General features: G+C 37.8%; 2 long non-coding RNA genes and 16 gene segments (V, D, J or C); 17 read left to right on the forward strand and 1 right to left on the reverse strand.

Annotated features, from left to right (window-relative positions):
• Nucleotides 1-8,973: 8,973 nt before the first annotated feature.
• Nucleotides 8,974-9,503, forward strand: LOC132852510 (T cell receptor alpha variable 10-like). The segment is given in 2 exon segments: nucleotides 8,974-9,052; nucleotides 9,142-9,503. Coding segments are annotated over 2 exon segments (411 nt in total).
• Nucleotides 9,504-13,685: 4,182 nt separating this feature from the next.
• On the forward strand, nucleotides 13,686-14,154 carry LOC132852511 (T cell receptor beta variable 14-like). The segment is given in 2 exon segments: nucleotides 13,686-13,734; nucleotides 13,820-14,154. Coding segments are annotated over 2 exon segments (384 nt in total).
• A 463-nt stretch (nucleotides 14,155-14,617) lies between these two features.
• Nucleotides 14,618-15,204, forward strand: LOC132852190 (T cell receptor alpha variable 7-like). The segment is given in 2 exon segments: nucleotides 14,618-14,713; nucleotides 14,803-15,204. Coding segments are annotated over 2 exon segments (438 nt in total).
• A 1,841-nt stretch (nucleotides 15,205-17,045) lies between these two features.
• On the forward strand, nucleotides 17,046-17,545 carry LOC132852512 (T cell receptor alpha variable 10-like). The segment is given in 2 exon segments: nucleotides 17,046-17,094; nucleotides 17,184-17,545. Coding segments are annotated over 2 exon segments (411 nt in total).
• Nucleotides 17,546-24,587: 7,042 nt separating this feature from the next.
• On the forward strand, nucleotides 24,588-25,150 carry LOC132852514 (T cell receptor beta variable 12-5-like). The segment is given in 2 exon segments: nucleotides 24,588-24,727; nucleotides 24,816-25,150. Coding segments are annotated over 2 exon segments (384 nt in total).
• Nucleotides 25,151-29,076: 3,926 nt separating this feature from the next.
• On the forward strand, nucleotides 29,077-29,667 carry LOC132852192 (T cell receptor beta variable 14-like). The segment is given in 2 exon segments: nucleotides 29,077-29,200; nucleotides 29,307-29,667. Coding segments are annotated over 2 exon segments (384 nt in total).
• Nucleotides 29,668-30,671: 1,004 nt separating this feature from the next.
• Nucleotides 30,672-31,286, forward strand: LOC132852515 (T cell receptor alpha variable 10-like). The segment is given in 2 exon segments: nucleotides 30,672-30,808; nucleotides 30,898-31,286. Coding segments are annotated over 2 exon segments (438 nt in total).
• Nucleotides 31,287-61,788: 30,502 nt separating this feature from the next.
• On the forward strand, nucleotides 61,789-62,259 carry LOC132852517 (T cell receptor alpha variable 13-1-like). The segment is given in 2 exon segments: nucleotides 61,789-61,834; nucleotides 61,922-62,259. Coding segments are annotated over 2 exon segments (384 nt in total).
• Nucleotides 62,260-69,459: 7,200 nt separating this feature from the next.
• On the forward strand, nucleotides 69,460-70,114 carry LOC132852191 (T cell receptor alpha variable 13-1-like). The segment is given in 2 exon segments: nucleotides 69,460-69,585; nucleotides 69,673-70,114. Coding segments are annotated over 2 exon segments (384 nt in total).
• Nucleotides 70,115-73,742: 3,628 nt separating this feature from the next.
• On the forward strand, nucleotides 73,743-74,212 carry LOC132852518 (T cell receptor alpha variable 13-1-like). The segment is given in 2 exon segments: nucleotides 73,743-73,785; nucleotides 73,872-74,212. Coding segments are annotated over 2 exon segments (384 nt in total).
• A 2,075-nt stretch (nucleotides 74,213-76,287) lies between these two features.
• LOC132852519 (T cell receptor alpha variable 13-1-like) lies at nucleotides 76,288-76,837 on the forward strand. The segment is given in 2 exon segments: nucleotides 76,288-76,413; nucleotides 76,500-76,837. Coding segments are annotated over 2 exon segments (384 nt in total).
• A 10,751-nt stretch (nucleotides 76,838-87,588) lies between these two features.
• LOC132852195 (uncharacterized) lies at nucleotides 87,589-88,864 on the reverse strand. 2 transcript variants are annotated; one of them, XR_009649104.1, is made up of 3 exons: nucleotides 88,755-88,864; nucleotides 88,428-88,672; nucleotides 87,589-87,869 (listed from the first exon to the last, which is right to left on the reverse strand). It is a non-coding gene; the product is annotated as an uncharacterized LOC132852195 (long non-coding RNA). The 2 variants fall into 2 exon arrangements; XR_009649105.1 differs by lacking the exon at nucleotides 87,589-87,869 and adding an exon at nucleotides 87,929-88,330.
• Nucleotides 88,865-90,307: 1,443 nt separating this feature from the next.
• On the forward strand, nucleotides 90,308-90,866 carry LOC132852521 (T cell receptor alpha variable 13-1-like). The segment is given in 2 exon segments: nucleotides 90,308-90,441; nucleotides 90,529-90,866. Coding segments are annotated over 2 exon segments (384 nt in total).
• Nucleotides 90,867-92,501: 1,635 nt separating this feature from the next.
• LOC132852522 (T cell receptor beta variable 2-like) lies at nucleotides 92,502-92,976 on the forward strand. The segment is given in 2 exon segments: nucleotides 92,502-92,558; nucleotides 92,645-92,976. Coding segments are annotated over 2 exon segments (375 nt in total).
• Nucleotides 92,977-99,016: 6,040 nt separating this feature from the next.
• LOC132852525 (T-cell receptor beta chain V region CTL-F3-like) lies at nucleotides 99,017-101,914 on the forward strand. The segment is given in 4 exon segments: nucleotides 99,017-99,131; nucleotides 99,220-99,563; nucleotides 100,961-100,973; nucleotides 101,598-101,914. Coding segments are annotated over 4 exon segments (717 nt in total).
• Nucleotides 101,915-101,992: 78 nt separating this feature from the next.
• Nucleotides 101,993-102,644, forward strand: LOC132852527 (immunoglobulin kappa variable 5-2-like). The segment is given in 2 exon segments: nucleotides 101,993-102,159; nucleotides 102,298-102,644. Coding segments are annotated over 2 exon segments (396 nt in total).
• Nucleotides 102,645-103,781: 1,137 nt separating this feature from the next.
• On the forward strand, nucleotides 103,782-104,571 carry LOC132852196 (uncharacterized). The gene is made up of 3 exons (XR_009649106.1): nucleotides 103,782-103,842; nucleotides 103,937-104,435; nucleotides 104,534-104,571. It is a non-coding gene; the product is annotated as an uncharacterized LOC132852196 (long non-coding RNA).
• A 2,364-nt stretch (nucleotides 104,572-106,935) lies between these two features.
• Nucleotides 106,936-107,547, forward strand: LOC132852193 (T cell receptor beta variable 29-1-like). The segment is given in 2 exon segments: nucleotides 106,936-106,994; nucleotides 107,105-107,547. Coding segments are annotated over 2 exon segments (384 nt in total).
• The last annotated feature ends 36,632 nt before the right edge of the window (nucleotides 107,548-144,179 follow it).

Below are 144,179 nucleotides of genomic sequence, written 5' to 3' on the forward strand. Positions count from 1 at the left end.
CTGATAAAGACCAGACCATACAGCTGACTGACAATCCCACTAGACACTGGCTGACCATGCAGATCAATCCCTGCAAGTTGTAGCTCTTATTAACACCTAATTATGGTCACAATGTGTATTTTTCCGGAAAGCTTTCTCTCGTTTATCTAACGTACCTGAGTAAGCAAGATAACCAAGTTTCAAAGCAATTTACAGCAATTTCCAGTTGACTACAGTAGCCATGTAGTACATTTTAGTGTTTCTAGTCTGGTATTTTTATTTGGTATTTAATGCATTGTGGAAGCAATGCTCTGTAATTTTGATACAAAGCTGTGAGCTTGTATAAAGTGTACTTGTCATTACTTTCCTACAGGTTGGTCTTCTGTGGCCAGTGGTGTGCACCAGTGTACTTCTGACTTAATCATGAATATACAGGAATCTATAAATCTTTACTACTCTCACATACCTGACCATAATATAATATTCTGGCATAAACTCACAGCAATTACACCAATCATTTACAGCTTCCTGGGTATTTGTATGTTTCCATATTCTTAATATGGCCTAAAAAACAATGTCAATTTGCCTGGAATGGAAGCAATAGAGCAAGGGAATTCATGTCAAATCAATGCAGCCAATGTAGCATAAAGTAAATGCATGAAAATTCCAATGCCCCAATAAAAACAGTTAAACAGTTAAATATTTTAAATGAATATCTATGGACAGTAAATGTTCATCAGAATTCAGCTCATGGGAGGAGGAGTTGAAAGTGGTTTTGATGTCATTTCCTCCATCAGATCCTCAGCATGTTTGTATAGCAGTCTGTGCTGCTCATCTCTTCTCATGACATTACAATGAATCAATATGATTAGTGTTACCATCATCCTGACTTTCTTGCTTCCCTGGATTTCAGGTACCATTCGTCTATAAAGTTATATGAGCTTGTAATTGAGTGAATTTATACATATAAATAAATTCATCACCCATCATATTTAAATGAACTTTCACCTTATTCTCCTATCTTTTAGTTTTAGCAGAAGAAAATGGAGTCTCACAAATCCCCAGTGTCTCCTGGCACCTGAAAGGAGATTCTGCTGAAATGAAGTGCAGTCATAATAAGGGTGGCACCTATTATCATATGTACTGGTTCAGACAGCGCCAAGGACAAAGTATGGAGCTCATCGTGTACATAACAACCAGTAATCAACCAGATTTTGGCTCTGTGGATAAAAATACATTTTCTGCTATTAAAGAAATTGCTGCAAATGGATCTTTAACTGTGAAGGATCTGGATACAGAGGACAGCGCTGTATATTTCTGTGCAGTAAGTGAGCACAGTGTTACAGAGTTACTGCACTGCTGAACAAAAACACCTGCACTGATGATACTGCAGTCACTAATAAAACAGACAGAGGGAGTCCTCGTCTAGTAAATGAAGTGAACAATGTTTTTAATTTAATGCATCCAACATGACTACACACGTTAGAATTTATTTCTATTAAATTAGTTGCTATAACTAATTTGTCGTTTTAAGGTCTATACATGAAGAATGTTTTAGTAAACATTTAGTGGACGTATTAATGTGATTAATGTGATTCTTTGGAGATAGTAAAGTAGAATAAAATGAATCATCTAACTGAATCCATATATAAGTAAATAAATATTATAAGTGTATTTGTTTGTACTCAAGTGTAATTGAGTATATTGAGTATATTGAGTATATATGAAGAGGTAACTGTGTATTCATTGTCCTGTGTATTCATTGTACATAATTACAACTATGTGAGTCAGTGGTGATAAAAGCACAAATTAATTAGCTAGCGCAAGTGAAATCTCCAGTGTTTGACTAGGTCCTTGTCATCTTTAACCAGAAGCCCTATTAACAAGGCAGGAAGTAATGTAAATAATGTACATGTTTTTGGTTTTTGAATAAAGCTGATTGTATGAGATTATGAAAAATTGTTGACTATATGAAGCACCTTAAAGGGTTTTCTTTATGCAGCCATAGTGTTTATATTTCCTGATAACTTTGCTAGTGGTATTTATATTCAGATTGGGAAAGATTGTTTATGATACAGTCATTCTAGTAGCTTAAAATTGTTCTTAGTAACAGGCAGATTTTACATTTATGGGAATTTGGCAGACACCCTTATCCAGAGTGACGTACAAAAGTGCTTTCAAGTCTCCATTGATGAATACATTAACACTGGTTCACTAGGCTACAGACTTCGGATACCATATCATGTCTTTGGTGGGATTTGAATAAAGCACACTACAGCAAATTTGCAGTGTCATTCAAACAGGCACGGACAAGTGCTGATTGACAGGTTTTTAACAACTCAGGTACAGTAATCAAAAAACAAACAAGATCACGACTGTAAACCATAGTGTGTTCTGGGAGACTAAGTTGACCTGACAGGTCAAAAAAAACCTGATACAAATTAAAATATATATATATTTTTTTTTTATGTCCACTTTAGAAGAAGAAATATTGAAACAAACTGCCCTAACTCATATCGTACTATCTCACTGATTACATATCTGTTTTTTCAGTGATGAGGTTAGACTGTCTTTCATTTGGGGGTGTGTTTGTACCCATACACATCACTTGGGTATCATTCTGACAGTCTAGCAGCAGGTTCAGACTTAGATTTGACTTCAGCATGTTGTCTGCTTTTGTGACTTTTTCTGCATCATTCATCTGCCATATCGGTAAAAATTTATATTGCTATTCAAACATTTAAGATTTCCATGCATTTTGTAACCATTGTACTGTATATTAAATCTTTTATTTTCATACAGTGTGGACCTCTGCTGCTAACAATGTTCATCAATCTCCTCCTGATATAATCATGAGTGTACAGGAATCTACTAATCTTTCCTGTTCTCACTCCATCGATAGCCATGAGGTGATGCTGTGGTATAAACAATCTGACCTCAAGCAATTACAGCTTCTTGGATATTTAAATATGAATTTTAAATACCCTGAAAAAACCCTGGAAAACATAATTGAGCTGCATGGAGATGGAAGAAATAATGGGACACTTACCATTAAAAATCTGCAGCTAGATGACAGCACAGTTTATTTCTGTGCAGTGAGGTTAGACACAGTGCTACAGAACTCTGTGATCTATGACAAAAACCTCCTTGTTCGGAGCAGCACAAATCTTCCACCTGCTGCAGGCTTTCAAACTACATGTTCAATAAACACTATTAAACTACATAACACATAATTATTACCCACTTTTTTATCTTCCTGCACAAATCTATCTATCTATCTATCTATCTATCTATCTATCTATCTATCTATCTATCTATCTATCTATCTATCTCTATTATTATTAAATTTGGAGTGTTTCCTCATTTGCGTCATCATGTAAGATTTTAGTATAAATTTGCTTGTAAAGATGCCTTAATAATTGAAGAAAGCTTAAATACAAGAAATTATGCGAAACCATAATTCAACATGTGACATGAAGACTGCAATTGGCATTGATGTCATTTCCTAAAACCCAGATTAAAGCTCAGGGGTTCAAGCCTCAGCACTGCAAAAACACCACTGCTGAGCACTTGAGCAAGGCTCTTTACTCTCTGCTCTAGGGCTACTTTATCAAAGCTGACCCTGCACTCTGATTCCACCTTTCTAACAAACTGGGATTTGCAAAGACAAGAATTTTACTGTACTGTAATGTATATACAGTATGACAAATAAAGGCACTTCTAATAAAGGCATCTTATAAAAAAGTAAAACATGCATAGACTATGGTGCTCATCTTACTACCTGCTACTGGCATGAACAAGTATGATGAGTTTTGTTATCATTTTGTTTTCCAGGGATTCTAGAGTGTATTTTAACTTCCATATTTAGATATCCAAGAAACCCTTATTGAGATCAGACTCTTTATACTGTAACACAGCATAAACTCACTGGAAAACACCTGCACTGATGTTACTGCAGTTACTAATAAAACCAACAGATGGCATCCTAATGTAATAAATGGTTCAATGAAAACCTTTTTTTTTTTTATGGCCAGCGAAAATCACCACATCTCATTATTCCACAATATTATTATGTAGTCTGTCCAATGGCGATGGAGCAATAACATGCAGTGAAATCTATATGAACTTTTCAATTGAAGATATGTCTGTAAAATACTGAGCTGCAAGAATTTATAAACCTTTACTCTGATCCAGAGAAACAGAATTGTGTACTGCAACTGATTTAAGTTCATCCTGTAAAATAGCAATAATTTATGCCAGTACTTCACTTATTTATTTTGTGATGCTGCTTTGTGATAATATCCATTTTTAAAAGTGCTTATAAAATCAAACTGATTTGAAATGAACTTTGTTGTTCAACTTATTTGATTCACTCAATTGATTCAGAATTTTGTACAATATTACAGTAACATAGGACTGATTTGGCTATTGACTCTGAAGTGTGCTATGATGAGAATCAGTCTTTTTTTATTCAAATTTACTGCATCAGTTATTTTTAGTTTATATTTTGCTTTATACCTATCTTCATAATTGTCTTCTCACAGAAAGCTTTTATTTCATTGACTTCATAAAGTGTCTGCCACAGCAGGGGTAGTGGAAGTTATTACTATATTAAGAATAATATATTAGAATAAGCAAATTCATATAAGCCTTGCAGCTTGCATTATGGTCATTACCGTAATGTCCGTTTATGTCTAAAATACTAGAAAAGGTTGTGTCTGTTCAACTGTGCTCCTTCTTACAGGAGAACAATATCTTTGAAGAGTTTCAGTCAGGTTTCAGGCCCCATCATAGCACAGAAACTGCACTTGTTAAAGTTACAAATGACTTCGGACCAAGACTGCATCTCACTATTAGTTCTACTTGACCATAGTGCTGCATTCGACACTATAGATCACAACATTCTCCTAGATCACTTAAAAAAAGTACACAGGTATTCATGGACAGGCTTTAAGTTGGTTTAGATCCTACCTGTATGATCGACACTATTTTGTAGACTTGAATGGTGAATCCTCTAGTTTATTGTCAGTTAATTATGGTGTCCCTCAAATATCAGTTCTAGGACCTTTGCTTTTCCCGGTATACATTCTTCCCTTAGAGAATATCATTAGAAGGCATAAGATTACATGGGATTACAGTGGGGTTTCCACTGTTATGCTGACACAGTTATATATCTCATCAAAACCAGATGAAATAGCTAAATTGTCCAAATTAACTAAGTGCGTTAAAGAAATAAAAGATTGCATGACCTGTAATTTTTTGTTGTTAAACTCTGATAAGACAGAAATACTACGTATTGGTCCAAAAACCAGTACACAGAAGCTCTCACACTTCAATTTCCATTTAGAGGGATGTATTTATGACCTCTAGACTGGACTACTGTAATGCAGGTGGTACTAGGTGGTTGTCCAGCATATTTAAGAAATAGGCTACAGTTGGTCCAAAATGAGCTGCCAGAGTTCTTACCAGGACAAGTTGCTGCTATTTGTGTACAAGGCTCTTAATGGTTTAGCTCCCATGTATCTAAACTAGTCTTCTAACACATTACAATCCTTTGTGCTCTCTGAGATCACAAAAATCAGGTCTTCTGGTAGTTCCCAGAACATCTAAGTGTACTAAAGACGGTAGAGCGTTTTCATATTTAGCTCTCAAACTTTGGAATAGTCTTTCTGATAGTGTTCGGGTCTCAGACACACTTTCCCAGTTTAAATGTAGATTAAAAACTCATCTCTTTAGTCAGGTGTACACATAATACATCCCATAATATTGTGCTCTATTACATCTGACCAAATGCACATTATCGTCTAGTGCTTGCTAATATTATGAACAGCAGCTATGTTAATCCCTCTCCACTGTTTCTCTCTTTCTACCCATCACAAGGCATCCAGAAATTGTACCAGCTCCGACTGTCTTTTGTGCGATGAAGATTTTGGACCTCCATTGAGATGAGGCCGACTCTGTGAGAATCCTGAGGCATCTAGAGATTTACCAGCTCCAGTTATACTCTGCGATACTAAAGAGGAGATGCAAAACCCCATGTGGTCTTTTGCATTAATACAACATTTGTCAGGCTGCATATTTATAATCACACCCTCCAGTGTCACTTATATGAGGATGGGTTTCCCTTTAAGTCTGATTCCTCTCAAGGTTTCTTCAATTCAGTTTTTCCTCACCACAGCTGCATGAGTCACCACAGATTGCTCATTGGGGATAAATACAAACATATTTAAATATATCTAATATCAATCTTGAATTTTGTATTATATTAATCTTTCTATTATTCTTTATGATAACCTTTTGTTCTATGTTTATGTTCTGTAAAGCTGCTTTGAGACAATGTCAATTGTAAAAAGCACTCAAAATCAGTCTAAATGCATTGTTGGAACCTTAGCTTTTGACAGCCACATTTAAAGCCCATTTGAAAAAGGACTATTGGTGATACAAGTAATCTACATCAGACGCTGACATGCTTTTCTAACTGAGAAATCTTTCCATAATTTCTATATTTCTCAACAGACATGCAGTTGTTATTTTTCTCATATGGGGCGCTGTGCTGTTTAAACATTAGGGAAACCTGATCACATGTTTAACTACAACAGACACTGCAAATCAGCTCAATAGACATTCAGAAGTTCAAAATGATCTGAGCTGCCAGTATTATATGGGTTTTAATGATATGTCCTGGAGGTAAACTTTTATTCATATTAATGCTGTTTAAGCACTTTTATATTAATGCCATTGAATATCATTTCAAGCAATATTCTCTCTCATTGCAGGTTTTTCTCAGAGTAATCGTGTTAAACAGAATCCTCCTGATCTCTTTGGCAACCATCAACAATTTGTTAAAATCCAGTGTGAGCACAGTGTACCAAGTTATAATCAGATCAACTGGTACAGACAAGACCAGGGACTGACCTTTATTGGATATCAAATGGTAAAATCAACACCACAAATCGAAAATGATTTTAAGGCTAAAGTGGAGATTGTTGGGGATGGAAGCAAAAACGTCTCATTGACCATCAAAAGTCTTTTATCCAATGACACTGCAGTGTACTTCTGTGCTGCTTATTACACAGTGCTGCATATCTGCTTTATTCAGTACAAAAACCTCTGTGTAAATATTCTCAGTATCTCATTAACACCTGCTCCTGTGGCCTGGAAATGACACATCGCCAGTGTTTTTAACAGAAAAGCCTCATTTACAGGCAATTGTACTATTTGTATTAAATCTAATCTATAAGCAGTTCTATAAACTTCAAACATGCCTTTAATCATTTTATACAAATTGTAAGTTTAACTGTAATAAATTACATCATTTTCTTGTATCCAAGTAACTTTTAGGTCAAGCAGAGATCAGTCAAACTTTTCGTTTGTTTGAATCTGATTTTCCTGAATCAGATGTTCCTCCCTCTCCCATATAGAGGAGTTTTGAGCCTTAAAACTCTGAAACTCTGAAAATGTCTCAGATGAAGAGCCAAGATGAAGATCATTCTCATTCCTTTAACTGCATTATTCATTAGCCATACCAGTAACCACTGAACTTTTACAATTTAACTCATTATGGGAATCATGTGTAAATTTGTGGGATTAAAAGTGATTATTTCATATTTACAAAAATTGCTGAATAAATGTATTCTTTTGTTTTCATACAGGAAGTTATTTTGCAGCTAACAATGTCCATCAGACTCGTCCTGATTTAGATCAAGAATATACAGGAATCTACAAATCTTTTCTGTTTTCACTCCATTCCTGACCATCAGGTTATGCTTTGATACAAACGATCTGAAAACACACAATTACTGTATCTGAGATTTTTAGCTGCCAATTTTTAACTATTGTTGTTCAACAATCACAATGAAACTGCATTACAGACATGATATTAAAGTTAAAGTCAACTTTACATTAAAATAAAATCATAGGATTTAATGATCAGAAAACGGCGTGACAGGAAGACTTCAGAAGGTTTTGATGTCACTTCCTCCGCTGCTCGTCAACAAGGTACATTTGCAGCAGACTGTAGAGCTCTTCTTTTCTCCCACAACCACATAAACCAGTATGATCTGTGCTATAATCAGTCTGAATTTCCTGCTTTACTGGACATCAGGTATGAGATTTGTGTTTAAAAACTGAATATAACTTGTGAAATCAAATAAAATCATTCATTTAAATTATTTGTTGTGCTTTAGTTTTAGCAGAAGAGAATGGAGTCACTCAAATCCCCAGTGTCGCCTGGAAACTGAAAGGAGAATCTGCTGAAATGAAGTGCAGTCATAATAAAGATGCTAACTATTTTCATATGTACTGGTTCAGACAGCGCCAAGGACAGAGTATGGAGCTCATCGTGTACAAAACACCCAGTAGTGAACCAGATTTTGGCTCTGTGGATAAAAATAAATTTTCTACTGTTAAAGAAATTGCTGCAAATGGATCTTTAACTGTGAAGGATCTGGATACAGAGGACAACGCTGTATATTTCTGTGCAGTAGGAAAACACAGTGTTACAGAGTTACTGCACTGCTGAACAAAAACACCTGCACTGATGTTACTGCAGTCACTAATAAAACAGACAGAGGGAGTCCTCGTCTATTAAATGATCAGATTAATACCTTTTTCAAAACTGAGCAGTGAAACTCAACATATGTCTCACTCTTCCAGACTATTACACAATAATGGCATATAGGTTGTCCTTTTTCGTGGAGTAATACATATACATTGAAATTAATGTTGTTTTTAGTTTAATAATCACATCCTATTTGTCTTTTATCTTACTTACATTGAACAACGTGAAACATCCTCAAAACAAGTTTGTTCCTGTTATCACTTATGTTATAGAAGCTATAAACTGTCATTACCTTACAATATTCTTTTCATTTTCCATAATTTCTGTTTCTCAACAAAGATGCAGTGATTATTTTAGTCAGATGGGGGCACTGTGCCTTAAAACATGAGGGAAACCTGATCACATCTTTTACTACAACAGACACTTAAGTGCAAATCAGCAGAATAGACATTCAGACCTTCAACATGATCCGAGCTGCCAGTATTATATGGGTTTTAATGATATGTCCTGGAGGTAAACTTTTATTCATATTAATGCTGTTTAAGCACTTTTATATTAATGCCATTGAATATCATTTCAAGCAATATTCTCTCTCATTGCAGGTTTTTCTCAGAGTAATCGTGTTAAACAGAATCCTCCTGATCTCTTTGGCCACCATCAAAAATCTGTTAAAATCCAGTGTGAGCACAGTGTACCAAGTTATAATCAGATCAACTGGTACAGACAAGACCAGGGACTGACCTTTATTGGACATCAAATAGGAAAATCATCAACACAAATCGAAAATGATTTTAAGGCTAAAGTGGAGATTGATGCTGTTGGAAGCAAAGACGCCTCTTTGACCATCAAAAATCTTTTATCCAATGACAGTGCAGTGTACTTCTGTGCTGCTTATTACACAGTGCTGCATATCTGCTTTATTCAGTACAAAAACCTCTGTGTAAATAACTCAGTATATCATTAACACCTGCTCCTGTGGCCTGGAAATTGACACATTGCCAGTGTTTTTAACAGAAAAGCCACAGATACATGATTATACTATAAATATCTAATCTAATCTAAGAATTAATCTTTTCTTACGGAAAGGCCTTTTGTCATTAACAATGTTTATCAGACTCCTAGCTGTTTTAATCAAGAATACACAGAACTCTACAAACCTTTCCTGTTTTCATTCCATACCTAACCATCAGGTGATGCTGTGGTACAAATAATCAAAAAACACAAAATTCTGGATATCTAAATACACATTTTCCATTTCCTGAAGATCTTTGAGATCTTTCAGCACTGCCTAGGCAAGCTACATATGTACCTTGCAAATAAAATCATAAATTATTATTTATATATTTTATTATCTGTATAAAAAAGGCCTTATGATAAAATACATTTAGTAGATATTTAATTATGTAGATGTATGTACACAATTTCTCTAAAATCTAATCTATTCATGTAGTACCTTTTTGTTTTGTTCACATTATATTATTACCATCATAATATTAACATCTCATTAAAACATTGATGACAATGTTTTGTACAGGTTGTACTTTTTTGTTTATGCTACTGTAAACCTGTTACATACATTATAGCTTAGCATGTAAAGATGTGTTAATTATGGTTTAAGTCTGATAAAGAGTGCTAAATGAAAATTCAGCCCATGGCAGAAGAATGTTTTTGATGTCATTTCCTCCAGCTGGTTCTACACAGGATGTATTTAAAGCAGCCTGTGGTCTTCATTTCTTGATACTTCTCTTGCCACATTGAACCAGAATGATCAGTATTATAACCAGTCTGATTTTCCTGTTTTACTGGAATGCAGGTACAATATAATCCACAAACTAAGAGTAAATACAAATAAATTCATCTTTGTAAATCATTTGTTTTGCTTTAGTTTTAGCAGAAGAGAATGGAGTCTCTCAAATCCCCAGTGTTGCCTGGCATCTACAAGGAGAATCTGCTGAAATGAAGTGCAGTCATAATAAAGATGTTAGCTATAATCAGATGTATTGGTACAGACAGCGCCAAGGACAGAGTATGGAGCTCATCGTGTACATAACTGTCAGGCCCCCGGATACGGTGGGAAGGAGACAGACCCGTAGGCAGGATAGCTTCAAATGAAAGGGGTTTAATACACAAGGGGAAACAAACAGACATCCACACGACACGGGGAACTAACGTTATTTAACATAAATACACTAATGAATCCGCGCTGCCATCGGCAACGCGGCTCACATATATACACACAGTGTCAATCACAGGATGGGAAACAGGTGAGGAGACAGGGAGGAGCGGACGAAGGCGGGGCAGACACGTGACAATAATAAAAACATTAGCACGTGTCCAAAGGTCCGCGCTGATCCCTGACAGAACCCCCCCCTTAAGGCGCGGCTCCCGAAGCGCCAAAACCCGACAAGGTCCAGGAGGGGGGGCGAGGCCCACGGTGATTGGCAGGTGAGGGGAGCAAGGACGACGGCGAGGCCAGTGGGGGGAGCAAGGACCACGGCAAGGTAGGCGAGGGGAGCCAAGGCACACGGCGAGGTAGGTGGGGGGAGCAGGGCACACGGCGGCGCAGCCAAAGAGGGCCGAGCGACGTCCACAGCCGAGCTGAAGGGCCGAAGCGACGTCCGCATCCGAGCTGAAGGGCCGAGCGAAGTCCACAGCCGAGCTGTAGGGCCGAGTGACGTCCACCGCCGAACTGAGGTGCCGAGCAACAACCCCCGACGCACCGCGGCCAAACCCCCGCCTCGGCGACCAGAGAAAAGGGGCGGGAGGGCGGAAAGGATCCTCCGCCTCGGGCCCGCAGCACCCCCCGCGGAAAGAGTGAAGCGACGTCCTCCTCGGGATCTGTACCGGAAACGGAGCGGCGTCCTTCACCGGAAACGTGCGGGGCGATGCCGCGGGGCACCAAAAAAAAAGGGGGCCAACCAGGATGACGACATCCTCCACGAACGTGGTGAGGATGTCACTGGACTCAGGCCCAGAAGGACTGACGGGACAGTCCAGGGGGGAAGGATCCTCCGCCTCGGACCTGCAGCACCCCCCGCGGAAATAGTGAAGCGACGTCCTCCTCGGGATCTGTACCGGAAACGGAGCGGCGTCCTTCACCGGAACATGCGGGGCGATGCCGCAGGGCGCCAAACAAAAGAAAAAAAGGGGGGCCAACCAGGATCACGACATCCTCCGCGAACATGGTGAAGCGACGTCCTCCTCGGGATCTGTACCGGAAACGGAGCGGCGTCCCTCACCGGAGAAATGCGGAGCGATGTCTCTGGACTCAGGCCCGGAAGAACTGACGGAGCAGTCCCAGGGGGAAGTGACGCGACGTCCTCCTCGGGAAAAACCGGAAACGGAGCGGCGTCCTTCCCCGGAGAAAAAAAGGCAAAAAGGAAAAAAAAGGCCGGTCCGAGCTGGAAGCTATCCTGCTGGGTCTGCTGGATCTTAAGGCGGATTTATTCTGTCAGGCCCCCGGATACGGTGGGAAGGAGACAGACCCGTAGGCAGGATAGCTTCAAATGAAAGGGGTTTAATACACAAGGGGAAACAAACAGACATCCACACGACACGGGGAACTAACGTTATTTAACATAAATACACTAATGAATCCGCGCTGCCATCGGCAACGCGGCTCACATATATACACACAGTGTCAATCACAGGATGGGAAACAGGTGAGGAGACAGGGAGGAGCGGACGAAGGCGGGGCAGACACGTGACAATAATAAAAACATTAGCACGTGTCCAAAGGTCCGCGCTGATCCCTGACAATGACAACCAGTAATCAACCAGATTTTGGCTCTGTGGATAGAAATAAATTTTCTGCTATTAAAAAAATAGCTGCAAATGGATCTTTAACTGTGAAGAATTTGGATACAGAGGACAGCGCTGTATATTTCTGTGCAGTAGGAAAACACAGTGTTACAGAGTTACTGCACTGCTGAACAAAAACACCTGCACTGATGTTACTGCAGTCACTAATAAAACAGACAGAGGGAGTCCTCGTCTATTAAAGATTTAGAATGAACAGGAAGGACTATACAATTGTAGTTCTTGCTGTGTGATTGTTGGTGATTGGATAAATAGTTACAACAACATTTTTTTTATAACAAGTGGAATCAGTTTAAAAAATCACTTATCTGCAAAGAAATTTGGTGCCAAATAAGTTATGAATATTTCACATTGTGTCAACCGTTCTACATGTTGAGAAGATTTTATATTGTGTGAATCTATATGTAAAATTGCTGAATGACGCCAATCTTTTATTTTCATACAGGAAGGTCTTCTGAAGTTAACAATGTTCACCAGACGCCTCCTGATTTAATCAGGAATATACAGGAATCTACAAATCTTTCCTGTTCTCATTCTAAACATAACCATCAGGTGATGCTGTGGTACAAACGATCTGAAAACACACAGTTGCAGCTTCTCGGATATCTAAATAGAAATTTACTCTATCCTGAAGATTCCCTGAAATCCAAAATCGAGTTGGGTGGAGATGGAAGCAAGAAGGGGACACTGACTATTAAAAATCTGCAGATAGACGACAGTGCAGTTTATTTCTGTGCAGTGAGATTAGACACAGTGCTACAGAACTCTGTGATCTATAACAAAAACCTTCTACTTCAGAACAGCACAAATCTCCCACCTGCTGTAGGCTTTCAAAGTAAATGTAATAACTGCCACCATTAAACTACACTACACACCTGATCACTGGCTCGGAAATTTCATTATTTACATTTATTATGTGTGATGTTTTGAAAATATAGTCATTATCTGGTCATTTTATGGTCATTATCATAATTAGATGTGTTATGAAGTATTTACTGAACTATATATTAACTTAGTATTTGACAATAATGTTTTTTAAATTATTAATAATTATTTCTACTTATTATATGTTTTATCGGTTATTATATTACACAAATAAATCTTTCAGACTCATGTAGATATTTTGTTTTCCTTTTATAATTATTATAGTGGATTTGAAGGGCAAAGTTAAGGATTAATTACAGTTACAGTTTAGTATTCAACATGTGACAGGAAGAAGAATGAAAAGGTTTTGATGTCATTTCCTCCAGCTGATCCTCAATAGGATGTGTTTGCAGCCATCTGTGGTCCTCAGCTCTTAGTGCCTCTCTTGTCATTACTAACCAGCATGATCATTGTTATAATCAGTCTGCATTTCCTGCTCTACTGGACTTCAGGTACGATTAATATATGCATATAACTGAACTTGACTTGTGAATACAAAAATAAATTAATTGTTGTAAATCATTTATTGTGCTTTAGTTTTAGCAGAAGAGATTGAAGTCACTCAAATCCCCAGTGTCTCCTGGCATCTGAAAGGAGAATCTGCTGAAATGAAGTGCAGTCATAATAAAGGTGTTAACTTTAATCAGATGTACTGGTTCAGACAGCGCCAAGGACAGAGTATGGAGCTCATCGTGTACAAAACACCCAGTAGTGAACCAGATTTTGGCTCTGTGGATAAAAATAAATATTCTACTGTTAAAGAAATTCCTGCAAATGGATCTTTAACTGTGAAAGATCTGGATACAGAGGACAACGCTGTATATTTCTGTGCAGTAAGAGAACACAGTGTTACAGAGTTACTGCACTGCTGAACAAAAACACCTGCACAGATGTTACTGCAGTCACTAATAAAACAGACAGAGGGAGTCCTCGTCTAGGAAATGATCAAAATAATCCCTTTTCAAAATCGGCCATTGAAATGCAAGATATGTCTCACTCTTCCAGACTATTACACAATAATGGCATATAGGTTGTCCTTTTTAGCTGGAGTAATAACATATACAGTATACATTGAAATTAATGTTGTTTTTAGTTTAATAATCACATCCTATTTGTCTTTTATCTTACTTACATTGAACAACGTGTAACATCCTCACAACAAGTTTGTTCCTGTTATCACTTATGTTATAGAAGCTATAAACTGTCATTACCTTACAATATTCTTTTCATTTTCCATAATTTCTGTTACTCAACAAAGATGCAGTGATTATTTTAGTCAGATGGGGGCGCTGTGCTGTTAAAACATGAGGGAAACCTGATCACGTTTTACTACAACAGACACTTAAGTGCAAATCAGCACAATAGACATTCAGACCTTCAACATGATCCGAGCTGCCAGTATTATATGGGTTTTAATGATATGTCCTGGAGGTAAACTTTTATTCATATTAATGCTGTTTAAGCACTTTTACATTAATGCCATTGAATATCATTTCAATCAATATTCTCTCTCATTGCAGGTTTTTCTCAGAGTAATCGTGTTAAACAGAATCCTCCTGATCTCTTTGGCAACCATCAACAATCTGTTAAAATCCAGTGTGAGCACAGTGTACCAAGTTATAATCAGATCAACTGGTACAGACAAGACCAGGGACTGACCTTTATTGGATTTCAGTGGGGAAAATCATCAACACAAATCGAAAATGATTTTAAGGCTAAAGTGGAGATTGTTGGGGATGGAAGCAAAAACGTCTCATTGACCATCAAAAGTCTTTTATCCAATGACACTGCAGTGTACTTCTGTGCTGCTTATTACACAATGCTGCATATCTGCTTTATTCAGTACAAAAACCTCTGTGTAAATATTCTCAGTATCTCATTAACACCTGCTCCTGTGGCCTGGAATTGACACATCGCCAGTGTTTTTAACAGAAAAGCCACAGTTACAGGCAATTGAACTATTTATATTAAATCTAATCTATAAGCGGTTCTATGAACTTCAAACATGCCTTTAATCATTTTATACAAATTGTAAGCTTAACTGTAATAAATTACATCATTTTCTTGTATCCAAGTAACTTTTAGGTCAAGCAGAGATCAGTCAAATATTTCGTTTGTTTGAATCTGATTTTCCTGAATCAGATGTTCCTCCCTCTCCCATATAGAGGAGTTTTGAGCCTTAAAACTCTGAAACTCTGAAATTGTCTCAGATGAAGAGCCAAGATGAAGATCATTCTCATTCCTTTAACTGCATTATTCATTAGCCATACCAGTAATCACTGAACTATTACAATTTAACTCATTATGGGAATCATGTGTAAATTTGTGGGATTAACAGTGATTATTTCATATTTACAAAAATTGCTGAATAAATGTATTCTTTTGTTTTCATACAGGAAGTTCTTTTGCAGCTAACAATGTCCATCAGACTCGTCCTGATTTAGATCAAGAATATACAGGAATCTACAAATCTTTTCTGTTTTCACTCCATTCCTGACCATCAGGTTATGCTTTGATACAAACGATCTGAAAACACACAATTACTGTATCTGAGATTTTTAGCTGCCAATTTTTAACTATTGTTGTTCAACAATCACAATGAAACTGCATTACAGACATGATATTAAAGTTAACTTTACATTAAAATAAAATCATAGGATTTAATGATCAGAAAATGGCGTGACAGGAAGACTTCAGAAGGTTTTGATGTCACTTCCTCTGCTGCTCGTCAACAAGGTACATTTGCAGCAGACTGTAGAGCTCTTCTTTTCTCCCACAACCACATAAACCAGTATGATCTGTGCTATAATCAGTCTAAATTTCCTGCTTTACTGGACATCAGGTATGAGATTTGTGTTTACAAACTGGATATAACTTGTGAAATCAAATAAAATCATTCATTTAAATCATTTATTGTGCTTTAGTTTTAGCACAAGATAATGGAGTCACTCAAATCCCCAGTGTCACCTGGAAAATGAAAGGAGAATCTGCTGAAATGAAGTGCAGTCATAATAAAGATGCTACCTATAATCAGATGTACTGGTTCAGACAGCGCCAAGGACAGAGTATGGAGCTCATCGTGTACAAAACACCCAGTAGTGAACCAGATTTTGGCTCTGTGGATAAAAATAAATTTTCTACTGTTAAAAAAATTGCTGCAAATGGATCTTTAACTGTGAAGGATCTGGATACAGAGGACAACGCTGTATATTTCTGTGCAGTAAGTGAGCACAGTGTTACAGAGTTACTGCACTGCTGAACAAAAACACCTGCACTGATGTTACTGCAGTCACTAATAAAACAGACAGAGGGAGTCCTCGTCTATTAAATGATCAGATTAATACCTTTTTCAAAACTGAGCAGTGAAACTCAACATATGTCTCACTCTTCCAGACTATTACACAATAATGGCATATAGGTTGTCCTTTTTTGTGGAGTAATACATATACATTGAAATTAATGTTGTTTTTCAATTTAATAATCACATACTACATGTCTTTTATTTTATGTACATTGAACAACGTGTAACATCCTCAAAACAAGTTTGTTCCTGATATCGCTTATGTTATAGCAGCTATAAACTGTCATTACCTTACAATATTCTTTTCATTTTCCATAATTTCTGTTTCTCAACAAAGATGCAGTTATTATTTTAGTCAGATGGGGGCACTGTGCCTTAAAACATGAGGGAAACCTGATCACATGTTTTACTACAACAGACACTTAAGTGCAAATCAGCACAATAGACATTCAGACGTTCAACATGATCCGAGCTGCCAGTATTATATGGGTTTTAATGATATGTCCTGGAGGTAAACTTTTATTCATATTAATGCTGTTTAAGCACTTTTATATTAATGCCATTGAATATCATTTCAAGCAATATTCTCTCTCATTGCAGGTTTTTCTCAGAGTAATCGTGTTAAACAGAATCCTCCTGATCTCTTTGGCCACCATCAACAATCTGTTAAAATCCAGTGTGAGCACAGTGTACCAAGTTATAATCAGATCAACTGGTACAGACAAGACCAGGGACTGACCTTTATTGGATATCAAATAGGAAAATCATCAACACAAATCGAAAATGATTTTAAGGCTAAAGTGGAGATTGATGCTGTTGGAAGCAAAGACGCCTCTTTGACCATCAAAAATCTTTTATCCAATGACACTGCAGTGTACTTCTGTGCTGCTTATTACACAGTGCTGCATATCTGCTTTATTCAGTACAAAAACCTCTGTGTAAATAACTCAGTATATCATTAACACCTGCTCCTGTGGCCTGGAAATTGACACATTGCCAGTGTTTTTAACAGAAAAGCCACAGATACATGATTATAGGTGATTATACTATAGATATCTATTCTAATCTAAGAATTAATCTTTTCTTACGGAAAGGCCTTTTGTCGTTAACAATGTTTATCAGACTCCTAGCTGTTTTAATCAAGAATATACAGAACTCTACAAACCTTTCCTGTTTTCATTCCATACCTAACCATCAGGTGATGCTGTGGTACAAATAATCAAAAAACACAAAATTCTGGATATCTAAATACACATTTTCCATTTCCTGAAGATCTTTGAGATCTTTCAGCACTGCCTAGGCAAGCTACATATGTACCTTGCAAATAAAATCATAAATTATTATTTATATATTTTATTATCTGTATAAAAAAGGCCTTATGATAAAATACATTTAGTAGATATTTAATTATGTAGATGTATGTACACAATTTCTCTAAAATCTAATCTATTCATGTAGTACCTTTTTGTTTTGTTCACATTATATTATTACCATCATAATAAGATCTCATTAAAACCTTAATGAGAGGTTTATCAGACTTATGGTTTAAGTCTGATAAAGAGTGCTAAATGAAAATTCAGCCCATGGCAGAAGAATGTTTTTGATGTCATTTCCTCCAGCTGGTTCTACACAGGATGTATTTAAAGCAGCCTGTGGTCTTCATTTCTTGATACTTCTCTTGCCACATTGAACCAGAATGATCAGTATTATAACCAGTCTGATTTTCCTGTTTTACTGGAATGCAGGTACAATATAATCCACAAACTAAGAGTAAATACAAATAAATTCATCTTTGTAAATCATTTGTTTTGCTTTAGTTTTAGCAGAAGAGAATGGAGTCTCTCAAATCCCCAGTGTTGCCTGGCATCTACAAGGAGAATCTGCTGAAATGAAGTGCAGTCATAATAAAGATGTTAGCTATAATCAGATGTATTGGTACAGACAGCGCCAAGGACAGAGTATGGAGCTCATCGTGTACATAACAACCAGTAATCAACCAGATTTTGGCTCTGTGGATAGAAATAAATTTTCTGCTATTAAAAAAATAGCTGCAAATGGATCTTTAACTGTGAAGGATTTGGATACAGAGGACAGCGCTGTATATTTCTGTGCAGTAGGAAAACAGTGTTACAGAGTTACTGCACTGCTGAACAAAAACACCTGCACTGATGTTACTGCAGTCACTAATAAAACAGACAGAGGGAGTCCTCATCTAATAAAGATTTAGAATGAACAGGAAGGACTATACAATTGTAGTTCTTGCTGTGTGATTGTTGGTGATTGGATAAATAGTTACAACAACATTTTTTTTATAACAAGTGGAATCAGTTTAAAAAATCACTTATCTGCAAAGAAATTTGGTGCCGAATAAGTTATGAATATTTTGCATAAATTAAGCTAAGACGTACATTTGTGAGAAATATGTAAACTATTGTATAGGATTAAATTTTTTTCTTTTGGATGTTGTACTCATATATTATTATCTCATTATGTCCATGACACAGAATTTTTTAATGACGTAGTTTGTCTTTCTTCCATATGGGGGCGTTTCATGAAGCCACATCACTGTACTTTTACATCGTCATTCTAGCAGCAGATAAAGAAACAGAAAAAAGGCAAGATGATCACTGCTCTTCTGACTCTTCTAACTGCATCATTCATCTGCCATATGGGTAATCATACACTTTCCCTATTTTAATTTCACATTGTGTCAACCGTTCTACATGTTGAGAAGATTTTATATTGTGTGAATCTATATGTAAAATTGCTGAATGACGCCAATCTTTTATTTTCATACAGGAAGGTCTTCTGAAGTTAACAATGTTCACCAGACGCCTCCTGATTTAATCAGGAATATACAGGAATCTACAAATCTTACCTGTTCTCATTCTAAACATAACCATCAGGTGATGCTGTGGTACAAACGATCTGAAAACACACAGTTGCAGCTTCTCGGATATCTAAATGGAAATTTTCTGTATCCGGAAGATTCCCTGAAATCCAAAATCGAGTTGGGTGGAGATGGAAGCTGGAAGGGGACACTGACTATTAAAAATCTGCAGCTAGACGACAGTGCAGTTTATTTCTGTGCAGTGAGATTAGACACAGTGCTACAGAACTCTGTGATCTATAACAAAAACCTTCTACTTCAGAACAGCACAAATCTCCCACCTGCTGTAGGCTTTCAAAGTAAATGTAATAGCTGCCACCATTAAACTACACTACACACCTGATCACTGGCTCGGAAATTTCATTATTTACATTTATTATGTGTGATGTTTTGAAAATATAGTCATTATCTGGTCATTTTATGGTCATTATCATAATTAGATGTGTTATGAACTATTTACTGAACTATATATTAACTTAGTATTTGACAATAAAAAAAGTGTTTTTTAAATTATTAATAATTATTTCTACTTATTATATGTTTTATCATTGATTATATTACACAAATAAATCTTTCAGACTCATGTAGATATTTTGCTTTCCTTTTATAATTATTATAGTGGATTTGAAGGGCAAAGTTAAGGATTAATTACATTTAGTATTCAACTTAGTATTCCACTATTAATTACACTTAGTATTCAACATGTGACAGGAAGAAGAATGAACAGGTTTTGATGTCATTTCCTCCAGCAGATCCTCAATAGGATGTGTTTGCAGCCATCGGTGGTCCTCAGCTCTTAGTGCCTCTCTTGTCATTACTAACCAGCATGATCATTGTTATAATCAGTCTGCATTTCCTGCTCTACTGGACTTCAGGTACGATTAATTTATGCATATAACTGAACTTGACTTGTGAATACAAAAATAAATTAATTGTTGTAAATCATTTATTGTGCTTTAGTTTTAGCAGAAGAGATTGAAGTCACTCAAATCCCCAGTGTCTCCTGGCATCTGAAAGGAGAATCTGCTGAAATGAAGTGCAGTCATAATAAAGGTGTTAACTTTAATCAGATGTACTGGTTCAGACAGCGCCAAGGACAGAGTATGGAGCTCATCGTGTACAAAACACCCAGTAGTGAACCAGATTTTGGCTCTGTGGATAAAAATAAATATTCTACTGTTAAAGAAATTCCTGCAAATGGATCTTTAACTGTGAAAGATCTGGATACAGAGGACAGCGCTGTATATTTCTGTGCAGTAAGAGAACACAGTGTTACAGAGTTACTGCACTGCTGAACAAAAACACCTGCACTGATGATACTGCAGTCACTAATAAAACAGACAGAGGGAGTCCTCGTCTATTAAATGATCAGATTAATCCCTTTTCAAAATCGGCCATTGAAATGCAACATATGTCTCACTCTTCTAGACTATTACACAATAATGGCATATAGGTTGTCCTTTTTAGCTGGAGTAATAACATATATACATTGAAATTAATGTTGTTTTTAGTTTAATAATCACATCCTATTTGTCTTTTATCTTACTTACATTGAACAACGTGTAACATCCTCACAACAAGTTTGTTCCTGTTATCACTTATGTTATAGAAGCTATAAACTGTCATTACCTTACAATATTCTTTTCATTTTCCATAATTTCTGTTTCTCAACAAAGATGCAGTGATTATTTTAGTCAGATGGGGGCACTGTGCTGTTAAAACATGAGGGAAGCCTGATCACGTTTTACTACAACAGACACTTAAGTGCAAATCAGCACAATAGACATTCAGACGTTCAACATGATCCGAGCTGCCAGTATTATATGGGTTTTAATGATATGTCCTGGAGGTAAACTTTTATTCATATTAATGCTGTTTAAGCACTTTTACATTAATGCCATTGAATATCATTTCAAGCAATATTCTCTCTCATTGCAGGTTTTTCTCAGAGTAATCGTGTTAAACAGAATCCTCCTGATCTCTTTAGGAACCATCAACAATCTGTTAAAATCCAGTGTGAGCACAGTGTACCAAGTTATAATCAGATCAACTGGTACAGACAAGACCAGGGACTGACCTTTATTGGATATCAGCGGGGAAAATCATCAACAAAAATCGAAAATGATTTTAAGGATAAAGTGGAGATTGTTGGGGATGGAAGCAAAAACGTCTCATTGACCATCAAAAGTCTTTTATCCAATGACACTGCAGTGTACTTCTGTGCTGCTTATTACACAGTGCTGCATATCTGCTTTATTCAGTACAAAAACCTCTGTGTAAATATTCTCAGTATCTCATTAACACCTGCTCCTGTGGCCTGGAATTGACACATCGCCAGTGTTTTTAACAGAAAAGCCACAGTTACAGGCAATTGAACTATTTATATTAAATCTAATCTATAAGCGGTTCTATGAACTTCAAACATGCCTTTAATCATTTTATACAAATTGTAAGTTTAACTTTAATAAATTACATCATTTTCTTGTATCCAAGTAACTTTTAGGTTAACTTTTCGTTTGTTTGAATCTGATTTTCCTGAATCAGATGTTTCTCCCTCTCCCATATAGAGGAGTTTTGAGCCTTAAAACTGTGAAACAGACAGAGGGAGTCCTCGTCTATTAAATGATCAGATTAATCACTTTTTCAAAACTAGGCAGTGAAACTCAACATATGTCTCACTCTTCCAGACTATTACACAATAATGTCATATAGATTGTCCATTTTAGATAGAGTAATAACACATTTACATTGAATTTAATGTTGTTTTAATTAATTAAATTTTTTAAATTATGTAATTTAATAATCACATTCTACTTGTTTTTTATTTTACTTACATTTAACAACATGAAACATCCTCAAAACAAGTTTGTTCCTGTTATCACTTACAATATGTTATAGCGGCTATAAACTGTCATTACCTTACAATATTTTTTGCATTTTCCATAATTTCTGTTTCTCAACAGACATGCAGTTCTTATTTTCCTCATATGGGGGCGCTGTGCTGTTAAAACATGAGGGAAGCCTGATAACATGTTTTACTACAACAGACACGCAAGTGCAAATCAGCACAATAAGCGGTTCTATAAACTTCAAACATGCCTTTATTAATGTTATACAAATTGTAAGTTTAACTGTAATAAATTACATCATTTTCTTGTATCCATGTAACTTTAGGTCAAGCAGAGATCAGTTAAACTTTTCGTTTGTTAGAATCTGATTTTCCTGAATCAGATGTTTCTCCTTCTCCCATATAGAGGAGTTTTGAGCCTTTAAACTCTGAAACAGACTCTCAGAAGATACACATGCTGCCATTGTCTCAGATGAAGAGCCAAGATGAACATCATTCTCATTCCTTTAACTTTAATTATTCATTAGCTATACCAGTAATCACTGAACTTTTACAATTTAACTCATTATGGGAAGCATGTGTAAAATTTGGGAATAACAGTGATTATTTCATATTTACAAAAATTGCTGAATGTTTTCATCAAATCTAGCCATGGGGGTCACAGTCCAGTGACTTCTGTGCCGGCCCCAAGCCCGGATAAATATAGAGGGTTGCGTCAGGAAGGGCATCCGGCGTAAAACTTTGCCAAATTTAACCATGCGAATCGTCAGTACGAATTTCATTCCGGATTGGTCGAGGCCCGGGTTAACAACGACCGCCACTGGCGCCGTTGAAATACAGGGCACCGGTAATTGGGCTACTGTTGATTGAAGAAGTAGAGGAGGGAGGAGAGTGCACAGACAGAGAGAGAAGAGGAAAGGTAAGAGTGTAGGACTGAGAATAGGAACTCTGAATGTTGGTACTATGATGGGGAAAAGTAGAGAGCTGGCTGATGTGATGGAGAGAAGGAAGGTGGATATACTGTGTGTAGAGAAGAACAGGTGGAAGGGTAGCAAGGCTTGTGGTACATCGACAGAGTCCAGTTGTTGACCCATATCTCTCTTCTGATCCGAAGCATTCAGGAGAGCCGGCCATTCGATGTTGAGCCGCGCGGCAGCGCGCTCACAAAGCTCCAGCAGTACCGCTTGAGGCGGGGCGGAGGGAGCCTGAGGGACCACGGAAGACAGGATGGCTTCCTCGTCATCCGAGCCATCGAGAAGGCCCGCCTCGACCTCGTCCCCGGAACCTGCCGGTCCGTCGTCGGCCGGTAGCAAATCCTCAAACGGGGAAGGACACATGTCGGCCCAGTCAGAGGAAGTCGCACCATGGGAGGCCCCCAGGTGCGCAGCGGCGTCGTCTTTTTCCCCCTCCGAGTTGGACAGCCCGAAATCGACACACTGGGCAGCGGCCGTTTTGAGCCTGCGATGCAGGAGCTTTTTTGGGAGCGCCAGACAATGGCTACAGTTCTCCGGGAGGTCAAGAGCTTCTTGCGCATGCGTGAGCCCCGTGCAGACAACGCAGAAGGGATGGGAATGGCAGGCTCGCGATAGGCCGTCCACCGGAGTAACCGGCGCCGCTTTAGAAAGCACCAAGGAAAAAGAAAAAAAAGGCAAATGTTAACTGAGGAAAGGTAGCACGTGTAGGTGCATTATGCATTCGGGTAAGGGGCATTACCTTACATGCCTTTGGCACGCGCTCCTGTCTGTCAAGCCAGACTTGGTGCAATTGGATGCTTCTGTAGAGGTCAGTAATGGATGCCCTTCCCATAGGTGGATCTCGAACACGAGATGATGAAAGAGAACTTCCTTTATGAAAACATTCAGCTTCTTCTTCTTTCGGCTTTTCCCTTCAGGGGTGGCCACAGCGAATCATCTCTCTCCACCTATCCCTACATTTATTATGTGTGATGTTTTGAAAATATAGTCATTATCTGGTCATTTTATGGTCATTATCATAATTAGATGTGTTATGAACTATTTACTGAACTATATATTAACTTAGTATTTGACAATAAAAAAAGTGTTTTTTAAATTATTAATAATTATTTCTACTTATTATATGTTTTATCATTGATTATATTACACAAATAAATCTTTCAGACTCATGTAGATATTTTGTTTTCCTTTTATAATTATTATAGTGGATTTGAAGGGCAAAGTTAAGGATTAATTACAGTTACAGTTTAGTATTCAACATGTGACAGGAAGAAGAATGAAAAGGTTTTGATGTCACTTCCTCCAGCTGATCCTCAATAGGATGTGTTTGCAGCCATCGGTGGTCCTCAGCTCTTAGTGCCTCTCTTGTCATTACTAACCAGCATGATCATTGTTATAATCAGTCTGCATTTCCTGCTCTACTGGACTTCAGGTACTATTAATATACTGTATGCATATAACTGAATTTGACTTGTGAATACAAATGAATTCATCTTTGTAAATCATTTATTGTGCTTTAGTTTTAGCAGAAGATAATGGAGTCACTCAAATCCCCAGTGTCGCCTGGCATCTGAAAGGAGAATCTGCTGAAATGAAGTGCAGTCATAATAAAGGTATTAACTTTAATCAGATGTACTGGTTCAGACAGCGCCAAGGACAGAGTATGGAGCTCATCGTGTACAAAACACCCAGTAGTGAACCAGATTTTGGCTCTGTGGATAAAAATAAATTTTCTACTGTTAAAGAAATTCCTGCAAATGGATCTTTAACTGTGAAGGATCTGGATACAGAGGACAACGCTGTATATTTCTGTGCAGTAGGAAAACACAGTGTTACAGAGTTACTGCACTGCTGAACAAAAACACCTGCACTGATGTTACTGCAGTCACTAATAAAACAGACAGAGGGAGTCCTCGTCTATTAAATGATCAGATTAATACCTTTTTCAAAACTGAGCAGTGAAACTCAACATATGTCTCACTCTTCCAGACTATTACACAATAAGGTCATATAGGTTGTCCTTTTTAGATGGAGTAATAACATATTTACATTGAAATTAATGTTGTTATAATTAATTTAATATTTTTTAATTATGTAATTTAATAATCACATCCTATTTGTCTTTTATTTTACTTACATTTAACAAAGTGAAACATCCTCAAAACAAGTTTGTTCCTGTTATCACTTATGTTATAGAAGCTATAAACTGTCATTACCTTACAATATTCTTTACATTTTCCATAATTTCTGTTTCTCAACAGAGATGCAGTTCTTATTTTCCTCATATGGGGGCGTTGTGCTGTTAAAACATGAGGGAAACCTGATCACATGTTTTACTACAACAGACACTTAAGTGCAAATCAGCACAATAGACATTCAGACGTTCAACATGATCCGAGCTGCCAGTATTATATGGGTTTTAATGATATGTCCTGGAGGTAAACTTTTATTCATATTAATGCTGTTTAAGCACTTTTATATTAATGCTATTGAATATCATTTCAATCAATATTCTCTCTCATTGCAGGTTTTTCTCAGAGTAATCGTGTTAAACAGAATCCTCCTGATCTCTTTAGGAACCATCAACAATCTGTTAAAATCCAGTGTGAGCAGAGTGTACAAAATTATGATCAGATCAACTGGTACAGACAAGACCAGGGACTGACCTTTATTGGATATCAGCGGGGAAAATCATCAACACAAATCGAAAATGATTTTAAGGCTAAAGTGGAGATTGTTGGGGATGGAAACAAAAATGTCTCTTTGACCATCAAAAATCTTTTATCCAATGACACTGCAGTGTACTTCTGTGCTGCTTATTACACAGTGCTGCATATCTGCTTTATTCAGTACAAAAACTTCTGTGTAAATATTCTCAGTATCTCATTAACACCTGCTCCTGTGGCCTGGAATTGACACATCGCCAGTGTTTTTAACAGAAAAGCCACACATACATGATTATACTATAAATATCTAATCTAATCTAAGAATTATTTTTTCCTACAGAAAGGCATGTTGTAGCTAACAATGTTTATCAGACTCCTAGCTGTTTTAATCAAGAATATACAGAACTCTACAAACCTTTCCTGTTTTCATTCCATACCTGACCATCAGGTGATGCTGTGGTACAAACAATCAAAAAACACACAATTACAGCTTTCTGGATATCTAAATACACATTTTCCATTTCCTGAAGATCTTTGAGACTTTGAGCACTGCTTAGGCAAGCTACATATGTACCTTGCAAATAAAATCATAAATTATTATTTATATATTTTATTATCTGTATTAAAAAAGGCCTTATGATAAAATACATTTAGTAGATATTTAATTATGTAGATGTATGTACACAATTTCTCTAAAATCTAATCTATTCATGTAGTACCTTTTTGTTTTGTTCACATTATATTATTACCATCATAATATTAACATCTCATTAAAACATTGATGACAATGTTTTGTACAGGTTTTACTTTTTTGTTTATGCTACTGTAAACCTGTTACATACATTATAGCTTAGCATGTAAAGATGTGTTAATTATGGTTTAAGTCTGATAAAGAGTGCTAAATGAAAATTCAGCCCATGGCAGAAGAATGTTTTTGATGTCATTTCCTCCAGCTGGTTCTACACAGGATGTATTTAAAGCAGCCTGTGGTCTTCATTTCTTGATACTTCTCTTGCCACATTGAACCAGTATGATCAGTATTATAACCAGTCTGATTTTCCTGTTTTACTGGAATGCAGGTACAATATAATCCACAAACTAAGAGTAAATACAAATAAATTCATCTTTGTAAATCATTTGTTTTGCTTTAGTTTTAGCAGAAGAGAATGGAGTCTCTCAAATCCCCTGAGATAGACCAGATTTTGGCTCTGTGGATAAAAATAAATATTCTACTGTTAAAGAAATTCCTGCAAATGGATCTTTAACTGTGAAGGATCTGGATACAGAGGACAGCGCTGTATATTTCTGTGCAGTAGGAAAACACAGTGTTACAGAGTTACTGCACTGCTGAACAAAAACACCTGCACTGATGTTACTGCAGTCACTAATAAAACAGACAGAGGGAGTCCTCGTCTATTAAAGATTTAGAATGGACAGGAAGGACTATACAATTGTAGTTCTTGCTGTGTGATTGTTGGTGATTGGATAAATAGTTACAACATTTTCTTTTACAACAAGTGGAATCAGTTTAAAAATCACTTATCTGCAAAGAAATTTGGTGCCAAATAAGTTATGAATATTTTGCATAAATTAAGCTAAGATGTACATCATAGTACATTTGTGAGAAATATGTAAACTATTATATAGGAATAAGAATTTTTTTAATGACGTAGTTTGTCTATCTTCCATATGGGGGCGTTTCATGAAGCCACATCACTGTACTTTTACATCGACATTCTAGCAGCAGTTATAGAAACAGAAAAAAGGCAAGATGATCACTGCTCTTCTGACTATAACTGCATCATTCATCTGCCATATGGGTAATCATACACTTTCCCTATTTTACTTTCACACTGTGCCAACCGTTCTACATGTTGAGAAGATTTTATATTGTGTGAATCTATATGTAAAATTGCTGAATGACGCCAATCTTTTATTTTCATACAGGAAGGTCTTCTGAAGTTAACAATGTTCACCAGATGCCTCCTGATTTAATCAAGAATATACAGGAATCTACAAATCTTACCTGTTCTCATTCTAAACATAACCATCAGGTGATGCTGTGGTACAAACGATCTGAAAACACACAGTTGCAGCTTCTCGGATATCTAAATAGAAATTTTCTGTATCCGGAAGATTCCCTGAAATCCAAAATCGAGTTGGGTGGAGATGGAAGCAATAATGGGACACTTACCATTAAAAATCTGCAGCTAGATGACAGTGCAGTTTATTTCTGTGCAGTGAGATTAGACACAGTGCTACAGAACTCTGTGATCTATAACAAAAACCTTCTACTTCAGAACAGCACAAATCTCCCACCTGCTGTAGGCTTTCAAAGTAAATGTAATAACTGCCACCATTAAACTACACTACACACCTGATCACTGGCTCGGAAATTTCATTATTTACATTTATTATGTGTGATGTTTTGAAAATATAGTCATTATCTGGTCATTTTATAGTCATTATCATAATTAGATGTGCTATGAACTATTTACTGAACTATTTAATAACAGTATTTGACAATTAAAAAGGTGTTTTTAAAATTCTTTATAATTATTTCTACTTATTATATGTTTTATAATTTATTAAATTACACAAATAAATCTTTCAGACTCATGTGGATATTTTGTTTTCCTTTTATAATTATTATAGTGGATTTGAAGGGCAAAGTTATGGATTAGGTTAGCACGTTCGCCTCACACGTCCAGGGTTGGGGATTCGATTCCCGCCTCCGCCTTGTGTGTGTGGAGTTTGCATGTTCTCCCCGTGCCTCGGGGGTTTCCTCTGGGTACTCCGGTTTCCTCCCCCGGTCCAAAGACGTGCACTGGCATCTCTGGAAAAATTGTCTGCAGTGTGTGATTGCATGAGTGAATGAGAGTGTGTGTGCCCTGCGATGGGTTAGCACTCCGTCCAAGGTGTATCCTGCCTTGATGCCCAATGACGCCTGAGATAGGCACAGGCTCCCCGTGACCCGAGGTAGTTCGGATAAGCGGTAGAAAATGAGTGAGAGTGAGTGAGAGTGAACAAGTTAAGGATTAATTACAGTGTAGTTTAGTATTCAACATGTGACAGGAAGGAGAATGAACAGGTTTTGATGTCATTTCCTCCAGCAGATCCTCAATAGGATGTGTTTGCAGCCATCGGTGGTCCTCAGCTCTTAGTGCCTCTCTTGTCATTACTAACCAGCATGATCATTGTTATAATCAGTCTGCATTTCCTGCTCTACTGGACTTCAGGTACTATTAATATATGCATATAACTGAATTTGACTTGTGACTACAAATAAATTCTTTGTAAATTTACAAATAAATTGATTTTTGTAAATCATTTGTCCTGCTTTAGTTTTAGCAGAAGATAATGGAGTCACTCAAATCCCCAGTGTCGCCTGGAATCTAAAAGGAGAATCTGCTGAAATGAAGTGCAGTCATAATAAAGATGCTGGCTATTATCAGATGTACTGGTTCAGACAGCGCCAAGGACAGAGTATGGAGCTCATCGTGTACATAACAACCAGTAATCAACCAGATTTTGGCTCTGTGGATAAAAATAAATTTTCTGCTATTAAAAAAATAGCTGCAAATGGATCTTTAACTGTGAAGGATCTGGATACAGAGGACAGCGCTGTATATTTCTGTGCAGTAAGTGAGCACAGTGTTACAGAGTTACTGCACTGCTGAACAAAAACACCTGCACTGATGTTACTGCAGTCACTAATAAAACAGACAGAGGGAGTCCTCGTCTATTAAATGATCAAAATTATCCCTTTTTCAAGAAACGTATATCAATTTGATGAAACATTGCATAAACATTGCAGCTGGCTTCAGCTATGATTTATGACTTACCATATTCTTGCATTTATTTGATCACTCATATGACTATTTAATTATGTACATTAGTTTAACAGAATACAGATTGTCCTGAAGTGATTTATTCCCTTATACAACAGTAACAATTGCAATTCCTTCTTAATAAAATAACACCATATTTTTCCATTTGTTTATACTTTTGTTTAATGTAATCAAAGAAAGTTAGTTCCCTTAATTACTGACTGTATAGCAGCTATTCAGAGATGGAGGTAGCAGAGATGAGGATGTTGAGTTTCTCTTTAGGAGTGATGAGGATGGACAGGATTAGGAAGGGGCACATCAGAGGGACAGCTCAGGTTGGCTGTTTTGGTGACAAGGTCAGAGAGATTAGATTGAGATGGTTTGGACATGTACAGAGAGATGTTTATATTGGTAGAAGGATGTTGGGGATGGAGCTGCCAGGTAAGAGGTCAAGAGGAAGGCCAAAGAGGAGATATACTGTATGGATGTGTTAAATGAGGACATGAAGGTAATTGGTTGAAAAAAAAACAAACAAACATGCAGCTTTTCATGTTACAGAGAAAGGAATCTGGAAGACTTCTTTCTGATGAAAAATATTTCGAATTAAACATCTCCACATATAGGAAACATCACAGTATATACTACTGCATGTTTTGAACCTGTTTAGATTGAACATCTGACAAGAAATTCCTCATGTCATTTACTTAATTTACATTTCTAATCCATCATTTCAATTGTACTGTTAAATCAGCCTTTGGCAAAAAAAAGAATATTGCCCCTCCCCAAATAGTGGCTCAATGGTTAAAGCTCTAAAAGCCTCCAGAAAGTCTTGTTAAACAGAGATGCAGTTCTTATTTTTGTCATATGGAGGCACTGTGCTGTTAAAACATGAGGGAAACTTGACCACATGTTTTACTACAAAAGACTCTTAAGTGCAAATCAGCGCAATAGACATTCAGACATTCAACATGATCCGAGCTGCCAGTATTATATGGGTTTTAATGATATGTCCTGGAGGTAAACTTTTATTCATATTAATGCTGTTTAAGCACTTTTATATTAATGCTACTGAATAATATTTCAATCAATATTCTCTCTCATTGCAGGTTTTTCTCAGAGTAATCGTGTTAAACAGAATCCTCCTGATCTCTTTGGCCACCATCAACAATCTGTTAAAATCCAGTGTGAGCACAGTGTACAAAATTATGATCAAATCAACTGGTACAGACAAGACCAGGGACTAACCTTTATTGGACATCAAATAGGAAAATCATCAACAAAAATCGAAAATGATTTTAAGGCTAAAGTGGAGATTGATGCTGTTGGAAGCAAAGACGCCTCTTTGACCATCAAAAGTCTTTTATCCAATGACAGTGCAGTGTACTTCTGTGCTGCTTATTACACAGTGCTGCATATCTGCTTTATTCAGTACAAAAACCTCTGTGTAAATATTCTCAGTATCTCATTAACACCTGCTCCTGTGGCCTGGAAATGACACATCGCCAGTGTTTTTAACAGAAAAGCCACACATACATGATTAGTGGCATTTATACTGTAGGTATGTAACCTTCACCAAACTTTAAGCATGCCTGTAATATTGAAGAATGACTTGTACTGTACCACTTGGTTCTCTGGTGTTTTGAATTCACAATTAGTTGCAGAACCAAACCTACATTAGCATAAGCTACATTGGTTTGTATAAACATCTGCCAAATGAATAAATATAAATGCAGGAAACGTCAATTCCTTGTTCACTGTAATCACTTGTTGATGGTGAAACAGGCTACAAGAATTTCAGATCATTTTCATGTGTAGCTTTTGGCAGACTACTTTACAGATTGAGAAAGATACAGGTATTCTAAGGCTCCAAGGAGGTGCAACAGAAAAGCATTCATCCGATCATTTGTAAATTGTGAGTCTGAAACCCAAAAATGCCACAGCCATCTTTGGACACTAGCCAATAACAGGCAACTGTGAGCTCATATATGTGGAAGGAGCCATATACTGTAGCACATTCATTTAAGTGTGTTATATCATCCCTTGACATTGCATGAGCAGCATTTCGAAAAGATGGCTGGCTCTAAGGAAGTATGTGATATCGATCTTTCTCACTGGTTGATAGAGTAGCTATTGTTTGATAAGCGAGAGCTACCTGATATTTGGAACTTGTCCATGACTAAATTAGGAGACAAAAATCTCTCATATACTACAAAGTCTCTGCAACATCGCGTGACGGCTGGGGACAGTGTCTTTGGACTGGCAGACTGGGGTGGTGGTCCTTCTGTTTAAGAAGGGGGATCGGAGGGTGTGTTCCAACTACAGGGGGATCACACTCCTCAGCCTCCCCGGAAAGGTCTATGCCAGGGTACTAGAGAGGAGAATTCGGCCGATAGTCGAACCTCGGATTAAGGAGGAACAATGCAGTTTTCGTCCCGGTCGTGGAACACTGGACCATCTCTATACCCTCGCCAGGTTGCTGGAGGGTTCATGGGAGTTTGCCCAACCAGTCCACATGTGCTTTGTGGATCTGGAGAAGGCATTTGACTGTGTCCCTCGTGGTGATCTGTGGGGGTTGCTCTGGGAGTACTGTATGGGGTCCGGGGCCCTCTCCGGGTCCCTATATGACCAGAGCAGGAGTTTGGTTCGCATTGCCGGCAATAAGTCAGACTTGTTCCCGGTGCATGTTGGACTCTTTTGTCACCGGTCCTGTTCATTATTTATATGGACAGGATTTCTAGGCGCAGTCGGTGGTCGGAGGAAGTCCGGTTTGGATTTGGATACAGGATTTCGTCTCTCCTTTTGCAGATGATGTTGTCCTGTTGGCTTCTCGGGCATCTGTTCCGGATGCTTCCTGGACGCCTCCCTGGGGAGGTGTTCCGGGCATGTCCAACTGGGAGGAGGCCCCGGGGAAGACCTAGGACACGCTGGAGGGACTATGTCTCTTGGCTGGCCTGGGAACGCCACGGTATTGCCCTGGAAGAGCTGGAGGAAGTGTCAGGGGAGAGGGAAGTCTCGGCATCCCTGCTTAGACTGCTGCCCCCGTGACCTGGCCCCGGATAAGCGGTAGACGATGGATGGATGGATGGACTACAAAGTCACCTTATCCTGTATTTGGTGTTATGTCCTGCATGCCAGCACCACATTGATGATTTTTGCCTTTTTTTGATAGCATATTCGGCCAATTCTGGCACATTTACTGCCATGTTTATTAATGTGCATTGCCCCTGCAAACAAATAAACTAAATGATTTTACCTTCCTCTGGAAATGTTCATGGATGTCCAGTTCTCAGTTTTTGACAACAGTGTCATGTGCAATGTGCTTTTCATGTTTCCTGTTAAAGTTCATCACAACATTGCTTCTCAGTCCAACTAAGGATTTAAATATGTTCTTCTTTAGACAAAGCCATTCTTAAATGCTCTCTGGAAAAAAATAGTAGAAAATAAGCATGAAAATTTTTGAAAGAATTTTTCAAGAGCATTTTGGGATACTCTGTAGTATAAATTCTCATTTTTGTATACATAGGTCAAGGTCTAAGAATGTTCTCGATTGGAGGTGTGGCATTTATTGGATTTCATCATTGAATTCCATATGGTCTATAGATAGTGCTGCATTTTTATTTATGTATTCACGTAGGTCTCTAATATACTGTAAGAGAAATGGGTGTGATCATATTGTTAAACAGTGTAATGATGTCACATCCTGTCTCCTCTTTGATAAAAGGTCTGATCATGTGTCATATTTTACTGTCCTAGATCAAATGTAGATCATTTGTTTATTCCTTTAGTTTGAATAAATCAATATGATTCGATTTCCATTGAATCTCATCTTCTGTACGATCTGCCTCACAGGTAATATTAGAGTTAATATGTACCTATTAAAAAAAGTATTACAATAAATATTGCATTCCTTACTGGAGATACACTACAGTTAATTTAGCTTTAAATAAATAAAGATAACTAAATATATAAGATAAATCAATTATTAACCCTCTATTTTAAATCTAGGTTTTTCCTTTTGCAAGGATGTCCATCAAAGTCCTGCTGATGTGTTGTGTTTGCCTGAGGAAAATGTAACTCTAACCTGTAACCACAGCATCCTGAACTATAGGACAATATTGTGGTATCAGAGAACACATGGAGACACCGGCCTGAAACTCATAGGATATGTTTATTATCGCACTACGAAACAAATCGAGAAAGATTATGAAGGTAATTTTACAGTGGATGGAGATGGAGAGTCATCAGCTTCTCTACAAATTCCCAAAGCAAGACAAGTACTAGACAGCGCTCTGTACATCTGTGCAGCTTCTTACGCACAGTGTCACACACGTCGTCTCCTTAAAACATAAAACTTTAGTCAACCTTAATGAACTGCAAAAACCAGTACAGCTGTTCAACCACACCACAAGTCACAATGAACTTCAAACTGCTGCTATATTTATTATGTGGTCTTTGTAATAATATTCTCAGCAAGCAGTGAAATATTTTCTTTTCATTATTTTTGCAAGAGTTTTCTTACAAACTGACACTGATAAAGAAATGTTAGTATTTTGCACTGATTCTATGTACAAATACAAGGTTTTATGGTTAACTCTGTGTTCCCAGACTGCTTTTATTTTATATATTTAGAATATAACAGAGAAGGCACGGTGGCTTAGTGGTTAGCACGTTCGCCTCATACCTCCAGGGTTGGGGGTTTGATTCCCGCCTCCGTCTTGTGTATGTGGAGTTTGCATGTTCTACCTGTGACTCGGGGGTTTCCTCCGGGTACTCCGGCTTCCTCCCCCGGTCCAAAGACATGCATGGTAGATTGATTGGCATCTCTGGAAAAACTGTCTGTAGTGTGTGATTGCGTGAGTGAATGAGAGTGTGTGTGCCCTGCGATGGGTTGGCACTCCGTCCAGGGTGTGTCCTGCCTTGATGCCTGATGACGCCTGAGATAGGCACAGGCTCCCCGTGACCCGATGTAGTTCGGATAAGCGGTAGAAAATGAGTGAGAGTGAGTGAGAGTGAACAAGTTAAGGATTAATTACAGTGTAGTTTAGTATTCAACATGTGACAGGAAGGAGAATGAACAGGTTTTGATGTCATTTCCTCCAGCTGATCCTCAATAGGATGTGTTTGCAGCCATCTGTGGTCCTCAGCTCTTAGTGCCTCTCTTGTCATTACTAACCAGCATGATCATTGTTATAATCAGTCTGCATTTCCTGCTCTACTGGACTTCAGGTACTATTAATATATGCATATAACTGAATTTGACTTGTGAATACAAATAAATTCTTTGTAAATTTACAAATAAAATTATTTTTGTAAATCATTTGTCCTGCTTTAGTTTTAGCAGAAGATAATGGAGTCACTCAAATCCCCAGTGTCGCCTGGAATCTAAAAGGAGAATCTGCTGAAATGAAGTGCAGTCATAATAAAGATGCTACCTATAATAGGATGTACTGGTTCAGACAGCGCCAAGGACAGAGTATGGAGCTCATCGTGTACATAACAACCAGTAATCAACCAGATTTTGGCTCTGTGGATAAAAATAAATTTTCTACTGTTAAAGAAATTCCTGCAAATGGATCTTTAACTGTGAAGGATCTGGATACAGAGGACAGCGCTGTATATTTCTGTGCAGTAAGTGAGCACAGTGTTACAGAGTTACTGCACTGCTGAACAAAAACACCTGCACTGATGATACTGCAGTCACTAATAAAACAGACAGAGGGAGTCCTCGTCTATTAAATGATCAAAATTTTCCCTTTTTCAAGAAACGTATATCAATTTTACTGTAATATAGCTGCAAGAATGGTGATAAAGCTTTAGCATCATCAAGAAAAAATGAAACATTGCATAAACATTGCAGCTGGCTTCAGCTATGATTTATGACTTACAATATTCTTGCATTTATTTGATCACTCATATGACTATTTAATTATGTACAATAGCTCCCCGTGACCCGAGGTAGTTCAAAAATGAATGAATATAACAGACTAAAACTAGATGTAATGGGGTAAAAGGTGTATGACTACAAATCCCAGGAGTCAAGAGAGTATAAAAGGAAGTCAAACTTGTTGACTTCCTCTTTGTGTACCATATGCTAAGAAAAGCTGTTTGGTGTTTTTCAAGGCTGTGTTATAGCAGATGAAAAGACCAATTGATTAATGAAGAGCATAGCAGCCTAGAACTGAATTGTAAAGGTACAGTATACTGTATATATATTATATATGTATATACAATATATATGTATATATTGTAATTTGGGTTTTTAAGGTTATTAAATATCGTATGGCAATCAATTTGTATTTTCTTTGTCTTTTTACAGATGATGTGTGATTGCTGTTTACTTTTATTGAAAGCACTGATGGCTTAATGGTTATTTGTTTTCTTGTATGTTTCATTTACAGTATTTGCAGAGCAGCAACTACTATTAGATAGGATTGGGAACCCTGTTGTTTGTAATGGTTACAAGAGAGTTCTTTTTCTTTCTTTGTTTTTGTTTGTTTGTCTGATCTTTTTGCCATTTTGGATTCTTCGTGATGCTACTTGTAAATGGTGTCAAATAAACCTTGTCATATTTGCAAAGAAACACACTGTAGTGGTTACCCTTAATTTTAAGGTTCTCCTCATCCCTTTGTGGGATGATGGGGTTACATTAGAGAAAAATCAAATATTAGCGAGACTAAATTATTAGAGATTAAAGACTAAATACTGATTTTGTGTTTATATTCTTACATCCAGAACATGGATGGCTAGCACAAGCATTAATGTGCGGCTTGCTAGCACTAGCATTAATGTGGCCTGGTCTAGGCATGTCTTTTGGTTACATGTACTTGAAGAATTAAGTTGAGCTGGTTATAATTATTGTAATTTTAAGTATTGTAATTTTAAGCGTCAAAATAACTCACTTCTGAAAGCATGGGTGACAAATACAGTACACTGAATTTGCTAAGATTTGAGGATGTGCTAGGTTTGTCTGAGGAGTGTGTTACATTTCCCTGTAGGTGGTGCTGTAGTTCTAGTCATTTGTCTTTACCTGAAGCACATAAACTGTGGAAGAAGCCTACATGTGAACTGGTTTAGAATAAAGAGACTTATTTTTTGCAGTCACGTGCTCTTACATCATAAGCTTCTGGTCATAATCACAAAACTTAACCACTGAACTGTGTGCAGTAAATATGAGGATATATTTCTTTTGAGCTCACAATGAACTGCATGTATTCAGATCTTCAGTGACAACCAATGGAAAGTAATGTGAACCATCCAAACCCACACAGCGGAACAAAGTATTTATAGATCATTTAGTGCTTTCCTATTTGTTTCACAGCAGACACTACTTTCATGTAATAGGTGTGATCACAGGGTTCACCAGTGGGTTTTACAGGGTTAATGATGTCACATCTTGTTTGACACAATACGATCTGATCATGTGTCGCATTTTACTGATTCGGATAAAATGTAGATAGTTGTTTTTTACACCAGATTAAACAAATCAGTATTATATTTCTACAATTATATTACAATTGATTTAATTTCCATACCGGATTAAAAATAGATTAAAACACAACTTTAAGAAAAATCCATGCTGAACAAAGATGCCCATCAAGGCTTGGAAATTTTAATTAGATTATAGTGTATTTGTCATTTTTGCAAATTCACATGGACTCCTATATTCTGTCATGCTATTTCATCTCTCTAGTGATTCTTCAGCAATATGTTTACTGTTTGAACTTAAACGAGGGTGTGACCATATTTTTTCATTGTAATGGTGTCGCATCCTGTCTTGCAAAAATGTTGATCAAACTCCTGCTGATGTGTTGTGTTTGCCAGAAGCGACTAACTCTTACCTGCAACCACAGAATGCTGAGCTACGCTACAATATTGTGGCATGAGAGAACATGGAGACACCAGTATGAAACATGGGGTATTTAAGATACACCAGTGCTCTAGAAATAAAGAAAGATTATGAAGGTAATTTTACAATGAGTGGAGATGAGATCATCAGTGACTCTACAAATTCCTAAAGCAAGACAAGGGCTACGCAGTGTTCTGTACTACTTTGCAGTTTATTACACAGCATCCATCACACACACACCCTCTCCTTCAAGCAAATTCCTGCTGGAATCAACCCTACAGTCTCATACACCTGTTTAGACAACGAAGATATACCGAAGAGCAATCTACTAAAATTATTTCAATATTAAACCACTGTCAATATAATAACTTCTGATGTAATTTCTTCTTTATTCATAAGCACAGTGCAGAAGCATGATGTCTTCATTCTATTATTTTTTTTTATTCTTTATCAACGTTTTAAAATTACTTTAGATTCTATGTAAACTTTAAAAACCTATGAGTTTCAGTGTGTTCTTTATATGCCATTTGAAATGATATAGTAGTGGGTGTGATAACTGTGTTCATCTATATGATGACATCACATCCTTTATCACCACTACAAATGTTATACCAGATCTTGGGACAAACTGTAAGAACCTGCTGATCATAGTTGGTCATCTTAAAGTCAATTAATATGATTAGATTTTACTATAAATTCATCCTCAGTGTGTGCTTCCTCTCAGGTATTTTGTTGTTAATGTAGGAAATTCATATATCAACAGTGTACTACATTCATAGTTCTTTATTAATGTGACTTAAAGCTGTTTCTAACATTTTTTTCAGGTTCTTTGATTTGCAAAGAGGTTCATCAAGGTCCTGCTGATGTGTTGTGTTTGCCTGAACAAATTGTAACTCTAACCTGTAACCATAGCATCCCAAATTATTATACAATACTGTGGTATCAGAGAACACATGGAGACACCAACCTGGAACTCATTGCATATATTACTAATACAAATCCAAAATATGAAGCAAATTATGAAGGTAATTTTACAGTGAGTGGAAATGGAAAATCATCAGCTTCTCTACAAATTTCCAAAGCAAGACACAAATACAGCGCTCTGTATTTCTGTGCAGCTTATTACACACAGTGTCTTACTCAACCGCTCCTTAAAACAAAAACCTGTCTTTAAACAACTCTACAGACTCATACACCTTTTTAACCACATCATAAATTATGTATTATACCAAACCCCAAACTGCTGACATTAATCCAAAATGTGTCATGACTGTTGTCTTCATTATGATATTCTCAGCAGCTGTAAGCTGTTGTGGGATAAACACTGCAGAAAATATGATGTCATTTCCTTTGTTATACAGAGAAGGAGCTCAGTTCAGTTGAGTTTATTCTCCTCCTACTGTCACATGAGTTCAGTTCAGGTCACTGTATCCCTCTTTATCAGCAGGAGTTCAACATGATCACAGCTCTAGTTATTCTGGCACTTTGTCTCTTTTCTGGTGAAGCTTCACAGCCACATGCATACTTTTCTAGCTTAAACTGGTTTAGCAATTAACATAATTTAATGTCTCATTCACAGGTCAAGTGGATGGAAGTGGTGTTTTGCAGAATCCTGATATAATCTGGGGTTCTCCAGGAAGTTCTGCAGAAATTAACTGCACTCACAATAAAGATATAAACCACAGACAGATGTACTGGTTTAAGCAGCTTCCAGGGGAGGGAATTACACTCCTTGTTTTCACATCGGTTGGTGTCAAAACAGATTATGGAAAATTTACTGAAGACAAATATGTTGCAGTTAAGACTGTAGTTGAAAGCGGCTCTTTAACAGTGAAGAACTTGGAGCCAGGAGACGATGCTCTGTATTTCTGTGCCGTGAGTAAACACTGTGGTGCAAACTCACTACAGCACTGAACAAATACTGAAAGAACCAATAAGAATGTGTAAATATTAATCAGGTCTCTTGGTGGTGCTGTGGTTTTATTTAGTCAGTCAAAAGAGATCACAAAGGCTGTTAAAGAAAAGAAAAAATCATTGTGGCACATTGCATGAAGGATGTTCCACAGCTCTTCTGTGAAGAAGTTCTGTGGAGAGGTACAGTAAGAGCAACACATTAACACCTCATCCTAACTGTGAAGCATGGTGCAGGGAGTATCATGGATTGGAGCTACTTTGTTTCTTGGGGCCTGGATCCCTTGCAATCATTAAAGGACTAATGAATTCAAAACTGGCATTTCAAGGCATTTTACAGGATATTGTCAAGGCAACAGTCCATGGCCTCAAGCTTTAGATGGATTGAATGATGCAACAAGAAAATGAGACAGGTAAATCAACTAAAGAATGACTGAAATCTGTTTTGTATTGGCAAGTCACAGTCCTCACCTTAACCCATTGAGATTTTTTGACCTGATCCGAAGAGGGCTGTTCAGTCTTGACAACCCCAAAATATTGATGAACTAAAGCAGGTTTCTTGGGAGGAATAGCGTACAACTCTTCCTCATGATTGTGTCAGTCTGTCAGCAGCTTCATGTACAGGAAACATACAAGTTACAAAATTCAAGGGTTCCCTTATGTTGATTATGATTACTCAGTGTGCTTACTGTAGTACAGATTTGAAATATGTAACAACTTGTGTGTTATTAGTTTATTCAGACAACTTTGTGTTTGTCTATAATTATGACACCACTTTTTAAAAACAACCAAAACCAAAGCTCAACGTTTTCTTGCAACTGTACAGTTTCTGGACACATTCACTTTTACTTGTTCTACAATGACCCTTCTCTATTTCCTGCCTCTGATTCATCACAAGTTTGACAGAAAAATTTTATTTAACTGTTGGCACATTTTGATCCTGAGATTAGTTTACTTCCTGTGCCTCTACAGGTCACCTCCAGGTTCTCCAGGTTTCTTGTCACATCACACAAACAGGATGGTAGGTGGACTGGCCAGGCTAAATTGTCCCTAGATGTAAATAAGTGTACGAATGTTTATGTATGAACTGACATCCTATTCTGTGTATTCCAGCATCACACTCACAAATTTATGAATTAATTCATTTAACTTCATTTTAATATAAACATATCCTATAAGGCTTCACTGTATATTTACTGCAATTTGAGTATGCTGATAAATTATACTAATGAAATACAAACAACTAATAAAATCCAAACTTCAACACAATGTTATAAAAGGATAAATAAAAAAATACTTTTTAAGAAATTATAAAAAATTATATTTACAATTTACATTCTACAAACGCTCTTTGTCTTATGATAATTCTTAGTAAACAGACTCAGGACTATATGCTTGCTTGATTGCATTCTCTTCTGATTTCCAACTAACTTATTTTATTCATGGTTGTGATCGAAGTGTTAAACAGTGTAATGATGTCACATCCTGTCTCCTCACTGACACTATGAGGTCTGTTCATTGGTTACTTCCATCAGAATTAAATATAAGTGGCTTTCCATTTAAACTCATCATTAGTATGAGCTGCCTCTCAGGTAATATTGTATTAGAGTTGATGTAAGTCCAGCAGATTGTGTTACACTGAATATTTGGTATAATGAACTCTACATACATCTCTAAAGATTTTAAATTTATTTAATTTCCACATGGTGTTAAATAAAACAAAAATATGCACATTAAAGAAATCTGGATTTAAAATTTTTCTTTTCATCTAGTGAAGATGTTCATCAGTGCTGAGTTCTGAAGAGAACGTAACTCTTACCTGCAACCACGGGCTCCCAAACTACAACACAATACAGTGGTATCAGAAAACACATGGAGACGCCAGTCTGAAACTCATCGGACATGTTTATTAAAGCAATACAAAAAAAATTGAGAAAGATCACATTTCCTTTGTTATACAGAGAGGGAGCTCAGTTTAATTGAATTTGTCCTCCTCCTACTGTCACATGAGTTCAGTTCAGGTCACTGCATCTCTCTATCAGCAGGAGCTCTAGTTATTCTGGGACTTTATCCCTTTTCTGGTGAAGCTTCGCATCTACAAATACATTGTTTTAGCTTTAAATTCTTTCAGCACTCTTATACACAGGTCAAGTGGATGGAAGTGGTGTTTTCAGATGCCTGATTTAATCTGTGGTTCTCCAGGAAGCTCAGAATAAGGATATTACTTACACACGGATGTACTGGTTTAAGCAGCATCCATTAAGAAGAGGGAATTACACTCCTCAGTTGGTGTTGAACCAGATTGTGAAAAATGTAGTAGAGAAAAGTATGAGGCAGTTAAGACTGTAGTTGAAAGCGGCTCTTCAACAGTGAAGAACTTACAGTAGATACAGGAAACGATGCTCTGTATTTCAGTGCCTTGAGTATGTAGATATTCAGCTGGTCTGAAGATGGTGCTGTAGTTTTATTTATTATCTCATTTAAAATAGGTTTTATATGAAGCACCTTATACAAAGCACGTTTGCAGTAGAATAGATCGCAGGCATTTAATGCAATGTTGTGAACTCACAGACCTTATACACTGAGCCCCACTGTCTCATATAAAGTGGATGGGGACTATGAGTTGGAATATCTTTTGCTTTACAAACAAACAGTCATATAAAATAAAGGCAGTAGATCGTTTTTGTATTTACTGTAGCTTCTAAACTTTGGAACAGATTTCCTGACAGTGGTCAGGTCTCAGATACACTATCCCAGTTTAAATGCGCTCCCGTACATCTGATCAAATACACATTATCATCTAGTGCTGGTTAATGTTATGAACAGCTGCTACGCTAATTCCTCTCCACTTATTTTTTCTACCCATCCCAAGGCATCCAGATTGTTCCAGCTCCAGTTGTGTTCCACTTCTTGAAGATTTTGGACCTTCTGTAAGAAGAGGCTGACCCTGTGAGGATCCTGAGGCATCTAGAGATGTACGGATTCTGCTTCATGAAGATTTCAGATCATTCAAAGAGAAGATGCCAACAGCATGTGGTCTTTGAGGACAGCAACCTCCTAATCAATACACAATCGTCAGATTGTGTATGACTGTAGAAAGGACATTATTCATTATAACACTCTTTGTCGTTTATAACAGTTCGTAATCACACCCTACAGTGTCACCCAAATGAGGATGGGAGTTTTTCTGTTCCACTGTAGCCTCAGTCACCTCAGGCTTGCTCATTAAGGATAAATACAAACACATTTAAATATATGTTTAATATTAATCTTGAACTTTTTCTATTTCTTATGTTCTATTTCTTATTTCTTTTTATATTTCTTATGTTCTGTAAAGCTGCTTTGAGACAATTGTTAAAAGTGCTATACAAATAAAATTGAATTGTATAAACATTGCATTGTTTTAAATGCAGTCTACATGCCATCCTTTTCTAATGATTTGCTTTGTATTTATTTCATTTCCATCCAGAATAATATATAATAAATATACCTATATATAAGACATTTATATTTAACAGGTTTCTAACACTTTTTAATCTTCATCAAAGTCCTGCTGATGTGTTGTGTTTGCCTGAAGAGAATGTAACTCTTACCTGCAACCACGGGGTCCCGAACTACAACATAATACATAATACAGTATTATACTCACTGTATTTTTTTGTTAGCACTATAAAATATGAGGAAAATTTTGAAGTTTTACAATGAGTGGATATGAGGCGATCAACAGTTTCTCTACAAATTCCCAAAGCAAGACAAGGGCTGCACAGTGCTCTGTATTTCTGTGCAGCTTATTACACAGTGTTACACACGTCTTAAAACAAAAACCTGTCTTTAAAGTCTACTGCCTCATACATCTGTTTTAACCACATCATAAGTCACAAAATTCTGACTGGAAATGAATTACACTTCCTGTTGGTGGATCAATTTAATTTATCACTGTTTACTTCTTACACTCTACAAATATTTCAATAATCACTAATGACTATCTGGTATTCACCTGGTGTCTAGATGGTGCAGTAAATTTCCTTAATAGAGACTTTTATCTGAATTGCCTTATTCTTGTAGCAGAATACAATCTGAAACAAAACCTTAATCACTGAGCTAACTGAACTTCTTCCGTTTTGGTGAGTGGAGGCTTGGAAATTGTAATTAGATATAGCATATTTGTAATTTATGCACATTCACAAGGACTCCTATATTATATCATGCTATTTCATATGTCTACAGATTCTTCAGCAATTTTTCCTGTTTGAGCCTAAACAAGGGTGTGGCCATATTTTTTTAGTGTGATGATGTCATATCCTGTCTTTCTGCTAAAATGAGGTCTGGCCAAATGTCACATAGTTGACACAAAATAATCATGTTTAATTACCTGTAGATCATTTCTTTTCTAGACAACTTTAATACAATCAATATGATGAGATTTTCATTTAAACTTATAATTTGTTTGAGCTGCCTCTTAGGTAATATTATTTATATAAATGATAAAATTATTAATTAAATATTTATATAAAACAATTACATACATATATTAAAGTGAAAATATTTTTTTCTAGGGTCTTTATTTTGTAAAGATGTTCATCAAAGTCCTGCTGATGTGTTGTGTTTGCCTGAAGAAAATGTAACTCTAACCTGTAACCACAGCATCGATAACTATGACACAATACTCTGGTATCAGAGAACACATGGAGACACCGGCCTTAAACTCATCGGATATGCAAGCTATAGCCATACAAAAAAAATTGAGGACGATTATGACGGAAAATTTACCCTGACTGGAAATGGAGAGTCTTCAGTGTCTCTACAAATTGCCAAAGCAAGTCAAGAGCTGCACGGTGCTTTTTATTTCTGTGCAGCTTATTACACACAGTGTCACACGCGTCCTCTTCTTAAAACAAAAACCTCTCCCTGTAATCAATTCTACAGCCCCATACACCTGTTTAACCACATGACGACTTACAGCAACCAAACTGCTGACATTATTCTAACATTAAAACATCCGTCAGTATATACAGAGGGAGATTAGCTCTATACTCATGCTCTTCTCACAGCAGGAGTTCAACATGATCAAACACACTATTTTAGCTTTAACATGTTTTAGTACATGAATTAATTTGACATATGTCTCTCTCACAGGTCAAGTGAATAGAAGTGGTGTTTTCCAGATGCCTGGTATAATTTGACGTTCTCCAGGAGGATGTACAGAAATAAACTGCAGTCACAATATTACTTACAGACAGATGTATTGGTTTAAGCAGCTTGAAGGGTTTCTGTGTATCCACATAGTTTGGTGTTGAAACAGATTATGGATGCAGTTATGACAGGAACTGGGAGAGGCTTAAATCGACCAGACAATGCTTTTCAAACAGCAGTCTCCAATTTCAGAGTAATGGGTGTGATCATAGTGTTAGTCACTGTAAGGATGTCACATCCTGTCTCCTGGACACTGTGAGCTTTGATCGTGTGTCACATTTCTGTGTATCACCAATGTAGATTCTTTAGTTATTACACAGGGTTAAAGAAATCAGTATGATTAGGTTTTCATTTCAACTCATTATCTGTGTGATCTGCCTCTCAGGTAATATTAGAGATAATTACACTCAATGTTAAATGATTTAAACTGAATATTTATTATAATGCAGTCTATATAAATTACTGAGAATTTATATTATTGCAAATTATTTAGATCTACTTGAAATTGGATATATCGAAATATTAACCGTCATTAACATTTAACACATTTCTTTCTATCTAGGTTCATTGTTTTGCAAAGATGTTCATCAGAGTCCTGCTGATGTGTTGTGTTTGCCTGAAGAAAGTGTAACTCTAACCTGTAACCACAGCATCAATAACTATGACACAATACTCTGGTATCAGAGAACACATGGAGACACCGGCCTTAAACTCATTGGATATGTTTATAATACCAAGCCAGAATATGAAAAATATTATGAAGGTAATTTTACTGTGAGCGGAAATGGAAAGTCGTCTGTTTCTCTACAAATTCCCAAAGCAAGACTAGGGCTGCACAGCGCTCTGTACATCTGTGCAGCTTATTACACACAGTGTCACACACGTCCTGTCCTTATAACAAAAAACTGTCTTTAATTAATGAGCTCTACAGCCTACACCTGTTTAACCACATCAAAAGTCACACAAAACACCAGAATGCTGATATTATTCCAACATTCACACTATTCAGTTTGATGGAAATGTCTGATATGACCAGAGGATCTGCAAGAAGCTTTTTAGAAGCTAAAATCTAAAGTCGCTGTAAGGATATACGATTAAACTAATATGATAGTTCATGATACCCCAGACTATAGAAATTTCAATAAATAGATTGCATTAGAGCCATTTTTATTACAATTATTTATTTACTTTTATTTTAATATAATAGTTAAACCATCATATAAGCACCTTATATTTAAACATTAATTCATTTGGTCATTTGGTCAACTGTTGAATCTTACCCTGACACTCAAAAATGGAAATAAATTTGCTACTTGCAACTCAGTAGAGGGTGCTGTAGCTTCATTTATTCACCAAGGAACAGAAACATTCATCTGAAGAACAATAGAATCTGAGACATGTATCACATGTAATCACTTGATTTTGTTATGCCGTCTCTTTTCCTTGTATTTGCTTCTAATCCTAACCCTAATTTAAAGGAAGGAATGAAAAAATTCATTTTGATTGCCACAAGCATTCTGATGTACTGGAGGTTACTAATATTATTTATTTATTATTATTTTATTGCATTTGTTATCAATTTCATGCTGCTGTTATAGTGGAAAATATAGTCTAGATTAATGACACACAAAAATACTGTTTTTATTGGGTGGGACCATATTGCTTAACAATGTAATTATGTCATATATTGTGTCTCTCATCAGAATACAAGGTCTGATTCTTTGTCACATTTTTCTCCTTTGCATCAATTGTAGAATATTTTTTCACAAACGTCCTCTCCTAAAAACACAAACCTGTCTGTATATCCACAAACAATTGTTTAACCACATCACAAATTACAACATTCTCATGTCTGTTGAGTAGCAATATGTGATGTCATTTCCTTTATTATATAGAGAGGGAGATTACAGTAGCTCTAGATTAAATGATCCTCCTACTGTCTTAACAGCAGGAGTTCAACATGATCACAGCTCTCTTTATTCTGGCACTTTGTCTTTTTTCTGGTGAAGCTTCACATCTTCAAACACACCTTTTAACCTTTTACTTGTTCCAGCACTTATTAATTTGATCAATGTCTCATTCCCAGGTCAAGTGGATGGAAATGGTGTTTTGCAGAATCCTGATATAATCTGGGGTTCTCCAGGAAGTTCTGCAGAAATGAACTGCACTCACAACAAGAATGTTGACCACAGACAGATGTACTGGTTTAAGCAGCTTCCAGGGGAGGGAATTACACTCCTTGTTTTCACGTCGGTTGGTGTTAAAGCAGATTATGGGAAATTCAGTGAAGACAAATATGTTGCAGTTAAGACTGTAGTTGAAAGCGGCTCTTTAACAGTGAAGAACTTGGAGCCAGGAGACGATGCTCTGTATTTCTGTGCTGTGAGTAAACACTGTGGTGCAAACTCACTACACTGTTGTACAAATACAAAACTAAGAAGTAAAAGCCCTTTGTAGATATTCATTGGGTCTCTAGATGGAGCTGTGGTTTCTTGTATTCATTCATTTATTTGCAGAAGAATTAAGTTCTGATGTTTAACAGAGCAGCTTTAGGGAAAAACCTTGATCTAGACAGTGCCTTTTTTTTAATTACACAACAGATACAGGGCTCAAACACTGAACTACTATGCTAGCATATAAATAGAATGGAAAATATGAGAATTTCCTTTCATCCTTTCATTTACATTTGGATTATGGGCATGTCCTTGAAAGCCTTTAATAAACTGTACAGCCTCATACAACTCTTTAATCACATCAGATGCTAGAAGCTCTGAAGCTGTTTGTGATATGCCGTATTTTATGAGTAGTATTTTAGTGATAGTTAGTTTCGTGAGCATATTTATCTTCATCACTTCATCATAAGCTAAATAATATATTCTGAATCACTTCTGCTCAGTTGTATAAGATTACAAATAATGGTATAATGTTCATAGTCTAGATAGATAGATACTGTAGATAGATAGATAGATAGATAGATAGATAGATAGATAGATAGATAGATAGATAGATAGATAGATAGATAGATAGATAGATAGATAGATAGATAGATAGATAGTTAGATAGATAGTTAGATAGCTAGATAGATACTTTTTAATTGCAGGGGAATGAAAGAAAGAAAGAAAGAAAGAAAGAAAGAAAGAAAGAAAGAAAGAAAGAACTAGGAATATAAATGCATGAATATTTTGCATTTATTATAGCTATCCAAAATATGAGGAAAATTAAGGTAATTTTATTGTGATGGGAGTTTATCAGCTTCTCTAAAGATTTCCAAAGCAAGGCAATCACTACACAGCACTCTGGACTTCTGTGCAGCTTATTACACACAGCATCATGCATGTCCTCTCCTCATAATAAAATCCTTAATCAACTGTACAGTCTCATACTAGTTACAGCAAACACCACACTGCTGAGATGGTAAAAATGTTATATCTCTTCAACTTCTCCAAGCAAATTAAAGTGAGTACAATGCTGTGTATTTCATTGAAGCTTGTCAATTGAAACTGCATAAAATTATTTTAAAACATAATCAGTAACAAAGCATTATGTTGATGTAACTGGTAGCACTGAGACCTTACAGCTTTATGGTCCTCTGTTGTATCTTGGGTTAAAGTCTCTGCAATGTTCAACATGTTCTCCACATTTTAGCATGAGTGTCCTCCAGGTTAGGTGAAAAAACTTCTCCCAAATATATGCTGGTAGGTAAATACAATAAACTAAATTGCATCTAAGTGTGAATGAGGGTGTGAATATTTGTGTTCTATGGAGCTGTATCTAAGATGTTTCCTCTAAGGTGACATATTAGTAAAGAAAATATAAGTTTCACTTCAATTTAAGTATAGATAGGAGTACTGAAAAGCACAAATTAAGTCAGGTGTGTCGTGCCCCTATGCTCCATCCTTCAACATGGACTATGTAATGAATTTTATGATCGCATAATTACAGCATCACAGCTATTGAAATGATCCCTGCCCATTTCAGACAAGTATTTTTAGACCTGAAATTAACACATGAAGGATGGGATTTTAACATGATTGTTTTTCAACACCTTATTCTTACTCTTATGCTGATGGTACGTTGTGTGTGTAATCGTGATCAAGCTTTTATTTGTTCTGAAATAATGTTAATATTCAGCATGCTGTCTGTGTGCCTCTCTTTAACAGGCTTGTCAATGGCTATACACATTAAACAATCTCCATCAGAAATGACAAAGACAACCAAAAATTCTGCTGAAATAAATTCTGATGATCGCATTCTCTGGTACAAACATTCTACTATGTATGTACTATGTCTACAACCATAAACATTGAACTGATGGCAAATGACACACTTTATGACACATTCCACAGAATTGAGCCTATTTATGAAAGCAAAATTAAAGTTGATGGAACAGCAGTGAGAGAATGTTCATTAACTATAAGGAAACTTTTCTCCACATCATCATTGTCTAACAAATACCTCATCACACCTGCTGAGACCAATCCAAAATGAGACCACAGGCACATGTACAGAAAAATCATCAGCAACATGCATATGATGTCATTTCCTGCACCCTGTATATTATGGATCAGTAACTGAGATGCAAATACACTCTCTCACTCCATGATCAGAAGCATCATTGTCACCATCAGTGCCTTTGTGAATTTTTTGACAGGTATGATACAGCAAATATTATATTTTAAAAACATTAAACGTAAAACATATTTAACGTAACATACAGAATTTAAATAAACCTTTTTATCAATTGTCATTTTGTTTATTTCACAGGAGTGCCATTAAGTATCACTGTTCATCAAAAGTATCCTGATTTGCTGATGAATGAGCATGATAATGTAAAGCTTGAGTGTTCTCAGCGTTCCCAAAGCTTTAATGTCATCCTCTGGTACAAACATTCTGTGGACCAACATCTACAACTGCTTGGACATCTCTACAGAACCAATAAATACATAGAAACTGGTTTGAATAGAGAAATTAAACTGGAAGGAGATGGAGCAAGTGATGCCTTTCTGATCATAGAAAATGTGTTGACAAATGACACTGCTATGTATTACTGTGCAGCTCAAATATACACAGTGTACCAGATCCCCTGGTTAGCTCTACAAAAAGCTCACACTATATCATTATCATATGGCATAAATAAATTAGTGTTGGTTTGGGATAGCCTGGTGGATATCACTGTAGCTGAGAAACATATTCAGAACTAAATACTGTACAGATCTACATCATATACTGTTAAATTATATCATGTGCTCAGTGACATCCAAAGAGTAGGGTATATGAAGAGGTCCAGAAGGGGGCAGTAGTGATGCATTTAACATAAAGCAGCACATAACTCGATCTACTGTAGATTCCTCAACAGCACAGATCAACTACATAGACTTGATATGCCACTATACACCATGGTGATTAGAGCTACAGCAACACATTTTCTGTTACACTGGCTTATAGGTGAGACAAAAAGAGTTCACCAACTTTTTTGAAATCGATTTCTTTTTTATTTGTCACAGTTTCTAATAGTTTTTTCCCCCTAACACTGCTCTAGGGACCTGCATGTGTTTAACTGTTTCACAGTTCCCTGCTGTCCTATTCCTGCAACCTGGTGACTCGTTAAATATCACATGCAGCCACCATGACAGAAATTATGACAAATTATACTGGTATCAGCATGTTAACCAGCAAAGTCTCCAGCTAATTGGGTTCCTGAACTTCAAGAATACTGAAATACACAAAAAGGGGTTCAACATTTCAGGAGATGCAGAGAAGGAAGGTTATCTCTCGGCACAGTCTGTGACAGCAGACTACAGCGCTTTGTATTTCTGTGCAGTGAGTAACACAGTGCTAAATAAACACCAAACCATGCACTGAAATCCCCCGCCTGTGTCACGTGACAACTTCCTGTGTTATATCATGATGCATTTACACCTGTACTGAGGATATACAGAGGATATACAATCAAAAGGCAGGTGGAGTCAGTGATATTTGATAATTTCACAAACAATTACTGTAGTTAAAAACATGAGTACAGCCTGGATAGACTGAAGAAAACTTGACAAGATGGCAAAACTTATAATCTCATCTATCATTCTTATCAGTCTTAAAGGTAAGCTTGATTACAAAAATGACTCAGTGTATTAACTTTGTTCTAACTTCTTTTAACGAAGATACACATTATTCTTTTTTTCCATAGCCACAGTTATCTCTTCCCTCAACATCCAGCAATTACCACAAAATCTATTAATAACACCTGATCAGAGGGAACTGAAGCTCAGCTGCCGACATGGTGATAGCAGCTATCCCTACATGTACTGGTATCAACAAAAAACAGTCAGTGACTCTATTGAGCTCATTGGAGTGCTCCAGCTCCAACGATTTACTCCTGAGGAGAAGTTTAAACCACGATTCAACATTTCAGGACACTCCACAGGGGATGCGTTTCTGCTTATATCCAGTGTAACTCCTGAGGACAGTGCAGTATATTTCTGTGCTGCTAGTAAGCACAGTCACACACCTTCCCTTTCTGTTTAACAAAAACCTTCACACCAAACACCTGCAAATAAGATCTGTTCTGTGATTACTGCTGTTTGTAATAGCATTTATTGTAGGAAGTGTACAGTAGAGTTCACTGATAAAACTGGTAACACATTGTTTGTTGCAAATAAATGTTCCAAGGTGGTAAATATTTTCTACATTATCTCCATTTTGTTCAATACAAAGTGTTCCAGCATCTAATGGGTGTCACATATTTGACTATAAAAAAGGTTTTATTTCTTATTTATTTCGTATTTAAGTCTTTCATTTAGTTTACAATTTCATTCATTTAGTTTTCATTTAGTTTATCTTGTCTATTTTATTCCTAACAATAAAGGCTACTGGATGTGAATTACCTTTACTACTGGAATAACTATACCAGGGTAGGTATGTAACCCGGTTTCCTGAGAAGGAAACGAGACCCTGCGTCAAGGCTGACTCTATGGAAATGCTTGTTTGAGGAAGTTGCGTTTGAATCTCTGTGTGCACACATGGCAATTTAATGGCTTGGATAGGACACGTGACGAAGGGGAAATGTGCCAGCACATCCTATAAGGGCATCTACATCACTCATTTTTATTCCAGGAGGGAGAGAAGAGGCACACACGCCCCATCCACATCAATGAGTTGCTGGTTGAATGTGTCTCCAGCTTTAAGTTCCTGAAGATCCACTTTTCGGAGGACCTATCAGGGACCATTAGCACCTTCAACCTGGTCAAGAAAGCTCACAAGCACCTTCTCTTCTTGAGGACACTGAAGAGTGTTGTCGTAGACAGGGACCAGCACCTGCTCACTCAGAGCAGAGAAAAGGGCAAGTGTTGAGGCCGGAGCCCCCATAAAAGCCTAGGGAGGCTGGTCAGTGTGCCCCAATACTTGCCCTTTTCTCTACTCTGAGTGGGCTAGAAGGGGGCAAGGTGCAGCTGGAATATAGCCCAATGCTTAATGCAGTCAGGGATATATTCCCTGAATGCCACAGACTGGCACTTCACCTGCTGGTCCCTATCTACGACAACACTCGCTGCATCGCCAGACAGGCCCTAAGGTGAAAAGAGATGGGCAGAATATGTATTCCATCAGGACATCAATACCATGGATATCAGGCTCCTAAGATCCCAACAAGGACAGCAATATACTCTTTTCCGGGTTGGAAGAAGAAGCCATGTGAGCTCCCGAAAACAAAATGGGGAGTTTGGAGTCAGGGGAGAGGGCAAGAGAAAGGGGCCTTTCACCATGTCAAGTTCTCTTGAAATGGAACTTCATTAGCTACTGTAACACCTACTGTAAGCAACTTTCTAGTTATTCCATTAGAGGGCAGTAAAGTGAAATGAAACTCTATAAACAGTGTTGATTGTCAGACTTATGCACAATATTTACAAAGTGGAAGCCTGAAGAACACTAGATGACAAGATGGCTAAAATTGTCTCAATTATAATTCTTATCAATCTTAAAGGTAAGCATGATTACCAAAATTGCTAATATAAAAACTTTGCTCTTTCTTCTTTTAATGATTTTCTCATCAATTTTTTATTTATATATCCACAGTTATCTCTTCCCTCAACATCCAACAATTACCACAACATCTACTAATAACACCTGAGCAGAGTGAAGCAAAGCTCAGCTGCCGGCATGGTGATACCAGCTATCCCTACATGTACTGGTATCAACAAAAAACAGTCAGTGACTCCATTGAACAAATTGGAGTGCTTGTGTCTCAAAACCCCACTCTTGAGGAGAAGTTTAAAACAAAATTCAGTATTTCAGGACAATCCACAGGGGATGCGTTTCTGCTTATATCCAGTGTAACCCCTGAGGACAGTGCAGTATATTTCTGTGCTGCTAGTAACCACAGTCACACACCTTCCCTTTCTGTTTAACAAAAACCTTCACACCAAACACCTGCAAATAAGATCTTTTTTCTGATTTCTGCAGTCTGTAATAGGACACATTATAGGAAGTGTACAGTAGAGTTCACTGATAAAACTGGTAACATATTGAAGTTACATGATTCTATACTTGTGAGAATTCCCATGGAATTCAATGAATTCAATATTGCTCATCAGTCACTTGACATTTCTAGTGTGTTTATGACTAATAATAGACTGAATATGCCATAAAAACATCCAAAGAATTTTATTACAGTGGTTTGAGCTTACTATTGCTTACTATTTTATCTATTGTTAAATATATGATATAGTTAATGGGCTGTTGTATAGTCTATGGCTTGTATTTATTGTATCTATAATATAATTAGTAACATCAGGACAGGAAAAATTAAAACTTTTATTTTATTTTGCATTATTTGGAATGTTGCAAAGGTGTAGAATTTTTCTACATAATCTCCATTTCATTCAACACAAACATTCCAGCATCTAATGAGTGTCAAATATTTCAAAAGAAAAAAAATTAAATAATTTTTCAGTTGTATTTAAAGGGGGGCACAGTGGCTTAGTGGTTAGCATGTTCGCCTCACACCGCCAGGGTTGGGGGTTTGATTCCCGGCTCCGCCTTGTGTGTGTGGAGTTTGCATGTTCTCCCCGTGCCTCGGGGGTTTCCTCCGGGTTCTCCGGTTTCCTCCCCCGGTCCAAAGACATGCATGGTAGGTAGATTGGCATCCCTGGAAAATTGTCTGTAGTGTGTGATTGTGTAAGTGAATGAGAGTGTGCGTGTGTGTGTGTGTGTGTGTGCCCTGCGATGGATTGGCACTCTGTCCAGGGTGTATCCTGCCTTGATGCCCGATGACGCCTGAGATAGGCACAGGCTCCCCGTGACCCGAGGTAGTTCGGATAAGCGGTAGAAGATGAATGAATGAGTGAGTGTTGTATTTAAAGGTAGGGTCTCCGATGTTTGAAAGCCAATGTTGATATTTTAAATCACCAAAGCAAACCCGTCCCTAACCCAAATGGATCCCACCCCTGTATTGATAGCTCTGCCCACACATACATACGCAACCCAGGCAACTAATGGAAAGAAATGTGTCTTTATCATAGATGAAGGGAAGAACAATACGATTGCAGATAAACAAACAAGCAAATATGACACACAAGCATAATCATGCAAAGGACGGCATATATTAGTTCTGTGTAACAAAGTAAAACCAACGTTACTCACCTATCGAGAAGGAAAAAAGCGCCTCGGCGTCTTAAGTAAAGTTGGTGCATATTCACAGATTCGAGTTTCCTGAGTCAATAACTCCTGAGCTAAACGCTGTTACTACACAAAACGGGGTTGTAGCTGCCTCTCTACATTACTACGATAGAAAAGAGGTGTTATTTGTGTAGTAACAGCGTTTAGCTCAGGAGTTATTGACTCAGGAAACTCGAATCTGTGAATATGCGGCCAACTTCCCGCTCCTTCAGTTCTCTCCAGCGCTGGAAAGCTGATCCTATATTAACACGGGTCCTACTTCTTGCCTTATCGTAAGCCTTTCTTTGCTTTCTTTCTTTGTTTTTATTCTCCATGTCAATGCTAAAACCGCTTTCTGCTAATGTCACACATGCACACTGAACACTCTCTGCCGCATATTGACAAGACCCGCCCCTTTCTGCTTATTAGCTAAACTTTAGTTTTGATTTTTGTTTAGTTTGTCGTCCTGACTCATTTTCTGAAGCATTTCTCAAACATCGGAGATACTACCTTTAAGGGTTTCATTTTACTATTTGAATAACATCATTAGCTAACACTTAAGCAACTGTCTAGTTATTCCTTTAGAGGGCAGTAAAGAGAAATTAAACTGAATAAATAGAGTTGATTGTCAAAATTATGCACAATATTTACAAAGTGGAAGCCTGAAGAACACTTGACAAGATGGCTAAAATTGTCTCAATTATAATTCTTATCAATCTTAAAGGTAAGCATGATTACCAAAATTGCTTATATAAAAGCTTTGTTTAACCTTCTTCAAATGAATATACACATCATTTTTTATATATACAGTATCTGCAGTCATCTCTTCCCTCAACATCCAGCAATTACCACAACATCTACTAATAACACCTAAGCAGAGTGAAGCGAAGCTCAGCTGCCGGCATGGTGATACTAGCTATCGCTATATGTACTGGTATCAACAAAAAGCAGTCGGTGACTCCATTGAGCTCATTGGAATGCTTTTGTCTCAAAACCCTACTCCTGAGGAGAAGTTTAAAACACGATTCAACATTTCAGGACACGCCACAGGGGATGCGTTTCTGCTTATATCCAGTGTAACTCCTGAGGACAGTGCAGTATATTTCTGTGCTGCTAGTAAGCACAGTCACACACCTTCCCTTTCTGTTTAACAAAAACCTTCACACCAAACACCTGCAAATAAGATCTGTTCTGTGATTACTGCAGTCTAATAAGACAATATAGAAATGTACAGTAGAGGTCACTGATAAAACTGGTAACACATTTTTGTTTGCAAATAAAGGTTGCAAAGGTGTAGAACTTTTCTACATTATCATCACTTGTGTTGAACAAAATGGGGACAATTGTTAAAAATGCTATACAAATAAATTTGAATAGCATTTTTAACAATTATCTTAAAACAGCTTTGCAGAACAAAAGAAACATTAATAAAAAGGTTTATTATAGAAAGATTAATATAGATAAAAAAATATTAGTATTTGACTTGTATTAAATGTGATTTTTATTTATCCCCAATGAGCAATGAGCCTTAGGTGACTGAGGCAACAATCACATTTAAGTACTACTGGAATAACTACACAAGGTTACGTATGTAACCTGTTTCCCTGAAAAGGGAACGAGATGCTGTGTGAAGGCTTACACTACAGAAACACTTCTTTGAGGAAGTTGTTTCTGAAGCTCACACAGCAATTTAATGGCTTGTATAGGAGAGGTGATGTAGGGAATTTGCGCCAGCTAGTATATCTACAGGCGTCTGCGTCACATTACTCCTGCTTCTATTTGTGTGGAAGTGCTAATAGATGCCCAGGGTGTAGCAAGCAATGCAGCATCTCGTTCCGGGTTGCATATGTAAGTAGTTTCCTTTCGAGGGAACTGGACATTTGGTTAAGGCTGATGTTATTGCAATGTCAATACCCATGCCGCACACATTGGACAATGACTGTGCCAGAGGTGGTAAGAGAGCACGAGCGGACTGGGAACAGAAGATCAATAGCCCTGAAGGACCTGAGACCCTGGTGTGTGGTCAAGGTCTAGGTTATATAACCTAATAAAGGTGTGCCGAAAGGACCAGCCTGCCACAGCACAAATTTAATCAAGGGGGACACCCCTGGCACTGCACGAAGCAATACCCCTAGTGGAGTGAGCTCTGACACCTATAGGCGAAGCAAAACCCTGCGTCTTATAAGCCTGTGTAATATATATATATATATATTGTTTCTGTTTCACAGTTCCCTGCTGTCCTATTCCTGCAACCTGGCGACTCATTAAATATCACATGCAGCTACCATGACAAAAATTATGACAATTATACTGGTATCAGCATGTTAACCAGCAAAGTCTCCAGCTAATTAGGGGTTCCTGAACTTCAAGAGTCCTGAAATAGACAAAAAGGGGTTCAACATTTCAGGAGATGCAGAGAAGGAAGGTTATCTCTTGGCACAGTCTGTGACACAATGCTAAATAAACACCAAACCATGCACTGAAATCCCCGCCTTTGTCATGTGACAACTTCCTGTGTTATATCATGATGCATTTACACTTGTACTGAGGATATACAGAGGAAATACTATCAAAAGGCAGGGGGAGTCAGTGATATTTGATAAGTTCACAAACCATTAGTTAAAAACCTGAGTACAGCCTGGATAGAATGAGGAACACTTGAAAAATGGCAACAATTATAGTCTCATGTATCATTCTTATCAGTCTTAAAGGTAAGCATGATTTCAAAAATAACTCAGTATATTAACTTTGTTCTAACTTCTTTTATCGAAGATACACATTTCTCTTTTTTCCATAGCCACAGTTATCTCTTCCCTCAACATCCAGCAATTACCACAAAATCTATTAATAACACCTGAGCAGAGGGAAGTGACGCTCAGCTGCCGACATGGTGATAGCAGCTATAGCTACATGTATTGGTATCAGCAAAAAACAGTCAGTGACTCCATTGAGCTCATTGGAGTGCTCCAGTACCAACGATTCACTCCTGAGGAGAAGTTTAAACCACGATTCAACGTTTCAGGACACGCCACAGGGGATGTATTTCTGCTTATATCCAGTGTAACTCCTGAGGACAGTGCAGTATATTTCTGTGCTGCTAGTAACCACAGTCACACACCTTCCCTTTCTGTTTAACAAAAACTTTCACACCAAACACCTGCAAATAAGATCTGTTCTGTGATTACTGCTGTTTGTAATAGGACACATTATAGGAAGTGTACAGTAGAGGTCACTGATAAAACTGGTAACATATTGAAGTTACATGATTCTATACTTGTGAGAATTCCCATGGAATTCAATGAATTCAATATTGCTCATCAGTCACTTGACATTTCTAGTGTGTTTATGACTAATAATAGACTGAATATGCCATAAAAACATCCAAAAATTTTTTTTACAGTGGTTTGAGCTTACTATTGCTTACTATTTTATCTATTGTTAAATATATGATATAGTTAATGGGCTGTTGTATAGTCTATGGTTTGTATTTATTGTATCTATAATATAATTAGTAACATCAGGACAGGAAAAATTAAAACTTTTATTTTATTTTGCATTATTTGGAATATTGCAAAGGTGTAGAATTTTTCTACATAATCCCCATTTCATTCAACACAAACATTCCAGCATCTAATGAGTGTCAAATATTTCAAAAGAAAAAAATGTAAATAATTTTTCATGTATTTAAAGGGGGGCACAGTGGCTTAGTGGTTAGCACGTTCGCCTCATACCTCCAGGGTTGGGGGTTCGATTCCCGCCTCCACCTTGTGTGTGTGGAGTTTGCACATTCGCCCCGTGCCATGGTAGTTTGATTGGCATCTCTGGAAAATTGTCCATAGTCCGTAGTGTGTGATTGTGTGAGTGAATGAGTGTGTGTGTGTGTGCCCTGCGATGGATTGGCACTCCGTCCAGGGTGTATCCTGCCTTGATGCCCGATGACGCCTGAGATAGGCACAGGCTCCCCGTGACCCGAGGTAGTCCGGATAAGCGGTAGAAGATGAATGAGTGAGTGAGTGTTGTATTTAAAGGTAGGGTCTCCGATGTTTGAAAGCCAATGTTGATATTAGAAATCACCAAAACAAACATGCCCCTAACCCAAATGGATCCCACCCCTGTATTGATAGCTCTGCCCACACATACATACGCAACCCAGGCAACTAATGGAAAGAAATGTGTCTTTATCATAGCTGAAGGGAAGAACAATACGATGATTGCAGATAAACAAACAAGCAAATATGACACACAAGCATAATCATGCAAAGGACGGCATATATTAGTTCTGTGTAACAAAGTAAAACCAACGTTACTCACCTATCGAGAAGGAAAAAAGCGCCTCGGCGTCTTAAGTAAAGTTGGTGCATATTCACAGATTGGAGTTTCCTGAGTCAATAACTCCTGAGCTAAACGCTGTTACTACACAAAACGCGGTTGTAGCTGCCTCTCTACATTACTACGATAGAAAAGAGGTGTTATTTGTGTAGTAACAGCGTTTAGCTCAGGAGTTATTGACTCAGGAAACTCGAATCTGTGACAATGCGGCCAACTTCCCGCTCCTTCAGTTCTCTCCAGCGCTGGAAAGCTGATCCTATATTAACACGGGTCCTACTTCTTGCCTTATCGTAAGCCTTTCTTTGCTTTCTTTCTTTGTTTTTATTCTCCATGTCAATGCTAAAACCGCTTTCTGCTAATGTCACACATGCACACTGAACACTCTCTCTGCCGCATATTGACAAGGCCCGCCCCTTTCTGCTTATTGGCTAAACTTTAGTTTTGATTTTTGTTTAGTTTGTCGTCCTGACTCATTTTATGAAGCATTTCTCAAACATCGGAGATACTACCTTTAAGGGTTTCATTTTACTATTTGAATAACATCATTAGCTAACACTTAAGCAACTGTCTAGTTATTCCTTTAGAGGGCAGTAAAGAGAAATTAAACTGAATAAATAGAGTTGATTGTCAAAATTATGCACAATATTTACAAAGTGGAAGCCTGAAGAACACTTGACAAGATGGCTAAAATTGTCTCAATTATAATTCTTATCAATCTTAAAGGTAAGCATGATTACCAAAATTGCTTATATAAAAGCTTTGTTTAACCTTCTTCTAATGAATATACACATCATTTTTTATATATACAGTATCTGCAGTCATCTCTTCCCTCAACATCCAGCAATCACCACAACATCTACTAATAACACCTAAGCAGAGTGAAGCGAAGCTCAGCTGCCGGCATGGTGATACCAGCTATCCCTACATGTACTGGTATCAACAAAAAGCAGTCGGTGACTCCATTGAGCTTATTGGAATGCTTTCACACCAAACTTCTGCAAATAAGATCTGTTCTGTGATTACTGCAGTCTAATAAGACAATATAGAAATGTACAGTAGAGGTCACTGATAAAACTGGTAACACATTTTTGTTTGCAAATAAAGGTTGCAAAGGTGTAGAACTTTTCTACATTATCATCACTTGTGTTGAACAAAATGGGGACAATTGTTAAAAATGCTATACAAATAAATTTGAAAAGCATTTTTAACAATTATCTTAAAGCAGCTTTGCAGAACAAAAGAAACATTAATAAAAAAGTTTATTATAGAAAGATTAATATAGATCAAAAAATATTAGTATTTGACTTGTATTAAATGTGATTTTATTTATCCCCAATGAGCAATGAGCCTTAGGTGACTGAGGCAACAATCACATTTACATACGTACTACTGGAATAACTACACAAGGTTACGTATGTAACCTGTTTCCCTGAAAAGGGAACGAGATGCTGTGTGAAGGCTTACACTACGGAAACACTTCTTTGAGGAAGTTGTTTCTGAAGCTCACACAGCAATTTAATGGCTTGGATAGGAGAGGTGATGTAGGGAATTTGCGCCAGCTAGTATATCTACAGGCGTCTGCGTCACATTACTCCTGCTTCTATTTGTGTGGAAGTGCTAATAGATGCCCGGGGTGTAGCAAGCAATGCAGCATCTCGTTCCGGGTTGCATATGTAAGTAGTTTGCTTTCGAGGGAACTGGAAATTTGGTTAAGGCTGATGTTATTGCAATGTCAATACCCATGCCGCACACATTGGTCAATGACTGTGCCAGAGGTGGTAAGAGAGCACGAGCGGACTGGGAACAGAAGATCAATAGCCCTGAAGACCCCAAGGTCTAGGTTATAGAACCTAATAAAGGTGTGCCAAAAGGACCAGCCTGCCACAGCACAAATTTAATCAAGGGGGACACCCCTGGCACTGCACGAAGCAATACCCCTAGTGGAGTGAGCTCTGACACCTATAGGCGAAGCAAAACCCTGCGTCTTATAAGCCTATGTAATTAATGGTGCTTGCAAAGCAACATTCTTATTATCCTGCTGGACAAAACTTCGCCCAGCTCCTTTAGGACAAAGTTTTATTTCAGTAGCAACTTTTGTCCAAAAGTATTGGCACCCCACCGGGTATTCACGTGACGTAACGTGTAGCCCCGCCCCCAAAATAAGCGAAAGCAAAAAGTTAGCACAACATGGACATGTCATATATCAAAACACTGAGCACGATGAGGGGAACTTGCCACGTGCAAGCACCATTCACATTTTCTTCAGGAAATGTACATTCTAGTTGTCTATACTACCGTGTGCCAGCTGCTTGGAGACTGGATTATCCCTATTCTGGGTGCCAAAGAGGACAATGAAATCATTTTTATGCACAAGTCTCGACATTTTCTAGTTTTTTTAAGACTATTAATAGACCCTCCCCCCAAAAAAACAGCTTTTTTTTTTTTTACCGAGTTATGGGTTTAGCTTATAGTTTTCTTACTCTATTGCTATATATATATATATATATATATATATATATATATATATATATATATATATATATATATATATATATATATACACATATATATATATAGTGTTTCTGTTTCACAGTTCCCTGCTGTCCTATTCCTGCAACCTGGCGACTCATTACATATCACATGCAGCTACCATGACAAAAATTATGACAATTATACTGGTATCAGCATGTTAACCAGCAAAGTCTCCAGCTAATTAGGGGTTCCTGAACTTCAAGAGTCCTGAAATAGACAAAAAGGGGTTCAACATTTCAGGAGATGCAGAGAAGGAAGGTTATCTCTTGGCACAGTCTGTGACAGCAGACTACAGCGCTTTGTATTTCTGTGCAGTGAGTAACACAGTGCTAAATAAACACCAAACCATGCACTGAAATCCCCGCCTTTGTCATGTGACAACTTCCTGTGTTATATCATGATGCATTTACACCTGTACTGAGGATATACAGAGGATATACTATCAAAAGGCAGGTGGAGTCAGTGATATTTGATAAGTTCACAAACCATTAGTTAAAAACCTGAGTACAGCCTAGATAGAATGAAGAACACTTGAAAAATGGCAACAATTATAGTCTCATGTATCATTCTTATCAGTCTTAAAGGTAAGCATGATTTCAAAAATAACTCAGTATATTAACTTTGTTCTAACTTCTTTTATCGAAGATACACATTTCTCTTTTTTACCATAGCCACAGTTATCTCTTCCCTCAACATCCAGCAATTACCACAACATCTATTAATAACACCTGAGCAGAGGGAAGTGACGCTCAGCTGCCAACATGGTGATAGCAGCTATAGCTACATGTTCTGGTATCAGCAAAAAACAGTCAGTGACTCTATTGAGCTCATTGGAGTGCTCCAGTACCAACGATTCACTCCTGAGGAGAAGTTTAAAACACGATTCAACATTTCAGGACACTCCACAGGGGATGCGTTTCTGCTTATATCCAGTGTAACTCCTGAGGACAGTGCAGTATATTTCTGTGCTGCTAGTAAGCACAGTCACACACCTTCCCTTTCTGTTTAACAAAAACCTTCACACCAAACACCTGCAAATAAGATCTGTTCTGTGATTACTGCAGTCTAATAAGACAATATAGAAATGTACAGTAGAGGTCACTGATAAAACTGGTAACACATTTTTGTTTGCAAATAAAGGTTGCAAAGGTGTAGAACTTTTCTACATTATCATCACTTGTGTTGAACAAAATGGGGACAATTGTTAAAAATGCTATACAAATAAATTTGAAAAGCATTTTTAACAATTATCTTAAAGCAGCTTTGCAGAACAAAAGAAACATTAATAAAAAAGTTTATTATAGAAAGATTAATATAGATCAAAAAATATTAGTATTTGACTTGTATTAAATGTGATTTTATTTATCCCCAATGAGCAATGAGCCTTAGGTGACTGAGGCAACAATCACATTTACGTACTACTGGAATAACTACACAAGGTTACGTATGTAACCTGTTTCCCTGAAAAGGGAACGAGATGCTGTGTGAAGGCTTACACTACGGAAACACTTCTTTGAGGAAGTTGTTTCTGAAGCTCACACAGCAATTTAATGGCTTGGATAGGAGAGGTGATGTAGGGAATTTGCGCCAGCTAGTATATCTACAGGCGTCTGCGTCACATTACTCCTGCTTCTATTTGTATGGAAGTGCTAATAGATGCCCGGGGTGTAGCAAGCAATGCAGCATCTCGTTCCGGGTTGCATATGTAAGTAGTTTCCTTTCGAGGGAACTGGAAATTTGGTTAAGGCTGATGTTATTGCAATGTCAATACCCATGCTGCACACATTGGTCAATGACTGTGCCAGAGGTGGTAAGAGAGCACGAGCGGACTGGGAACAGAAGATCAATAGCCCTGAAGGACCTGGGACCCTGGTGTGTGGTCAAGGTCTAGGTTATAGAACCTAATAAAGGTGTGCCAAAAGGACCAGCCTGCCACAGCACAAATTTAATCAAGGGGGACACCCCTGGCACTGCATGAAGCAATACCCCTAGTGGAGTGAGCTCTGACACCTATAGGCGAAGCAAAACCCTGCGTCTTATAAGCCTGTGTAATTAATGGTGCTTGCAAAGCAACATTCTTATTATCCTGCTGGACAAAACTTCGCCCAGCTCCTTTAGGACCTTACTCCGGACAAAGTTTTATTTCAGTAGCAACTTTTGTCCAAAAGTATTGGCACCCCACCGGGTATTCACGTGACGTCACGTGTAGCCCCGCCCACAAAATAAACGAAATCTAAAAGTTAGCACAACATGGACATGTCATATATCAAAACATTCAGCCCGATGAGGGGAAATGACGTCACGTGTAGGCCCGCCCCCAAAATAAGCGAAAGCAAAAAGTTAGCACAACATGGACATGTCATATATCAAAACACTGAGCACGATGAGGGGAACTTGCCACGTGCAAGCACCATTCACATTTTTTTCAGGAAATGTACATTCTAGTTGTCTATACTACCGTGTGCCAGCTGCTTGGAGACTGGATTATCCCTATTCTGGGTGCCAAAGAGGACAATGAAATCATTTTTATGCACAAGTCTCTTGACATTTTCTAGTTTTTTTAAGACTATTAATAGACCCTCCCCCCCAAAAAACAGGTTTTTTTTTTTTTACCGAGTTATGGGTTTAGCTTATAGTTTTCTTACTCTATTGCTATATATATATATATATATAAATATTGTTTCTGTTTCACAGTTCCCTGCTGTCCTATTCCTGCAACCTGGCGACTCATTAAATATCACATGCAGCTACCATGACAAAAATTATGACAATTATACTGGTATCAGCATGTTAACCAGCAAAGTCTCCAGCTAATTAGGGGTTCCTGAACTTCAAGAGTCCTGAAATAGACAAAAAGGGGTTCAACATTTCAGGAGATGCAGAGAAGGAAGGTTATCTCTTGGCACAGTCTGTGACAGCAGACTACAGTGCTTTGTATTTCTGTGCAGTGAGTGCTAAATAAACACCAAACCATGCACTGAAATCCCCGCCTTTGTCATGTGACAACTTCCTGTGTTATATCATGATGCATTTACACCTGTACTGAGGATATACAGAGGATATACTATCAAAAGGCAGGTGGAGTCAGTGATATTTGATAAGTTCACAAACCATTAGTTAAAAACCTGAGTACAGCCTGGATAGAATGAAGAACACTTGAAAAATGGCAACAATTATAGTCTCATGTATCATTCTTATCAGTCTTAAAGGTAAGCATGATTTCAAAAATAACTCAGTATATTAACTTTGTTCTAACTTCTTTTATAGATACACATTTCTCTTTTTTCCATAGCCACAGTTATCTCTTCCCTCAACATCCAGCAATTACCACAACATCTATTAATAACACCTGAGCAGAGGGAAGTGACGCTCAGCTGCCAACATGGTGATAGCAGCTATAGCTACATGTATTGGTATCAGCAAAAAACAGTCAGTGACTCCATTGAGCTCATTGGAGTGCTCCAGTTCCAACGATTCACTCCTGAGGAGAAGTTTAAACCACGATTCAACATTTCAGGACACTCCACAGGGGATGCGTTTCTGCTTATATCCAGTGTAACTCCTGAGGACAGTGCAGTATATTTCTGTGCTGCTAGTAACCACAGTCACACACCTTCCCTTTCTGTTTAACAAAAACCTTCACACCAAACACCTGCAAATAAGATCTGTTCTGTGATTACTGCTGTTTGTAATAGGACACATTATAGGAAGTGTACAGTAGAGTTCACTGATAAAACTGGTAACATATTGAAGTTACATGATTCTATACTTGTGAGAATTCCCATGGAATTCAATGAATTCAATATTGCTCATCAGTCACTTGACATTTCTAGTGTGTTTATGACTAATAATAGACTGAATATGCCATAAAAACATCCAAAAAAATTTTTTACAGTGGTTTGAGCTTACTATTGCTTACTATTTTATCTATTGTTAAATATATGATATAGTTAATGGGCTGTTGTATAGTCTATGGTTTGTATTTATTGTATCTATAATATAATTAGTAACATCAGGACAGGAAAAATTAAAACTTTTATTTTATTTTGCATTATTTGGAATGTTGAAAAGGTGTAGAATTTTTCTACATAATCTCCATTTCATTCAACACAAACATTCCAGCATCTAATGAGTGTCAAATATTTCAAAAGAAAAAAATGTAAATAATTTTTCATGTATTTAAAGGGGGGCACAGTGGCTTAGTGGTTAGCACGTTCGCCTCACACCTCCAGGGTTGGGGGTTCGATTCCTGCCTCCACCTTGTGTGTGTGGAGTTTGCACATTCGCCCCGTGCCATGGTAGGTTGATTGGCATCTCTGGAAAATTGTCCATAGTCCGTAGTGTGTGATTGCGTGAGTGAATGAGTGTGTGTGTGTGTGCCCTGCGATGGATTGGCACTGCGTCCAGGGTGTATCCTGCCTTGATGCCCGATGACGCCTGAGATAGGCACAGGCTCCCCGTGACCCGAGGTAGTTCGGATAAGCGGTAGAAGATGAATGAGTGAGTGAGTGTTGTATTTAAAGGTAGGGTCTCCGATGTTTGAAAGCCAATGTTGATATTTTAAATCACCAAAGCAAACCCGTCCCTAACCCAAATGGATCCCACCCCTGTATTGATAGCTCTGCCCACACATACATATGCAACCCAGGCAACTAATGGAAAGAAATGTGTCTTTATCATAGCTGAAGGGAAGAACAATACGATTGCAGATAAACAAACAAGCAAAAATGACACACAAGCATAATCACGCAAAGGACGGCATATATTAGTTCTGTGAAACAAAGCAAAACCAACGTTACTCACCTATCGAGAAGGAAAAAAGCGCCTCAGCGTCTTAAGTAAAGTTGGTGCATATTCACAGATTGGAGTTTCCTGAGTCAATAACTCCTGAGCTAAACGCTGTTACTACACAAAACGCGGTTGTAGCTGCGTCTCTACATTACTACGATAGAAAAGAGGTGTTATTTGTGTAGTAACAGCGTTTAGCTCAGGAGTTATTGACTCAGGAAACTCCAATCTGTGACAATGCGGCCAACTTCCCGCTCCTTCAGTTCTCTCCAGCGCTGGAAAGCTGATCCTATATTAACACGGGTCCTACTTCTTGCCTTATCGTAAGCCTTTCTTTGCTTTCTTTCTTTGTTTTTATTCTCCATGTCAATGCTAAAACCGCTTTCTACTAATGTCACACATGCACACTGAACACTCTCTCTGCCGCATATTGACAAGACCCGCCCCTTTCTGCTTATTGGCTAAACTTTAGTTTTGATTTTTGTTTAGTTTGTCGTCCTGACTCATTTTCTGAAGCATTTCTCAAACATCGGAGACACTACCTTTAAGGGTTTCATTTTACTATTTGAATAACATCATTAGCTAACACTTAAGCAACTGTCTAGTTATTCCTTTAGAGGGCAGTAAAGAGAAATTAAACTGAATAAATAGAGTTGATTGTCAAAATTATGCACAATATTTACAAAGTGGAAGCCTGAAGAACACTTGACAAGATGGCTAAAATTGTCTCAATTATAATTCTTATCAATCTTAAAGGTAAGCATGATTACCAAAATTGCTTATATAAAAGCTTTGTTTAACCTTCTTCTAATGAATATACACATCATTTTTTATATATACAGTATCTGCAGTCATCTCTTCCCTCAACATCCAGCAATCACCACAACATCTACTAATAACACCTAAGCAGAGTGAAGCGAAGCTCAGCTGCCGGCATGGTGATACCAGCTATCTCTACATGTACTGGTATCAACAAAAAGCAGTCGGTGACTCCATTGAGCTTATTGGAATGCTTTTTTCTCAAAACCCTACTCCTGAGGAGAAGTTTAAAACACGATTCAACATTTCAGGACACTCCACAGGGGATGCGTTTCTGCTTATATCCAGTGTAACTCCTGAGGACAGTGCAGTATATTTCTGTGCTGCTAGTAAGCACAGTCACACACCTTCCCTTTCTGTTTAACAAAAACCTTCACACCAAACACCTGCAAATAAGATCTGTTCTGTGATTACTGCAGTCTAATAAGACAATATAGAAATGTACAGTAGAGGTCACTGATAAAACTGGTAACACATTTTTGTTTGCAAATAAAGGTTGCAAAGGTGTAGAACTTTTCTACCTTATCATCACTTGTGTTGAACAAAATGGGGACAATTGTTAAAAATGCTATACAAATAAATTTGAAAAGCATTTTTAACAATTATCTTAAAGCAGCTTTGCAGAACAAAAGAAACATTAATAAAAAAGTTTATTATAGAAAGATTAATATAGATCAAAAAATATTAGTATTTGACTTGTATTAAATGTGATTTTATTTATCCCCAATGAGCAATGAGCCTTAGGTGACTGAGGCAACAATCACATTTACTACTGGAATAACTACACAAGGTTACGTATGTAACCTGTTTCCCTGAAAAGGGAACGAGATGCTGTGTGAAGGCTTACACTACGGAAACACTTCTTTGAGGAAGTTGTTTCTGAAGCTCACACAGCAATTTAATGGCTTGGATAGGAGAGGTGATGTAGGGAATTTGCGCCAGCTAGTATATCTACAGGCGTCTGCGTCACATTACTCCTGCTTCTATTTGTGTGGAAGTGCTAATAGATGCCCGGGGTGTAGCAAGCAATGCAGCATCTCGTTCCGGGTTGCATATGTAAGTAGTTTGCTTTCGAGGGAACTGGACATTTGGTTAAGGCTGATGCTATTGCAATGTCAATACCCATGCCGCCACACATTGGTCAATGACTGTGCCAGAGGTGGTAAGAGAGCACGAGCGGACTGGGAACAGAAGATCAATAGCCCTGAAGACCCCAAGGTCTAGGTTATAGAACCTAATAAAGGTGTGCCAAAAGGACCAGCCTGCCACAGCACAAATTTAATCAAGGGGGACACCCCTGGCACTGCACGAAGCAATACCCCTAGTGGAGTGAGCTCTGACACCTATAGGCGAAGCAAAACCCTGCGTCTTATAAGCCTGTGTAATTAATGGTGCTTGCAAAGCAACATTCTTATTATCCTGCCGGACAAAACTTCGCCCAGCTCCTTTAGGACCTTACTCCGGACAAAGTTTTATTTCAGTAGCAACTTTTGTCCAAAAGTATTGGCACCCCACCGGGTATTCACGTGACGTCACGTGTAGCCCCGCCCCCAAAATAAACGAAATCAAAAAGTTAGCACAACATGGACATGTCATATATCAAAACACTGAGCACGATGAGGGGAACTTGCCACGTGCAAGCACCATTCACATTTTCTTCAGGAAATGTACATTCTAGTTCTATGTCTATACTACCCAGTGTGCCAGCTGCTTGGAGACTGGATTATCCCTATTCTGGGTTCCAAAGAGGACAATGAAATCATTTTTACACATAAGTGTCTTGACATTTTCTATTTTTTTTAAGACTATTAATAGACCCTCCCCCCAAAAAAACAGCTTTCTTTTTTTTTTTACCGAGTTATGGGTTTAGCTTATAGTTTTCTTACTCTATTGCTATATATATATATATATATATATATATATATATATATATATATATATATATATATATATATGCTATATACATATATCTATATATCTATATATATATATATATATATATATATATATATATATATATATATATATATATATATATATATATATATACACACATGTACGTATATATATATATATATATATATATATATATATATATATATATATATATATATATATATATATATATATATATATATATATATATATATATATATATACACATGTACGTATATATATATATATAAATATTGTTTCTGTTTCACAGTTCCCTGCTGTCCTATTCCTGCAACCTGGCGACTCATTAAATATCACATGCAGCTACCATGACAAAAATTATGACAATTATACTGGTATCAGCATGTTAACCAGCAAAGTCTCCAGCTAATTAGGGGTTCCTGAACTTCTAGTCCTGAAATAGACAAAAAGGGGTTCAACATTTCAGGAGATGCAGAGAAGGAAGGTTATCTCTTGGCACAGTCTGTGACAGCATACTACAGTGCTTTGTATTTCTGTGCAGTGAGTAACACAGTGCTAAATAAACACCAAACCATGCACTGAAATCCCCCGCCTTTGTCATGTGACAACTTCCTGTGTTATATCATGATGCATTTACACCTGTACTGAGGATATACAGAGGATATACTATCAAAAGGCAGGGGGAGTCAGTGATATTTGATAAGTTCACAAACCATTAGTTAAAAACCTGAGTACAGCCTGGATAGAATGAAGAACACTTGAAAAATGGCAACAATTATAGTCTCATGTATCATTCTTATCAGTCTTAAAGGTAAGCATGATTTCAAAAATAACTCAGTATATTAACTTTGTTCTAACTTCTTTTATCGAAGATACACATTTCTCTTTTTTACCATAGCCACAGTTATCTCTTCCCTCAACATCCAGCAATTACCACAGCATCTATTAATAACACCTGAGCAGAGGGAAGTGAAGCTCAGCTGCCAACATGGTGATAGCAGCTATATCTACATGTTCTGGTATCAACAAAAGACAGTCAGTGACTCTATTGAGCTCATTGGAGTGCTCCAGTACCAACGATTTACTCCTGAGGAGAAGTTTAAACCACGATTCAACATTTCAGGACACTCCACAGGGGATGCGTTTCTGCTTATATCCAGTGTAACTCCTGAGGACAGTGCAGTATATTTCTGTGCTGCTAGTAAGCACAGTCACACACCTTCCCTTTCTGTTTAACAAAAACCTTCACACCAAACACCTGCAAATAAGATCTGTTCTGTGATTACAGCTGTTTGTAATAGCATTTATTGTAGGAAGTGTACAGTAGAGGTCACTGATAAAACTGGTAACACATTGTTTGTTGCAAATAAATGTTGCAAAGTGGTAAATATTTTCTACATTATTTCCATTTTGTTCAATACAAAGTGTTCCAGCATCTAATGGGTGTCACATATTTGACTATAAAAAAGGTTTTATTTCTTATTTATTTCGTATTTAAGTCTTTCGTTTAGTTTACAATTTCATTCATTTAGTTTTCATTTAGTTTATCTTGTCTATTTTATTCCTAACAATAAAGGCTACTGGATGTGAATTACCTTTACTACTGGAATAACTATACCAGGTTAGGTATGTAACCCGGTTTCCTGAGAAGGGAACGAGACCCTGCGTCAAGGCTGACTCTATGGAAATGCTTGTTTGAGGAAGTTGCGTTTGAATCTCTGTGTGCACACATGGCAATTTAATGGCTTGGATAGGACACGTGACGAAGGGGAAATGTGCCAGCACATCCTATAAGGGCATCTACATCACTCATTTTTATTCCAGGAGGGAGAGAGGAGGCACACACGCCCCATCCACATCAATGAGTTGCTGGTTGAATGTGTCTCCAGCTTTAAGTTCCTGAAGATCCGCTTTTTGGAGGACCTATCAGGGACCATTAGCACCTTCAACCTGGTCAAGAAAGCTCACAAGCACCTTCTCTTCTTGAGGACACTGAAGAGTGTTGTCGTTGACAGGGACCAGCACCTGCTCACTCAGAGCAGAGAAAAGGGCAAGTGTTGAGGCCGGAGCCCCCATAAAAGCCTAGGGAGGCTGGTCAGTGTGCCCCAATACTTGCCCTTTTCTCTACTCTGAGTGGGCTAGAAGGGGGCAAGGTGCAGCTGGAATACAGCCCAATGCTTAATGCAGTGAGGGATATATTCCCTGAATGCCACAGACTGGCACTTCACCTGCTGGTCCCTGTCTACGACAACACTCGCTGCATCACCAGACAGGCCCTAAGGTGAAAAGAGATGGGCAGAATATGTATTCCATCAGGACATCAATACCATGGATATCAGGCTCCTAAGATCCCGACAAGGACAGCAATATACTCTTTTCCGGGTTGGAAGAAGAAGCCATGTGAGCTCCCGAAAAAAAAATTTGGAGTTTGGAGTCAGGGGAGAGGGCAAGAGAAAGGGGCCTTTCACCATGTCAAGTTCCCTTGAAATGGAACTTCATTAGCTACTGTAACACCTACTGTAAGCAACTTTCTAGTTATTCCATTAGAGGGCAGTAAAGAGAAATGAAACTCTATAAACAGTGTTGATTGTCAGACTTATGCACAATATTTACAAAGTGGAAGCCTGAAGAACACTAGATGACAAGATGGCTAAAATTGTCTCAATTATAATTCTTATCAATCTTAAAGGTAAGCATGATTACCAAAATTGCTAATATAAAAACTTTGCTCTTTCTTCTTTTAATGATTTTCTCATCAATTTTTTATTTATATATCCACAGTTATCTCTTCCCTCAACATCCAACAATTACCACAACATCTACTAATAACACCTGAGCAGAGTGAAGCAAAGCTCAGCTGCCGGCATGGTGATACCAGCTATCCCTACATGTACTGGTATCAACAAAAAACAGTCAGTGACTCCATTGAACAAATTGGAGTGCTTGTGTCTCAAAACCCCACTCTTGAGGAGAAGTTTAAAACAAAATTCAGTATTTCAGGACAATCCACAGGGGATGCGTTTCTGCTTATATCCAGTGTAACCCCTGAGGACAGTGCAGTATATTTCTGTGCTGCTAGTAAGCACAGTCACACACCTTCCCTTTCTGTTTAACAAAAACCTTCACACCAAACACCTGCAAATAAGATCTTTTTTCTGATTTCTGCAGTCTGTAATAGGACACATTATAGGAAGTGTACAGTAGAGTTCACTGATAAAACTGATAACATATTGAAGTTACATGATTCTATACTTGTGAGAATTCCCATGGAATTCAATGAATTCAATGTTGCTCATCAGTCACTTGACATTTCTAGTGTGTTTATGACTAATAATAGACTGAATATGCCATAAAAACATCCAAAACAATTTTTTACAGTGTTTTGAGCTTACTATTGCTTACTATTTTATCTATTGTTAAATATATGATATAGTTAATGGGCTGTTGTATAGTCTATGGCTTGTATTTATTGTATCTATAATATAATTAGTAACATCAGGACAGGAAAAATTAAAACTTTTATTTTATTTTGCATTATTTGGAATGTTGCAAAGGTGTAGAATTTTTCTACATAATCTCCATTTCATTCAACACAAACATTCCAGCATCTAATGAGTGTCAAATATTTCAAAAGAAAAAAATGTAAATAATTTTTCATGTATTTAAAGGGGGGCACAGTGGCTTAGTGGTTAGCACGTTCGCCTCACACCTCCAGGGTTGGGGGTTCGATTCCTGCCTCCACCTTGTGTGTGTGGAGTTTGCACATTCGCCCCGTGCCATGGTAGGTTGATTGGCATCTCTGGAAAATTGTCCATAGTCCGTAGTGTGTGATTGCGTGAGTGAATGAGTGTGTGTGTGTGTGCCCTGCGATGGATTGGCACTCCGTCCAGGGTGTATCCTGCCTTGATGCCCGATGACGCCTGAGATAGGCACAGGCTCCCCGTGACCCGAGGTAGTTCGGATAAGCGGTAGAAGATGAATGAGTGAGTGAGTGTTGTATTTAAAGGTAGGGTCTCCGATGTTTGAAAGCCAATGTTGATATTAGAAATCACCAAAACAAACATGCCCCTAACCCAAATGGATCCCACCCCTGTATTGATAGCTCTGCCCACACATACATACGCAACCCAGGCAACTAATGGAAAGAAATGTGTCTTTATCATAGCTGAAGGGAAGAACAATACGATGATTGCAGATAAACAAACAAGCAAATATGACACACAAGCATAATCATGCAAAGGACGGCATATATTAGTTCTGTGTAACAAAGCAAAACCAACGTTACTCACCTATCGAGAAGGAAAAAAGCGCCTCGGCGTCTTAAGTAAAGTTGGTGCATATTCACAGATTGGAGTTTCTTGAGTCAATAACTCCTGAGCTAAACGCTGTTACTACACAAAACGCGGTTGTAGCTGCCTCTCTACATTACTACGATAGATAAGAGGTGTTATTTGTGTAGTAACAGCGTTTAGCTCAGGAGATATTGACTCAGGAAACTCAAATCTGTGAATATGCGGCCAACTTCCCGCTCCTTCAGTTCTCTCCTGGAAAGCTGATCCTATATTAACACGGGTCCTACTTCTTGCCTTATCGTAAGCCTTTCTTTGCTTTCTTTCTTTGTTTTTATTCTCCATGTTAATGTTAAAACCGCTTTCTGCTAATGTCACACATGCACACTGAACATATTGACAAGACCCGCCCCTTTCTGCTTATTGGCTAAACTTTAGTTTTGATTTTTGTTTAGTTTGTCGTCCTGACTCATTTTCTGAAGCATTTCTCAAACATCGGAGACACTACCTTTAAGGGTTTCATTTTACTATTTGAATAACATCATTAGCTAACACTTAAGCAACTGTCTAGTTATTCCTTTAGAGGGCAGTAAAGAGAAATTAAACTGAATAAATAGTGTTGATTGTCAAAATTATGCACAATATTTACAAAGTGGAAGCCTGAAGAACACTTGACAAGATGGCTAAAATTGTCTCAATTATAATTCTTATCAATCTTAAAGGTAAGCATGATTACCAAAATTGCTTATATAAAAACTTTGTTTAACCTTCTTCTAATGAATATACACATCATTTTTTATATATACAGTATCTGCAGTCATCTCTTCCCTCAACATCCAGCAATTACCACAACATCTACTAATAACACCTAAGCAGAGTGAAGCGAAGCTCAGCTGCCGGCATGGTGATACCAGCTATCCCTACATGTACTGGTATCAACAAAAAGCAGTCGGTGACTCCATTGAGCTCATTGGAATGCTTGTGTCTCAAAACCCTACTCCTGAGGAGAAGTTTAAAACACGATTCAACATTTCAGGACACTCCACAGGGGATGCGTTTCTGCTTATATCCAGTGTAACTCCTGAGGACAGTGCAGTATATTTCTGTGCTGCTAGTAACCACAGTCACACACCTTCCCTTTCTGTTTAACAAAAACCTTCACACCAAACACCTGCAAATAAGATCTGTTCTGTGATTACTGCAGTCTAATAAGACAATATAGAAATGTACAGTAGAGGTCACTGATAAAACTGGTAACACATTTTTGTTTGCAAATAAAGGTTGCAAAGGTGTAGAACTTTTCTACATTATCATCACTTGTGTTGAACAAAATGGGGACAATTGTTAAAAATGCTATACAAATAAATTTGAATAGCATTTTTAACAATTATCTTAAAACAGCTTTGCAGAACAAAAGAAACATTAATAAAAAAGTTTATTATAGAAAGATTAATATAGATCAAAAAATATTAGTATTTGACTTGTATTAAATGTGATTTTTATTTATCCCCAATGAGCAATGAGCCTTAGGTGACTGAGGCAACAATCACATTTACTACTGGAATAACTACACAAGGTTACGTATGTAACCTGTTTCCCTGAAAAGGGAACGAGATGCTGTGTGAAGGCTTACACTACGGAAACACTTCTTTGAGGAAGCTCACACAGCAATTTAATGGCTTGGATAGGAGAGGTGATGTAGGGAATTTGCGCCAGCTAGTATATCTACAGGCATCTGCGTCACATTACTCCTGCTTCTATTTGTGTGGAAGTGCTAATAGATGCCCGGGGTGTAGCAAGCAATGCAGCATCTCGTTCCGGGTTGCATATGTAAGTAGTTTGCTTTCGAGGGAACTGGACATTTGGTTAAGGCTGATGCTATTGCAATGTCAATACCCATGCCGCACACATTGGACAATGACTGTGCCAGAGGTGGTAAGAGAGCACGAGCGGACTGGGAACAGAAGATCAATAGCCCTGAAGGCCCCAAGGTCTAGGTTATAGAACCTAATAAAGGTGTGCCAAAAGGACCAGCCTGCCACAGCACAAATTTAATCAAGGGGGACACCCCTGGCACTGCACGAAGCAATACCCCTAGTGGAGTGAGCTCTGACACCTATAGGCGAAGCAAAACCCTGCGTCTTATAAGCCTGTGTAATTAATGGTGCTTGCAAAGCAACATTCTTATTATCCTGCCGGACAAAACTTCGCCCAGCTCCTTTAGGACCTTACTCCGGACAAAGTTTTATTTCAGTAGCAACTTTTGTCCAAAAGTATTGGCACCCCACCGGGTATTCACGTGACGTCACGTGTAGCCCCGCCCCCAAAATAAACGAAATCAAAAAGTTAGCACAACATGGACATGTCATATATCAAAACACTCAGCCCGATGAGGGGAAATGACGTCACGTGTAGGCCCGCCCCCAAAATAAGCGAAAGCAAAAAGTTAGCACAACATGGACATGTCATATATCAAAACACTGAGCACGATGAGGGGAACTTGCCACGTGCAAGCACCATTCACATTTTCTTCAGGAAATGTACATTCTAGTTGTCTATACTACCCAGTGTGCCAGCTGCTTGGAGACTGGATTATCCCTATTCTGGGTGCCAAAGAGGACAATGAAATCATTTTTATGCACAAGTCTCTTGACATTTTCTAGTTTTTTTAAGACTATTAATAGACCCTCCCCCCAAAAAAACAGCTTTCTTTTTTTTTTTTACCGCGTTATGGGTTTAGCTTATAGTTTTCTTACTCTATTGCTATATATATATATATATATATATATATATATATATATATATATATATATATATATTGTTTCTGTTTCACAGTTCCCTGCTGTCCTATTCCTGCAACCTGGCGACTCATTACATATCACATGCAGCTACCATGACAAAAGTTATGACAATTATACTGGTATCAGCATGTTAACCAGCAAAGTCTCCAGCTAATTAGGGGTTCCTGAACTTCAAGAGTCCTGAAATAGACAAAAAGGGGTTCAACATTTCAGGAGATGCAGAGAAGGAAGGTTATCTCTTGGCACAGTCTGTGACAGCATACTACAGTGCTTTGTATTTCTGTGCAGTGAGTGCTAAATAAACACCAAACCATGCACTGAAATCCCCGCCTTTGTCATGTGACAACTTCCTGTGTTATATCATGATGCATTTACACTTGTACTGAGGATATACAGAGGATATACTATCAAAAGGCAGGGGGAGTCAGTGATATTTGATAAGTTCACAAACCATTAGTTAAAAACCTGAGTACAGCCTGGATAGAATGAAGAACACTTGAAAAATGGCAACAATTATAGTCTCATGTATCATTCTTATCAGTCTTAAAGGTAAGCATGATTTCAAAAATAACTCAGTATATTAACTTTGTTCTAACTTCTTTTATCGAAGATACACATTTCTCTTTTTTCCATAGCCACAGTTATCTCTTCCCTCAACATCCAGCAATTACCACAACATCTATTAATAACACCTGAGCAGAGGGAAGTGACGCTCAGCTGCCAACATGGTGATAGCAGCTATAGCTACATGTACTGGTATCAGCAAAAAACAGTCAGTGACTCCATTGAGCTCATTGGAGTGCTCCAGTACCAACGATTCACTCCTGAGGAGAAGTTTAAACCACGATTCAACGTTTCAGGACACGCCACAGGGGATGCATTTCTGCTTATATCCAGTGTAACTCCTGAGGACAGTGCAGTATATTTCTGTGCTGCTAGTAACCACAGTCACACACCTTCCCTTTCTGTTTAACAAAAACCTTCACACCAAACACCTGCAAATAAGATCTGTTCTGTGATTACTGCTGTTTGTAATAGGACACATTATAGGAAGTGTACAGTAGAGTTCACTGATAAAACTGGTAACATATTGAAGTTACATGATTCTATGCTTGTGAGAATTCCCATGGAATTCAATGAATTCAATGTTGCTCATCAGTCACTTGACATTTCTAGTGTGTTTATGATTAATAATAGACTGAATATGCCATGAAAACATCCAAAAAATTTTTTTACAGTGGTTTGAGCTTACTATTGCTTACTATTTTATCTATTGTTAAATATATGATATAGTTAATGGGCTGTTGTATAGTCTATGGCTTGTATTTATTGTATCTATAATATAATTAGTAACATCAGGACAGGAAAAATTAAAACTTTTATTTTATTTTGCATTATTTGGAATGTTGCAAAGGTGTAGAATTTTTCTACATAATCTCCATTTCATTCAACACAAACATTCCAGCATCTAATGAGTGTCAAATATTTCAAAAGAAAAAAATGTAAATAATTTTTCATGTATTTAAAGGGGGGCACAGTGGCTTAGTGGTTAGCACGTTCGCCTCACACCTCCAGGGTTGGGGGTTCGATTCCTGCCTCCACCTTGTGTGTGTGGAGTTTGCACATTCTCCCCGTGCCTCGGGGGTTTCCTCCGGGTACTCCGGTTTCCTCCCCCGGTCCCTAAGACATGCATGGTAGGTTGATTGGCATCTCTGGAAAATTGTCCATAGTCTGTAGTGTGTGATTGTGTGAGTGAATGAGTGTGTGTGTGTGCCCTGCGATGGGTTGGCACTCCGTACAGGGTGTATCCTGCCTTGATGCCCGATGACGCTCCCCGTGACCCGAGGTAGTTCGGATAAGAGGTAGAAAATGAGTGAGTGAGTGAGTGAGTGAGTGAGTGAGTGAGTGAGTGTTGTATTTAAAGGTAGGGTCTCCGATGTTTGAAAGCCAATGTTGATATTTTAAATCACCAAAGCAAACCCGCCCCTAACCCAAATGGATCCCACCCCTGTATTGATAGCTCTGCCCACACATACATACGCAACCCAGGCAACTAATGGAAAGAAATGTGACTTTATCATAGCTGAAGGGAAGAACAATACGATTGCAGATAAACAAACAAGCAAAAATGACACACAAGCATAATCACGCAAAGGACGGCATATATTAGTTCTGTGTAACAAAGCAAAATCAACGTTACTCACCTATCGAGAAGGAAAAAAGCGCCTCGGCGTCTTAAGTAAAGTTGGTGCATATTCACAGATTCGAGTTTCCTGAGTCAATAACTCCTGAGCTAAACGCTGTTACTACACAAAACGCGGTTGTAGCTGCCTCTCTACATTACTACGATAGAAAAGAGGTGTTATTTGTGTAGTAACAGCGTTTAGCTCAGGAGTTATTGACTCAGGAAACTCGAATCTGTGAATATGCGGCCAACTTCCCGCTCCTTCAGTTCTCTCCAGCGCTGGAAAGCTGATCCTATATTAACACGGGTCCTACTTCTTGCCTTATCGTAAGCCTTTCTTTGCTTTCTTTCTTTGTTTTTATTCTCCATGTCAATGCTAAAACCGCTTTCTGCTAATGTCACACATGCACACTGAACACTCTCTCTGCCGCATATTGACAAGACCCGCCCCTTTCTGCTTATTGGCTAAACTTTAGTTTTGATTTTTGTTTAGTTTGTCGTCCTGACTCATTTTCTGAAGCATTTCTCAAACATCGGAGATACTACCTTTAAGGGTTTCATTTTACTATTTGAATAACATCATTAGCTAACACTTAAGCAACTGTCTAGTTATTCCTTTAGAGGGCAGTAAAGAGAAATTAAACTGAATAAATAGAGTTGATTGTCAAAATTATGCACAATATTTACAAAGTGGAAGCCTGAAGAACACTTGACAAGATGGCTAAAATTGTCTCAATTATAATTCTTATCAATCTTAAAGGTAAGCATGATTACCAAAATTGCTTATATAAAAGCTTTGTTTAACCTTCTTCTAATGAATATACACATCATTTTTTATATATACAGTATCTCCAGTCATCTCTTCCCTCAACATCCAGCAATCACCACAACATCTACTAATAACACCTAAGCAGAGTGAAGCGAAGCTCAGCTGCCGGCATGGTGATACTAGCTATCGCTATATGTACTGGTATCAACAAAAAGCAGTCGGTGACTCCATTGAGCTCATTGGAATGCTTGTGTCTCAAAACCCTACTCCTGAGGAGAAGTTTAAAACACGATTCAACATTTCAGGACACGCCACAGGGGATGCGTTTCTGCTTATATCCAGTGTAACTCCTGAGGACAGTGCAGTATATTTCTGTGCTGCTAGTAAGCACAGTCACACACCTTCCCTTTCTGTTTAACAAAAACCTTCACACCAAACACCTGCAAATAAGATCTGTTCTGTGATTACTGCAGTCTAATAAGACAATATAGAAATGTACAGTAGAGGTCACTGATAAAACTGGTAACACATTTTTGCTTGCAAATAAAGGTTGCAAAGGTGTAGAACTTTTCTACATTATCATCACTTGTGTTGAACAAAATGGGGACAATTGTTAAAAATGCTATACAAATAAATTTGAATAGCATTTTTAACAATTATCTTAAAACAGCTTTGCAGAACAAAAGAAACATTAATAAAAAAGTTTATTATAGAAAGATTAATATAGATCAAAAAATATTAGTATTTGACTTGTATTAAATGTGATTTTTATTTATCCCCAATGAGCAATGAGCCTTAGGAGACTGAGGCAACAATCACATTTACTACTGGAATAACTACACAAGGTTACGTATGTAACCTGTTTCCCTGAAAAGGGAACGAGATGCTGTGTGAAGGCTTACACTACGGAAACACTACTTTGAGGAAGTTGTTTCTGAAGCTCACACAGCAATTTAATGGCTTGTATAGGAGAGGTGATGTAGGGAATTTGCGCCAGCTAGTATATCTACAGGCGTCTGCGTCACATTACTCCTGCTTCTATTTGTGTGGAAGTGCTAATAGATGCCCGGGGTGTAGCAAGCAATGCAGCATCTCGTTCCGGGTTGCATATATAAGTAGTTTCCTTTCGAGGGAACTGGACATTTGGTTAAGGCTGATGTTATTGCAATGTCAATACCCATGCCGCACACATTGGTCAATGACTGTGCCAGAGGTGGTAAGAGAGCACGAGCGGACTGGGAACAGAAGATCAATAGCCCTGAAGGACCTGGGACCCTGGTGTGTGGTCAAGGTCTAGGTTATAGAACCTAATAAAGGTGTGCCGAAAGGACCAGCCTGCCACAGCACAAATTTAATCAAGGGGCACACCCCTGGCACTGCACGAAGCAATACCCCTAGTGGAGTGAGCTCTGACACCTATAGGCGAAGCAAAACCCTGCGTCTTATAAGTGTGACGGAGTGGTAAATGGACGGAAAGCACAATATACAAACCTAAATATGTAAATGACAGACTACGCCACCCTGGGACTTTCACCCAGGGAAATATGAATCACCTCACAATACTATAAGGAGCACAAATTCGTTCTACCGATTAATAAATGAGCAGGAGACGTGGGTACAAAAATAGAATTTAATTTATTAACAACCCGTAAAATAAAGTTTCAGACTAAACAAAAAAAAAAGGAAAATCAAAAGCTCATGCAGGGCTGCAGCTGATCGGCACAGGACAGGCTGAAACAGAAGTAGGTTTAAATATCCACACCATGCATGTGCTCAATCACAACACACTCACTCAGTGCTCAGTGAAATTTCTGTCGGTGGTCACACAGCACACGGTGCACAGAAACACACTCGAAAAGAGGGAAAGTCAGGCCTCTCGGCCTTTTGGCCTACAGCTCCTACAGAGAGAGTACACAAAACAAAAGAAACAATACATGTTAAAATTGACAATGCTCAACCAAAGAAAACCAAATAAACAAAACAAAAAGAGTAAAGGTTTACAAAACCCAGGAGGAAGTATAAACCAATCCAAGAAAATATATAAATTAGATATCAGGACAAAGCAATTAAATGAAGTAACAAAATAACCAATTACCACACTGACTTCAGCAAAAAGGCTTCCTACCTCAAGGTAGGATTTAGAGCACAGTAACAGTGTCAGAAAGAAAGTAACAGTGTGGCTATAAATCAAGAAACAAAACCGAAACCAAAAATAAACAGTTACCAAAGAGAGCAATTTAGCGAGGAGCAAAGCAATTTAACACAAAACACCAAAAAATTAACACGGAACAAAACAGCAGCGTTGTCCCGGGAACAAGGTGCAGCATCAACTGCACATACAGCAGGAATTCCCCGGAACCTAACAGAAAATATTATGCACATTAAGTAAGTGCATTTAAAAAAACACAAATTCTAAAACCCGCAGAAAAACCCCTAAATAACATGCTAGTGCATACTGGAGAAGTAGCCGTCTGCCACACCAAATCACAGATACAGTACTGGTTCAGTAATAAACCGGATATGGATGAGCATCGGGTGACGAAATAACACTGACTGGGGAAATAAAGCAATTAACACTACACCCCCGGCATTTAACCTAGCGTCTCACATAAAAATAGATAAAACAAACTCACATACCTGGGGGTAGACAGTCTGTCACAACAGAGATTGTTTTTGACCCTTTTCTTTCCGTTGCGAAACACTACAATGAAGCATACGTGCGGCATTAGCCTATTGTACGACCACAACAAAACAGCGTAGCCATGCTGCTAACAGCCTCTTACCTCCCAGGCAACTAAAAGTAACTGGAACAAAGCTGAACCGCCGTGCAGCTAGCCGCACCATTAACACCCAGCGGCCTCTGTTGAAGCACGGAACCGGAAACCGGAAGAGCACCTCAAAATGACGCGCATTCAATCACCATGAACCGGACACCCTCCTTTATACGCCACGGCGCTCTCCGATAGGCTATTACTACCTGACGTCACAACAGTAAACTATCCTGCCACAATCTACCCCCTACTTTGTATCGTCGCCCCGGCGATAAACCACATACTTTAAGAATGTAATTAATCCCATGGTCTAAAGAGCACAAATATCCCATTCGAAATAGATTCTTGTGGGGCCACCACCCCACTACTTACTTCCCCTGCTGCTCGTGGGAGATGATGAACATTGGAGTGCTGGCCCGCTGTAGCTCTCCTGGTCCTTCGCAGTGCTGTCCCATTACCATCGGACCGAGTCGGGGACACTGACCCAGATGGAAGACTGGTCCCTACTGAACATGACTGACTCGGGGCTTCTGAGGCCCTAGACCCTGTGCTGGAAGGTATTCATGCAACCTGAGAGACCGGCAAAACAGAGACTAAATCTCTGGGAACAGATCTAGGCGGAACTTGGAGGGTTTCGGGCACTACCACCCACACCTCCCCGTCAGCTGTCTCATCCTCGTCCAAGGGCAACACTTCTTCAGGCGGGAGGTCATCGGGGGGAGCATGGACTGGAGCATCCCTACGGATCCTGGTTTTTAACAGGGAGCGATGTACATGCTTTACTTTACTCAGTTCATCAACTGGAGCAATCGTGTAAACAGCACCACCCTCTTTAGGAGCCTTCAGCACTTGGTACACCACGGGGCTCCACAGATCCTGGATCTTATGGCGACCCCTCGTGCCCAGCTCCCGAAGGTAAACCAACTGCCCCTCCGTCAGTGGTGTAGACCGAATGTGCTGATCATGATGGAACTTGCGTCGTTCTGCAACAGTCTTCGACCTCTCACGTGCACCCTCAAACGCGACATGGAGCCTCCTTTGATGTTCCAGAACCCACTCATGGGTATAACCCAACACAGGCTCCTGTACTCTACCCAACAGAAAGTCGAATGGGAGCCGTGGTTCTTGTCCAAACATTAAAAAATGTGGAGACTCCCCAGTCGCTTGATGTGGAGTGGTGTTATAAAAGAAGAGCACCTGAGGGAGGCAGGACACCCAGTCCCTCTTCCTAGTCACAGGCAAAGTGCGGAGGAGGTTATGCAGAGTTCTATTAAAACGCTCACACTGGCCATTGCCGGCGGGATGATACGGAGTAGTGCGAGACTTTTCAACCTTGTACAGGTTACAGAGCTGCCGAATAAGAGAGGACTCAAAATTGCGACCCTGATCGGAATGAATCCGACCAGGGACCCCAAACTTATAAAACCACTCCACAACAAGCACCTGGGCCACTGTCTCAGCCCGTTGGTCCCGAGTAGGAACAGCCAGAGTGTATTTGGTAAAAACATCGGTCATGACCAGGATATTTTCCAACCCTGCACAAGAAGGCTCAAGCACGGTAAAATCAATTGCCAGTATTTCATTCGGCCTTGAGGCCATTAAATGGCCCATAAAACTCCGTGCCATGGGCTGTACGGTTTTAGCGGACTGACACCTTTCGCACTCCTGGCACCACTGCATTATCTCATTGGACATACCTGGCCAGTAACATCGCTGGCGTACCAGCTCTGTGGTGCGCTCAATACCCTGATGCCCATGCTCCTGATGAAGCTGTGTCAGAACCTCAGATTTTAAAACAGCAGGCAAAACCAACTGGAGGACCTCCTCCCCCCCATCAGGGCGGAACACACGGCGGTAGAGCAACCCATCCCTCTCTACCAAGCGATCCCACTGGCGGAGCAAGATTAAACTGGCCTTAGACAACCGTCTACGTTCCTCCACTCCAGGGTATGACTTTTTCTTCCAACATGACCAAACCTCCTCAATAACTGGGTCTGCTGTTTGCAGTGTACCCAAGTCCACTGCAGAGTGACTCGGCAAAACAGTAACCACTGCTTGCGTCGCTTGAAAGATGGACTCCACACCCCCAGTTTGCTTAACAGAGAGGGGAATTTCAGTACCTGGAAGTAAACTTTCCACCACACTATGGTCCGTTGGGTGCTGCCTCGACAGGGCATCTGCATTTTTGTTACTTCTGCCTGAGCGATATTTCACCTCAAAATCAAAAGCAGCAAGTTGCGCTGCCCAGCGCTGCTCGGTTGCCCCAAGTTTTGCTGTCTTCAAGTGGCTAAGAGGGTTGTTGTCGGTAAAGACCACGCATTTATGTCCCAGCAAATACTCCCGAAATTTCTCAGTCATGGCCCACTTGAGCGCCAAGAACTCTAATTTCATCGAGCTATAGTTAGACATATTGCGCTCAGTGGGCCTAAGACTGCGGCTAGCATAGGCGATAGGCCGCACCTTACCTCCTTGTTCTTGGGAAAGAACTGCCCCTAACCCACTATAGCTGGCGTCCACCTCCACAACAAAAGGCAGGGAAAAATCGGCATAGGCAAGAACAGGGGCAGTGGTCAATTTACCTTTTAATGCCTCAAAACTACGCTGGCAAGATTCAGTCCAGGCACTAACAAAACACTGCTCCCCTCGTTTCCTAGATCTATTACCTGCCAACTCATCCACCAGCTTATGCAGAGGGGCTGCCATCTTAGCAAACCCCTCTACAAACCGGCGGTAGTAACTGGCAAAGCCAAGAAAAGACCGCACCTCTGAAACACTAGTTGGGGTCCGCCACTGCGCCACTACCTCAATCTTACTTGGGTCTGTTGCAACCCCATGAGATGACACCACATGTCCCAAATATTTTACCTCAGGTTGAAAGAATGCACACTTTCCTAACTTCGCCTTAAGGCCCTGATTACCTAGCCAGCTCAAGACCATTTCCAACCGCTCCAAATGTTGGTCCACTGAGGAAGAAAACACCACAATGTCATCTAAATACAGGAGTAGAGACTGACATTGTTGGTCACCAAACAACCTCTCCATCAACCGCTGAAAGGTACTAGGAGCGTTACAAAGTCCAAATGGCATTCGATTCCACTCGAATAAGCCAAAAGGGGTACAAAAAGCAGTCTTGGGCCGGTCAACCTCTGTGACAGGGACCTGATTGTACCCACTGGCCAAATCCATAGTGGAGAACCAGCGGGCCCCTGCCAAGGCATCCAATGACTCATCGATGCGAGGCAAAGGGAAAGCGTCCTTTCTAGTTTTAGAATTCAATTGACGATAGTCTACACACATTCGTAGACTACCATCTTTCTTCTTAACCAAAACAATGGGAGAGGCATAAGGACTGCAACTCTCCCTGATTACTTGTGCCTCCAGCAGTTGATTAATATGCGCCTTTACCACCTCATACTCTGAAGGAGGTATCCGCCGATAACGTTGTCGGACAGGGGCATTATCTAGGAGGGGAATATCATGTGACAGGAGAGTAGTACACCCCAAATCTGCATCATGAGCTGCAAACACAAACTGGTACGTCTGAAGCAGGGCCCGAACCCGAGATTGATCTTCCCCCGACAGAACGGACAGATTGATAGCGCTAATCTGCTCCTGCACTGTAGAACCTGTCGAAGAAGCCTGTGAACTAACAGTAGCTGTCATTGATCTCCCTTCAGAAATACCTTCTGGCAAGCTGATGATAAACACACTATTTAGGGTGCCTAATGATGCCTTAGGATACAGTACAACATCAGTAGTACCTACATTCACCACTGGTATATACACAGTGCCCCGGGTCACTTGAACGAGTGCAGGGGAAGCCAATAAGCCTGCAGGTAGGCCTGATTCAGGGGGTTCAAACAATAATGTACCACCAGAGTAGCTTTCTGAACAAGTGGCTGCTACGAGCTTCATTGTTCCACCAGCAACCCGACAAACCCCACGCACCCGCACCCGCACCTGACCCACGCGATCAACAGAGGACTGGGTGTTAACTTGACGACAATGCTGTAATGCCTGTATAACAAAACTAGGCGCCTGCAACACAGCAGGTGAATCAAAAAGAGTCGCCCCATGCTGCCCGGTAAGTTCCTGGTAGCAACGACTAAGGACATTCATCCCTAAAACACCAGGGGCATGTACAGCCGCCCTATCAGGAACATCCCGGACAACAAGCACCCCGCAATTTGACACCAATTTGCCACAGAGCTCCACATCGAGTTCCATGTAACCAATATAGGGAATCGCGAGACCATTAGCAGCAGTTAATCGCAACCACTGACAAGACTTAAGTCGCTCCTGCCCCCATGATTCAAAATGTTCAAGGAACCAGCTCTCAGTAATGGTAGACACCATAGACCCAGTGTCTATCAAGCAGGGCACTTTGACCCCCCCAATCAGAACATTAAGATGAGGACAAGCTGACACTAAACGAGATACTGAACTAGGGCTGCGTACGATATCTGAGCCGAAAGGCTCCCCAACCGAGCTGTGGCTCTGCAGCTCGGTGGGGGCTAGTTTTCCGACGGCTGTGTAGGACGAGGCTGCCTACCCCCAGTTGAAGATGGAACGGTGGTGGACAAATGTGAGCGAGGAGGGACTCGTTCCCCATCGCACTCCCGAGCAAAATGACCAGGCTGTTGACATCTTCTACAAACTACAGGGCCATAACGTGGGGATTGACTACGTGAATGAGGGGCTTGTAAACGAGCAAAACCTTGGGTAAGCTGATTTAGCTGCTCCTGTTGTAGCTTTAACATCTCCCTCAATTCAGCTAACTCAGATTTGGAAGGAGAGCTGGCCACACCTACCCGTGACTCACTCTGCACGGCATATTGAATCCCATAAGCCAATGGAAAAGATTGACTACGGCCCCTTGCACCCCCGGGCATTCCCTCCCGTTCCCATCGAATGGCCTCACTGCGAACCTCCAAAAGTGTAGAAGTAGGCTGACGACGGACTAACTGTTTAAGCTCGCGACGAAGACTAATATCAAGAACATGCTCGACAAACTGATCACGTAACAAAACTTCTGCATTTGGTATGGCATGGGGCGCCTGCTGCTTCACTTTCTCTAGGAGGCCCATCAGGGCGAGGGAGAATTCCAATAGGGTCTCCCCCTCCTGCTGCCCCCTAGAGAAAAAGGCCTGCTGCAGAGCTACATAAGACAAAGAACACCCATACAACTCTCTCAAAACCTGAATTATCTGGTCCGGATCTCCCCGTTCTGCATCAGAACGGTACCGAATCTCATCCCGTGCCTCCCCCTCTAGATGGTCAACAAGGAAAAAGGCTTGATCAGCCGTAGACAAATGACGAGCACGCATACATGCTTGGGCCTCCTCAACCCATTCGCAAATAGCAATGCCTGCCCGGCCACTAAACTTCGGACATTTCCTATCCCTGGGCACAAAAACAATTCTCTCAGTTACCAATGCACCAGGACCAACAGGTTGATGTGTAGTGGAAGGTGTCGTAGTAGCCATAAGAGGGGCCTGTTCTTGTCTAAGTCTTTCGTTATCGGCCCTCAATTGGGCTACAAGCTCCCTAAGCTCCTGCACATCATCCATAGCTGGTTAAATATGTAACACTCACTGCTAGACCAAGTAGAAAAATAGGCCAGGGGAGGGCACCAAGCCAACTCAAGGGAGAGATGAAAGAAAGTCCTCAAAGGATATACACTGCTGTTTTGTTCCTAAAGATGGCGTAAAAAAAAAAAAAAAAAAAAAAAAATAAAAAAAAAACAAACCACAAAACACCACAAAAATGCAACTCAATTCTAAACGAACCCACGTCCCTGCTCAAAAGTAGATCCTGCCGACTACGCCAGAATGTGACGGAGTGGTAAATGGACGGAAAGCACAATATACAAACCTAAATATGTAAATGACAGACTACGCCACCCTGGGACTTTCACCCAGGGAAATATGAATCACCTCACAATACTATAAGGAGCACAAATTCGTTCTACCGATTAATAAATGAGCAGGAGACGTGGGTACAAAAATAGAATTTAATTTATTAACAACCCGTAAAATAAAGTTTCAGACTAAACAAAAAAAAAGGAAAATCAAAAGCTCATGCAGGGCTGCAGCTGATCGGCACAGGACAGGCTGAAACAGAAGTAGGTTTAAATATCCACACCATGCATGTGCTCAATCACAACACACTCACTCAGTGCTCAGTGAAATTTCTGTCGGTGGTCACACAGCACACGGTGCACAGAAACACACTCGAAAAGAGGGAAAGTCAGGCCTCTCGGCCTTTTGGCCTACAGCTCCTACAGAGAGAGTACACAAAACAAAAGAAACAATACATGTTAAAATTGACAATGCTCAACCAAAGAAAACCAAATAAACAAAACAAAAAGAGTAAAGGTTTACAAAACCCAGGAGGAAGTATAAACCAATCCAAGAAAATATATAAATTAGATATCAGGACAAAGCAATTAAATGAAGTAACAAAATAACTAATTACCACACTGACTTCAGCAAAAAGGCTTCCTACCTCAAGGTAGGATTTAGAGCACAGTAACAGTGTCAGAAAGAAAGTAACAGTGTGGCTATAAATCAAGAAACAAAACCGAAACCAAAAATAAACAGTTACCAAAGAGAGCAATTTAGCGAGGAGCAAAGCAATTTAACACAAAACACCAAAAAATTAACACGGAACAAAACAGCAGCGTTGTCCCGGGAACAAGGTGCAGCATCAACTGCACATACAGCAGGAATTCCCCGGAACCTAACAGAAAATATTATGCACATTAAGTAAGTGCATTTAAAAAAACACAAATTCTAAAACCCGCAGAAAAACCCCTAAATAACATGCTAGTGCATACCGGAGAAGTAGCCGTCTGCCACACCAAATCACAGATACAGTACTGGTTCAGTAATAAACCGGATATGGATGAGCATCGGGTGACGAAATAACACTGACTGGGGAAATAAAGCAATTAACACTACACCCCCGGCATTTAACCTAGCGTCTCACATAAAAATAGATAAAACAAACTCACATACCTGGGGGTAGACAGTCTGTCACAACAGAGATTGTTTTTGACCCTTTTCTTTCCGTTGCGAAACACTACAATGAAGCATACGTGCGGCATTAGCCTATTGTACGACCACAACAAAACAGCGTAGCCATGCTGCTAACAGCCTCTTACCTCCCAGGCAACTAAAAGTAACTGGAACAAAGCTGAACCGCCGTGCAGCTAGCCGCACCATTAACACCCAGCGGCCTCTGTTGAAGCACGGAACCGGAAACCGGAAGAGCACCTCAAAATGACGCACATTCAATCACCATGAACCGGACACCCTCCTTTATACGCCGCGGCGCTCTCCGATAGGCTATTGCTACCTGACGTCACAACAGTAAACTATCCTGCCACATAAGCCTGTGTAATTAATGGTGCTTGCAAAACAACATTCTTATTATCCTGCCGGACAAAACTTCGCCCAGCTCCTTTAGGACCTTACTCCGGACAAAGTTTTATTTCAGTAGCAACTTTTGTCCAAAAGTATTGGCACCCCACCGGGTATTCACGTGATGTCACGTGTAGCCCCGCCCCCAAAATAAACGAAATCAAAAAGTTAGCACAACATGGACATGTCATATATCAAAACACTCAGCCCGATGAGGGGAAATGACGTCACGTGTAGCCCCGCCCCCAAAATAAGCGAAAGCAAAAAGTTAGCACAACATGGACATGTCATATATCAAAACACTGAGCACGATGAGGGGAACTTGCCATGTGCAAGCACCATTCACATTTTCTTCAGGGAATGTACATTCTAGTTGTCTATACTACCCAGTGTGCCAGCTGCTTGGAGACTGGATTATCCCTATTCTGGGTGCCAAAGAGGACAATGAAATCATTTTTACACATAAGTCTCTTGACATTTTCTAGTTTTTTTAAGACTATTAATAGACCCTCCACCCAAAAAAACAGCTTTTTTTTTTTTTTTTTACCAAATTATGGGTTTAGCTTATAGTTTTCTTACTCTATTGCTATATATATACACACACATATATATATATATATATATATATATATATATATATATATATATATATATATATATATATATATATATACGTATATATATATACGTATATATATATATATATATATATATACGTATATATATATATATATATATATATATATATATATATACGTATATATATATATATACGTATATATATATATATATATATATATATATATATATATATATACGTATATATATATATATATATATATATATATATATATATATATATATATATATATACGTATATATATATATTGTTTCTGTTTCACAGTTCCCTGCTGTCCTATTCCTGCAACCTGGCGACTCATTACATATCACATGCAGCTACCATGACAAAAATTATGACAATTATACTGGTATCAGCATGTTAACCAGCAAAGTCTCCAGCTAATTAGGGGTTCCTGAACTTCAAGAGTCCTGAAATAGACAAAAAGGGGTTCAACATTTCAGGAGATGCAGAGAAGGAAGGTTATCTCTTGGCACAGTCTGTGACAGCATACTACAGTGCTTTGTATTTCTGTGCAGTGAGTAACACAGTGCTAAATAAACACCAAACCATGCACTGAAATCCCCCGCCTTTCTCATGTGACAACTTCCTGTGTTATATCATGATGCATTTACACCTGTACTGAGGATATACAGAGGATATACTATCAAAAGGCAGGGGGAGTCAGTGATATTTGATAAGTTCACAAACCATTAGTTAAAAACCTGAGTACAGCCTGGATAGAATGAAGAACACTTGAAAAATGGCAACAATTATAGTCTCATGTATCATTCTTATCAGTCTTAAAGGTAAGCATGATTTCAAAAATGACTCAGTATATTAACTTTGTTCTAACTTCTTTTATCGAAGATACACATTTCTCTTTTTTACCATAGCCACAGTTATCTCTTCCCTCAACATCCAGCAATTACCACAGCATCTATTAATAACACCTGAGCAGAGGGAAGTGAAGCTCAGCTGCCAACATGGTGATAGCAGCTATATGTTCATGTACTGGTATCAGCAAAAAACAGTCAGTGACTCCATTGAGCTCATTGGAGTGCTCCAGTACCAACGATTCACTCCTGAGGAGAAGTTTAAACCACGATTCAACATTTCAGGACACTCCACAGGGGATGCATTTCTGCTTATATCCAGTGTAACTCCTGAGGACAGTGCAGTATATTTCTGTGCTGCTAGTAAGCACAGTCACACACCTTCCCTTTCTGTTTAACAAAAACCTTCACTCCAAACACCTGCAAAGATCTGTTCTGTGATTACTGCTGTTTGTAATAGGACACATTATAGGAAGTGTACAGTAGAGGTCACTGATAAAACTGGTAACATATTGAAGTTACATGATTCTATACTTGTGAGAATTCCCATAAAATTCAATGAATTCAATATTGCTCATCAGTCACTTGACTTTTTCTAGTGTGTTTATGACTAATAATAGACTGAATATGCCATAAAAACATCCAAATAATATATATTTTACAGTGTTTTGAGCTTACTGTATAGTTTCCTTACTATATTGTTAAATATATGATATAGTTAATGGACTGTTATATAGTCTATGGCTTGTATTTATTGTATCTATAATATAATTAGTAACATCAGGACAGGAAAAATGAAAACATTTATTTTATTTTGCATTAACTGGAATTTTTCTACATGATCTTCATTTCACTCAACACAAATGTTCCTGCATCTAATGAAAGTCAAATATTCCAAAAGAACAGTTTCAATTATTTTTCATGTTGTATTTAAGGTTTTCATTTCGCTTACACTGGTCTATTTTAATAACAATAAAGCCTACTGGATGTGAATTGCCTGCTTCTATTTGAATAACTTCATTAGCTAACACTTAAGCAACTGTCTAGTTATTCCTTTAGAGGGCAGTAAAGAGAAATTAAACTGAATAAATAGTGTTGATTGTCAGACTTATTCACAATATTTACAAAGTGGAAGCCTGAAGAACACTTGACAAGATGGCTAAAATTGTCTCAATTATAATTCTTATCAATCTTAAAGGTAAGCATGATTACCAAAATAGCTCATATAAAAGCATTGTTCTTCTATTGAATATACACAACACTATATATATATCCACAGTTATCTCTTCCCTCAACATCCAGCAATCACCAGAACATCTACTAACAACACCTGACCAGAGGGAAGTGAAGCTCAGCTGCCGGCATGGTGATACCAACTATCCCTACATGTACTGGTATCAACAAAAAACAGTCGGTGACTCCATTGAGCTTATTGGAATGCTTTATTATAAAAGCTTCACTCCTGAGGAGAAGTTTAAAACACAATTCAACGTTTCAGGACACACCACAGGGGATGCGTTTTTGCTTATATCCAGTGTAACCCCTGAGGACAGTGCAGTATATTTCTGTGCTGCTAGTAACCACAGTCACACACCTTCCCTTTCTGTTTAACAAAAAGCTTCACACCAAACACCTGCAAATAAGATCTGTTCTGTGATTACTGCTGTTTGTAATAGGACACATTATAGGAAGTGTACAGTAGAGTTCACTGATAAAACTGGTAACATATTGAAGTTACATGATTCTATACTTGTGAGAATTCCCATAAAATTCAATGAATTCAATATTGCTCATCAGTCACTTGACATTTTCTAGTGTGTTTATGACTAAAAATTGACTGAATATGCTATAAAAACATCCAAAAAATATATATTTTACAGTGTTTTGAGCTTACTGTGTAGTTTCCTTACTATTAGCTAACACTTAAGCAACTGTCTTGTTATTCCATTAGAGGGCAGTAAAGAGAAATTAAACTGAATAAATAGTGTTGATTGTCAGACTTATGCACAATATTTACAAAGTGGAAGACTGAAGAACACTTGACAAGATGGCTAAAATTGTCTCAATTATAATTCTTATCAATCTTAAAGGTAAGTATGATTACCAAAATAGCTCATATAAAAGTCATGTTCTTCAATTGAATAGACACATCACTGTATATCATATATATCCACAGTTATCTCTTCCCTCAACATCCAGCAATCACCAGAACATCTACTAACAACACCTGACCAGAGGGAAGTGAAGCTCAGCTGCCGGCATGGTGATACCAACTATCCCTACATGTACTGGTATCAACAAAAAACAGTCGGTGACTCCATTGAGCTTATTGGAATGCTTCATAATGAAAGATTCACTCCTGAGGAGAAGTTTAAAGCACAATTCAACATTTCAGGACACTCTAAGGGAGATGCATTTCTACTCATATCCAGAGTAACTCCTGAGGACAGTGCAGTATATTTCTGTGCTGCTAGTAAGCACAGTCACACACCTTCCCTTTCTGTTTAACAAAAAGCTTTACACCAAACACCTGCAAATAAGATCTGTTCTGTGATTACTGCTGTTTGTAATAGGACGCATTATAGGAAGTGTACAGTAGAGGTCACTGATAAAACTGGTAACATGGTAAAGATGGAAAGATCTTTTCAGGTGGTACACACATGAGTCAAGTGAAGTGGAGTGAAGAAGCTTTTATTGTCATTTTATCCATATATACCTGATGCAGTACATAGTGAAACAAATCAGGGTTTTTACAAGATCATGGTGCTACATAAAACAACACAGAGCTACATACTGTATACAACACAGACTAAAAAGAAGTTTTCTTTTTAAAAGTGCCTTGTGTGCAACTTAGTGCTAACAGTGTGAGACCAAAGACTGTGCAAACAGACAACATAGAGCTAAGGACTAAAAGTAAGTTGTCCTAACCACATAAAGTGCATGGTGTGCTACCTAGTGTAAACAGTGCAAGACATAGGACAGTGCAAAAAGACAATGCAACGCTACAAGATAGATTAGCATAGCACTGACCAGTGTGCGTTCTGTATATTGTACAGTAAAGTGTCCAAAAAAGAGGTTTGTAAACAAAGGCGGTTCTTGCAAACATATATACACTTATGTTAATGCAGCAGTTTGAGGTATTGAATTGTGGCGTTCTAAACAGCATCTTAGCAATAAAGTCTTGCTGAATTATGTGTGTTTGTTTGGTAACAGTTCAGTTCTGGTTCTTAAAAAGTTTGATAGCTTGAGGGAAGAAATTATTGCACAGTCTGGTTGCAGGGGTCCAAATGCTTCGGTAACTTTTACCAGATGGAAGGAGGGTGAAGAGTGTGTGTGTGTGGGGGGTCATCCACAATGCTGTTGGCTTTGTGGATGCAGCATGTGGTGTAAATGTTCTTGATAGAGGGGAGAGAGACTCCAAAGATCTTAGCTGTCCTCACTATCCGCTACAGGGTCTTGAGATCTGAGATTTTGCAATTCCTAAACCAGGTAGTGATGCAGCTGCTCAGGATGCTTTCAGTGGTCCCTCAGTAGAACACGTTCAGAATGGTGGGAGTGAAATGGCCTTTCATCAGCCTTTAGTAGGAAGTAGAAACGCTGTTGGGCTTTCTTGCTGATGGAGCTGGTGTTGAGTGACCTGGACCAGAAGTTCTGTGCCAGATAATCACCATGGAATTTTGTGCTCTTGACAATTTCCATGGAGGATCCGTCGATGTTCAGTGGAGAATAGTCACTCTGTGCTCTCCTGAAATCAACAACCATCTCTTAAGTTTTGTCAATGTTCAGAGACAGGTTGCTGGCTCTACACCAGGCAGTTAGCTGTTGCACCTCCTCTCTGAATGATGAATCATTGTTCTTGCTGATGAGATCCACCCCGGGTCATCGGCAAAGTTGATGATGTGGTCCAAGCTGTGCATTGATACACAGACATGAGTCAGCAGAGAGAACAGCAGTGGGCTGAGCACGCAGCCCTGAGGGGCTCCAGTGCTCAGTTTGGTGGTGCTGGAGATGCTGTTTACGATCCGGCCTGAGTGAGGTCTCGCAGTCAGGAAGTCCTGGATCCAATTGCAGAGGGAGGTGTTTAGGACCAGCAGGCTCAGCCTCTCAGTCAGGTGGTGAGGGATGATTGTGTTGAGTGCTGAACTTAAGTCTATAAACATCATTCATACAAATATGTCTTTATTGTGTAAAGGGGCCAAATGGAGGGTCTTGGCAATAGTATCATCTGTGGAGCAGTTTGGACGATACTAAAATTACAGAGGGTCCAGTGAGAGTGGTAGCTGGGTCATGATGTGCCGCATGACAAGCTTCTCAAAGCACTTCAGCAGGATGGCTGTGAGTGTGACAGGACGATAGTCATTAAGGCAGGACGCTGTAGATTTCTTTGGCATGAGGACGATGGTGGTTGTCGTAAGGCATGTATGAACAACAGCGCTTCTCAGGGAAATGTTGATGATGTCAGTGAAGACATCCAGTAGCTGTTCTGCACGTTCCCTGAGCATGGTCTTGGAGACAGTAACGTCATCAATGCACTTGCCAATGTAGCTGGTCACTGATGCCGTGTACTCTTCCAAGTTTCAGTAGTTGAATCATTGTTGGTTGCAGCCTCCCTGATCATGTTCCAGTTAGTGCGCCCAAAACAATGCTGAAGAACAGAGGTGGCTCCTGCTCGCCAGGTTTTCTCCTGCTTCAGAACTGGTTTAGAGTGTCTGACGAGCAGCCTGTTAGCTGGAATTACCATTACAGAGATTTGGTCTGAGTAGTCGAGCTTGGAGCGAGGCGCCACATGATACGTGCGGGGCATGTTTGTGTAAACAAACAGCTTGTTTTCCCCTCTCGTTGCATAGTCTTCATGCTAATGGAATTTAGGGAGCATTAATTTGAGATTTGCCTGGTTTGACTCTCCGGCGATAATAAACAGTCCGTCGAGGTGAGCATTCTGTAGATCGCCAATAGCTCTATAGAGTTCACATAGTGCCTTCTTAGAACATGATCTACACTTTTAATCTTCATTCATAATAAAATAAAGGTAATCAATGACATCAGGAAAGGAAAAATGAAAACCTTTCTTCCTTTTTATTTTTTTATTTTTGTTTTTTTGTTTTTTATTAATTTTTAATTTTGTATTGTTTTTTTTTTTTCAAATAAATGTCACAAATATGTAGAATTTTCTACATAAACTCAATGTGTATTTAATTTCATCTAATGAGTTTAAGCAACTTTCTTGTTAATCCCTTAGAGGGCAGTAAAGAGAAATGAAACTGAATAAAAAGTGTTGATTGTCAGACTTATGCACAATATTTGAAGCCTGAAGAACACTTGACGAGATGGCTAAAATTGTCTTAATTGTATTTCTTATCAATCTTAAAGGTAAGCATGATTACCAAAATCGCTCATATAAAAGCATTGTTCTTCTATTGAATATACACATCACTATACAGTATATCATATATATATATATCCACAGTTATCTCTTCCCTCAACATCCAGCAATCACCAGAACATCTACTAACAACACCTGACCAGAGGGAAGTGAAGCTCAGCTGCCGGCATGGTGATACCAGCTATCCCTACATGTACTGGTATCAACAAAAAACAGTCGGTGACTCCATTGAGCTTATTGGAGTGCTTCATTATGACAGATTCACTCCTGAGGAGAAGTTTAAAGCACAATTTAACGCTTCAGGACACTCTAAGGAAGATGCATTTCTGCTTATATCCAGCGTAACTCCTGAGGACAGTGCAGTATATTTCTGTGCTGCTAGTAAGCACAGTCACACACCTTCCCTTTCTGTTTAACAAAAAGCTTCACACCAAACACCTGCAAATAAGATCTGTTCTGTGATTACTGCGTCTGTAATAGGAGGTGTTACCGGAAGTATACAGTAGAGGTCACTGATAAAACTGGTAACGTGGTAAAGATGTAAAGATCTTTTCAGGTGGTACACACATGAGTCAAGTGAAGTGGAGTGAAGAAGCTTTTATTGTCATGTTATCCATATATACCTGATGCAGTACATAGTGAAATAAATCAGGGTTCTTACAGGATCATGGTGCTACATAAAACAACACAGAGCTACATAAAACAACACAGAGCTAAGGACTAAAAGTAAGTTATCTAAACCACATAAAGTGCATGGTGTGCTACCTAGTGTAAACAGTGCAAGACATAGGACAGTGCAAAAAGACAATGCAACACTACAGGATAGATTAGCATAGCATTGACCAGTGTGCGTTCTGTATATTGTACAGTAAAGTGTCCAAAAAAAGGTTTGTAAACAAAGACGGTTCTTGCAAACATATATACACTTATGTTAATGCAGCAGTTTGACGTATTGAATTGTGGCATTCTAAACAGCATCTTAGCAATAAAGTCTTGCTGAATTATGTGTGTGTTTGTTTGGTAACAGTTCAGTTCTGGTTCTTGAGAAGTCTGATAGCTTGAGGGAAGAAATTTTTGCACAGTCTGGTTGCAAGGGTCCAAATGCTTCAGTACATTTTACCAGATGGTGGGAGGGTGAAGAGGGTGTGTGTTGGGTCATCCACAATGCTATTGGCTTTGTGGATGCAGCATGTGGTGTACTGTAAATGTTCTTGATAGAGGGGAGAGAGCCTCCAAATATCTTCTCAGCTTTCCTCACTATCCGCTACAGTGTCTTGAGATCTGAGATAGTGCATTTCCTAAACCAGGTAATGATGCAGCTGCTCAGGATGCTTTCAGTGGTCCCTCAGTAGAACATGTTCAGAATGGGGGAGTGAGATGGGTTTTCATCAGCCTTTAGTAGGAAGTAGAAACGCTGTTGGGCTTTCTTGCTGATGGAGCTGGTGTTGAGTGACCTGGACCAGAAGTTCTGGGCCAGATAATCACCATGCAATTTTGTGCTCTTGACAATTTTTATGGAGGATCCGTCGATGTTCAGTGGAAAAAATAGTCACTCTGTGCTCTCCTGAAATCCTGTTCTCCTCCAAGTTGGTTGAATCATTGTTGGTTGCAGCCTCCCTGGTCATGTTCCAGTTAGTGCACCCAAAACAATGCTGAAGAGCTGGTTTAGAGTGTCTGAAGAGCAGCCTGTTAGCTGGAATTACCATTACAGAGATTTGGTCTGAGTAGTCGAGGTTGGAGCGAGGCGCCACATGATACGTGCGGGGCATGTTTGTGTAAACAAGATTATTTGCATAGTCTTCACACTGATGGGATTTACAGTAGGGAGCACTAATTTGCATGGTTTGACTCTCCGGCAATAATAAACAGTCCGTCAGGGTGAGCATTCTGTAGATCGCCAATAGCTCTATAGAGTTCACATACAGTAGTGCCTTCTTAGAACATGATCTACACTTTTAATCATTCATAATAAAATAAAGGTAATCAATGACATTAAAACCTTCCTTTTATTTTTTATTTTTATTAATTTTTACATTATGTTTCATATTTTTCATCATTTTTTGCATTGTTTTTTCAAATAAAAGTCACAAAGATGTAGAATTTTTCTACATAAACTCAATGTGTATTTAATAGGGATGAGCGAGTACAGCATTATCTGTATCTGTATCTGTTAACCATATGAATTATCAGTATCTGTATCTGTACTCAGAGTGGGTGGGGCCTAATCCGGAAGTAGGCGGGGTTTGTCTTGAAATGGGCGGGGCTTTAACTGGTAATAATTAATTTGGTAATAAAAATAACCATGTCTGAACGAACCCACGTTTACCAGAACTCTACTGGTTAGTAAGTACGTATTATTAACGTTACAACCCGAAGTAAAAAGCTGAAGAAACCCTAAATGTTAACGGAAAAGACCCGCGAACCCCAGTGACTGAGGGAGAGACAGAGAGCTGTTCTGTGTGTGACTGTGAGTGAGCAGAGCGAGACACAACAACACAATACATCTGTATGTGTGTAGGGGAGGGGCGCTGTGACTAGCCTATCACAGAACGCTGACACAATCAGCTACCCAATGAGGCTTTTCATTCAATCCTAGCACAGATATTGACTCGTATTACTCGTATTATGCTCGTACTCGGCAGAAGTGCTTTATCCGTACCGGATACTCGTTTCAGCTGAGTATCCGGCTCATCTCTAGTATTTAATTTAATACAAGTTGTTCTAGCATCGGGAGGGCACGGTGGCTTAGTGGTTAGCACGTTTGCCTCACACCTCCAGGATTGGGGGTTCGATTCCCGCCTCCACCTTGTGTGTGTGGAGTTTGCATGTTCTCCCTGTGCCTCGGGGTTTTCCTCCGGGTACTCCGGTTTCCTCCCCCGGTCCAAAGACATGGTAGGTTGATTGGCATCTCTGGAAAATTGTCAGTAGTGTGTGAGTGATTTGGAGTGTGTGTGTGTGCCCTGCGATGGGTTGGCACTCCGTCCAGGGTGTATCCTGCCTTGATGCCCGATGACGCCTGAGATAGGCACAGGCTCCCCGTGACCCGAGAAGTTCGGATAAGCAGTAGAAAATGAATGAATGAATGTTCTAGCATCTAATGAGTTTAAGCAACTTCCTTGTTATTCCCTTAGAGGGCAGTAAAGAGAAATTAAACTGAATAAAAAGTGTTGATTGTCAGACTTATGCACAATATATCCACTTCCATAATAAGTGGAAGCCTGAAGAACACTTGACAAGATGGCTAAAATTGTCTCAATTATAATTCTTATCAATCTTAAAGGTAAGCATGATTACCAAAATCGCTCATATAAAAAACTTGTTCTAACTTCTTCTATTAAATATACACATCTTTTTTTTTATACATATAGCCGCAGTTATCTCTTCCCTCAACATCCAGCAATCACCACAACATCTACTATTAACACCTAAGCAGAGGGAAGTGAAGCTCAGCTGCAGGCATGGTGATGGCAACTATCCCTACATGTACTGGTATCAACAAAAAACAGTTGGTGACTCCATTGAGCTTATTGGAATGCTTCTGTATGAAAACCCCACTCCTGAGGAGAAGTTTAAACCACGATTCAACGTTTCAGGACACTCCACAGGGGATGCATTTCTGCTTATATCCAGTGTAACTCCTGAGGACAGTGCAGTATATTTCTGTGCTGCTAGTAAGCACAGTCACACACCTTCCCTTTCTGTGTTGTATAAAGTACTAGAAAGCAAAACTTGAGTAAAAGTACAAGTATCGTACTAGAAAAAGACTTTGGTAGAAGTGAAAGTTACCTTTTAGTATAGTACTCAAGTAAAAGTCTTAAAGTATCTGATATATACTGTACTTAAGTATCAAAAGTAATTTTCTGATATTTAATGTACTTAATTATTTGAAGTAAAAGTAACAAAGTAAAATTTCAGTGATTTTCGGTAGGCATAAGAGGCACTTCATCCAGTAGGAAGAATCTTTCATTCTAATGTACAGAAACATTTCTTGCAAATATGGCCACGAGTGTATAACGTTATCTTCTTCACCCTGTTCACCGAGTTCACCACTAGCGTCGGGATGGTCGTCTCAGACGGGGCGGCCAACCCGGGGCCCCCAAGCCGCATGCGGCTCTTTGCCCGGTTTCATGGCGGCTCTTACGTTCATATCGAAGTTTTTTTTGAAGTTGTATTTGTGTCTTTTTAATGTGCGTGTTCGCTTCGCTTGAGTTCAATACAGTATTTTCGTCAAACGCGCATGTGAGTGGGATGAAAATACCTCAAAATTTCCCAGTAGGAGCAAGATCATTTGAGTAAACATTTTGTGTCAAGTTCGCTCTAAAAATGGCAGGAAAAAAAAGGTGATGATCATGTGTGCCCATGTGTATGATGTGGCTCTTTGCGGTAACACAGTAAAAAATGTGGCTCTTGGTCTCTGACTGGTTGGCCACCCCTGGTTTATGATAACGGGAGGTCCTCCAGCAGGTGCTTCCGCCTCCTTTTGGCAACATTATGCTGAAATAGAGCGTGCGGAGCTGCGCAATGCAATCCAGGAGCAGTGCCAAACCTCCCTTATTGCAGTCGCACACATTTCTTCTGATTTTATTTTGTAGTAACGAGTAACAAAGATGCTTAGTGGAAATATAGTGGAGTAAAAGTATACATTTTATCTAGGAAATGTAGTGGAGTAAAAGTATACATTTTATCTAGGAAATGTAGTGGAGTAAAAGTGAAAGTTGACATAAATTTAAATAGCGAAGTAAGGTACAGTACAGATACGTGAAATTTCTACTTAAGTACAGTAATGAAGTATTTGTACTCCGTTACATTACAACACTGCGATTATGCTGTATTATAAAATACTCTATATTGTTTATCATATAGTTTATAGGATGCTATACAGTCTTTGTCCTGCATTATTGCATTTATTTGCTGTCACTGTGTTATTTGTTACTGCATGATGGTTAGGGACCTACCAGGTTGAGCCAAATGATAAAGATTTTTGCAATTATCTGTTGTTTATTTCAAATAGGATGCATATCATTCAAAAAGTTCCAGTATCTTATGAGTGTCAAGAATATTTAGTAATTTATGTTGCATATAAGGTTTTCATTTCTCTCACACTCCTAGGAAGTGTACACTCGTGAGAATTCACAATAAATTAAACTCAATCATTTGAAGTCACTATACATGTTCTGTTGTGCTTAGGACTATTAATAGACTATTAATGTTCCATAAAGGCTGAAATCATCCTTCACCCCTTCTGCGGATAATTATGTTTATGCTTCCGGTGTAGCTGTGTAGTAGTGTTTTGTAATGTTTACCATGTTGTCTGTTTACTGAATTGTTTATCATTTAGTTTATAGGTTATTGTATAGTCTATGCCTGTATTTATGTCTAAACAACATTGCTTATTTGACACGACTTGATTAGCTACATTTACTAAAATTTACACAACAATCGATTTATTCCATTAGAGGGCAGTAAAGAGAGATGACACTGTATAAACTGTGCTGATTGTCAAACTTATGCAAACTATTTCCAGACTGGAAGATCACACTGAGCTGTAAATTGCCTTTTCAAAATGATGCATGTGATTATACTCAGAATTAAATTTCTGATCTTTCAAACGATCTTTCTGACATCATTAACAGGTGAGATATTGTGCTGCTATATAACAAGACACATGTTCAGCTCAAAGATATAATTTTGTTTGTTATGATCTGTTTGTATACCTTTACACGTAACTTTTTTTTTTTCTCAAAAGCATCAGTATTGAGTAAAGCTGTTCTCCAGACTCCACATGATCTACTGAAAAATCTAGAGGATACCGCTGTGCTTCACTGCTCTCATAACATAACAGACTATAACCGTATACTTTGGTACAAGATGAGCAGCTCTGGGAGTGAGATGAAATATCTTGGGAATCTTTTCCTGGAAACTCCAAACTCTGAGGACATGAGGATTAACCTGTCTGGGGATGGAAAGTCTAAAGGATCAATGAGTATTCCCGAGCTGTCTTTAGAAGATAGTGCAGTTTATTTCTGTGCAGCATATTTACACAGTGCTTCTCACCTGATGTGACCACAGTGCAAAAACCCCTCCTTACACTCCGCCTTGAAGTATAGAAGGCATTTCATGAACACAAAGGGGAGAGAGGATTTGGGTGCTAACTTTTGTTACTGATTACAACAGAAATTTAAATAGGTTTCATTTTTTTCTGATTTTTTTAGATTCTACAGCTTATATTTTGCAAACAAATATTAGTTTATAACTCAGGATGGAACTTCATTTGCTGATTTTTCATATTGTGTTGCTCTGGATAACAGGTAACAATTTCACACCAAGATGCAATAATGTAATTAAAGTCTTTTTCAAATCTGACCAAAAGTTTTAGATCATCTAAGAATATATGTACTGTATGATCTTTTTAATATAACATTCTATTCATTTGTTCTCCTTTTCAGATCCTTCATTAAGCAGCAAAATCATTCAGACTTCTGATGTGATCGAAAATCCAGGAAATAACGTGAACCTCAGTTGCACACATTCATACAAGGATTATTTTTACCTTTATTGGTACCAACAAACAAGACAGGACACATCACTGAAGCTTACAGGATACCTCTACACAACCACCTTAAATAAAGAGACAGACTATGAGAAGCGCTTTCATATTTATGGAGATGCAAAAAGTGAAGGGACCCTGCAGATCTCCAACCTTAATTCACATGACAGTGCAGTGTATTTCTGTGCTGTGAGAGAAAGCACAGTGCTCAGCTTATCTGCTACCTACTTCAAAAACTCACTGTAGTCATGCATGTATACTCTCTGCACAGCTCCATCTGCTACTGTGGTGATGCTCTGCTGCAGAAAGCAGGAGCAACAATTAATCTCTGACTTTAATGTAATATTCCCTGAAATTATTATGCTGTGTTTAATATGACATTGTTATTTTCTGATATGCTGTATGAGTGTCCTGGAGGTGTGTCTGGTATATGCCAAAAGTATCATATTGCAATAAATAGACATTTTCCTTTCTCTTTTCTATGTTTTTTTTTCTTTTGCTAAATCCTTCCAATAGCACTGCATGTGCAGTGTTCCATGTTCTTGTTTTCTATCTTGCTTATTATGATAACTTCATTGAAGTTTCCTTGCCTAGTCTAGGCTAGTGAAATTGTGTCCCACTGTTATGTTATACAGATATCTGCTAACTTAGTACATAAGATATTGGGCTACTAAAGGTTGTGAGTTCAAATCCCAGGTCTACAAAGGGTTCGCTGCTGTGCCCTTGAGCAAGGCCCTTAACCCACAATTGTCTAAAAATAGTATAAAATATAAGTCGCCATGGATATGGGCGTCTTCAAAATGCTGTAAATGTGTATCTAGAGCACTTATTGACAAAAGCTTTTTATGCCTGTCCCATTTGACTCTTCCCTTCACCTTGAAATATATTAATTTTCAACAAAATCATATCATGTTTATTTTAGTTTATTTACATCTCACAACTGAAATATCCTTTTCCACGAATCATCTATAATATGGAATATTACATTTCCCTGCCAGTAATTAAAAAAAATCAAAAGATTAAATTATAATGTGCTGTAAAAACTAGAATATATTAAAGAAATGACTGACTAATAAAAGCTGGGTGTTTAATAAAGACAATAAAATAAAAACATTTGCTGTTTCTGTTTCTAAATAACATTTGTTGCTATCAAATATTTGTCAACTGGTGTTACAAAGCTTTTTTTTAGAAGATTAATCTCCTATTAAGTTTCATTTAATTGACTAACACCTGAAGTAACATTGTGCTTACAACTGTAAATGTAGAAATAGTGGTGAGCCATTAGGGGGTGATATAACTCAAGAGGTTTTAGTTAGATCATAAGGTTTTGGAGAGAAAATTGTTGACTCCTTCCTACAGCTTTTGTCACTCTGTTTCATTCTCAAGAAATGAAGGATGTTAGGTTTGGTGTTCTCTTTCTTCTTTCTCCTCGATCTCTTATCCAGTACGGTACCAAGACTTTTGAAATGTGTAATATTTTAATCTCTTAATATTTCTGAATATATTTTTGCTTTATTTTGCTTTTTGTTTATCTACAGGTCTTTCAGACTGTGTCCAAGTTGAGCAGCCATCAAACCTGATAGCACGTCTCACAGATAATGTTACATTCTCCTGTAAACATGATGACAACAATTTAGATATCATGCTTTGGTATCAGCGAAGGAAAAACAGCACAGCTTTAGCTTTGATCAGTCATAACTATGCCACAGCAAGACCGACCTATGAGGCTGGATACACAACACGGTTCAAACACAACAGGATTGGCACAGTAACTGGAGATCTGACCATCTCTGATCTCAACCTGTCAGATTCTGCTGTATATTATTGCGCTGTCAAACCACACAGTGCTTCTGTCTCATCACCTGTCTGACTTAAAACCAAAAGAGCATACAGGAAGTTCACACCACAGCACATCAGTTCACTGATACACATCACATAATGCATTCCATCATAGACAAATAGGCAAGTCTCTTCTGAACTAATCTGAGATCAACATGACTGAATGTCTCTATACATTATTATTGAATTCACTGAATGGTATGCAAATGTAAATTACTTACAAAATATTAAATTAAATATACAACAAATGATACAGATATTTAGTTAATTTTATAATCATCCTGTGTCTCTTTTAGGTGCCTGTAACTGTGTGCTGATCATTCAGTGACCTAAATATATCTCCAGTTTTTAAAGTGCGTCAGTGGACATGCATTGTTACCAGATTAGCAGTACGCTTACTGGTACCAACAAATCAAAGTCAAAAAGCCAGTGCTTCATATTTAGCTCATAATCCCAGCTATGAGGTATTGGAAAGGATTTCAAGGTTTGGGGTCCAGAGAGAAAGAAGTGGTCGACTGAAACAGGATGCTGAAGAAGACAGTTATGTGGTTTACCTTTGAGCTGCTCATTTTCACTCTGCCTGGATGCTGATAATCTGTGGGACAAAAACATACTGGAGGGTAGACAGAGCTGACTCAGCTACATCTATGTTAGCTTCAGAGTGTTGATTTTATTTTGTTTGTTTTGCTTTGCTTTATAAATTTTAACTGAATATCTGCTGGGAAATGATATCCAATTGCTCTAACATGATTCTTACAATTGTAACGAATTGGGAAACTGGCCAGAATTGAGGGCATGATAGATAAATCCAAGGACAAGTAAAAATTTTCTAGATTGCAGGAGACCTAAGACCTGGATGGAGGTTCACCTACCAACATAACAACAATCCTAAGAACATTGGCAAAGCCATAACAACATATTCAGATGGTTTATCTAGAGATTGCGCTATTTGAGAATCACTGACTTGAGAATTAAGAACTGTTCACTGTTCAACAGTCTTCATCCAATCTGACAAATCTTGGAGAGTCACTGACATGCTATAGAATGCATAGCATTGGTTTGAGTGAATCCGGTGGAATAGGCCATACTTCTTGCTTTGTGTTTTTGTTTTTTAAGTATATTTTGTCAGACAAATAAATTAAACAATTCATATTTTTCTACATAAGGTTGAAAAGAAGGTGTAATATGCAGCCATAACCCCAGGAACCTTCCCAGAACCATTTAAATCACAGAGTGTTTTGCCAGTAGGAGGAGATGTCTACGGCTGCAAACCTCCCAGAATCCTTTCTGCTCACTCTGATGCTCAGTCACTCTAAACCGCTCTGTTTCTAATAATATAAAGGCCGTTAGTATCTGATTAAGTCTCTCACTTTAGATGTGCATCAGAAAGATGTATGCATCTGTTTCTAAGTTGTGCCTGTTCATCTATGTCTTTACAGGTAATTACCTTAATTTTAGCTACTTAAAAAAAATCTAAAATACTATGTTATTTTATGTGTTGATATTGGAATTATGGTGCTTATGTTTAAACTGACATAATATATTTGTTTCTATTACAGGAAGGTCAAACTGTGCTAATGTTCTACAGAGTTCTTCACTACTTGTGAATAAAATGGAGAATGTAACAATTCAGTGTAGCCATGATGACAGCAGCTTACGCGTTATGTTATGGTATCAGCAAAAGATTGACAGTAGAATGGCACTGATTGGATATATCTATGCCACAAATGATCCAAGCTATGAGGATGAATTTAAAGACAGATTCCAGCAGAGCAAAGAGAGCACAACAAAAGGAAATCTTACCATCATTAATGTACTTGAATCAGACTCTGCTGTGTATTACTGTGCTGCACGTGAGCACAGTGCTTCAGATACATATCATCTCCTTACTCAAAACCCCAAACCCCCAGCAATATACAGTAAACAGTGCCTCTGCATTAAAGTAAACTTTTGTCTGTCTAATGTTTTATCTAATGAGGTTATACTAAAATTTGGTGTTTGCTATTTAAAAAAAAAAACAAAAAAAACAAACAAACAAAAAAAAAAAAAAAAACTATCAACCTGTTGGCATGACCAGTAAACAAATAGCACAAATCTAACCATAATGAGCGTTGTTAAAATCTAGGAAACAGCATCCTATGGGCATGGATTTACTGGTCTGCCGAGTCGCAAAACACATTGTGCACCTAATAAAGTGTCTTAAAATTGTACTGACATATAGCCTACTGAAATATGACCTACTGTATAATAGCTTGCATACATAAAGGCAGATTTGCATGCATACTAAGGTGTGCTCTGTAAGAGCTTCAATTCACCTCACTTTACAATTTACAGCTCTTCACATTTGATGCCTATACCTACCGCTAGTACCCTTGTTGTCTCACTAATACTAATACTTCACTATCCCATTATATCCCATCCCATCACTATCCCACTATCCCATATTCCATTACATCTTTCCTACCAATTATAATTGTATATAACTGCACATACATCTATCTGTCTCTATCTATCTGTCTGTCTGTCTGTCTGTCTGTCTGTCTGTCTGTCTGTGACTAGAAGCAAAGGGCTAAAAACATTTGCATGAGGAGCCAGTAGGGGTTGATGTAACTACTGTAGGTAGTTACATCAAACGATTTGTTGAGGCCATAAGATAACTGTTTTTCCTTCCTTCAGCTCTTTTGCAATCACTCTGACTTCTTAGAAAGATGTGGGTTTGGGCTTGCAGGCTCTGCATTCTTCTCACTTTGTTATCCAGTATGATATAAATTTGACTTTCATAACCTTTCAAAAGTCATATTTTACTTATTTTCTCGTATTACTCTCATGTATTTTTTTTTCTTCTGTTTATTTTTCTTTTTTTACAGGTCTGACAGACTGTGTCCAAATTGAGCAACCATCAGATCTGATCACAATCCTCAAGGATAATGTTAAAATCTCCTGTAAACATGAAGACAATACTTTAGATGTCATGTTATGGTATCAACGACGGAAAGAAAGCACAGCTTTGGCTTTGATCGGCTATAGTTATGCTACACTTCCACCGAATAATGAGGCTGAATTTCCAGAAACACAATTTAAACAGAACAGGATTAATACAGTATCTGGAGATCTGACCATCTCTAATCTCAACCTGTCTGATTCTGCTGTGTATTACTGCGCTGCCAGAATACACAGTGCTTCTGGTTCATCACCTGCCTGACTAAAAACCTGAAAAAGCATACAGGAAGTTCAGTCTGCAGCACTTCAGCTCACTAATACACATCACGTGGCTTGTACAAATACAGTAGAAGTGAAGATAAACCGATCAAGAGGCGCATGAAGTGCAAGTTTATTCTGAACCAAGTCGAGATCAACATGACTGGAACTCTCTCGTACATAGTCTTGTTCATTTTTCTCAAAGGTATGCAACTCTAAAAGGCTTGTAAAATATTCAATCAAATGTAGGTGTTATATTACAGATACTTAATTCTAGTTATAATCTTATCTTTTATAGGTTCCTGTAAGGGTGTGTTGATCACTCAATGGCCTAAATATATCTCCAGTTTTAAAAACACCTCAGTGGACATGCACTGTTACCAAAATGAAACAGACTACGACTACACTTACTGGTATAGACAAATCAGCAATGAGCTAGTGCTTATAGCCAGATCTGTAGCTGGCAGCCACAACCAAGAGAAGGGGTACGAAAATGGCTACAAAGCCTGGGGAACAAAGAAGAAGTGGTCTCTGACAGTGGATGTTGAAGAGGACAGTGCTGCTGTTTACCTGTGTGCTGCTAGTCTCCACAGTGCATAATTACTGATAATCTGTGGTACAAAAACATACTGAAAGGCTGCCAGAGCTCACAGCTGACTCAACCACATCTGTGTTAATTTCAGCACAGTTTTACTGAATTCCTTTAGTTTGTTTCAATTTAGTGTTTATTCTAAACAGGATTGTGGGGAAGCAGGAGTCAGTCCCAGAGGACACTGGGCACAAGGTGGTGGATACACTGGACTGGGTGCCAATCCATTGCAGGCTATAATCACACACTCACACTCTGGACCGTTTAGAGATACCAATCAACACATGATTATGACTGGGGAGATCATGGAAATGTAAGACGTGTTTACAAACCACTAAGCTCACACATATGATGAGTTTAGGTAAAAACTGATTCATACTGAGTTATTTAATCTAGTTTAAGTAATAAATGATCTATACACAACATATACTCATATTGTTTAGGGTAAGACAGGATATGAAATCAGCACACTGGTGAACACTACAGCCAAACCCATTAAAAGTACTGATCATTCATTAATGATGTTCAATCCAGTCAATCCTATGGCAGCAACATGAGAAATAAATACAGAAACAAGTCAAGAGCTTCAGTTAAACTACACTTCAATTCCCAAAATGGGGTAAAAAGTGACTTCAGTTAGTAGTGTGCTTAAACACACTAGTTTATTATTTTATTTTATTTATTTATTTATTTTTTGATTAAATGTAACTATAAACAGTTAAAAGTATGAAGATCGAAGATCATGGAAAAGAAGTAGAGGTGCACAGTAGGTGTATCTAATCATTTCAAAATAAACTATAATGTTAAAGTTATAAATCTGCAACTATCCACACTCCTAAAACATATTTTAGATACAACCACAACCTCTGTGTTTTTTGCCGATAGGGGGATATATCTAGAGTAATACATGTGCTGGACCCACCCCAAAACATTATTGGGCTTTTTCAGTATTCACTCACTGTTATTCTAAGTCTCTTACTCAAGCTGTGCACCAGAAGGATGTATACAACTAGTATCTTTTGCTTGATCTCATTTTTGTTTATAGGTAGGACTCTAAAATATATTATTTTAAATTGTTAATATGTGCTATATTATTACATTGCTTTGACAAAATTAAAACTAAGTTGTTGTTTTTTTCTACAGGATGGACAAATTGTGCTAACGTTGAACAGAGTTCTTCATTCCTAGTCAATAAAGCCCAGAATGTAACGATTTATTGTAGCCATGATGATAACAATCTTGATATTATGTTATGGTATCAGCAAAAGATTGACAGTAGAATGGCACTGATTGGATATACCTATGGCATAAATGAGCCAAACGACGAGGTTGAATTTAAAGGCCGGTTCAAGCAGATCAGAGAGAGCACAACAAAAGGAAATCTTACCATCATTAATGTACTTGAATCAGACTCTGCTGTGTATTATTGTGCTGCGCGTGAGCACAGTGCTTCAGATACATATCATCTCCTTACTCAAAACCCCAAACACACAAACACTTCTGAACACAAACAGTGCCTCAGCTTCAACTATCAGCTGCATTTTACCAATGAAATCCATATGAGAAATTTTTGGGTCAGTTTGGGCCAGTAGGGGGAGATATTGTTTAATCTGGACTTTCTCTCTCTCTCTCTCTCTCTCTCTCTCTCTCTCTCTCTCTCTCTCTCTCTCTCTCTCTCTCTCTCTCTCTCTTTCTATCTCACCTTTTTTGCTTTTAGTCTTCATCATACAAGCAACTCAACCTCAACTCATTTTTATCTCCAGAAGGATGATTGCATTACTTACACCCTTGGCTTTTATATTATTGTTTTTTCAAGTATGAATCTCAATAGGAATGTTGTTGTGTATATATATTTATCCTTCAAATGTAATGTTGTTATTAATCAAATTTGCAATTAAAATGATTCTGTTATAATATTACTTTTATTTTAAACAGGATTGGTGACTAGTGAGGGGGGCACGGTGGCTTAGTGGTTAGCACGTTCGCCTCACACCTCCAGGGTCGGGGTTCGATTCCCGCCTCCACCTTGTGTGTGTGGAGTTTGCATGTTCTCCCCGTGCCTCGGGGGTTTCCTCCGGGTACTCTGGTTTCCTCCCCCGGTCCAAAGACATGCATGGTAGGTTGATTGGCATCTCTGGAAAATTGTCCCTAGTGCGTGAGTGAATGAGAGTGTGTGTGTGTACCCTGCGATGGGTTGGCACTCCGTCCAGGGTGTATCCTGCCTTGATGCCCGATGACGCCTGAGATAGGCACAGGCTCTCCGTGACCCGAGGTAGTTCGGACAAGCGGTAGAAGATGAATGAATGAATGAATTGTGAATAGTGTTGGCTGAGAGTACCAAACCAAAGATTCCATGTAGCCATAATGACAGAACATTAACCTTGATGCTTTGGTATCGCCAAGAAAGAGGCAGCAGCAATCTGATCAGCTACAGCTATAATGCTGGAACACTTTGTTATGAGCCTGGCTTCAGTAAGCAGTTTGAAATGACCAGGCAGGACATTTTATCTGGAGAGCTCTCCATCTCCAGCCCCAGCCCATCAGACTCTGCTGTTTATTACTCTACAGCCAGTATTCACAGTGCTACATTTCCAATCGCTTGCATACTAAAATACTTACAGAGACTTGTGTGTAATCTTACAGTTAGAGGCTGTTATTTGGCAGTTTGAAGATGGTTAGCCACAAACAGGTGCTCTGTATTATTAATAGTAGAAGATTATTTTTTAGTTTTAATCTTCTTTATCTGATATATTTTATACCATAACATTAAGGATGAAAACAAAATAATTTCCATGTGACCCCACTTTATCAAGGGACTCCAACTCCCAGATCTTTTCACGTAAAGATCTTATTTCTCAGAAGGCCAACAAGCTACAAGAATGGTAACAAATGTAATTGTTCAGTTGATCTTGTTACACTGCAATAACCAATAAAACTGTATTTGTATTCAAACTCAAGCCAGTTCACTGACAAATATTTTAATAATAATTTCACCTACACGTAACGTGTTACTCCACACAAAACATAATAAGAAAAAAAAAAACAATAAAGACACCTCATTGTCTCAGAACTTAAAATTAAAGTACTTTTAATTTGTCACTAGGGTGTTACCATTAAAATAGATTTTACAAGCTACATGATTTTTCATCTTTATCACTTTAGAGATTGTTTAAGGATGAGGCTTAGTTAATAAAGAGTGAAACAAACACAACTTAATGCCAACAGTGTTCACAGGACAGGCATGGCTCCGTCTGTTTTCAAACCTATGGCCTTGCTATGGCCTTGACCTTGACCCTAGGGTCCTTGACCCGGAATCAATTCCAAAATCTAATCAATTGATTTGCTAGTTACAATTAGAATTTCATACAAATTCTCCAAACATTTAAAAACTCAATTAATCGCATTAACAAAATATCTCAGAATGACACATGGACAACCATAATCTAATACCTCCACCAACTATCTAGTGGTTATGCTTTATATGAATGGTTTACTAAAGTAGTAAGCAATATAAATTATTAATATAAAGTATGAATACATCGAGCAATACAAATGTGGCAATGATCTTTGTGGGAGCTTAAACACACCCCTCCCAACTCTAACTGTATGACTGCAGTCCGGTTGTGTGTATCATAGGAGGTGCTGTACATCAGCAGGATGTTCAGGCTTTTTGGATTCTGTGTTTTCTTCAGTGTGTTTTTTGGTAGGAAAAAATGTTTCTGTTTTAAAAATCTATTTGTACATTTAGATATATTTAATTTGTCTTTGGCTTCTTTAGACTTATTTGATTAAAATGCTCATTTGATAAATGGATGATGAATATATCTATATTTTTCTCAACAGGGAGGACAAGCTGTAAAGATGTCAAATTTCAACAGATCCCATCATTATTTGCCAAGGAAAAAGACAACATAACGATCCAGTGCAGTCATGATGACACTAGCTTACTGGTTATGCTGTGGTATCAGCAAAAAATTGACAGTACAGATTTTTCCCTCATCACATATGCCTATGGTACTAGTCAACCAAGCAACGAAGAAGGATTTAAAGATCGGTTCAGCTTGAGCAAAGAGAGTGCACAAAAAGGAACCCTGACTATCTCTAAACTCCTCCTGTCAGATTCTGCTGTTTATTACTGTGCTGCCAGTAAGCACAGTGCTGCACACTTATACACCAGCTATACTAAAACATCACACACACATTTTAACATACTACAGCAGCTTATATAATGCAATATATTCAAAATTGGGAAAATGTATTTTTATTGTACATGTTAGCATACATAAAATATCAGTGTAATATAAGGAATAACATAAATGTATGGAAATACAACATCAACATTTCACTGCATCATAGTGGTTTATTTTGATTGATTTATAACAGTACATATCTAACATTAATTACACTGACAATGCCATTTACATGTATACATACATATAAGTCAAAGATCATAAAACAAATACAGAACCGTTGTGAGATTTACAGGCAGCCTTTTACATCGCACAACCTTTGTGGATGAAAATAAAAACGATCTTAAGTTTATTGACTGTTGTTAAGGTTTCCCTAATAAATCTTCAGTTTAAATATAAATAGGTTTTGTTTGCCTCTTTGCAAGCATTGTCTATCGTTTAACATTAAAGATCTTTATTGGAATGGTTCTGGGGATTTCAGGTTCTGGTGATCATACTTGCAGCATTAATTACATTTGGGCAAAATTATATATTACAAGAACATAATAGAGGTCCTTTATGACTGGGCTGTACTGCTTAACATGGTGGGGGAACTGAAACACTGTATTTAGGATCATAGACAGAATTATATGTGAGATTTACATCAGTAAACAGGGATGTGGTAGCCTAGTGGTTAATGCATTGGATTAAAAGTTGGAAGGTTGTGAGCCCTTAATGCACAGTTGTGTAAAATGAGATCAATAATGTAAGTTGCTCTGGATAAGGCATCTGCTAAATGCTGAAAATGTAAGGTTATAGAATTTAGTTTATATAAAATATAAAGATTAGACAGTCATTGTTATCAAATGTTATCATTTAGAAATGGTGCATGTGTACTGACATTCAGATATTTAGGATTACTACAGTATATAGTTTAATTGAACCATGAGTGTTACACACTAGTAAACCATAAGGCCTTATTGCATTTACAGTATGGGGAAAGTTCTTTGAAACCAAATCAGGTATTTGGTAAGCAAAGAATATGATGTCTTTGTTATATGTCTCTAAGGATAATTTTAGATTTAAAGCAATAGGGGGAGATATTTCACAATCAGAAAAATTAGACAGACTCTTAAATGAAACCCAAGACACCACACCCACTTCCACTAGTAGCTGTGCAGCATGCAACAACTTTTCCAGACTCACTTAAGCTGTGCATCAGAAGGATGTATGGTTCTTGTGGGTTGTGTGTGTTCTTCATTTTGTTTTTTGGTAGGATATTTACTTAAATGAACTAAACAATAAATGAATAAATGCTGGCTCATACTGATTTTTTTATTTTTTTTATTATTAATTCTATAGACGTTATTGTGTGTTCTTTTTATAGCTTTGACAACTATATTTGTTTTTCAACAGGGAAGGCAAACTGTGTAACATTTCAACAGACACCATCGGTTATAGCCAAAGAAATGATCAATGTAACAATTCAATGTAGCCATGATGATAATAACTTACCTCGTATGTTTTGGTATCAGCAAAACAACCGTGGAGTAATGGAATTGATCGGATATACCATTTCAGAGATAAGTGATCCAAACTATGAAGACGGATTTAAAGATCGGTTCACACTGAGCAGACAAAGCACACTCGCAGGAAGTCTGACCATCTCTAATCTCCAGCAATCAGACTCTGCTGTTTATTATTGTGCAGCCAGTCAGCACAGTGCTGTATAGTCCCACACACACATTACTAAAACTTCACGCACACAAACACACCTGATGCTTTTTATCTGATGGTTGTACATTTAAACATCTGCTATTTTATATGGATATAGTGACTGAACACCACAAAGATTATTTGATCTTTGATCTCTTCAGCAACTGATGAACTTGACATCTATTAACATTTGTTCAAAAAGCTGTCAAAATGTCAGACTACATCAAGGTGTGCGTCCGATTGATGTATAGTACCTGTGTTAATTGGTAGGACATTTTCTATGCATATCACTGTGACCTTGAATAAGCTAATGCTGTAACTTAAGCTGAATGAATGAATCAATCAACTCATATTGACTTTTATTGAAAATATATTGTGAATGTTTTTTTTTTTTTAACAGGGAGGACAAACTGTGTAAAATTTCAACAGATTTCACCAATCTTAACCACTGAATCCAGCAATGTAACAATCCATTATAGACATGATGATAGTAACTTGTATATACTGCTATCAGCAAACCAGCCTTCAAGTTGGATGTGCCATGCAGCTGGTGTGCTAAAGTACGAGGATGGATTTCAAGATCGGTTCAAAGTGAGCAGGAAGACTGACCATATTATTGTGCAGACAGTCAGCACAGTGCTGTATATTCATACATTCATATGTAGTCTGACCATTCCTGATTACAGTTTGTATAATGAACTCATTCAACCATGAGCTTAATTAAAGCCAATCAGTCTTTTTGATGCAAGACATTTTGCAAGAGTGTTACAGGGAGAAAGTTAGAGACCTAAAAAATTGTAATGCTTTCATGATATTTCCTGGTTTATATGTAGAAGCTCAACATTCCCCGCCCCTTTGTAGAATAAAGTCTCATTTCAATGTGTTCACTCAAGCTGTGCCTTATGAAGATGGCTGGTTCTTGTGAACTTTTTGTGTTCTTCATTTTGTGTTTTGGTATGACTTTTTTAATGTTACATTATACTGACTATATTTAGAATTAAAATACGAATGTTTCATTTTTTCTTTTTTTCATCAGGGAGGGCAAACTGTGTCGATTTTCGTATGATCTCATCGCTCCTAATCAATGAAAAAAAAGAAGTAACAATTGAGTGCAGTCATGATGACAATAGCTTACTAACAATGTTGTGGTATCAGCAAAAAAGTAGCACAGTTATGGCACTGATTGGATATACTGCTGGACCAACGAGTAAAGCAAACCTCGAGGATGGATTTAAAGATCGATTCACACTGAGCAGAAAAACCACGACTGAAGGAAGTCTGACCATCTCTAAGCTCCTCCAGTCAGACTCTGCTGTTTATTACTGTGCAGCCAGTCAGCACGGTGCTGTATATTCCAACAAACACATTACTAAAACCTCAAATACACTGAAACACAAATGCAGCATCTGTTTCAACCTGAGGTTTTTGTTTAATCTGATGAGGCTTTATATTACCATCTGGTGTAAACCAAATAGTTTTAATTGTTATTTTGGATCTTTTCCCTTGGACATTTTATCTCTGTTTAATCTCCAAAGCTGAAATGTGTGACATGTAAAGGCTGTAGGTAATATTGGAGACTAACATCTCCCCGAGCTGGGTATTGACACTGGCCTCCATTTTCTGTGGTGCTGTCTCAATTTTCAGAGATACAAATACTGACACAAATAACAATGCTTTAATGTAACGTCATGTAAATGTCAGAAACATTTACGAGGCATCTGGATACTTATCAACACAGCAAACATGTCCTCATTACAAATAAATAAATGGCACTAAATGTCCATAATTTAGTACAGCATAAGAATTTGCTCTTAAAAACCAATCAATCCTCTAAATAAACACTTAATAATTAATATAATATCAATAATGCAATCTAGATCATTAGTTATATTGGAAATATAACCTACTAATACTAATAAAGATAAAGCATTCAGATAAATTACAAGAACCTTCGTTTACAACACTTTATTTGTGTACATTGTTTATAATCCGATATTTTTGCATAATGTACTGTATAATATTTAGAATGCACACAGGTCAGTGCTATTTTGTGTATCTGTCCTGTAGTGTTTTGTATTGTCTGCATGGTCTTTTGTCTCACACCGTTAGCACTAGGTTGCACACGAGACACTTTATGTGGTTAGGACAACTTACTTTTAGTCTGTGTTGTTTATGTAGCTCTATGTTGTTTTATGTAACACCATGATCCAGGAGAAACTCTGTTTTATTTCATTATGTACTCTGTCAGGTATATATAGTTGAAATTGCAATAAAAGCTTCTTGACCTGATTTGAATGACTCATTTTAACAAAAAAATCAGTTGTATTACTATTCAGTTGTATTCCCTCAACATTTATTGCTTTTAAAGGATTTCCTGGTTTAAATGTGGAAGCTGAACACACCCCTCCCCTCTGTATTAGTATAAAGACTCATGTCAATGTAAAAGTTGTGCCTCATAAGGATGGATGGTTCTTGTGAACTCTGTGTGTTCTTCATTTTGATTGTAGGTAGGATATTTTACAAATGTTCACATCACATTGACTTTTTGATTTGGAAACTTATTGAAGTTTCACAACTCTTTCTGTTGTTGTTTTTTTCAACAGGGAGTGTAAAGTGTATCAATTTCCAACAGAAGGCATCAATGCTAATCAATGAAACAGAGGATGCAGTTATTGATTGTAGACATGATGACAGTAGCATGAATAATATGTTATGGTATCAGCAAAAAAACATCACTGACATGAGTTTAATCGGTTATATCTATGGAGAAAAGGGGAGTCCAAACTATGAGGATGCATTTAAAAATGGGTTCACAATGAGCAGAAAGGGCATGACTGAAGGAAGCCTGACCATCTCTAATCTCCAGCTGTCAGATTCTGCTGTTTATTTCTGTGCAGCAAGTAAGCACAGTGCTCCACACATACACAACTGCCTTGCTAAAACCTCAAACCCTGCTTCAAACTGTGTATTACTCAAGACAGTTTAAATTGTAGGTGCTGATAACCAAACTATGGCATGATCAGAAGAGCTTATGAAGAATAAAACAGCAGATCTTGTACTTTTTTATCTTTCTTTTTATTTACTTTCTTGACATTAAAGGTCTTTATTGGAATGGTCCTGTGGATTTCAGGTTCTGGTGATCATACTTGCAGCATTAATGACATTACATTTTGGCAAAATTATATATTACAAGAACATACTGCAGGTCCTTTATGATTGGGCAAAGTTTACTGCTTAACATGGTGGGGGAACTGAAACACTGTAATTAGGATCATAGACAGAATTATATGTGAAATTTACATCAGTAAACAGGGATGTGGTAGCCTAGTGGTTAAGGCATTGGATTAAAAATTGGAAGGTTGTGAGTTTGAATCCCACTGAAACCAGGCTGCCACTGCTGGGCCCCTAAACAAGGCCCTTAATGCACAGTTGTGTAAAATAAGATCAATAATGTAAGTTGCGCTGGATAAGGCATCTGCTAAACGCTGGAAATATAAGGTTATACTGTAGAATTTAGTTTATATAAAATATAAAGATTAGACAGTCATCGTTATCAAATGTTATCATTTAGAAATGTTGCATGTGTACTGACATTCAGATATTTAGGATTACTATATAGTTTAATTGAACCATGAGTGTTACACACTGTAGTAAACCATAAGGCCTTATTGCAGTTATGGGGAAAATTCTTTGAAACCAAATCAGATATTTGGTAAGCAAAGAATATGATGTCTTTGTCACATGTCTCTAAGGATAATTTTAGATTTAAAGCAATAGGGGGAGATATTTCACAATCAGAAAAATTAGACAGACTCTCAAATGAAACCCAAGACACCACACCCACTTCCACTAGTAGCTGTGCAGCATGCAACAACTTTTCCAGACTCACTTAAGCTGTGCGTCAGAAGGATGTATGGTTCTTGTGGGTTGTGTGTGTTCTTCATTTTGTTTTTTGGTAGGATATTTACTTAAATGAACTAAACAATAAATGAATAAATGCTGGCTCATACTGATTTTTTCTTTTTTATTATTAATTCTATAGACGTTATTGTGTGTTCTTTTTATAGCTTTGACAACTATATTTGTTTTTCAACAGGAAAGGCAAACTGTGTAACATTTCAACAGACACCATCGGTTATAGCCAAAGAAATGAGCAACATAACAATCCAATGTAGCCATGATGATAATAACTTAGATCGTATGTATTGGTATCAGCAAAACAACCGTGGAGTAATGGGATTGATCGGATATACCATTTCAGCGATAAGTGATCCAAACTATGAAGACGGATTTAAAGATCGGTTCACACTGAGCAGACAAAGCACACTCGCAGGAAGTCTGACCATCTCTAATCTCCAGCAATCAGACTCTGCTGTTTATTATTGTGCAGCCAGTCAGCACAGTGCTGTATAGTCCCACACACACATTACTAAAACTTCACGCACACAAACACACCTGATGCTTTTTATCTGATGGTTGTACATTTAAACATCTGCTATTTTATATGGATATAGTGACTGAACACCACAAAGATTATTTGATCTTTGATCTCTTCAGCAACTGATGAACTTGACATCTATTAACATTTGTTCAAAAAGCTGTCAAAATGTCAGACTACAGAACATCAAGGTGTGCTTCCGATTGATGTAAAGTACCTGTGTTAATTGGTAGGACATTTTCTGAGCATATCACTGTGACCCTGAATAAGCTAATGCAGTAACTTAAGCTGAATGAATGAATCAATCAACTCATATTGACTTTTATTGAAAATATATTGTGAATGTTTTTTATTATTTTTTTTTTTGCTTTAACAGGGAGGACAAACTGTGTAAAATTTCAACAGATTTCACCAATCTTAACCACTGAATCCAGCGACGTAACAATCCATTATAGACATGATGATAGTAACTTGTATATACTGGTATCAGCAAACCAGCCTTCAAGTTGGATGTGCCATGCAGCTGGTGTGCTAAAGTACGAGGATGGATTTCAAGATCGGTTCAAAGTGAGCAGGAAGACTGACCATCTTATTGTGCAGACAGTCAGCACAGTGCTGTATATTCATACATTCATATGTAGTCTGACCATTCCTGATTACAGTTTGTATAATGAACTCATTCAACCATGAGCTTAATTAAAGCCAATCAGTCTTTTTGATGCAAGACATTTTGCAAGAGTGTTACAGGGAGAAAGTTAGAGACCTAAAAAATTGTAACGCGTTCATGATATTTCCTGGTTTATATGTAGAAGCTCAACATTCCCCGCCCCTTTGTAGAATAAAGTCTCATTTCAATGTGTTCACTCAAGCTGTGCCTTATGAAGATGGCTGGTTCTTGTGAACTTTTTGTGTTCTTCATTTTGTGTTTTGGTATGACTTTTTTAATGTTACATTATACTGACTATATTTAGAATTAAAATATTAATGTTTTATTTATTTATTTTTTTCATCAGGGAGGGCAAACTGTGTCAATTTTCGTATGATCTCATCGCTCCTAATCAATGAAAAAGAAGAAGTAACAATTGAGTGCAGTCATGATGACAATAGGTTACCAGCAATGTTGTGGTATCAGCAAAAAAGTAGCACAGTTATGGCACTGATTGGATATACTGCTGGACCAACGAGTAATGCAAACCTCGAGGATGGATTTAAAGATCGATTCACACTGAGCAGAAAAACCACGACTGAAGGAAGTCTGACCATCTCTAAGCTCCTCCAGTCAGACTCTGCTGTTTATTACTGTGCAGCCAGTTAGCACGGTGCTGTATATTCCAACAAACACATTACTAAAACCTCAAATACACTGAAACACAAATGCAGCATCTGTTTCAACCTGAGGTTTTTGTTTAATCTGATGAGGCTTTATATTACCATCTGGTGTAAACCAAATAGTTTTAATTGTTATTTTGGATCTTTTCCCTTGGACATTTTATCTCTGTTTAATCTCCAAAGCTGAAATGTGTGACATGTAAAGGCTGTAGGTAATATTGGAGACTAACATCTCCCCGAACTGGGTATTGACACTGGCCTCCATTTTCTGTGCTGCTGTCTCAATTTTCAGAGATACAAATACTGACACAAATAACAATGCTTTAATGTAACGTCATGTAAATTTCAGAAACATTCACGAGGCATCTGGATACTTATCAACACAGCAAACATGTCCTCATTACAAATAAATAAATGGCACTAAATGTCCATAATTTAGTACAGCATAAGAATTTGCTCTTAAAAACCAATCAATCCTCTAAATAAACACTTAATAATTAATATAATATCAATAATGCAATCTAGATCATTAGTTACATTGGAAATATAACCTACTAATACTAATAAAGATAAAGCATTCAGATAAATTACAAGAACCTTTGTTTACAACACTTTATTTGTGTACAATGTTTATAATCCGATATTTTTGCATAATGTACTGTATAATATTTAGAATGCACACAGGTCAGTGCTATTTTGTGTATCTGTCCTGTAGTGTTTTGTATTGTCTGTTTGCATGGTCTTTTGTCTCACACCGTTAGCACTAGGTTGCACACGAGGCACTTTATGTGGTTAGGACAACTTACTTTTAGTCTGTGTTGTTTATGTAGCTCTATGTTGTTTTATGTAACACCATGATCCAGGAGAAACTCTGTTTTATTTCATTATGTACTCTGTCAGGTATATATAGTTGAAATTGCAATAAAAGCTTCTTGACTTGATTTGAACGACTCATTTTAACAAAAAAATCAGTTGTATTACTATTCAGTTGTATTCCCTCAACATTTATTGCTTTTAAAGGATTTCCTGGTTTAAATGTGGAAGCTGAACACACCCCTCCCCTCTGTATTAGTATAAAGACTCATGTCAATGTAAAAGTTGTGCCTCATAAGGATGGATGGTTCTTGTGAACTCTGTGTGTTCTTCATTTTGATTGTAGGTAGGATATTTTACAAATGTTCACATCACATTGACTTTTTGATTTGGAAACTTATTGAAGTTTCACAACTCTTTCTGTTGTTGTTTTTTTCAACAGGGAGTGTAAAGTGTATCAATTTCCAACAGAAGGCATCAATGCTAATCAATGAAAAAGTGGATGTAGTTATTGACTGTAGACATGATGACAGTAGCATGAATTATATGTTATGGTATCAGCAAAAAAACATCACTGACATGAGTTTAATCGGTTATATCTATGGAGAAAAGGGGAGTCCAAACTATGAGGATGCATTTAAAAATCAGTTCACAATGAGCAGAAAGGGCATAACTGAAGGAAGCCTGACCATCTCTAATCTCCAGCTGTCAGATTCTGCTGTTTATTTCTGTGCAGCAAGTAAGCACAGTGCTCCACACGTACACAACTGCCTTGCTAAAACCTCAAACCCTGCTTCAAACTGTGTATTACTCAAGACAGTTTAAATTGTAGGTGCTGATAACCAAACTATGGCATGATCAGAAGAGCTTATGAAGAATAAAACAGCAGATCTTGTACTTTTTTATCTTTCTTTTTATTTACTTTCTTGACATTAAAGGTCTTTATTGGAATGGTCCTGTGGATTTCAGGTTCTGGTGATCATACTTGCAGCATTAATGACATTACATTTTGGCAAAATTATATATTACAAGAACATACTGCAGGTCCTTTATGATTGGGCAAAGTGTACTGCTTAACATGGTGGGGGAACTGAAACACTGTAATTAGGATCATAGACAGAATTATATGTGAAATTTACATCAGTAAACAGGGATGTGGTAGCCTAGTGGTTAAGGCATTGGATTAAAAATTGGAAGGTTGTGAGTTTGAATCCCACTGAAACCAGGCTGCCACTGCTGGGCCCCTAAACAAGGCCCTTAATGCACAGTTGTGTAAAATAAGATCAATAATGTAAGTTGCGCTGGATAAGGCATCTGCTAAACGCTGGAAATATAAGGTTATACTGTAGAATTTAGTTTATATAAAATATAAAGATTAGACAGTCATCGTTATCAAATGTTATCATTTAGAAATGTTGCATGTGTACTGACATTCAGATATTTAGGATTACTATATAGTTTAATTGAACCATGAGTGTTACACACTGTAGTAAACCATAAGGCCTTATTGCAGTTATGGGGAAAATTCTTTGAAACCAAATCAGATATTTGGTAAGCAAAGAATATGATGTCTTTGTCACATGTCTCTAAGGATAATTTTAGATTTAAAGCAATAGGGGGAGATATTTCACAATCAGAAAAATTAGACAGACTCTCAAATGAAACCCAAGACACCACACCCACTTCCACTAGTAGCTGTGCAGCATGCAACAACTTTTCCAGACTCACTTAAGCTGTGTGTCAGAAGGATGTATGGTTCTTGTGGGTTGTGTGTGTTCTTCATTTTGTTTTTTGGTAGGATATTTACTTAAATGAACTAAATAATAAATGAATAAATGCTGGCTCATACTGATTTTTTATTTTTTTATTATTAATTCTATAGACGTTATTGTGTGTTCTTTTTATAGCTTTGACAACTATATTTGTTTTTCAACAGGGAAGGCAAACTGTGTAACATTTCAACAGACACCATCGGTTATAGCCAAAGAAATGAGCAACATAACAATCCAATGTAGCCATGATGATAATAACTTAGATCGTATGTATTGGTATCAGCAAAACAACCGTGGAGTAATGGAATTGATCGGATATACATTTTCAGCGATAAGTGATCCAAACTATGAAGACGGATTTAAAGATCGGTTCACACTGAGCAGACAAAGCACACTCGCAGGAAGTCTGACCATCTCTAATCTCCAGCAATCAGACTCTGCTGTTTATTATTGTGCAGCCAGTCAGCACAGTGCTGTATAGTCCCACACACACATTACTAAAACTTCACACACACAAACACACCTGATGCTTTTTATCTGATGGTTGTACATTTAAACATCTGCTATTTTATATGGATATAGTGACTGAACACCACAAAGATTATTTGATCTTTGATCTCTTCAGCAACTGATGAACTTGACATCTATTAACATTTGTTCAAAAAGCTGTCAAAATGTCAGACTACATCAAGGTGTGCGTCCGATTGATGTAAAGTACCTGTGTTAATTGGTAGGACATTTTATGAGCATATCACTGTGACCCTGAATAAGCAAATGCAGTAACACAAGCTGAATTAATAAATCAATCAACTCATCATGACTTTTATTGAAAATATATTGTGAATGTTTTTTTTTTTTAACAGGGAGGACAAACTGTGTAAAATTTCAGCAGATTTCACCAATCTTAACCACTGAATCCAGCGATGTAACAATCCATTATAGACATGATGATAGTAACTTGTATATACTGGTATCAGCAAACCAGCCTTCAAGTTGGATGTGCCATTTATGCAGCTGGTGTGCTAAAGTACGAGGATGGATTTCAAGAACGGTTCAAAGTGAGCAGGAAGACTGACCATCTTATTGTGCAGACAGTCAGCACAGTGCTGTATATTCACACACACTCCTTACTAAAGCATTACATGTGCAAGAGGTTTGTTATCTGATGAGGTTTTATATTAACATCTGGTATTTTATATGGCTATGATGACTGATCTCCACTATGCCTATTTATGCTTTTAAAATATAAGCAAAAAACACTACAACATGGTCTTAACAGTTATTTTCAGGATTTTTTTGTAGTCTGACCATTCCTGATTACAGTTTGTATAATGAACTCATTCAACCATGAGCTTTATTAATGCCAATCAGTCTTTTTGATGCAAGACATTTTGCAAGAGTGTTACAGGGAGAAAGTTAGAGACCTAAAAAATTGTAATGCTTTCATGATATTTCCTGGTTTATATGTAGAAGCTCAACATTCCCCGCCCATTTGTACCAGAATAAAGTCTCATTTCAATGTGTTCACTCAAGCTGTGCCTTATGAAGATGTCTCATTCTCGTGATTTTTTTGTGTTCTTGTATGACTTTTTTAATTTTTCATTATACTGACTTTATTCAGAATTAAAATATTAATGTTTTATTTATTTATTTTTTTCATCAGGGAGGGCAAACTGTGTCAATTTTCGTATGATCTCATCGCTCCTAGTCAATGAAAAAAGAAGAAGTAACAATTGAGTGTCATGATGACAATAGCTTACCAGCAATGTTGTTGTAGCAGAGCGGTCGGGATGAAAAAAAAGAAAAGCAATGCGCGTGTGTACACTGATAAAAGTTTACACAACACTGCAAAAAGGCCCGTAAGGGCACCAAATTCGACTACGCCACCCCTTATAAGGACAGTCCCACAAGGACACAAGTTCGTTACCCAATAAGACTGAGCAGGAGACGAGGGCAAGAGAATAATAAAATGAAGCTTTATTATGACAGTTGTGCAAGATTAAGATTTTCAAAATGAATATAAAATCTTCCGTCACTTATACAAAAACAAAACAAAAAAACCATTCTTGTAATGACTAGGCCTCTCAGGGAGAAGAAGAAAATACCCAACCCAGCTACAGCACAGTGTCAAGCCACACCACTCACGTGTGAAAGGTTCACATCAACCACAGCACCCAATGCAAAAGTCACCCTGGATAGGTACATCAATCACTTCATTCCCCTCCAAAGACAACCCGCCCAGCACAAGTATATCAAAAGTAGATTAAACACAACAAAAGAATTAAATACAAAAAAAAATTAATATTACAAAACCAAAACAATAACAGAAATTCCTCTCAATTTGAATTAAATATACAATATAAATCAACAAAATAACAAAACTAATCAATATAAAACCCAAATAGCCCAGATTCAGAGAGAGCAAAAGACATACTGATTAGCAATATGAGCTGGTGTCAATTAACGATAGTTAATACATACAGATTTGCTATCACTAATACAAATTTTGTACATGTAGATTTAATGGGGCCTACTTCCATTCAGCCAGGACCAAGGGCAAACTAATATTAAATCACATCCATCAAATAACCAAACAAAATACACAGAGAGGATTATTAAGACAAATAACTACATTAAGTAAATAAAGAAACAAAACTAAGACATCGACAAAGTGACTCGCCATTCAACGCCTCAGCAGAGGGAAAAGTGAACATAAAACAAACGAAGATGCCGACTAAAATACCGGTACACGGCATGAAGCCTTGTTGTGCCGGGTTGGAGTCAGAACGACCCACGACAGTATTCTCAGAGGCAAAACAGCAGCGCAGTCATACCCATGGACTTAACCCTCTCATCCCTCAGAACGTGGTCGGACAACCAGATCACCCTGCTGAGCATGTAACAGTATGTTATTACAAATCAATAAATAAACCGCAACAAACAGGGACCAAAATAATACGTACCAGCGATTAGCAGTTTTAACTCACACTAAACGCAATCATCTTCACTAGATGGACTTTTCTGGTTCACAAACTGGATGCCAACACACACTGAGATAGCAGACTGCCCACACCAACAACAGCGGGACAATATTATCCTATAAGGTTAAACAGAGTACCTGAGTAAGGACGCATATAAAATTTGCCTTGTTACCACGCGATTACACACGCACATACCTGGGGAAAACATGAATGGGGTCCCACGAAAGGGCGGTGCCAGCAATGACGCATAGGCAGGTAACCCGAACCATGCCTTGATATAATTTATTTACTTATCACGTGACTGGACAAGCAATTTCTCTCATTCACTCTGCTACATTGTGGTATCAGCAAAAAAGTAGCACAGTTATGGCACTGATTGGATATACTGCTGGACCAACGAGTAATACAAACTACGAGGATGGATTTAAAGATCGATTCACACTGAGCAGAAAAACCACGACTGAAGGAAGTCTGACCATCTCTAAGCTCCTCCAGTCAGACTCTGCTGTTTATTACTGTGCAGCCAGTCAGCACGGTGCTGTATATTCCAACAAACACATTACTAAAACCTCAAATACACTGAAACACAAATGCAGCATCTGTTTCAACCTGAGGTTTTTGTTTAATCTGATGAGGCTTTATATTACCATCTGGTGTAAACCAAATAGTTTTAATTGTTATTTTGGATCTTTTCCCTTGGACATTTTATCTCTGTTTAATCTCCAAAGCTGAAATGTGTGACATGTAAAGGCTGTAGGTAATATTGGAGACTAACATCTCCCCGAGCTGGGTATTGACACTGGCCTCCATTTTCTGTGCTGCTGTCTCAATTTTCAGAGATACAAATACTGACACAAATAACAATGCTTTAATGTAACTTCATGTAAATGTCAGAAACATTCACGAGGCATCTGGATACTTATCAACACAGCAAACATGTCCTCATTACAAATAAATAAATAAATGGCACTAAATGTCCATAATTTAGTACAGCATAAGAATGTGCTCTTAAAAACCAATCAATCCTCTAAATAAACACTTAATAATTAATATAATATCAATAATGCAATCTAGATCATTAGTTACATTGGAAATATAACCTACTAATACTAATAAAGATAAAGCATTCAGATAAATTACAAGAACCTTCGTTTCCAACACTTTATTTGTGTACAATGTTTATTTTTGCATAATGTACTGTATAATATATAGAATGCACACAGGTCAGTGCTACTGTTTGCATGGTCTTTTGTCTCACACTGTTAGCACTAGGTTGCACACGAGGCATTTGATGTGGTTAGGAAAACTTCTTATTAGTCTGTGTTGTTTATGTAGCTCTATGTTGTTTTATGTAACACCATGATCCAGGAGAAACTCTGTTTTATTTCATTATGTACTCTGTCAGGTATATATAGTTGAAATGACAATAAAAGATTCTTGAGTTGATTTGAACGACTCATTTTAACAAAAAAAATCAGTTGTATTACTATTCAGTTGTATTCCCTCAACATTTATTGCTTTTGAAGGATTTCCTGGTTTAAATGTGGAAGCTGAACACACCCCTCCCCTCTGTATTAGTATAAAGACTCATGTCAATGTAAAAGTTGTGCCTCATAAGGATGGATGGTTCTTGTGAACTCTGTGTGTTCTTCATTTTGATTGTAGGTAGGATATTTTCCAAATGTTCACATCACATTGACTTTTTGATTTGGAAACTTATTGAAGTTTCACAACTCTTTCTGTTGTTGTTTTTTTCAACAGGGAGTGTAAAGTGTATCAATTTCCAACAGAAGGCATCAATGCTAATCAATGAAACAGAGGATGTAGTTATTGATTGTAGACATGATGACAGTAGCATGGTTACTATGTTATGGTATCAGCAAAAAAACATCACTGACATGAGTTTAATCGGTTATATCTATGGAGAAAAGGGGAGTCCAAACTATGAGGATGCATTTAAAAATGGGTTCACAATGAGCAGAAAGGGCATGACTGAAGGAAGCCTGACCATCTCTAATCTCCAGCTGTCAGATTCTGCTGTTTATTTCTGTGCAGCTTTTTTTACTTTTACTTCTGTGCAGCTTTTTTTTTACTTTTTTATCTTTCTTTTTATTTACTTTCTTGACATTAAAGGTCTTTATTGGAATGGTCCTGTGGATTTCAGGTTCTGGTGATCATACTTGCAGCATTAATGACATTACATTTTGGCAAAATTATATATTACAAGAACATACTGCAGGTCCTTTATGATTGGCCAAAGTGTACTGCTTAACATGGTGGGGGAACTGAAACACTGTAATTAGGATCATAGACAGAATTATATGTGAAATTTACATCAGTAAACAGGGATGTGGTAGCCTAGTGGTTAAGGCATTGGATTAAAAATTGGAAGGTTGTGAGTTTGAATCCCACTGAAACCAGGCCCTTAATGCACAGTTGTGTAAAATAAGATCAATAATGTAAGTTGCGCTGGATAAGGCATCTGCTAAACGCTGGAAATATAAGGTTATACTGTAGAATTTAGTTTATATAAAATATAAAGATTAGACAGTCATCGTTATCATATGTTCTCATTTAGAAATGTTGCATGTGTACTGACATTCAGATATTTAGGATTACTATATAGTTTAATTGAACCATGAGTGTTACACACTGTAGTAAACCATAAGGCCTTATTGCAGTTATGGGGAAAATTCTTTGAAACCAAATCAGATATTTGGTAAGCAAAGAATATGATGTCTTTGTTACATGTCTCTAAGGATAATTTTAAATTTAAAGCAATAGGGGGAGATATTTCACAATCAGAAAAATTAGACAGACTCTTAAATGAAACCCAAGACACCACACCCACTTCCACTAGTAGCTGTGCAGCATGCAACAACTTTTCCAGACTCACTTAAGCTGTGTGTCAGAAGGATGTATGGTTCTTGTGGGTTGTGTGTGTTCTTCATTTTGTTTTTTGGTAGGATATTTACTTAAATGAACTAAACAATAAATGAATAAATGCTGGCTCATACTGATTTTTTCTTTTTTATTATTAATTCTATAGACGTTATTGTGTGTTCTTTTTATAGCTTTGACAACTATATTTGTTTTTCAACAGGAAAGGCAAACTGTGTAACATTTCAACAGACACCATCGGTTATAGCCAAAGAAATGAGCAACATAACAATCCAATGTAGCCATGATGATAATAACTTAGATTGTATGTATTGGTATCAGCAAAACAACCGTGGAGTAATGGGATTGATCGGATATACCATTTCAGAGATAAGTGATCCAAACTATGAAGACGGATTTAAAGATCGGTTCACACTGAGCAGACAAAGCACACTCGCAGGAAGTCTGACCATCTCTAATCTCCAGCAATCAGACTCTGCTGTTTATTATTGTGCAGCCAGTCAGCACAGTGCTGTATAGTCCCACACACAAATTGCTAAAACTTCACACACACAAACACACCTGATGCTTTTTATCTGATGGTTGTACATTTAAACATCTGCTACTTTATATGGATATAGTGACTGAACACCACAAAGATTATTTGATCTTTGATCTCTTCAGCAACTGATGAACTTGACATCTATTAACATTTGTTCAAAAAGCTTTTTTTTTTTTTTTTTTTAACAGGGAGGACAAACTGTGTAAAATTTCAGCAGATTTCACCAATCTTAACCACTGAATCCAGCAATGTAACAATCCATTATAGACATGATGATAGTAACTTGTATGTACCGGTATCAGCAAACCAGCCTTCAAGTTGGATGTGCCATTAATGCAGCTGGTGTGCTAAAGTACGAGGATGGATTTCAAGATCGGTTCAAAGTGAGCAGGGAGTCTGACCACCTCCGTCAGACTCTGCTGTTTATTATTGTGCAGACAGTCAGCACAGTGCTGTATATTCACACACACTCCTTACTAAAGCATTACATGTGCAAGAGGTTTGTTATCTGATGAGGTTTTATATTAACATCTGGTATTTTATATGGCTATGATGACTGATCTCCACTATGACTATTTATGCTTTTAAAATATAAGCAAAAAACACTACAACATGGTCTTAACAGTTATTTTCAGGATTTATTTTTGTAGTCTGACCATTCCTGATTACAGTTTGTATAATGAACTCATTCAACCATGAGCTTTATTAATGCCAATCAGTCTTTTTGATGCAAGACATTTTGCAAGAGTGTTACATGGAGAAAGTTAGAGACCTAAAAAATTGTAACGCGTTCATGATATTTCCTGGTTTATATGTAGAAGCTCAACATTCCCCGCCCCTTTGTACCAGAATAAAGTCTCATTTCAATGTGTTCACTCAAGCTGTGAATTATGAAGATGTCTCATTCTCGTGATTTTTTTGTGTTCTTCATTTTGTGTTTTGGTATGACTTTTTTAATGATGCATTATACTGACTTTATTCAGAATTAAAATATTAATGTTTTATTTATTTCTTTTTTTCATCAGGGAGGGCAAACTGTGTCAATTTTCGTATGATCTCATCGCTCCTAGTCAATGAAAAAGAAGAAGTATCAATTGAGTGCAGTCATGATGACAATAGCTTACTAACAATGTTGTGGTATCAGCAAAAAAGTAGCACAGTTATGGCACTGATTGGATATACTGCTGGACCAACGAGTAATGCAAACCTCGAGGATGGATTTAAAGATCGATTCACACTGAGCAGAAAAACCGCAACTGAAGGAAGTCTGACCATCTCTAAGCTCCTCCAGTCAGACTCTGCTGTTTATTACTGTGCAGCCAGTTAGCACGGTGCTGTATATTCCAACAAACACATTACTAAAACCTCAAATACACTGAAACACAAATGCAGCATCTGTTTCAACCTGAGGATTTTGTTTAATCTGATCAGGCTTTATATTACCATCTGGTGTAAACCAAATAGTTTTAATTGTTATTTTGGATCTTTTCCCTTGGACATTTTATCTCTGTTTAATCTCCAAAGCTGAAATGTGTGACATGTAAAGGCTGTAGGTAATATTGGAGACTAACATCTCCCCGAGCTGGGTATTGACACTGGCCTCCATTTTCTGTGCTGCTGTCTCAATTTTCAGAGATACAAATACTGACACAAATAACAATGCTCTAATGTAACTTCATGTAAATGTCAGAAACATTCATGAGGCATCTGGATACTTATCAACACAGCAAACATGTCCTCATTACAAATAAATAAATAAATGGCACTAAATGTCCATAATTTAGTACAGCATAAGAATGTGCTCTTAAAAACCAATCAATCCTCTAAATAAACACTTATTAATTAATAAAATATTAATAAAGATATCTTTACTAATAAAGATAAAGGATACAGATAAATTACAAGAACCTTTGTTTAAAACATTTTATTTGTGTACAATGTTTACAACCCTATACTTTTGCACAAAGTACTGTATAATATTTAGAATGCACACAGGTCAGTGCTATTTTGTGTATCTGTCCTGTAGTGTTTTGTATTGTCTGTTTGCATGGTCTTTTGTCTCACACTGTTAGCACTAGGTTGCACACGAGGCACTTTATGTGGTTAGGACAACTTACTTTTAGTCTGTGTTGTTTATGTAGCTCTATGTTGTTTTATGTAACACCATGATCCAGGAGAAACTCTGTTTTATTTCATTATGTACTCTGTCAGGTATATATAGTTGAAATGACAATAAAAGATTCTTGACTTGATTTGAACGACTCATTTTAACAAAAAAATCAGTTGTATTCCTATAATTTTGTGAGAGAACTCAACATTAATGCTTTTGAAGGATTTCCTGGTTTAAATGTGAAAGCTGAACACACCCCTCCCCTCTGTATTAGTATAAAGACTCATGTCAGTGTAAAAGTTGTGCCTCATAAGGATGGATGGTTCTTGTGAACTCTGTGTGTTCTTCATTTTGATTGTAGGTAGGATATTTTCCAAATGTTCACATCACATTGACTTTTTGATTTGGAAACTTATTGAAGTTTGACAACTCTTTCTGTTGTTGTTTTTTTTTCAACAGGGAGTGTAAAGTGTATCAATTTTCAACAGAAGGCATCAATGCTAATCAATGAAAAAGTGGATGTAGTTATTGACTGTAGACATGATGACAGTAGCATGTATTATATGTTATGGTATCAGCAAAAAAACATCACTGACATGAGTTTAATCGGTTATATCTATGGAGAAACCGGGAGTCCAAACTATGAGGATGCATTTAAAAATGGGTTCACGATGAGCAGAAAGGGCATGACTGAAGGAAGCCTGACCATCTCTAATCTCCAGCTGTCAGATTCTGCTGTTTATTACTGTGCAGCAAGTAAGCACAGTGCTCCACACGTACACAACAGCCTTGCTAAAACCTCAAACCCTGCTTCAAACTGTGTATTACTCAAGACAGTTTAAATTGTAGGTGCTGATAACCAAACTATGGCATGATCAGAAGAGCTTATGAAGAAGAAAACAGCAGATCTTGTACTTTTTTATCTTTCTTTTTATTTCCCTTATTTTGTTTGTATTTCTGAAAATGTTCATCAGAGGGAACTAGACTATAATATATTTGCTTTTAGTACTATAATTGTACAATATCATGCATCGTTAGGATTGTGTCTTTAAAAATGTTTAGTATGCTATATGGTCCTTTAAACAATCTTTCATCCAACAGCGAAGTAAACAAGCACGTAAAATGTCTGCAGTCAAATGTCCTTTGAGTTACGCAACTCACAAACATGCATGAATGGTGACTCTTGCATTCAAATTTAGCAGAAAAGCAATTAAACTCTAATCCAGAGTAAAATAATTGAAAATGAAATTCAAATGATTTTCTGGATCAGCAAATTATTTCATCCTTCTGTCTCAAAGTAAACACCATCCTTCTCGCGTGGCGAAGTGAGAGTTCGTGTGAGTTGTTGTGGTTCAAATCAGGCCTTCCATAAGGACTGGATTTTCATATATCATGAGGTGTAGTTATAGATCTCTAAGGATTAATAAAGTTTTGGTTCAACAGGTGGAGATGTTTCTTAAGAATAGAACACTAAAACACACTCTCTCTCTCTCTCTCTCGCTCGCTCTCTCTCTCACTCTCTCTCTCTCTCTCTCTCTAAGCTACATTTGAATTAACTGCATATTAATGACAATAGTTCACTATAAGAAAATACATAAATACCTATTTTAAATCTATAACTATTCAGAGATCTGAAGCTATTTATCTTTTTAGCTTTTTCAGAAAATCCTGATTTAAATGTTGACTTTATCACATCATCATACCCCACCCACTTCTAATAGTGTAAAGGAAATGTAAATACTCTATAATGTCAGATTCACTCAGGCTGTGTATCAGAAGGATGTATGGTATTCATGGACACTGTGTGTTCTTCATATTGCTTTTTGGTAGGATGCCTAAAAAAATATTACGTATTATTTAATCGCATTGACTTTAGTACATTAAAATGATCTTATAAGTATTTCTTTCTTCTTCTTTTTTTGACTTTAACCGCCAGGGCAGATTGTGTGACACTTCAACAGGCTTCATTAGTTCTAGTCAGTGAAACAAGGGATGTTGCAATTAACTGTAGCCATGATGCTAACAATTTACCACTAATGTTGTGGTATCAGCAAAAAAGTAGCACAGTTATGGCACTGATTGGATATACTTCTGGACCAACAAGTGATCCAAACTTTGAGGAAGGATTTAACAATCGATTCTCAATGAGCAGAAAGAGCATGAAGGAAGGAAGTCTGACGATCTCTAAACTCCAACTATTAGACTCTGCTGTTTATTACTGTGCAGCCAGTGAGCACAGTGCTGCATATTTACAGACCCGCCTTACTAAAACATCAGACACCATTAGTTTGTTATCTGATGAGGTTTAAATTACATTCTGTTAATTTATATAGATATTGTGACTAAACCCCACTATGATTATTTTGGGTTTTGATCTAACTGTTGCTCTTAACAGCTATTTGTATTTGTTCATAAAATGTTCATGGTTTTATTTCAAAGCTGATCTTTACTTTAGTCATTTTCTTTCTTTAATTCAAATAATAAATCTACCTGTTTTTCAATATTTTGTATTTGCATTAGACTTACATTCAACAGCAATGGTTTCGGTATCTGCACCAAAGATAAATTACCAATCCAATTACCAATGGATTTGTATTTATAAAATGTATGTTCTTTCTGTACTACTGTACTACACTACACTATACTATAATGCACTATACTATACTACACTACACTACACTACACTACACTACACTACACTACCAATAAATCAAGCCAGCTACAGTACAAGCCACAGAATGAGAGAGATAAGAAAACCATCAACTGTGTCCAAATCAACTGTAGTATATTCATAAAAAGAAAGAAGTGAACTCAGGGACAACAAAATAACTGAATGACCACAGAATCCAACTGTGGAAGTTGAGGTAGAAAATTCTCACTACAGATGGACAATAACCCAAAGTATTCGTTGAAAGCAACCCAACATTTTCTAAGGCAAAGAAGTGGACTACAATGACCAAGTCAGTCACCTGATCCAGCTGAACATGCGATTGCTGAAGACGAAACAGAAGGGAAAACACATCAAGAACAAGCAGGAACACTACAGTGTTTTAAATGTACCTACTCTCAAATTAAAGATCAACATCTGCTTGTTTACTATTAACTCAAAAGTTGAATTACTATTCAACTACAATAAACTGTGGGAAATGATTAAATTAACAATAATTTTGTTAAAATGTTCAAATATTTTTAACAGTCGTAAAACAGTTAAAACATTAAAAAAATATGAGAGATAGCTGTAGCTGTCTAGGATGTGAAAGTAACCAGTTATTCAGAATGAAATGATAATGTGTTCTAAATCTATACAAATACAGATGGGAATAAAAATGAAAGATTTGAATAGAAAATTTAATTAAATTTTGAATTGGAAATTTGACTTATTATGTTGTGAAGACTTCCTGCTTTAAATGTGAACGCTCATAACATCATCACAACCCACCCATCTCTAATAGTGTAAAGGAAATGAAAAGACTTTAAAGTTTGTCAGACTCACTCAGGCTGTGTATCAGAAGGATGTATAGTACTTGTGCCCTCTGTGTTTTTTCTATTCTGTTTTTTGGTAAGACATTTTTCAAAAAGCAAACTGTGATCGTAAACAAAATAAAGCAGTTTCTGAAGCTGACTAAATATCTGAATGAATGCATGAATATGGACTCATATTTACTTCTGAATCTAAATTATAGAATGTTTTGTTTTTAATTTCAATAACTTTTTTTTTTCAACAGGGAATTCAGACTGCGTGAAATTTCAACAGAGTCCATCGATTATAGCCATCGAAACACTCAATGTAACAATCCATTGTAGGCATGATGATAGTAACTCATTACGTATGTTATGGTATCAACAAAACAGCCGTACAGTAATGGCACTAATCGGATATACTGCTGGAGCAAAGAGTGATCCAAACTACGAAGATGGATATAAAGATCGGTTTATTCTGAGCAGACCGACCGTGACTGAAGGAAGTCTGACCATCTCTAATCTCAGTCGGTCAGACTCTGCCGTTTATTACTGTGCAGCCAGTCAGCACAGTGCAACACTCTTATACAGCAGCCTTACTAAAACATCACACACATGCACCAGAGACTTGTTATCTGATGAGGTTTTGGACAAAAAAACATCTGGTATTTTAGATATATGTACAGTATGATGTCTTAAATGTATGATCTATGTATCTACACCACATTACATGTTTATACAAATTAAATTAAAAGTCGTATCAGATATTTACATATTTACATTTGTTCAAAAATAAATGAGGATTTACATAATATGGTTACATGTAAAATATATGGATACATGACCATCACACCCACATGTGCCCTTTCCAAAATGGCACTGATACTGGGAGAGGAGGTCTCTGATTCAGCGGGGTTTAAGTCAAGGCTCTGTGGAGGACATTTGACATCTTCTGCTCCAACCCTGGCAAACCCCTTGGCACAGGAGTGTTGTCATGCTGGAGGAGGTTCAAAGGTTTGAGCCATTTAGTTTCAGTGTTTTATCAAAAACACTTACTAAATTTAAAATACCATAAGATGATGATGATATATAATATATAATAATAATAATAACCTTTATTTTCTATAGCGCCTTTAAAAGAACATCTCAAAGCGCTTTACAAAAGCAAAATAAAAACAACAAAATTACACACATAATATAAAGATTAAAATTAAAGCAACAAAAATAGACAATAAAATAAGCGCTATGTAAAATTACAATTAGTCAAATTAAAAGCTACCCTAAAAAAATAAGTTTTAAGCAGAGATTTAAAAGTGCCAAGAGATGCCTTATCTCAGTTGGTAATGAATTCCACAGTTTTGGAGCTAGTGAAGAGAAGGCCCTATCTCCCATCGATTTTAAACGAACGGGGAGCCAGTGCAAGGACTCCAAAACTGGAGTAATGTGATCTTTTAACTTTGTTCTAGTAAGTATCCTCGCCGCCGAATTTTGCTCTACCTGTAATTTGTTTAAGGTAGCTTTAGACACCCCAGCCAACAAGGCATTGCAGTAATCAATACGGGAAAACACAAAAGTGTTGATCAGTCTCTCAGCAACAGAATATGACAGCATTGGACGCAATCTGGCAATATTTCTGAGATGAAAGAACGAAGTTTTAACCGTATCCCCGTTGAAAAATCCAGCATATACCAGCATGAATTCCATGCTGGTCCAGGCTGGTTTTTACTGGTTCATGCTGGTATAGTGCTGGTATAATGCTGGTCAGTGCTGGTATAATGCTGGTCAGTGCTGGTATAGTGCTGGTATAATGCTGGTCAGTGCTGGTATAGTGCTGGTATAATGTTGGTCAGTGCTGGTATAGTGCTGGTATAATGCTGGTCAGTGCTGGTATAATGCTGGTCAGTGCTGGTATAATGCTGGTCAGTGCTGGTATAGTGCTGGTATAATGCTGGTCAGTGCTGGTATAGGTGGGTGGCCAGCATAGTCATGGTGTTTTCAAGCAAAACGGGGCTGGTGTAGCTGGTTAACCAGTATGATCTTGCTGGAATGAGCTTTATGGGAACAACCTTTATTTTTGCTTGTGTATGTTTCTATGTAACACATTAATATAAGATTAAAACACAATATATTGGAATATATTTAATTATAAGTGTGTTATTTATTTTGAACCCTCTTTTGAATAAAGAACTGAAATAACAAAGCTCAAAAAGCTTTGAATAACAAAGAATAAAAACATTTAAAAATCGTTCGTTAGGGATTAAAGTGTCTGAACAAATTAAAGCAGCATATAAATCATACAGAATGATGGTTTTTGAAAGATATATATATATATATAATCCATTTGTCTCAATTAAGAAGTAGTTAAGTTGTTTGTCTGTTTTATTAGTAAAGCGGTAAAAGATATATTACCCAGCATCAGCGTTGCTATGCAACCTTTAAAGCAACTATGTTCACGAAGGTAAATGAAGTTACTGCACTTTCCAAAAATAAATCTCGCAATGTTTTCGACTACATTATATACCTTACAGTGTTTATCGAAATTAGCATAAGTGCACGTGTTCCAGATCATCTTGTTTTTGCCACTTTAATTAGGATTTTGTTTTGGGGTAAATAAAAAGCTTCTGCTTCTACACAACGAATCTGCTGATCACTGGGAATCAGAATGTTTGCATACGTGAGGTACCTGGATGACGGCTGCACGGCAGTTGTTTCAACTAGCGAAATTAAGGACTTTAACTACGACATGTTTGACCAAACTCAAGTTTATTGGGTACGATGGAAGCAAGACTTCTTCAGGGCACAAATACTGAAGCTTAAAAGGTATGTAACTTAAGCAGTAGCTGTTTTATCGTAACTCGTTCACTGCACAATATAAACAAATGAGTGATATATAGTTTTGTTTCTTATTTTGTTTCTATAATTTTACAGAAAATAAAGAAGACATAGAGCAGAAGTTGTCTAAAGGCAAACGACTCCGGATGTCACCTCTTAAAAAAACATCGCCATGTGGTCATCGCCACCACATACTACTTGTTACTCGCTAAAAGAGAGAGCGGAAGCTAAGAACAAAAATATGTGTTGTAAAGGTTATATTGTATAACGTTTTATATATATATATATATATATATATATATATATATATATATATATATATATATATAAGAAAGCCATGTAAATGATAGGAATATCCAGAATGTTTTTCTTTATTAAAAAGTGAATTACAATTCTCTAGAAAATTGTCTTGGTCTTTATTTAACTATGAATATGCACTAAGAAATGTGCTATGTAACAAATGGGTTTTGTTGCGGTCTTGCTGGGATTATACTAGCATCCAAAGACAACATATGTTGACCAGCACACCAGCATCCCAGGCAGGTCGGCCAGCACACCAGCATCCCAGGCTGGTCAGCCAGCACACCAGCACCTAATGCTGGACCAGCATACCACCATCCCAAGCTGGTCCCAGCATGCAAAACATACCTTATGCTGGACCAGCAATGCTGGTTTTTTTAGCAGGGATGTGGCTCAAACGTTAAATTGGCATCAAAAAATACCCCTAGATTCCTCAATTTTGTTTGAAATTTGAACCATCAAGAGTTAGATTGACTGACCTGGCTTTGCGTAGTTGGTGGGGTGAGCCAACAAGCATAATCTCAGTCTTTTCACTGTTAAGACAAAGAAAATTTTCTGTCATCCATTCTTTCATCTTAGAAATACATCCAGAAAGGAAATCAACAGGCACAGTTTCATTAGGTTTAAAATGAATATAGATCTGAGTATCATCTGCGTAAAAATGAAATTTTAGACCAAGTGATCTCAAAAGGGTGGTTTCTGTACTATGGGATTTACGAAAGCCCAATTGCAAAGGCTCAAAGAGATTGTTCTCAGTTAAATGAGAAATTAACTGAGTAGCAACAACTCGCTCCAAAAGTTTAGCAAGAAAAGAGAGATTAGATATGGGACGTAAATTAACAAGGTTCTCATAGTCTATATTTGTCTTTTTAGGTACCGGGGTGATTGCAGCCATTTTAAAAGCTGTTGGGACAACCCCAGTACACAGAGAGTCATTTATAATGCTCAAAACAATGGGACCCAGAGAAGTAAAACATGACTGAAACAAACCAGTGGGTATGGGATCTAGTAAAGAAGTGGCTGCTTTCATTTTAGAAACCGCTACAAAAAGACAATGCGTGTCAAGTGTAGAAAATGTTGAAAACATAGAACCAGAATAACAAGGAGTAAAAACAACAGAAGAAGACAATGAAGAAGAAGCACAAAAACCTCTACGAACATTATCGACCTTTGTGCCAAAGAAATGCAGGAACTTATTACAGAGATGATCAGAAGCAGTGACATGAGAGACAGTTTTATGATTTAGCAATTTGTTAAGAGAATTGAAAAGTTGTCTTGAATTTCCTTGATTGTTGTTAATCATGTTAGAAAAATAATCAGATCTGGCAGCAACAATACCAGCCTTATATTCTTGTAGGCAGTCTTTGCATATTTGATGATGTACAGTCAGACCTGAGAGATGCCACCTACGCTCCATTTTACGGCTAGATGTCTTCATCATACGCAAATCTTCATTATACCAAGGAGCAGAACGTACAAATGAAACAGAGCGTGACTTTAGAGGAGCAAATAAGTCCAGGCCAGTTAAGAGAGCACAATTTAACATGGAAACCCTTGTCTCTAGAGAATCAGCTGGAGAGAAACTACTTAGTGAAAAGTTGATGAATTGACTTCCAATTGACTTCGGTCATACTTCGGAGGCAGTGTTGGCAACAGGTATGTGCATATCAAAAAAGACTGCCAGATGATCAGACAACCCTAAATCAATAGTAGACAACTGAGACACAAAAGATCCATTAGATATCACAAGGTCTAAAATATGTCCTTTGTTATGTGTCGTACAGTCAACAGACTGATACAATCCAAAGCACTCCAGCAAAGCCAAGAAATCCTTTGTTAAAGCAGACTCCTTTTTGTCCATCTGGATATTAAAATCCCCCAAAAAAGAGTTCTCTCAAATTTGAGGCACAGATACGACAGCAGATCCGCAAACTCCGATAAAAAGTCTTTGTTTGCTTAGGAGGCCGGTAGACTGTAGCTATAGCAGTTGAGTGACACTCGGAAACTGACAAAACGAGACATTCAAATGAAGAAAACAGAGGAACAGTTACGGGTCTTAATTTGTATTGAGATCCTCTACCAGTGGATCGCGGGAGATCGAATAACCCGTAGCCGGCAGGAGTAAGTTCATTAAAGAGAAGACCGTCCGATTGTTTGTGCCATGTTTCGACTAGACTTAAAAAGTCGAGTTTTTCTTCCAAAATGATATCAGATATAGTCACAGCTTTGTTGTTGACGGAGCGAGCGTTAAACGCCGATTTCAACAGGCTCGGGGATTTAGAAAACACTCGTGTATGCTCTTTATATGTGAGCACAGACAAATTGTTATAGTTAATCCCAGCAGGGTTATACACCAACCTGTGGGGTTTTCGAAGAAATGTAGGATAGGAAACAGCATCAGATGATGAACATGTAAAACTGCGCCTTGAGGAGCGATGTAAGTAGCGCTTACGCCGGAGAAAACCAGCATAGCCACAGTTAGCGTAGGTATCATGTGAGATAATAATTCCGTTTCAAGTTCAACAGTTGGCGAGCAGTGTACCTCAGTGCCATGCAGGAGGAATCCACACCAACAGCAGACCCGCAGAAGTGTAAATCCTGAGCAGGGCAACAGGAGAGTTGGTTCCAGCAGCAGACGTTCAGAATTAGGGACAAAAAGCTGACGAGTAAAATGTAATCCCACATCGCAGTACAATAAAACTAAATATTGTTCACTCTTCAGATGCTCCAAAACTGTTGTCTGATAATTAAAACGAACAAACAAATAAAGCGGGAGAAAGGAGCGGCAGCCAACACGCGCCACCGTTTCCCCTTCAACCCGTAAGGTGATTATTTAGTAAGTGTCTAAATAATAGTAAGTAGTATAATATTAGTAAGTATATATATGATAATATATGATCAATAATACCATGAGATTAAAATAATATTAAATATTATTAAATAATTAAATATTAAATGAGAAAATGTTTCATTTAGTTTTTCTAAAAGAATAAAAAAGCACACCAAGCATGTATGTATGTATGTATGTATGTATGAATGTATGTATGTATGTACTGTATGTTTGCATGTATAAAAATCACAAAATCTTAAATCCATTGCCACAGAGAACTTAATACTTAAACCATAATGCCAGTGCATTTACCTGTAAAAATGGATTCATGTATTTCTGCCAAAGTGCATATAATGGCTAAAAATAGAAAAAATAAAATAAAAATAAAATAGTTTGTTTTTAGAGAGATTCATGGGTTATTTGTGGAAATGTAGCATGCTCCGCCCTATGATGTATAAAGGCATGACTGCTACAAAACAATATGAAGTCAGATTTTCTCACTCTCTCTCTAACAGAAAAATGGTTGACACTTATGTGCTTTTTGTGTTGTTTATTTTGTTCTTTGGTAAGACATATGTTGAACATACGTTCATTGACTTCCAATTATTTGAAATTAAAGTAACAGTTTTTACATTTTTCCCCTTTTTTCTTAGCAGGGAGGTCCAACTGTGTAAAAGTTCAACAGATCTCATCGCTTTTAGCCAATGAAACAGGCAGTGTAACAATCCAGTGCAGCCATGATGACAGTAACTTACCAGTGATGTTATGGTATCAGCAAAGCAGCCGCACAGTCATGGCACTGATTGGATATACTAATACTGCTACAGGTAAACCAAACTTCGAGGATGGATTTAAAGATCGATTCACACTGAGCAGAAAAACCATGACTGAAGGAAGTCTGACCATCTCTAAGCTCCTCCAGTCAGACTCTGCTGTTTATTACTGTGCAGCCAGTCAGCACGGTGCTGTATATTCCAACAAACACATTACTAAAACCTCAAATACACTGAAACACAAATGCAGCATCTGTTTCAACATGAGGGTTTTGTTTAATCTGATGAGGTTTTATATTACCATCCGGTGTAAACCAAATAGTTTTAATTGCTATTTTGGATCTTTTTCCTTGGGCATTTTATCTCTGTTTGAACTCCAACGCTGATCTGTGTGACGTGTAAAAGGCTGTAGGTAATATTGGAGACTCAAATCTCCATGAGCTGGGTATTAACACTGGCCTCCATTTTCTGTGGTGCTCTTATTAAACATCTTTTATAAAAGACTAACATTTAACTAGGTAGATAACCTGTGAGTTTTATTTCATTATGTACTCTGTCAGGTATATATAGTTGAAATGACAATAAAAGATTCTTGACTTGATTTGAATGACTCATTTTAACAAAAAAATCAGTTGTATTCCTATAATTTTGTGAGAGAACTCAACATTAATGCTTTTGAAGGATTTCCTGGTTTAAATGTGGAAGCTGAACACACCCCTCCCCTCTGTATTAGTATAAAGACTCATGTCAGTGTAAAAGTTGTGCCTCATAAGGATGGATGGTTCTTGTGAACTCTGTGTGTTCTTCATTTTGATTGTAGGTAGGATATTTTCCAAATGTTCACATCACATTGACTTTTTGATTTGGAAACTTATTGAAGTTTGACAACTCTTTCTGTTGTTGTTTTTTTTTTTCAACAGGGAGTGTAAAGTGTATCAATTTTCAACAGAAGGCATCAATGCTAATCAATGAAAAAGTGGATGTAGTTATTGACTGTAGACATGATGACAGTAGCATGTATAATATGTTATGGTATCAGAAAAAAAACATCACTGACATGAGTTTAATCGGTTATATCTATGGAGAAACCGGGAGTCCAAACTATGAGGATGCATTTAAAAATGGGTTCACGATGAGCAGAAAGGGCATGACTGAAGGAAGCCTGACCATCTCTAATCTCCAGCTGTCAGATTCTGCTGTTTATTACTGTGCAGCAAGTAAGCACAGTGCTCCACACGTACACAACAGCCTTGCTAAAACCTCAAACCCTGCTTCGAACTGTGTATTACTCAAGACAGTTTAAATTGTAGGTGCTGATAACCAAACTATGGCATGATCAGAAGAGCTTATGAAGAATAAAACAGCAGATCTTGTACTTTTTTATCTTTCTTTTTATTTCCCTTATTTTGTTTGTATTTCTGAAAATGTTCATCAGAGGGAACTAGACTATAATATATTTGCTTTTAGTACTATAATTGTACAATATCATGCATCGTTAGGATTGTGTCTTTAAAAATGTTTAGTATGCTATATGGTCCTTTAAACAATCTTTCATCCAACAGCGAAGTAAACAAGCACGTAAAATGTCTGCAGTCAAATGTCCTTTGAGTTACGCAACTCACAAACATGCATGAATGGTGACTCTTGCATTCAAATTTAGCAGAAAAGCAATTAAACTCTAATCCAGAGTAAAATAATTGAAAATGAAATTCAAATGATTTTCTGGATCAGCAAATTATTTCATCCTTCTGTCTCAAAGTAAACACCATCCTTCTCGCGTGGCGAAGTGAGAGTTCGTGTGAGTTGTTGTGGTTCAAATCAGGCCTTCCATAAGGACTGGATTTTCATATATCATGAGGTGTAGTTATAGATCTCTAAGGATTAATAAAGTTTTGGTTCAACAGGTGGAGATGTTTCTTAAGAATAGAACACTAAAACACACTCTCTCTCTCTCTCTCTCGCTCGCTCTCTCTCTCTCTCTCTCTCTCTCTCGCTCTCTCTCTCTCTCTCTCTCTCTCTCTAAGCTACATTTGAATTAACTGCATATTAATGACAATAGTTCACTATAAGAAAATACATAAATACCTATTTTAAATCTATAACTATTCAGAGATCTGAAGCTATTTATCTTTTTAGCTTTTTCAGAAAATCCTGATTTAAATGTTGACTTTATCACATCATCATACCCCACCCACTTCTAATAGTGTAAAGGAAATGTAAATACTCTATAATGTCAGATTCACTCAGGCTGTGTATCAGAAGGATGTATGGTATTCATGGACACTGTGTGTTCTTCATATTGCTTTTTGGTAGGATGCCTAAAAAATTATTACGTATTATTTAATCGCATTGACTTTAGTACATTAAAATGATCTTATAAGTATTTCTTTCTTCTTCTTTTTTTGACTTTAACCGCCAGGGCAGATTGTGTGACACTTCAACAGGCTTCATTAGTTCTAGTCAGTGAAACAAGGGATGTTGCAATTAACTGTAGCCATGATGCTAACAATTTACCACTAATGTTGTGGTATCAGCAAAAAAGTAGCACAGTTATGGCACTGATTGGATATACTTCTGGACCAACAAGTGATCCAAACTTTGAGGAAGGATTTAACAATCGATTCTCAATGAGCAGAAAGAGCATGAAGGAAGGAAGTCTGACGATCTCTAAACTCCAACTATTAGACTCTGCTGTTTATTACTGTGCAGCCAGTGAGCACAGTGCTGCATATTTACAGACCCGCCTTACTAAAACATCAGACACCATTAGTTTGTTATCTGATGAGGTTTAAATTACATTCTGTTAATTTATATAGATATTGTGACTAAACCCCACTATGATTATTTTGGGTTTTGATCTAACTGTTGCTCTTAACAGCTATTTGTATTTGTTCATAAAATGTTCATGGTTTTATTTCAAAGCTGATCTTTACTTTAGTCATTTTCTTTCTTTAATTCAAATAATAAATCTACCTGTTTTTCAATATTTTGTATTTGCATTAGACTTACATTCAACAGCAATGGTTTCGGTATCTGCACCAAAGATAAATTACCAATCCAATTACCAATGGATTTGTATTTATAAAATGTATGTTCTTTCTGTACTACTGTACTACACTACACTATACTATAATGCACTATACTATACTACACTACACTACACTACACTACACTACACTACACTACACTAC

The sequence above is a fragment of the Tachysurus vachellii genome, chromosome 10 (assembly GCF_030014155.1).
Source record: "Tachysurus vachellii isolate PV-2020 chromosome 10, HZAU_Pvac_v1, whole genome shotgun sequence".
Classification (NCBI taxonomy): Eukaryota; Metazoa; Chordata; class Actinopteri; order Siluriformes; family Bagridae; genus Tachysurus; species Tachysurus vachellii.